This window comes from Schistocerca serialis, chromosome 11, assembly GCF_023864345.2.
Source record: "Schistocerca serialis cubense isolate TAMUIC-IGC-003099 chromosome 11, iqSchSeri2.2, whole genome shotgun sequence".
Taxonomy (NCBI): domain Eukaryota; kingdom Metazoa; phylum Arthropoda; class Insecta; order Orthoptera; family Acrididae; genus Schistocerca; species Schistocerca serialis.
In genome coordinates this window covers 187,359,664-187,503,842 of record NC_064648.1, presented here as the reverse complement: position 1 = coordinate 187,503,842, position 144,179 = coordinate 187,359,664, and the positions used below count along the sequence as shown (strand labels likewise).

At 42.5% G+C, this 144,179-nt stretch overlaps 1 protein-coding gene across 7 annotated transcripts; it reads left to right on the top strand.

The window, feature by feature from the left end:
• The first annotated feature begins 72,914 nt into the window (after positions 1–72,914).
• On the top strand, positions 72,915–142,656 carry LOC126427294 (uncharacterized). Of its 7 annotated transcripts, none has more exons than XM_050089587.1 (5): positions 72,915–73,049; positions 75,124–75,213; positions 106,392–106,484; positions 117,928–118,020; positions 128,250–128,462. In XM_050089587.1, exons 2-5 carry the CDS (start codon positions 75,142–75,144, stop codon positions 128,433–128,435), a joined length of 444 nt encoding a protein of 147 aa, XP_049945544.1. In that variant the 5' UTR covers positions 72,915–73,049; positions 75,124–75,141; the 3' UTR covers positions 128,436–128,462. The 7 variants fall into 7 exon arrangements, 6 of the variants coding, with proteins under 6 accessions (XP_049945544.1, XP_049945548.1, XP_049945545.1 ...); XM_050089591.1 differs by lacking the exons at positions 72,915–73,049; positions 128,250–128,462 and adding exons at positions 73,527–73,839; positions 142,536–142,656; XM_050089588.1 differs by lacking the exon at positions 72,915–73,049 and adding an exon at positions 73,527–73,839 and having other exon boundaries at positions 128,301–128,462.
• Positions 142,657–144,179: the final 1,523 nt, after the last annotated feature.

Genomic DNA, 144,179 nt, shown 5'->3' with positions numbered 1-144,179 from the left:
ATGCAGCGGACCTGGAGGAAGACACAGTAGTACACCTAACAAGAACACTCACACAACAAGGAAACAGAAGAGCAGTAACACAGGAAGACGACAACTGGAACAGATCAGATAAGGATACAAAGAATAAAGAGCTGAACTCGGATGGAGAGTTGCTCAGTCAAGAAAACAAGTTGCAAGCTGCATCACTGTGCCAAGAGTGCAGAGAACGGAGTGACACTCAAGTCGCTGTACGGTCTGCTCCGTGCGATCTCATCCGCGACAGCAACTTGCCTTGGTGGGGAGCAGTGAGCCGGCTTGAAATCCGATCCGTAAGAGTGGTGGGGAGTAGTGAGCTAGAGAGCTAGGTGGCAGACTGATTCCTGAGAGTGGTGGGGACAAGTGAGTCAGTGAGACAGCCTAGGGTCTGATCAGTGTTGGGGAGCCTGAGCTGTTCGGAGGGGCGTGACGCCTGGATCACTCTGCAGTATGCTCCGAACACACGGTGGCTTAAGACCACAGCGTTTATAATCTCTGACAACACTTTCCAAATGTGGTGCTAAGTCAAATGATAAGAAGTAACAACTCACTGAAAAGTTTGTAAACGTTAACTGAACTTCTGAAATTTGAGATATGCTTTTGAACTCAAGAGCTGGAAGTGTTTCTGCTTAAATGTATTGTACTGAAGCACTTCCGTCTCATTTGCCCTGGTAGCTGTGTGGTCACTGCAGTGGTTTGTGAAGCGAATGGGCCCATGTATGATTCCCAGTTGGGTCTTCTTCTTCTTCTTCTTTTTTTTCCCCCTTCTTTTCCCCCCTCTCGGAGACTGGGTAAAGTGTTGGGTTTACCTTCATATCATCATAATTAGTATTACTGTTGAGCTGACTTAATGGGTACTGTCTGCCAGGCAAAAAAGAGCTTGCTTTATGTTCTGTTTACAAGGAAGAGCGAATCTTTATGTACTAGTAAGGTATGCAAACCCACCTGTGCACATTTTGTACACATTTTTCGTAGCTTGGGAAACATTTTCTGTAAGATGTGGGGTGGGGCACTGTTGCAGCTGCCCAGAGCAGAATTTTAATCCTGCTCATTACAGCCACCATAGATGCCTTTTGAAATAAGATGAGCTACCATTAATTTTTTTCTGAATCATCCGCCATCACTCTTTAGAAAGATCTGGCTCTTTGAATCAATTCAGAAGTGAACTGCCCCTCTGTAGCCCAAATTGGTTAATCAGCAAATTTAGCAAGTGGAATGAAAATCACTATTTTTGGAACTGACCTATAGCTACTCCCTGTTCCACTCCACTAACTGAAATAGCTTGCTTCTCTGTGCCACTCTTGTTGCTCAATGGTATTAGGGTGTAACTTACTTTCTGAAGTCCTTAACTACTTTTTGACTCTGAAAATAAATTCACAAGTGATCATTCCCTTTGTCACGGAAGATGGCTCAAGCCTATTGCATCTCTGTAAAATTCTACGAACAATATTTTCTTGCCACTTCAAAATGACGTATAACAGGAGGCTCACAAAAAATATCTACTTCTTTGATAAAACTAAAAAATCCAAATTTCATGACTTACAGAAGTTAAGAAAGATCTACAGGAGTAGGGAACAACAGACAGAGACATAGAAAACTGATTGAATTGAAGAAAAATGTGCAAAAAGTCAAAACTTTCCAGTAGGAAACACAAATGAGAGGAAGGACATGGACAGAAGAAAGGAGAAGTATTGGAAAATAAAAAGAATAACAGGTCGAAACTAAATTAGCTGCTTCATGTGGTACCGAGTTTGGCCAATTTTCTGGTAAATTCGATATATTGCAATTGGCTCCTGTTCCTTTTAACTCCAGGCTTCTGCCATGTGCTTTAAAATGGTTCCCAAAAACTGGCGTAATTCATGAAAAGCCACGGGGAGAGGTAGATTGCGAATGCAGTCAACCCGCTCCTGAGGGGGGCATATACCTTCCGAGGAGATGGTGTACCCCAGCAAAGTGACAGCAGTGCAACGGAGTTGTGGCTTGTTATTATTGATCTCAACTCCGTTACATGTCAATAAGTCCTGTATCCTGGCCAGGTGGAGTTCGTGTTCCCTGTCAGAGGAGGAAAAAAATGAGTATGTCGTTAAGATATACGTAGCAATATGTGCACCTAAACAGAAGTGAGTCTACAAAATGTTGCCAAATTTGGGCTGTGTTTTTGGGACCATAAGGCATGTAACAAAATTCATAGAGGCTGAAAGGTGTGATCAACGCTGCCTTTGGTATGTCACTCTGTTCCATGGATATCTGTAAATATGCCTTGCAGCAGTCCAAGACACAGAAGATGCGTGCTCCGCTAAGTACTTGCACAAAGTCTTGTATGTGAGGTATTGGATGATTGTCTAATACGGTCCGCTAAGTACTTGCACAAAGTCTTGTATGTGAGGTATTGGATGATTGTCTAATACGGTCCGCACGTTGAGGCGGCGATAGTCGCCACAGAGGCACACTGTGCCATCCTTTTTTGGGAACTAAATGTATAGGCAAAGCCCAATTACTGTCCGTCGGGCGAACAATACCTGCCTGCAGAAGTTCCTCCACTGTGGCTTTAGCAAGGCATAGTTTATGTGGCGGCAGTCGGCGCACTTTATGACGCACAGGTGCGCCATCTGTTGTGACAATTTTGTGTGTTGTGCCATTCATGATAGTGTTCAGCTGGAGTGACGAACTCGCTCGGGGGCCGTCGTGAACGGGAATCGGTAGCACACAAAAGTCACTAACCTGATGTGCTGGGGAAGCTGTCCGTGTTAGAGGCAACAAAGTTCCACAAGGTGGGTCACCAGTGTCGGGGGGTGGCGGCATTGACAGATGTTGTACGAGGCATACTGCCTCGGCGAGGGCTTGCGTAGCCAACAATGTGGCGCAGTTCAGTTCGGCGTTGCGAGTGTGGTGATCGTTGACTGCTGGTGATCGTTGACTGCAGAGCACTCTGATTGAAGCTGGGCGATGGAAGTTGCGACGCTGTCTGTCAGTGAAGAGCACTCATTGAGAGCCTTGTTGAAATCGTCAGGAAGCTGTGGGGGAGGGGGGGGGGGCAAGGAGGTGACTGAACACAAGCTGAAGTCACTGGTGGTCAACTGTCGCCACACACTAAAGATAGCAAAACATTGTAAAATGATTCAGTTAAAAAAAAAGAAGGGTAGAAACTGAAACAATGGCAGGATAATGAAACATAACAAATAAAGATGGGTTTTCCAATGATGCGGTACTGTTATTCCTGAGTTGAGAGTATTTTTAACTATTTCTTTTTTTTAATAAACACACAAGGAAATGCGATGAAATGTAAAATTTTAGTGGGTGAATCACCAGCAGTGGTGTAAATACTTGAGTAAATGTTAAATAAGTACTAACTGGTAAATGACAGCTAAATATTGTAACCTGAATACAGCAGCTCCTTTGAGATGCAAGATATTTAATTATACTGATAAGTTATTGCAGTTTATGGGCCCTGTTAGGCTAAATTTTCAAACTGAAGTCACGTAAGAGGCCCACAACAATTATATGAGTAACTGAGAAAGTTCCTATTACCATTTTAAGTTGCTAGTAACATAGAGTCCAATTGTTATTGAAATGTTCTTATTAATGCATTTTAAAGCCCATCTTCAGAATATCTGTCAAAAAACATCACAACTGCGAAACAAGCACAAATTATGTATGATGTATTAAGAGCAAGCATATGGGTTCATCAACAAACAAGTTTACATAACAAAAGAAAACCTTATTCCAGAATATCATATCAAGTATTAATCTACTGTTAACACTGGTGATCAGTCGAAAATGATAAGCCCTTACAAAATTAGCTACCATAATGTACCACTAGGTAGCAGATTGTAGGGTTGCTGGGACTTTGTGTCAAACTCTGATGGAAAGTTGTTAAAATCTACTATAAAAACATAATAACTGTAAACCATGATAAAGAGTTTTGTCCTTTATGGAGACCAAGTATCATAAAAGTGCAAAAGATCACATTCAAACAAAAGTTCATGATTAATACATGTGGTATGAGTAAGGGATGATGGGATGGGAAGGGAAGGGAAGGGAAGGAAAAGACGGCAAGATAGACACAGTGGGAGTAGCACAAAATAATCTCAACTTATATAAATGACAGCCAGCAATCTCTAGCATTGGCAAACTTAAAATATGGAAGGGTGACCTACTGTAAGTCTATTAGGTGTTGCAAATACACATAATAAGGTGAAAGTGAAATTTCTTCATAGTGCATAAACATGTTGTTAAATTATCACAACTGTATATACATATGTATTCCATATAATATTATTTACCATTGATGAGTAAGTCAGGATAGGAAGAAGCATGGGTGAATATGCACTGGAATGGGGAGGAGGATTGTGGTGGAGCACAAGACACTCGGCAAATTTATCTTTATTGACTTATAATGCCACTGCACTTACAAAGTCACAGTACAATAAAATATCTTAAAATTTACAAACACCAAAAAAGCAATGAAGAGTAGCAATAGCATTCACCGGGCCACAGAAGAGATCATGTACTCCAACATAAAATACAGGAAAATGACTTGTGTTTAGCTGATATAATAGCTGATTTCTTATTAGTACTGTAATTTTAATGTTATACATTGTGTATTCAAATGTATGTAGTATACTAGGAGATCTAGCAGCATTATTCTCATTCATGGACCTTCTTTGAATATTCTTCTCTTCTACCATTGTTTCCTTTTCAGTTTATTTTCATTTCCATCCATAGCGGCATGTGTGATGAGTAAGCGGCTGCCGCAATCACTTTATCACCCATTCTCCTGCAAGACCGACTCAGCGTGGCACAAATTCTGTTGCTTTAATATAAATTAACCTGCCGCATGCAAGACAGGCCGCAAGATGTTGCCTTTTGTAGCATACTACAAGAAGACACATGTCACATTTCTGTAGCATGCCACAATATTGCAAGATGTTGCCCCAGCATAAACAAGCCTTCACAGTTACAGCACAAGTCGACAAATACAATACAATCACTCTTTCGCATCTTGACTCTCTCTCCATATCTCAACTCTCTTTCTGCAGCAATCGGTTAATAACAATGCTGTATACTGGTTGCTTTAAGTGATGTTACTCATTGTTGTAACAATATTCACTGGTGGGAAGAGTGTTGCAACCTGACTTCATTGTTGTCAAAACACCTACGGCTTGCTTTTAGACAAGTATTCACTTGACACTGATGTGTACGTCTACAAACAAGTATTGCAAGAGGAAGCAGCATGGATGATGATTCTTGTGGTTTTGAAAACAGCACACAGATCAAAGAACATTCAGATGGTAAAAAACTCTGATTCGAGAAGAGCTTACATTGATCTGAATTGCAAACCAAAAAGCACGGACTTCACATTTCACTTTTAGAAGCTAAGGGAATAAAAGGACATACAGCTGCTGAACACTTTCATCATCACGTGACATCATTAAATAAAAACGATCAAGATAAGTGTCTATTCGGCACAGAGCACCCAGAATGCGAAAAGGAAGAAAACAGTGACAGTGAAGTATACCATCAGAAAAAGGGGATGGTGAGGAAGTGCCTGTTTGTGCTGCCTCTTTCCAAGCAGTATCTTGTGTGTCATAGGGCAGGTTATCCTATCTAGCAAGCAGGTTCTATGAAAGAGGGTGGTTGCCAAGGAAAGGAGAGGAGGGAAAGGATCATAAGGAGGTAACTATTGCCGTTAAGAAAGATATAAAAAAATGTAGATGCACAGTGAGCCATCATGGAAGAGGGAAGTCTACAAGAGGTTATTTGCCTTCATATCTCACATTCAATAAAATGTTCGAGAGATTCTGTGAAGAAAAAAAAAAACCAATTTAAGACTGAAACTATGCTCCTTATCAAAATACAAGCATATATTTTACAAACATTATAATCTCCCATCAGGACTCCTCGTACCGATATCTGCTAGTTTTGTAAGGTTGGTTTAAAGGAAATAAAGGCATAAACATGTCAGCAGGAGGGGAATGAACTATGGACTATTCTGAAACTATCAGTCTGTAATGTTTTCTATGGTAGACAAGTATGGTTATCCAATCTGTTTGTCATGATCTACACTACGGAGCAAAAAAGTGAAAGCATTGTTTCCTACACCTGGCTGGAGACAGAATCATCAAGAGGAAACAATCAAGTTGCTTTGGCTTTGTTGGAGTTTCTTCCTGAGTTAGACTAAAAAACAACAAAATTGTGGCACCACTACTATACATCTGTTCTGATTCTTGCAGCAGCAACAATAAAAACAACTCAATGATGATGATGCTTACAGTTTATTTGGAAAAAGAGCACAACATTCAATACTATTCGTCACTTCTTCACTGTCCATGGCCATAGCTATAGGCCTCCAGACTGAGTGTTTGGTAGAACTGAGACGTCTTACTGGGGGGGGGGAAGCATCTTATCTCCTATTACGGTATTTTCGAAGAGCCGGTACTCTCAAAGTTCTAAACATGGACTGGACTGTTAAAAATCTAAAAGGCAGTGCACAGAAAGTACTAAAATCCAAGCAATCATTCATGATGAACAGCCAGCGTGTCATCTCTGTAATAACTTCAAGTTGAACAAATATATTTCAAGGAAGATGCAATACATGAAAGTCACAGATCAAGTAAACAGAGTAAGACGTGTGTACACTTTAACAGCCAAATCATAACTGAGTCCAAGTGTAGTGGCTGCTGGCTGGCTGGCCGCTTAGGTGGTGCTGCTGCTGCATGGCTGGCAGACAGCGCCGCATGTAGAGGACGCGCGTAACTGCACGGCGGCACTTTGAAAGATCAGCGAGTCACAACAATCTGCTGGGGCCCCGTGCACCAATCTGCCCGTTGTGGCAAGTCTGGTTGTTATAATAGGAGACATGGGCGATGAATCCGCGTCCGTAGGAGAAGGAGATGAGTAGAGTTGCTCCGACAGATGATGGTCATCTGGTTCCTGCATGGGCACGTCTCCTGGTGGCGTCAGTTCTTGTGCTGGCACCGATATGATGGTGAGAGGACTGCGTTGTGAGTAATGAGAGATTCCAGTATCCCGAGCGTCAGGTACAGCCGAAGGTGGTGTAGTGGCATCCAGAACAGGCGTTGCCAGCACACGAGGCCAAAGCTGGTCCGAATGATGCACTGCAACACCTGTGTCCGTCTGGATTAGATACAGGCGTCGGCCATGGCGTCGTATGATGCGGCCAGGACTCCATTTTGGCCGCCTGCCATATCCCCGTACCTACACGAGGTCGTCGGCGGCGAACCGGCCAAGTGAAGGCACCCGCGGCCGTGAGGTGGAAGGCCGCAGAAGATGAAGTAGTGTGCGGGGCTGTCAGCCATGTAAGAGCTCAGCCGGGCTGTGGTCGCCCATGGGGGTGAAACGGTAAGAAGCCAGAAATTGGAGAAGTGCATCATCAGCAGCAGAAGAAGTCAGGAGTTTCCTCCTCTGAGCCTTAAATGTGCAGACCAGTCGTTCAGCCTCACCGTTTGACTGTGGATGGAACGGAGGGGCCGTGACATGCATGACGCCATGATGGGCACAAAAATCTGCAAAATTGGAAGAGGCAAATTGCAGACCATTATCAGTAACAAGAGTAGAGGGAAGGCCCTCCAAAGAGAAAATGTGGGTTAGAGCATTGGTGGATGCCGTGGTGGTAGGCGACGTGCAACGGACAATGAAAGGAAAGTTAGAGTAGGCGTCAATAACAAGAAGCCAATAAGTACCTAAAAAAGGTCCCGCAAAGTCAGCATGAATACGCTCCCAGGGCTCCTCAGTCAAAGGCTACGGTGACAAAGATGACTTCAGGGCGGCGGCCTGTGACGCACAATGGCCGCAGGCAGCGACCATGTGTGCGATTTCAGAGTCAATGCGGCCAGTACACATGACGGCGCGTCAGAGATTTTGTGCAAGAGACGCCCCAGTGCCCTTGGTGAAGGAGGCGCAAGACCAAAGCACGCAAAGACGCAGGTACCACAACACGCGGTGAAGCATTTTCGGTGGAAAAGAGGATAACACCATCACTAGCTGTGAGGCGGTAACGCAAAGCGTAGTAGTTCCGCAACAGATCAGAAGTCTTAGCGGACGGACGATCTGGCCAACTCTTCTGAATACAGCGTAAAACCCGGGAGAGGGTAGGATCAGAACCCGTAGCAGCCGCCAGCCAGTCCCCGGAGATGGGAAACCCGTCCACAACCCGCTGCTCGGCAACATCCAGGTGGAAACACAAAAGTTTGTCCCTATCGGACCAGTGAAAAGGCACGTTTTTATGCAACAGGTGATGCAACGGCTGAGCCACCGAAGCAGCAGACGGTAAAAACTTGTGACAGTATGCTATTTTCCCCAAGAAGGCCTGCAGTTCCTTAACAGATGTAGGGCGAGGAAGGGCATCGATCGCAGCGATAGTTTGCTGAAGCAGATGAATACCATCCCGAGAGAGTAGAAACCCCAAGTACGTGATAGATGCCTGAAAAAATTTTGATTTCTGAAGATTACACTTAAGACCGGCAGTCTGTAACACATGAAAAAGTGTGCGGAGATTTTGAAGATGTTCGTCAGTGGTGGAGCCAGTGACAACAATGTCGTCCTGATAATTTATACACCCAGGGACAGTGAGCAATAATTGTTCCAAGAATCGCTGAAAGAGAGCAGGGGCGCTGGCAACCCCGAATGGCAATCGTTGGTATTGATAGAGGCCGAAAGGCGTGTTAAGGACCAGAAACTGCCGCGCTTCTGACAGATCAAGTTTAGAAAAATATTGGTCTCCAGCAAGTTTAATGAACAATTCTTCAGGTCGAGGCATAGGGTAAGTGTCGAAAGACATTGAGCATTTACAGTGGCTTTGAAATCGCCACAGAGACGAATATCACCATTTGGCTTAGCAACGACAACGACAGGAGAGGACCACTCACTGGAAGTGACAGAAAGCGAGACCCCTGAAGTAGTGAGACGATCCAGCTCCTGTTTGACATGATCACAAAGGGCCACAGGAATGGGCCGAGCCTGAAAAAACTTAGGCCGAGCAGTGGGTTTGAGCGTGATATGAGCTTCAAAGTCATTTGCACGGCCTAACACAGGAGAAAAAAAGGAATGAAAATGTTGTCGACAAGGAATCCAATTGAGCATAAGGAATAGCATCAGAGACGATATTGACAGAGTCATCTATGGAGAACCCAAAAATGCGAAAGGCATCGAAACCAGAAAGATTCTCTGCGTTACTATGGTCGACCACAAATATGGGAACAGTGCGAACGACAAATTTGTAAGATACCTCAGCATCAAATTGTCCCAAGAGAGAAATCTTCTGTTTATTGTAAGTCCGTAATTGCCTAGTGACCGGTCACAGGATTGGAGAACCCAACTGAAGACACGTCTGAGAATTGATGATAGTGGCAGCAGAACCGGTATCCACCTGCATGCAAACATCTCGATCAAGTATTTGGACAGTGAGGAATAACTTCCCTGAAAGGGAAGAAGTACAATTGACAGACAACACAGAATCAGAATCGGCGTCATGTTTATGAACATCATGTATGCAGTCGGATTTCCAAACGGATGACACATGACCCTTTTTTTTGCATTTGTGACACACGGCCCAACGTTGTGGACAATCTTCTCGTGAATGTTTCGTAAAACACGTGGACATGGAGGAAGTTGCCGTCCGTTTTGCTGCAGTTTCTTAGAGGTTTGTTTACGGTTATGCCAAGGCTGCGCTTGGGAGCTTACTGCGGCCACGTCGGCCGGCGGGGACACGCTGCAGCATCCCGTACCATGGAATCGGGGTAGGAGTCTTTGTGAACTTCTGTAACAAATTGACACTTTCTACTGAGGCCGTGAAGTTCAGCAGCCCAAGCGCGATAGGATTCATTCGGTTGTTTTTGACAACGATAAAAGGCAACATGAGAGGCTACCACATGCATTTGCTTTTGAAAATAGACAGACAGAAGTAAGCACATTTCAGCAAAGGACAAAGACGCAGGATCTTTCAAAGGAGGCAATTGAAACACCAACCAATACATTTGAGGTGAAATCCAAGAAAGGAGCAGAGACTTACATGTTTGTTCGTCCGCGACATGAAATGCCAAGAAGTGCTGTCGAAGACGTTTTTCGTAATCAGACCAGTCTTCCGCCATCTCGTCGTAAGGAGGAAAAGGAGGCAGAGACAACGACAAGAGATGCCCCGCATTTGATGCCGCGACGAAATCACGAATCGCATTTGTGAGAAGCGTTTGCTGTTCTATGAGACCTTGCAATAGTTGCTCTAAAGTAGCCATGGAAACATGTGGGTCAACAATGGAAAAGGAAAATCCCATCCTTGTTGCCAATTGTAATAACTTCAAGTTGAACAAATATATTTCAAGGAAGATGCAATACATGAAAGTCACAGATCAAGTAAACAGAGTAAGATGAGTGTACACTTTAACAGTCAAATCATTAGTGAGTGCAAGTCTAGCGGTCGCTGGCTGGCTGGCTGCTTAGGTGGCGCTGCTGCTGCAGGGCTGGCAGACAGCGCCGCATGTAGAGGACGCGCGTAACTGCGCGGCGGCTCTTTTAAGGATCGGCGAGTCGCAACAATCTCATAGTAGAAAGTAAAGAAAATTGTTAATGTGTCAGTAAGTGAAACACACTCTGGAGATCCAGAAAAAGGTGACATCCTGAGATGAAAGAAATCATGCCATTCAACAGTGCTAACATCCACCCCATTACCAAAACAAAATATGGTCAGCAAAGAAAAGAAGCAATATGTGTCTGCTCGCTAAGTATTTTGAAATTCCAGGTGATGCAAAGGAGTTTTATAAAGATGTCCTAGACGAATAATGTATGGATGTAAGAGGGAAAACTTGACAATAACAATGTGATTGTAACATGCAATACTTTCTGTGTTATTCATTTTGTAGCGTACTTAATGTGGTGGTGAAAACAATGATATAAGCTACACAGTTATGTTAAAACACTTACCATTGCTATTACTGAAATATGCTATTATGTATTAGTATTATTTGTATTCTCAATAAGGTAAAAAACAATAGTTAAATTGCCATATATAATGAAATATATGTAAAAAGTATGCATTTCACAACAATGCAGGAATATAATAAACACTACAGCACATAAAAAATTAGCTGTTCCAAAAAAAATCGCACCATCATATACCGCTATAAAAATTAAATTTTTCATTACAATGCTTCATTAATGACAGTAAGATCTAGTAGTCGTGTAAAAATTCAAAGACATATATCTAAGTGAAAACAGAAAAACTCATTTTATGAACAACTGTATCTGTTGCCTTTATCGAGTTTTAAGAAATTGCTCCTCAATTTCCGTAGTTCAAAATTTAGTAGCCCATTTAATTGTAATACAATTTCAAGACAGCAATCATTTTTATATCCTGTAATGTTTCTGTTCTAATAAAACTAAATTACATAAACTTCCTGTCCATGGTACAGTTCTTAGTTTTCCCATATTTTGGATTCTAAGGGAAATATTCAAAAATGAAACTTTTGTTAACTTTAACATTAAATAAATGGTGACTATCAGAAGACAGAGAAGTTTTGTTGCACATGAAGTTACAATACAAAAAAGTGGTGCCTTCTGTTTTACAAAACCTACCTATTGGTACAAGAAATGATTAGTGCTAAAAATCTGCTCTGGTTACCTTCATAATATGCTTTCTTTTGTATTACTAATTAAAATCTCATTCTCTTGCAACTGATTAAAAACCACAAAGTTAAGATTTGCTACCAAAGACTGAGTCCACAAATTGGCAGACTCGAAGGTGAAAAAGACGGTTGGGTACAAGAGAATGGACTATTTCAATGGTAAGGGTGCACTCCTATGTAAACATTATGAAGCATATCACATATGGATATTGTAGAAATTATCAAGGAGTGTATTAATGTAAAGACAATGACGGGTGAGCAATTAAGTACTGAGGTATCATCAATGTATGTATTGTAAGTGGGCTGGGAACAATTAATTATAATTTTGTATGTATTTGTGAATTTTATCTGTCAGCAACCATACTATATATGTTATGGCAATAAACTACCCATAAACAGCAATACCATGTGTCTGTGTTTTCAGTTAAGATGCATACAATTTCATTTTCCAATGCACCACCACTGTTGAGATTTTAAATTTTCAGTTCACGATGATAAACAGACAGAGAAGGCTGACAAGCTATGGATCGAACCTTTTCAAAGTGATGTGCACTGATGCAAATACATATTCTCTCTTAACGTACCTCAGTGTTACACAACCAGGTAACGCACAACAGTAATCTTCTTTGTGTGCATTACACTCTCTACAAGAGCGAGGAAAAAGACAGTGAACACAATGGTCCCTCTCAACTGCTGGCAGAACTAAATCATGTGACCTGAGAAGGAATACAATAGCATGAACATTTAATTAACTTTGGCTAAAAGTGATATTTTAATTAAGAATTAATGTAGTTGCTAACACATGTTGAGATTTCACTAAAGGCAGTCTGTCACTGGAATTTCTTTTGTACATAGAGCTTGTAGCTTATCCTTTGCTTACACTCAAAATGAAAGAGAGATCAAAAAAAAACTTGTTCTGAATTTTCTGCTCACAGTGTCAGAAGAAGACAATCCCAGTAGCTGTAAACGGTGAAGCAAACTGTTTTTCATGAAGTACACAGCGAAAGGTAAACAACACCATCATCTACTATCTTGCCACCATCTCTCCGTCTTCACCTTGGTCCACTCTTCTCCTTTCTTCTGGACACATTCCTCAGTTCCTTTCAGCCATGTCTTCCTCTTGGTCTCTTTCCTTCCAGTTTCGTCTCGTGTATCTTCCTGCGTAGCTTATCATCCAGTTGCTTAACATACCCATACCATCTTAGCCTTTATTTCTCTATATCCTCCTGTAATGGTGCCACACTCATTAACTCTCTGATCCCCTCATTTCTTAACCTGTCTATCTTTGTCCCTCCAGTACTGTTCCTCAAGAACTTCATCTCACTAGCTTGTACTTTGCTTTTCTCTCTCCCTTTCATAACCCAGGTTTCAGATGCATATGTCAGGAACAGAACATAGTATGACTTATATAACCTATTTACTGATTTGGGGTATATCCTTGCTCCATATTAGGCTTCTGACTCTTCAGAAATGCTTCCGCTTTTCTCCCCCAATCATTTATTTCTCTGACGTTTTTTCATCTTCCTAGGTACTTCAAACTCTCTACTCTCCTTAATTGTTCCCCACCAATTGTTATTGCAGTTGTTCCTCTCTCCTTCGTTCTTGTTGTGATAATTATCTCACTCTTACTTATCCCATATTTCATCCCATATTCTTGCACTGTTTGTTCCTGTATGTCGAACTGCTCTTGAACTTCCTCCTCCTTATTCCCCCTAAGCATCAGATCATCTGCAAACACCATAGCTTTAATTTTTCTTTCACCAATTACTTGTGCCACTGTATTTATTATATCATCCATCACTACAGTGAAGAGTAATGGTGAAAGTGCACTTCCCTGCTTCAAGCCATTCTTCTGTTCAATCCAAGCTGATCTCTCTCCTCCCACCTTCACACAGTGCACACTTCCATGGTACATTCCCCTTATCCTCCAAACAATCTGTTTTGCTACTCTCCTGTTCTCCAGGGCTTTCCACACTTTGCTTCTATGTACAGTATCATACACTTTTTCAATGACCAAGAAGCTCATTAGTAGATCTATTGCATATTTATAATACAATGTCTTCAACGATAAAATCCAATAAATCTTCCACACTGCCCACAACCTTAGATGAAAGTGAGTTTCAAATTCTCATTTGTTGTTTACTGCAACCTAGGCCTATATGATGTTCAGAATGTCGTAAGGGAAGAAATATTCTTATAGTGCAGATATTTTACTGTGTTACATTGCCGACACCTTAAGTCCTCATCAACATTCTTCAACAGATTTCTCCTCCGTACACTTTCTGATCTTTGGGCAGTTAAGATCTAACTTACATCATTCTTGCGCATACTGTGTGAATTCGTTTTTGGCTCATTTTCTTGTGTTGCTCTTCTTCTTTCCGTGTTTGCTGATAAAAATTCCGCCTTATGGAAGAGGCTGTTGTTTGACTTTTCACATATTGCTGCTGTTTCTGTGCATTCATCAGGGAGATATTTGTGTTTTCCAGTCTGAAAATTATTGTGTTATGGTTACAGTCAAATTTCAAATTAAAGTTGTGCATATAAACATGAAGGAGTGATAATAGGGCATGACATTTGCGTTGGTTCATAGATGCAGGCAATTACACAATGGCACTTACCCGATATGCGAAACATTGAATGTATTTGTTGTGACGAATATTAGGCATAGAATACAGGTTTTGATAGCCTATAGATATTTACACAATTCTGTACATACTTTACATGAAGCTAATGTGGTGCATATTTGTTGGTAAATTTGTAACTACTACACATTTACAAACTGTCATCTGCAACGCAAATAAACGGTTTCTTTTTCTCTTCCATGACACGTCGAAACTCGCATTATTTATATTTACTTAAGATTTTTTTATTCTTCCAGTCTCTTTCCGTTATGTTATGGGACTTACTTTCGTGATAACGGATGCTCTGACACACATTTACTTTTTGTACATAGCCCATGCATATAAAATTACTGTTCTTATCTAGCACGTTAGTGCGACTGATTGCTGTTCATTTGTTTTGTTGCGTGTTTATTTGTTCACTGACGCGCGAATTTCAAAATGTTTATTTATATCACAGTGGATACTGTGTAAGCTATTGCTATTTTTAAGAACTTGTAAATCATTTTCTATTTTTGTTGCATGATGATTCTCTGCCATTAGTTGGCCTGCAAATGTTGAGGGTGAGCTGTTACTTTTTGATACTCTAGGATGTTCGTTCTCTGTATCGGCTACAATGTGTCAGCGTATTTCAGCAAAATTTAGGATGCTGCCTATCATAATTTGCAAATTTCATTGTTTTCAATTCCAGTTGGCAGGGTAGGCCTACTTGTACAGCCAGTAGCTAAGGGCTTAGCACATGGTCTTGGAACTATAAAAAAAACAGAGATCCCATTGCAATACGTTGTCTATATTGTTTAGTGTATCTATGAAACATGCTTTAACATTATGGCTTTTACTTACTCGGGAGGTACGATTAAAATTTGATTTTGGTAAAAATCAAACATCGTGTGTGACATGAATTTGTTGTACCTACTGGCCATCACATGCATACGAGGATTATCAGTGGAGAATCATTAACTGCGAGTAAAGAGTTCTGTTTCACCAACGCTATATAGTTAAAATGGATTAATTTTGAGATGTATGCACAGTGTGATTTATATATACAAGCAATTCCTTTCTCTGCTCATATCGGTATTGTGGTGGCCACGATGTGTAAAGTGGTGTGTTTTTTAAAGAGCACATCGTTTGAGAGTGAAATAAGTAGTTCCTGAAAAGGCGAAAATCTAATTTACAACAAACATTATATGGTAACTATTTATTTAAACTAATATTCAACGGACCTGAAGGGGACAACTACCGTTATATAATTATGTAATGCTAAATCCCTAGCATAAACAATTGCGGTAATGCTAAATCCCTAGCATAAACAATTGCGAGCCAATACACTTCCGTAACATTTAGGCATAAACAATTGCGGTAATGCTAAATCCCTAGCATAAACAATTGCGAGCCAATACACTTCCGTAACATTTAGGACAGATTGGTTATAGCTGCCAGAGCACTGCATCTCCCAACTGCCTCAAGCACGTCTGCCTCTCGATGTTATTACCCGTAGGGCTCCACTAGTTGAATGAACCAATACACTTCCGTAACATTTAGGACAGATTGGTTATAGCTGCCAGAGCACTGCATCTCCCAACTGCCTCAAGCACGTCTGCCTCTCGATGTTATTACCCGTAGGGCTCCACTAGTTGAATGAAATGCATGTATGGTGGAGAAATGCTTACGCAAAATTACATAAGCGCGCACTCTCCCAAACCAAACGTTTCGGTTTGAGCCTGCATTACGTCAGCCGCATTAATTTTGTGAGATCGTTATATTTATAATCGTTATTGGTAGCATACATTGTGAGTACTGCCGTATCTTTTCTAAATTCTTAAATGAAATCATCTCTTTTTAACCTGCCACAGGTTTCACTTCATATGAAGTTGTAATTTTGTTTGAATTGTGCAACAAACTTTCATACCTGTGAGTTTGTTTGACAAGTATATACGGAAGTAAATAGGTCCGCATCTGGCGGCCTGTAAGTTAACCTCTAATCTATTCTTGCACGACGCCGGTAGATGGCAGCGCGTACACTGCTTGCAGGGGGCCTGCGGCCTTCAAAGTTTTCCATAGAGAGCTGTGGTGGGTAAATTATCATATGCAGTACACACAAATATTTTAATATATATCGACCAAGTCACTGTAAACTGCATTATAGACCAGAAAGAGCGTGCTTGTCGGAGAGAAACCCAATGATAGCTGGGACCACATTCTTCTTTCGGTGTAGTTACGCAGTGCATTACGTGTTCACATTGAAGAAGCGAACTCAACAGAGAAGGGCAAACTGAAACACATTACTCTTTCGAAACAGTGAAACAGTTTGTGTTTTGTAATAGTATAGGCCTTCACATCATATCATCTTGAGCGTCTACTGTATAAATATTGTCATAAAAACACAAATGAGGTGCGAGAACGCCAATCATATCGCAGAAAGTATGAAACTTTCACTTAGGCGTCTGTGCAGTTCCGTAATTCCTGTAGCAAATGCGCTGCTTTCGTGTAATGTGACTTTCATACTTTCCAATTAGCCGAGGTCAGACTAAATATGTTTGACATAATAGATTTTGTCAAACTCGTTTCGCTGTACTCTAGTCCACAATTTTGATAGGTTTTATGAGTGATAATATGTATGTGCTCTTGAAAATGCATCGTGGCACTGAATTAACAATTATGAATGCGCCACTCACACTTCTATTACTCGCAGTTAAATTTTCCGTTGTTTGTTACACAGAGCAGGAGACAAAGTGACTGATGCACACAGATCAAAAAATTACTATAACAGACTGGAGCATATAGCGCAATGGTCAAATATGGCAGTTTTTCATCAAACATTCACAAGTTAGCTGTATACATCTCATAATAAGTACACTTGATAGAACTGGAAAACATGTTAAAACATTTCGAGGTAACTGAAATGCGGAGATCGATATGTTTCTTTGAAGTATAAAATCCAGAGTACAATTTAAAACAATTCATACAGTGTAATGCCTTTGTGATACCTATATCATGGCAGATCTGCCTGTACACCACTTACAGTTCTTCCTAAAGAAGTTTGTTTGAGGTGCGGGTACATCTGCTAGCTGTGAGTACTTGAGGGATCAAGTACTCACAGCAAGCAGATGTATTACCTTTTTATTATAAACTGCCCCAGTAAATCAGAAATGAAGTTAAGTTGCTGTTGAAATGCAATTTTTATCACAATATCTGAACGCCAAAAACAAAAGTATTAAAGTACCATTGTTGATTTGCCTGAGAACTATTTATGATACACAAGTATTAAGACGTTTATATTGTGTAATAACCAAGCACAGCACATTTACAAAAATAAACACACAAACATATACATACACAAATCAGATAATTATTCTCAAGCACATAAATGAATAAATATCATACTCCAAAAAATTAAACTCACTGAATGGTGAGCAACAAGTGTGAGAAAAATGTTCTTCTAAGGTAGCTACATGCACGATTTAGAGGGCTAAACAAAATCAATTGAAATTTTACGGTTTCATTTCTGAGTAGATCTGCTGTACCTGTTCTAACTTGTCGTTTAGAAATATCATTTTTGATACTTTTTTGCTTGAAATACGGGATCTTATATGTGTTATTGTTTGCCCCTGATTTGAAAATATGCGCTCACATGGAACAGAGGTGGCCATAATACAGAGACGTCGTTTTATTATTTCAAACAGTGGAGGAAACAACACATGATTTTCTTTCCACCACAGCAATGGATCTTGTGATCTGTGTATCAGTGGCATCTTCATATGTTTATCAAGCTCGACTATACTTGTAGCACGTGGATTGTCAACAGTTAGGATCAAGCCAAAAAGCTTGCCAAATGTTGCCACTGCTGGAGGTGAATGTGCTCACCACAACTGGTTTGGCTGGTGGTGGTTTGTCTGTACAACACCAAATGGGTTTCTGTCGTATTGCACAGTATTTGTTAATTATGGCATCTTTTGTTTCTTTTAATCGATGTCCAGTTGTTGGAAATCCATGCTCCCTGAAGCGAGGATCCAATAATGATGCTGCTTCACAAGCGAACTTTTGAACGAGGCGGATACAGATTCCATACTCAAGTTTAGCGATTATTGTATTAGTGGCTTCATTGCTGTGATCTCAGTTTTACACTCAGCCAATGACTTTATCAGCATTTGCTTAATGAGACAAATTTTGACAAGGTTAAATTTCTTTCACCACTAATTTCTATCGTGACTTGTTCAAAAGGAGATAGTATTTCACAAGATTTTTCAATAACTGACTAGTCTTCATTGGTCAGTTTTGTTTGTGAATCCACAATGAGGATTGTGAGGGTGCTTTATAAAGGTTGTTTGATTTTCAAAAGCATGTCAAACATTTCAGACGTGGAATTCCATCTGGTAGGGCAATCTTGTTTCGGTGTTAAAATAGGGAAGCACATGTGCTTCTGAATATTGTGTAATTCATCAAGTGCTTGAGGACTTCTTTTGAAAAATTCCACTATTGACTTCAGTTTTGCCCTTGTGTGTATAATTGGTTCAAGGCTTGCTTGCACAATTAAATACAATGTATATGGAAAACTAGGTACATGCCACCATTTGCACATCAACACTGCCTTCACCATATTAGGTGCTTTATCTGAAATGCTAGCTACAGTTTTATTGGTAATACCCCAAATTGAAGTCACATTTTGTAATTCACTGGAAATATTTTCTGCTTTAGGCTTGTCATGGAATTTAAAATTAGGTAACAAATATGACTTCAGATTGCAGTTTTCATCAATGAAATGAGCAGTCACTGCAATATAATTCACATTATTCGCAGATGTCCATCCATCAGGCGTAATGCAGATGCAGGATGCAACTTGCACTGCAGATCTTGCTCGCTCTAGTGTGCTGTCAAACACTTGAGACAGGAAACTGTGGGAGAGTGTTTTTCTACTGGGAGGTACATAGTTTTCATTTAATAAATGAGTAATTTTTCTAAACACTGAACTCTCAACTACATTAAATGGAAGGTATTCTTTAACAACAAGTCTTAAAATCTGATCGTCTGTTTTGGCTCGTTTGAATGAAGGCACTGGTCTTGATGCAGATCCAGTAATCTTAGTTTGTCTACCACACCTAACCAGAACTGAACCGTGGAAGTGCACAGATCGTTCATCTTGACGCACAGCCACTGAAACGGCAGATAACTGAACAGTTGCTGTGGAAAATGAACTGACTTCGTCACTACCCATATTCATAAAAACTGGTTTCGAACGGATTTCACTTAAATTAACTGTTGGATGTCGCAAGTGTCTGTTTAAGCAAGAAGTTGAACTACTTTCAAACGACAACACTGCCGAGCACAAGTTACATTAAATTTTCTCAGGATTTATCTTCATAAAATAATCCCACATCGGGCTCCGTAGTTAAAGACAGAAGAACCAATGCGAACGGAACAGGAGGCGGGACCAAACTGCAGAAACAACGGATACTGGGATTCGCACATTTCGTTAGCATGGATAATATATACCCGTCCTGCTAATTTCCATGCACACAAAAGAAATCATTGTGGAGAATAGGCACATTGCATATAAAAATTTCAGTTGTTTCAAAGAAAATGCCTTTTTTGCATGCTGCACATGACAATTTTTATTTTTATTTATGCACACAGACGCGTTTCGCCTTTTTTACAAGGCATCTTCGGTGGGTGTCCTGAAATGTTACATGATTTCTCCATTTTTACACGTAGGTTATGGTTTCACATTTAGGTTATAGATTTGACTATAGACTCACAAATAAAACCACATAAATCGAATAAATAACAAAATATAAGAGAAAAAAAATTTGGTCCCCCAAGGTGTTTCGAACCATTACTATAAACCCAACATGCTTCCGAGCTCTTCCCGTTCACCATTACATCATTAATGATCTGTCAACCACATTGCTTGATAGTACATCCAGTTTTTGTATATGTCTAAAAACTACCACTATACGCCTTCTTTGATTCAAGATGTTGGAGGTTTACTTGCGTTTTTTAATATGACAACTTTACATGAACAGAGAATCGTATGTTGTAGGAGATGTGTAATGTAACTGAAGGTTTTTCACACTTTTATTATTTTGAGGTGCGAATAGTGTCCTTTATTTTGTTGTTTTCTAGTGTTTATAAAGCATGTATTAGGCCTACGCCATTTCGGAACAGAGCAGTCAATTAGAAACGAAGTTTTATGTTCGGAAATCTTAAGCTTCATGCTGTTGTGTGTCAAAAAGATTTCGCTACTCTTGAAAGTGTTTTATGAAGTAGTATATTAAACGTATTTCAGTATCTGTACCGTGCCCGAATCTCGTTCGAGACAGAGAGAAAAGAAACATCACTGTTTCGATACAATTATCCGTTCCAAGCACAAGAGCACTGAAACAGTGTTATTTTGAAACAACGATAAAGTTTCTGTGGGTGGTTCGAGATCGAATCTGGTCCTGTTTTCCGACATAGAGCGGAATGAAACACCACTGTTTCGAAACAGTGAAACCACAGTCTAACATAACAGTGGCGACACTCACTGCTGTAAAAGTTGTTGCCGTTTGACAGATGGAGCGACACTAGCGCTCCAAGCGGCAGGTAAGGTGAACGTCAGACGCGTCGCAAGCACAATGTTTGTTTGCATCCATTTCCTACGTAATTTCCGAATTATTCGATTTATTTTCTTGCCTCCAAGAGTTTGTGTAGTATCAGAAGGTATATACGTTTCTAAAAATGATTCTAAAATATGCGCAAGTGTGGACAAAAACCAGGAATAGAGTGGCAAGCTACAACACATTCGTGAAGAAACACTTGTGACATTGGACAGAATTTCAGCTTACCACGTTGATATCAAAAGAATATAAACACATAGATTCACATGTAAGAAGCACAGACATGTACCTCCACATGCAAAAGCGATCGACAGCTCGTTTATCGTTCTGTAGGCTTACTGTGTTTGTCATTGTCGCCTGTTGCCACAAGTACGACCTTCATTTTTATATTATTCTAAGTGGGACAAGCAACTGCCAAATAGTGGGAGACATATGCTGAAAACATGATAATGAGCTTATTACATTACATTTCACGAAAAACCAAATATTTGAATAATTTTCAAACAATCTGTCTGTAGGCACTTTCCTTGTCCCGTAATAGTTTCGCTTCTGCACATTCTGACACTTCACACGCTTTTGTAAGACACAAACAGCTACACTTAATTTAACCACTTCATCGTCAAAGCAGATCTGTGTTAATGATTAACACAAATCTGGCACTGATACATGGAGAGTCGAACTGGCTGCTTCTGTGTCATAGGACTGTTTTACAGCTTTAGATTGACTGTCGAATCTTTGTGGCAGTTTCTTCTTCATCGTCAGTTGAGGGGGCTTATTTGGAACGTCAAACTGTGTGGGTACTGCATTCCAAACGAGTTTGTTATTGTCTGCTTTCATGAACTGGTTTTGTTCGAAATGTAGCGAACAAAACCTAGTATTATTATACAGGTAAAGTGGGTCTTCCTTCATAAGGTCTTCTCGTCTGCTATTAACTAGCCATTTTCTGCTCCTAAAACGAAACATTCATCATTTATACACATATAGTTTGCAAGTGAATCCTGACGATACAGTTTAGTAACATGATGGTATATACCTCCCAGGATCCTAAGGAAACCTAAAAAAAGACAGCTGTTGTGTCTTCTTCCTGTTGTTGCTGCAATTTATTGCGCTACAAACGCTCCCAATGGTAAAAACCATTGTATAAATCAAAATAAACAGTCACTATTCGCTTTCACGATCGCGCCGAACTCACAGTTCAACCTACCGGCCGCTTGGGGCGCTGCTGGCGCTGTAGGCAACAAAATAGAGGCGAAGTGTCGCGACTGTTATGTTAGACTGTGGTGAAACATTGCCATTTCGAAACAGTTCTACATATCGATACACTATATCGAAACATTGAAACAATGGCCAAGAAGTCTACTACTCAATAATAACCAAATCTCCTTCCCTGCGACCCCTCCCCCCCCCCCCCGAAAAGAAACCGTTCGAAAAAGTAAGTGAAACGCTTAACTTAACTTCAAGGGTGGGTTTCTCAATGCTGGTTACCAGTCATCGAGAGAGATTAACCAAGGTGCTGAGTTCCAGTTGCTACAAAACTTGTTAAATCATATTGCACCTTCGGCTTTAACTAAAATAATATGTAACATTAACTAATGAAATATATGCAAATCACAACAGTTGTTCATATAAGGAAATGAATTGAACAGTAAACTTTGCTGACATATTCCAAAGGTGTGGCTGAACAAAAGAAACTTGTTTTTAAGCAGTCCTAAATTACAAGCAGACAAGATATACTAGTGAGAAAGTAAGGAAAAAAAACTGTGATTATATGAAGTAAATGATTTGTGTTTTCATTCATAATGTATAAAATATTGTACCAAAAACCAATGGAACAGTCAATCAATCCAATTTCTATTCAATTTGTACACACAATGGGACATCAGCTACCCTGGGAGAAAACCTTTTTTTGTGAGATCTATCTGACACGTGTTATCTCAGAACTATCATCCCAGAAGACCCTAAATGTGGCACAAACAAGCAAATGAAGTAATGTAGACCGAGTCTTCCAAGGAGCCACACTACCACTCAACAGTAATTAATTATAGTATAATGAAGCAAAGGGGAGGAAGTGAAGAATGTTTATGAGAGCTAGGGTGTGGAGCGAAGGGGCAGAGAAAGGTGGAGAGAAAGAATTTACTGAAAGAAAGACTTACAGGATGGGAAGATTATGGGAACAGGAAAAATTTTTGGTTGTGTGTGATGGATGGGTGGGACGTGGGTGCAGTGGCGACCGTTGTTGGCAATTTTTTTATAACGCAGATGTGATAAAGTGATGTACACAACGTTAAACCCACCGCGGTCTGCTGTATTCCTATCAGTACTTTTCTATAAGACTCCATCGCAAGTACACTTTCAGTTGCGCGTGTTTTAAGAAGGTTTTGTGCTTGTCGAAATGGCGTGACGTAATTGCCTCAAATACATACGGATTTGGCAAACAACGTGCACGTTTCACGGCGTGCACAACTAGGACATTCTACTCCACTACAAGTTTATGTCAATGCCACACTGCATACTGCAGCAAAGTTTTGCCCCCTTTTGCTTGGCACAAATCCCTCTAGACAGTGGAACACTCCTTACATATGCCAGTTCACTCAATATGTAGCAAAATTAGATCGGACATTAGTATATGTTTTGATGACACAGAAACATATTTTGTGGGATTCTGAATGAGATACAGTATATTAAGTTTCAGCTTTTATCATGCAGTAATACATTTGAGGCTCTAAGAATCACAAAGAACATCATCGTCGATTGTGAGATGGTAGCATATATTCATGCTTCTGACATTTTTGATTTCTCTGATATTCACTGAAATTAGGGATAGAAAACTGTGTGCTTTCTGCCCTTGTGCTTCTCAGTGCCTCACATGAATTCTAGTCAAGGGACCATGTTCGTAGACAGTACTACTTGACTTTAATCATTTCCAAAAATGGCTGTTTGTATTTGAAGTTGTTTGCAGGAATCGGCTTTTGTATTGCAGTGTCAACATGAATTCTGTTGATTCTGTTTTAGGTGTTGACAGAAAAGAAAATTACCAGGAAAAGTTAACCACAAGAAAACTAGGGCCTCCCAGACCAGATCTGTTAATTGAAAAAGTGACAAAATGAAATAAGCCTGGCTGCAAGGAAACATTTAACAAAGAATTGTATAATAAGCATAAGTTATTGTGTGCATGCAATGCAAGAATGTTAGATTTTCAGCCCAGAAATTAATTCGCAAACTAAGACATGTGTTAGGGATCCTGTACATTTGTACAAAAAAATTAAAAATCACGAAAACTCCCATTTACACAAAAATTCGAAACAGAGAGTATCAAAACTTAAACGTTATTTCGTTCTTGTCCTATCTGTACTTAATTATGAGTAAAACAACAAAATTCCACAAAACAATTCTTTCTTATTTCAAATAAGCTGTGTTATTATTATTATTATTATTTATTAGTGTTAGTAGTAGTACTACTGTTATTATTATTTATTATTATTACCATTATTATTCCATCCCATGGAGGAAATGAACAGGGCAGTTAAAGATGTAAAAGAAAAAGACAAAAAGATGATATAGTAATATGGGGCGATAAAGAGGTAAATCTATAGATGCATGGAAAGAAATAATGAAAAGGTATGGATTAAAAATAAGTAATGGTAAGAGTGAAGTAATGGTATATAGAAGAGACAAAGGGATCAACGTGAATATTGCTTTGAATGGAGAACACCTCAAAGTGGTAGCCAGTTTCACTTATTTAGGGATTGAAATATCTAGAGATGGAAGAATAACCAATGAAACTAATAGGAGGTTACAGAAGGGAGGCAATTTCTACCAAACAATAAAACACCTGAACGGGAATAACGAAATTTCAGAAAAAGCAAAAGATTATAACTTCCCTATTGTCGCCTAGGGAGGAGAAACATGGACAATGACAGAAAGGGAGTGGAGCAAACTGCAAGCAGGGGAAATGAAATCTCAGAGCATTTAAGGGAAAAACAAGAATGGACAGAGTAAGGAATGTAGATATTAGAAAGGACCTTAAACAAGATAGTACAAGAGAAGAAATCGAAAAAAAGAGATTAAGATTTTACAGGCATGTTAAGTGGATGCTTGGGGTAAAGACTTCCTAAAATCGTGGAATAACTGAAGGTCGAAGGAAAAAGACCTGTAGCAGGATCCGGATACACACACACATTTACACACACACACCATTATTATTCTTTATTGTTATTACTGTTATTATCATTACTGGCAGTGGCTGTAATGTCATAAAAATGTTAATAAGCTAACTATTATACCAGCATTCTTTTAATTTCGCAATCTCATATCTATGTGAATCTAAAAATTTGTGAACACCCAGAGTGTATACTCACGAGCCACCACTAGTGGGGAGGCGAAAAGTGGCAGTTATTTAACTCAGTTGGAAGGCAATTGTCACCGTTTAGGCCAGAGAAACGGATGGTAGGTGGAAGAAGCACTGGTTGAGAACGACGTTCACTCACGTGTGTATTATCATATTCAAATAAATAGAAATATGTACTAGTACATGCACAATTGATTTATATACCTAAACTCTATTGGTACTCATTTTGTAGTCGTTACTGGACATCACATGCATACAAGGCTTATCAGTTTGAGCGTCATTGACTGCAAATGAAGAGTTTTGTTCCAACAATGCTTTATACTTAGAGTGCATCAGTTTAATAGGATGTATGCACAGTGCAGTTCATCTGTACTTACATGTTCTTGCTGGTACATGTGCTTTAGCACAGGTGCAGGGTAATGCAGATGTCATCTATAGAAGCAAAGCATGCTTCATCTTGTATTCCTTCACTCTGACCATTTTCTTGTGGTGGCTCAAATGTGTAAACAGGTGTGTTGTTTTTAAAGAGCACATTGTTTGAGAATGGAATGAGTGATGTTTAGTGAGGATTAAAAGATACAAGAAATGTGTAGCTCCATAAAAGGTGAAAATGTGCTTTAAAAACGACATTATTTACTGCAAATATGGTAACTATTTATTTACATTAATTTTCAACAGAACCAAAGAAGATGAGTGGACTACGACTACTGGTATGAAATTACATAATGTTAAATCTCTAGTATAAAAAATTAGGCACCAATTCACTTACATTTTGTAACACTTTTAGGTGACAGGCGGTAATATGCGCCACAGGAAGCATAGCCGTGGACTTTTGCAGCTTGCTCATAAGCTTTACGATCCCTTTCGTCTTGCATAAGCCATGGATTCCTCCATTGCTACCGAAATGTACAACCTTCAGAGTTCTGAACTTCTCAAACATGTCTGCTTCTCAGTCCAGAACATGGCCAGAAGACACGTTTATATAATTCTGCATTATGGGAAACGAGTCTCTTGACTGTCACTGAGTGAGTCAAGAGTAGGACCATTTCTGAAGGCTCGAATTTATGCCATCATTCAGTGTGTATAACTATATTTAACATTTCAGTATACAAGGGGATAATGACATCCTCCATCGAAAATTTTTCGCCTAAGAAAATCATTCAGTTTTCCCACTTGGTCATCCTGCCACTGAACAGCTTTTTTTTCTTAATTGTTATTTCGTATTTCATGTTTCAATATATATATATATATATATATATATATATATATATATATATATATATATATATTCTTTATTGTGTTTTCATTCCCCTGCCCTATGTGGGCAGGGGATGGCTGTCAGCAGCACAATCCGCCTCTCTTCAGCCGAGTGACATGACAACTAAAACAAGAATAAAATGCTACATATAAAAGGCGATAAAAAAGGGGAACATAACACAGAGCAACGGGAGATAATGGAGGTAAAACTACACTGACAGGGAGACGTTCATGGGGGGACAATTAAAAAAGTCACCATAAAGTTAAAAAACACAATTGGCGATTCTTAAAACACAAAGAAGACACTGAATGCACATGCACGGGTTAAAAGTCGGCCACAGTATTAAAAACACTCCAGAACACTTAAAACCCACTTGGAGCACACACGGTGAAGGATAAAACTGCCAGGTGGGACCTGCCGAAGGAGAGGAGAGGTCAGAGAGGATGGAAAAGAAGGGGAGAGCAAGTGGCAGTAGGGGAGGGGGCGGGATGAAAAGAGTAGGAGCGTCAGCGGGTACACTAAGAGGCAGGAGACTGGTGGGGCAAGAGATGAAAAGGGAAGACAAGGCAGGAGGGAGTGCACAGACACTGAAAGGAAGCACAAGAGAGGGGGGAGTGGGAGGGGAAGCCGCTCAGGAGAAGGGAGGGGGAGGAGAGGGAGCCCTGAGGAGGAGGCAGCAAGATGGGGTTAGAGTTGGTAGGGAGAGTAGATGTCAGGGTGAAGCTCATCATCCGGGAGGGATAGATGGTAGTAGTTGGATTGGGAAAGGAGGCGAAGGGTGTGGAGATGGAGAGAGGTGGGGCACAATGGTAAAGATGCGGCAATGGGTTGGCGGTGGAGAGGAACGGTGACACCAGGGGTTGAGGGGGATAAAGGCGGCGGACAACATATAGTGTACATATGTGTTCAAGGAAAAAGAGAAGGTGGGGGAATGGGATGAGGTCGTAGAGGATGTGGATGCGGAAGGCGAGGCGGAGTGCATGGTGTTCAAGGATTTGGAGGGCTTTATAGAACTGGGGAGGGGCGGAAATCCAAGCTACACTGGCATAACAGAGGATGGGGCAGATCAAGGATTTGTAGGTGTGAAGGGTGGTGGAAGGATGCAGACCCCACGTCCGGCCGGACAGGAGTTTCAGGAGGCGGAGTCTGTTGTGAGCTTTGTTTTGGATGGTAAGGAGATGGGGAGTCCAGGTGAGGTTGCAGTCGAGGGTGAGGCCAAGGTATTTGAGGGTAGGAGTGAGGTGGATAGGATGGCTGTAAATGGTGAGGTAGAAATCATGGAGATGGAAGGAGAGGGTGGTGCGGCCTATGAAGATCACCTGGGTCTTGGAGGGGTTGATACAGAGGAACCACTGGTTGCACCAAGTCATGAATTATTCAAGGTAATTTTGGAGGGTACATTGGGACCATTGAAGGGTAGGATAAAGGGCTAGGAAGGCAGTGTCATCAGCAAACTGGAGAAGATGAACAGGTGGGGGAGGTTTGGGCATATCAGCAGTGTACAGGAGACAGAGGGGAAAGGACAGAGCCTTGGGGCTTGCCGGCAGAGGGATAGAAAGTACGGGAGTTGTAATTGTGGATAGTCACATAAGAGGAATGATGGGAGAGGAAGGAAGCAATGAGACGGACGGAGTTGATGGGGAGAGCATAAGTCTGGAGTTTGGAGAGGAGCCCAGGATGCCAGACACGGTCATAGGCGTTCTGGAGATAAAGGGAAACAAAAATAGCAGAGCGGCGGGAGTTAAGTTGGAGGGAAAGAAGATTGGTAAGGTTAAGGAGCTGGTCGTCAGCGGAGAAGGAAGGCCGGAAGCCACATTGGGTAAGAGGAAGGAGGTGGTGCCATTTAAGGTGGTGATGAATACGGTGAGAGAGGATGGCCTCAAAGAGCTTAATGAACACAGAAGTGAGGCAGATGGGATGTTAGGAAGAGGTGTCAGAGGGGGGTTTGTTAGGGAACAGCAGGGCACAGGAAGTCTTCCACAGGTCAGGGTAAAATCCAGTTGAGAGGAGGACATTGTACAGGGTAGCAAGGACAGTTATGAAGGATGGAGGGGATTCCTTGAGGTCGTGGTAGGTGACGCCATCATGATCAGGGGCAGTGTTGTGTTTGGAGCGGAGGACGAGTGTGATGTCCTGTGCAGTGATGGGAGTGTTGATGTCTGAGGGGTGTAACCGATCCAAGTACTGGAAGCTAGGGGCGAGCAGGGGGACAGAGGTGTCAGTGGGGTCAAGGATGGTGGGGAAGAGGGAGTAATCAAAATGAGGATTGTCAGGAATGGAGAAGACCTCAGAGAGCTGGGAAGCAAAATGGTTAGCCTTACTGAGGTTGTCAGGAAAGGGTCAATCGTCATGGAGGATTGGGTAATGCGGAGTGGGATGGCTACCAGTAAGGTGGTGGAAGGCTGACCAGTAGTTGGAGGAATTGACAGGGCGGGTGGAGTTGAGGCGTGTGCATGTCTGGCGCCAGTCCCAGCATTTCTTTGCTGTAAGGAGGTTCCGGATGTGTCGCTGTAATTTCCAGTGGCGGGTGAGTGTATCCTGGTCACAGGTGCGGAGGAAGGAGCAGTAGAGCCTGCGGGATTCGTGCAGAAGAAGGCCTGTGGAGGAAGCGTAGGGTGATGAGGGTGGATGAGTTTGGTAGGGACATGAGCGTCCACAGTGTCAGTATGGTCTCCTGAAGGAAGGAAGAGGCATGGGTGATGTCAGCAGGGTGGTGAAAGGTGAGAGGGTGGCTTTCGTCCTGTAAGGCAATGTATTCATGGTAGGCATCCCAATCAGCATGGCAGTAGTCATAGACAGACCTTGGAGGGGCAGCTGGGCGGGTGGCTGCAGGGGTGGGATGGGCAGAGGAGATGGTGAGGAGGACAGGGAGATGGTCACTACCAATGGGATCGAGGACATCAACAGCGATGCGAGCAAGGAGGTTGGGGGAAGCGAGGATAACATGGGGGGGAGGGGGTTGAGTTACTTTCAGGACTGGTGTGCTGTGGGAGAGGAACAAGGTCACCATGGAGGGTGGCAAGGAACTAATGCCACCGCCGAAGGATGGCAGGGTCACGGCTGTGGATGTTGAGGTCAGCGGCGATCACATAGGTGGAGAAGGTATGGACAACATGGGAAATGAAGTCGAAGGGGAGAGGAGTAGTGGGGCATATATAGATAGTGGCACAGGTGATGGTGAGGGAGGGAAAAAATAGGCTGAGAAGGTGTTCAGTCGGGTCATTGAGGAGGGGTTGTGGCCAGACAGGGAGATGTTTGAGGTGGCCTATAGTGACCCCTCCTCAGGCTAGGGGAAGGGGATGGTCAGTGCAGTGAAGGAGACAGGGGGAGATACGGACAACATGGTGGGGTTGAAGGAAGGTTTCAGTAAGGAGTCAACCTGGTGCTGGGATAGGCTATGCATGAAGAGGTATTTGTTTGCATGGAGGGAGTGAATGTTGAGGTAGAGGCGATGATAGTGTTGATGCGCCAGGAGGTTGGAGGTGGCAAGGATGTGGGAAGGGGAGAGAGGGGCTTAAACGAGGGTGTCGAGGCAGGTGAAGGTAAAGTGGGCCAGGTTGTGGGAGTAGGTGGCGTAGGTGTTTAAGTGGAAAACAGAGCGGGCTTCAAGGGAAAACTGCTGGAGTGTGTGCAGGATGATGATGAGGAACAGGATGATGTCTTCTGCTGTAGGGGGAGGGTGGAGGGAATTATTAGGGTGGATGGGCAGGTCGATGGGGCGAAGGGGGCTAGTGAGCTCAGGGTTGGTGAGAGGGGGTTTGGCTTTGCATTTGGACGAATAGGTGGGGTGAGGTTCGTTACAGATGTTGCAGGAAGGGGGGAGGCGATGCTGGGACACTGTTTAAGGAAGTGGCAGACTTTACAATGGGGGCGGGGGGGGGGGGGGTTCTTGCAGTTTTGGGTGAGGTGGTTGTTGTACAGGAGACAGCACTGGCAGTGGTAGGACTGAGGAGGGGAACAGGACGGGTCAACAGGGTGGCGGCAATTGAAAATCAGGGCTCCCTGCGTGAGGAGGTGGTCGATGGAGGAGGCAGATTCTGTAACTATATGCACGAGGAAAGTAGGGCCAGAGGAGTTGTAAATACGGTGGGCCGAGCGGATTTCCAGGGCGGGTTGGACGTTCAGTTCCGCCAACACCTGAGCCTCCGTGGCCACAGGGCTGAGTTTTGTGATAAAGGCGATGAGGCTCGGTGGACGACCAGGGTTGGGGCTGACGAGGAGAGAAGGATATAAGCAAAGGGTTGAGGGATGCATGGGGGCCAAAGGTGATGCGGGGAAGGCACCGGAGAAGATCAGTATGGGAAGAGGGAGAGGGGAACTCGGTGAGAACAGAGTCTCTGTGAGGGATAAGTTGGGTGATGAGTACACTGGAGATGTGCTTCCGAATTTCAAGGGTGAGGGTGCGGGATCCAGGAATTTTGGATCCGGATTGGCTAGGACGAAGGTATACAGGGAGGGGGCTGTAGAGGAGGGAGGTGGGGCGGGAAGTGGTTTTTTGGATGAGGGGGTAGAGGAGAGGTCACCATCGGGGCGTTTGGAAGATTTTTTTGTGGGTGTTGCCTGTGAGGAGGGATGAGGGACTGGATTGATGGGGAGGTGGTGGGAAGCAGGGCCTCCTGTGAGGCAGTGGCACCGCGTAAGAGGTTAGGGCGTTCTGTGGTGGCGACTGTGGTGTGGCAGGTGGTGACTCGGGTGTGGGAAGAAGGTGTAGTTGGAGGGTGAAGGTTGAGGAGGGGGGAAAGTCGTCTCGGCAGGTGACAGGAGTGGGAGGAGGGCAGGAGCAGGAGCAGGAGCAGGAGCAGGGAAAGGAGTGGCATACAGGTGGGGATGCATTGATAAGGAGGAGATAGAAGGGGAGGAGACCGTGAGTAGGGGAGGTGGATGAGACGGTGGTTAATCCCAGAGGAAGCACTCCATGATGTTACAGTGGGGGCAGGTGAAGGGGAGGTGTAGATGATGGTGGTAGTAGGGGTGTCCATGGTTGCAGGCAGTGCCCACAGGCGGCAGGAGTCGCCGAAGTACAAAAGGAACTGAAATGGGGGCAGCGACGAGCATGGGGTGGCGGCGCGCACCGGCAGATGACGGCAGCAGCGGTGGCAGCGGCGGCAGCAGCAGCTGCGAGCACCAGGAGGCGGCGACCAGGCGGCGGCGGCGGGGACCAGACGGCGGCAAGCAGAGACGGCGTGCAGATGGGCGGCAACACGACAGGAACGGTTGGGGCTCTTCCACGTCGAAGATACACCCTGAGTGTAGCCTAGGCAGTGTGAGTCCGACGAAGACGTTCTCCGCTCCATCTTATATAGTGCGCTGATAGTACTGCCACGCATGCATTGCAGTCGTGGACACTAAAGCGCTACACCGCCCAATGACAGCGCCCTCGCTGGTGGATCTGTAATACTCAGCTGCCGTCGGTATTCTCGTTGGCCATATCTGTTGAAGTGTTATGGCACCTTCATCTCGAGCAAATTTCAGAGATGACGGGATTCCTGGCGTTATTCAATTGGTAACCACTGTCAGGGTTTATTAGATTTCCCGCAATGCGTATTTCAATGGATAATTGATAATGGAGGCCCAAAAAGTTGTTGCTGTGGCCAAAATCGAAGTTTTGTCGTACTCTATTGACTGTCTGTTAGAAATACAATGTTCCGCAACTGCAGACTTACTGGGTTGCAGTAGGCGAGTGCAACGCTGATGTTCTGCACAACGCTCTTCCACTGTACGCGTTGTCTGTCCTACATACTCCATACCACATTGATACAGTATTATGTAAATTCCCGCCTTCCACAGCACCAAATCATCCTTCACTGATTTACTATGGAACTAGAGAAAGATGGCTGCCTTCCATTCCTGGATGTTTTGGTTAAACAGAAGAGTGACGGCTTGGTGGGACATTCTGCTTATCGTGAGCCCACTCACACTCATTTGTACCTGCATTCTTCAAGGTGCCATCACACATCCCAGACCATGAATGTACTTAAAACCCTTGTGCACAGGGCACATACGGTGTCAGATGCAGAGAATTTGCCTAAGGAACTTGCACATTTAAGGACGGTGTTCAGAGACAATGAATACTCGACCCAGTAAATTAACAGGGCCTTCTCAACTAGAGCCAGGAACCGAGAAGTGGATAAAGAGGAGAACGCGCCAGCCAAGTCCCTAGCTTTTCTTCCCTTCGTTGGAAATATCTCCTTCAAGATAGTGAGGATTCTTAATAATTTTCGTGTGAAAGTGGTTTTTCGTCTACCTTCTAAGATTTCGGGTTTTTCTGGGTAGCTGAGTCTTGCAGTTCCACCAGCGAGGTTGCTGTCGCTGGGCGGTGTGGTCCTTCTGTCTCCACGATTGCAACGCATGCACGGCAGTACTATCAGTGCACTGTATAAGACGGAGTGGAGAACGTCTTCGTCAGTCCTCGTTCGGCTCCCCTGAAGATAACTGGCAGTTGTCCAGCCAAAATATTATGCAATAAAGTTTACGACGACCAGCTGCAAGCCAGAAATCTTTTTGAACAGTTGATTTGCCGGGAAAACTACAAATTTTACAGGATGGGACTTTTCAGAAGCATACGCTGTGAGAGCGCCAAACACCAAGCTGGTCTATGACCCCTTTACCCTACTCGATGGACTATGTGAGCTTCTAGTATCTTGAGAATATTGAAAACTTTGAAGAATTTATAGAGTTTTTTGAAACATTTTCTGCAGAGGACAAAACAGAGGCAGGTTACAAATGTGCAGGCTACCTTGAGTCAATGATACAATTCGAGACTTATTTCTTTTTATGTCTTTATTGCCATGCAATGAACCCAGTAGAGGATGTCAACTAAAAAATTCAATGCCCTCATCTAAGTGTTGCTGATTGGATAAAATATATGAGGGCTTGATTTGTATATTGAATGGAGGGCATGATACTTTTGAACACTTTTGTGGATTGTGTTAAAAAGAAAAACTTTCATGAGTTGATGATCTTTCGCTTCCTCAGAATCAAAGTATGCCAAAGAAATATGAAAACAATGAAGCCAGCTCACCACACACTTTCAAAACCCCAAAGGAATACTACAAAGCTATTTACATTGAAGTTTGTGAAATGGTGCAATCTTGCATTACTGAGCAGTTTGCTTGTACTGGACTCACACAGGTCATTGCAGTTGAACAAGAGTGCTTGCTTTTAGGAAACAGAGGTGAAACAAATATGGAAGACTCAACTGAGTTTTTCAAAAATGCCCTAGACATTGAGAGACTGCTTTTAAACACGAATGTGTTAGCAGATATCGCTAATAAAAACAACTGGTCTTAAAAAACATGCTGATGTAAGAAAGTATATTACATTGCAGTTGGCGAAATGTTATGTGAAGTAGTGAAGTGCATTAAGCTTCTCCAAGTAGTTCCAAACACGGCAGCAACAGCAGAACGGTCATTCAGCACCCTTAGACGTCTGAAGTCATATCTCCGATCAACAATGGTTCAGAAGCGATTGAACAACTTGGCTGTTCTTCATGCCCACCGAGATGTTTTGGAGGAATTGGATATCCGACCAGTCATCAACGACTTTATATTCAGTGAAACACGTATGTAACATAGCAGCGATGGCGAGGCATTGTAGCATCTGTGACCAGAGAGTATGCGCTTGACCGCGCGAGTGTTGCGAGCGGTTCTCAGTCTGTCAGTCAGTCAGTCGTTGCGAGTCTGTAGCTCTGTCTAGTTGAGAGCTGTACTCTGTCTGTAGTCGTGCAGTGCTGTACGCTAATAGTCGTCATGCAGAGCGGTCGGTCAGTAGTAGCAGTCCAGTGCGGGTGATGTAGGCGGTCGGCAATACTGGTCAAGATGCTGAATAAGGTATACTGTTAATTAATATAATCATTAGATAATGTAAAAATTTATTTGTTGTAATTATTCTCTAACAAGTGCCCCAATAATAATTTTTATTTCAAAAGCATTTTTTTTCAAAAATTTAATTTTTATTGAACTAAAGATTTCGTTGCACTTCCCATCTCACTCCACTTCTTTAAAAGAAAATTTTCAGTAAAATCACAAAAAAAAGAGAATATTATTATTTGCAATGCAGTTCCTCCAAGCGGTGCGCAACAACAAGAGCAGAAATGTGACATCCATTTATTCTGAGGTAAGACTTTAATTCTGATTGTTTTGCACAGGGCCAAAGACCGATGTTTCGGTTTAATTGAATTTTCTTATCACTGAATAGACTTTAATTTTTTGCTGAAGAATTTATAGTTGAGTCAGATTGCGAATTTCACATTTTTGTTGCCATTGTCAGTACATTTGATTGTGGGCAGGTTACGCTTAGAGCAATGTCCATTAGCATTCATAATTAAATATTGTCATATTTCTTTCTTTCAAATTTTTGTGGGGAGGTTACACTCGGCTCCCATTTCTGTTAAGTATTGTCTTTTATTTCTTTTAAAATTACGGTGGGGAGGTTACATCAGTAATCCAGTCAGACGGTCGACATTTGCACCTTTCTAAAGACACTCTGGCCCTTATAAAGGCATTTAGAGCAATATTAAAAATCTTTATAAAATAGATAAATAAACACGCACATAATGTTAAATTTTCAGTTTTGCAATATTAGTACTGTATTAATATAGTACTGTATTAGTTATTTTCAAACACTTAAATACTTCTAGGTCTAAGACCCAATTAAAACCCGCTATTTAGGTACTTTTTGACTGAAAGTATTAGACACACTGTATTATCTTTATTAATGGTATTAAAGCATTAACTTTGAGATATTGTTTTTATTTAATGAACACTGAGCCTTATTCAAAGTAAGCTTAAATTAGCTATTTCACTTATTAATCAAAGTACTATTACTGTGCGACAGCAATATTCTACGTTTTATTCTTTTAATGATAGTTAAGGATTTATTTAAATATAATTCCTGTCTTTTCAGAGCTATATACTCACTGCCATGTAAAAGACTATAAGCTTGATTATTACTGTAAATTAAATTAGCTCTGTACGAAAATACCTTGCGTGTTTATATTTTGTTTCTTTTTTCAAAGCCAAAAAATGTGTCAGTTTCCCAGAGTGTCGAGTTATCGAGAGTTCAGTTTTTGGGTTTCTAATGTTGATCATATGACTCTAAAACTCTAAAAAACTTTAAAACTCAGTATTTTTCATTTAAAATTTAGATAATTTCGCGGGGCAAGATCCCTAGTATGGCCTCCCCCTCCCCTCCCCCCCCCAATAGAAATTGCACAATAACGAAAATTGTCTCAAGAGCTAAACAGCCTTTCTTCATATCACAATCTAACTGTTCATTCAGTTGGGAGGCTACACTTTAGTTAGTGATAGAATTTAGTTTCAGAACACCTTCTTTATGCGTAAAAATATTTTCATGAAGATGCAATTTTTCGAAAGCATTTTTGCAATTAGGAAACCCTGCGGATGTAAATGAATCTTCTTTTTTCGAAGAAAATTGTAATAGATTTTTAGCATCTGCCTGTTTGCAGGTTTTGCAAAAATCTTTTTCTGTAGATGCTTCATATTCTAACCATGTATGTTTGATCAACCAAGACTTCTGGATTGTCCAGGTTCCAGCTGTGAACAGTTCTTGTATGAAGACGACTAAGCAATTGACGACACAATAATTGTTTGAGGTTGAGTTGCAGTATCATCAACTTTAAAGTGCGCCTTTTTGGTAAAAAATTTATCCATTGCAAACTTAATTCACGATACACTAAGAGACTAAAGTAAACGAATAAAATGTAGTCATATAAAATAGTCCACTAGACACTAAATTCGAAACACTATACACGTCTGCAGCATGCACTGAACGAAACTATCCACTCTGAATGACTGCAACAGCACAGTGGGCTTTATGTAGCCGCGGGGTCGTAAAATCTTTAAGCGTCAAGGCGACACGAGATGGAGGGTTCCAGGCGCTTCTGCTCCAGTCCTTTTGATGTCGCCGCGGCCGCAGTGCTGGCCCACCGGCGCCAGACTTTCCCCGTATGTTGGCGCACCGGGACAGATTTTAAGTGTGCCCGCAGCACTGTAACACTATCGTGATTCACACCACTCGTTTTCAGTTAACCTGCTCACCACCATAATAATTATTTGTTTTAACTCATTACTGAATCTATTTTAAAAGGTGACTATCGTCAAACAAGGAAAATAAAAAAAATCCAACATAATTTTGTGATTTTACAAAGCATAATGTTACTAATAATTTTCTTAAATTATTGGGGAGCTCCGCCCACTCCCCCCCCCCCTTCCTAACGAATTTTTGAGGGGGCTCGGGCCCCATTAAATTGGCGGCTGCGAAATATCCACATCCTGGATCTTGATTAAGCAAGAAAATATTTCATTCCATTTTGTTCGATTCTCTTAATATACAATATGTTCTCTCTTGTCCATCATGAACATCATGATCTGTATAATTTATGTAAGATTAATCACTCTCCTCTCTCTGTTTTCATAACTTCTGTTGTTAAGTGCAGCAGTTTTTCTTTAACAGTACATTGTACAAAGTCTTCAGAAATTTTGTTGGAAAATGCTCTCTGCAGGGCTGATTGTAATTACTTCTCACGACACAGTTATTTCAGGTTTTATGTGACAAAGTATGCACTAGCGACTGCAGTACACTACAGATTTTGCTACTCCACAAACAAAAAAGTCGGTGTCACCTTTTCAAATGAAGCAGTTTTATAACCGTTCGGATTGACAGTTACAGTTTTATGGCACCATATGATAAGCTTGTTAATAAGGTATAAACGTATGGAGCCTGAAGACGGCAATATTGGATTGCATTTGATGTACAGAATAAAGTAACCCAAAATATACGGCTGTTGGTAAAGTTTTTTGAATCGAGAAAAAAAAAAAAAAAAGAGTCTACTGAAGTAAGGTACAGTGAGCGAGGGGGCCAAGAACAATACTTTCCTAAACTGAAAGCAACACAGTTTAAAAACAAAATTGAACATTTAAACACTACACAACACATTCAATAGCTTCCATCAACTGAACCAAACGGTTCAATGTTACACAATAGTAACACAAAATAAAAAATAGACACATCTACGAAAAACAATTCTGCCAACTTGTGTTCCACCAACTTTGTTGTGAGCTGCTAACATGATTTCCACCCACAGACTGTAGACCAATACACAGCGACTTGCTGAACATCTAGTATTTCCAGTTGTGACGCAATGCTACTACTTTACGTAACCAAGTATCTGTTCTTCAATATTTTTCGCAACAGCTTCACTCCATGCTATCCGTCCTGTTTCAGAATGCTTTTATTTGTTTTCCCTTGTTGTTGTTGTGGTCTTCAGTCCTGAGACTGGTTTGATGCAGCTCTCCATGCTACCCTATCCTGTGCAAGCTTCTTCATCTCCCAGTACCTACTGCAACCTACATCCCTCTGAATCTGCATAGTGTATTCATCTCTTGGTCTCCCTCTACGATTTTTACCCTCCAAACTGCCGTCCAATACTAAATGGGTGATCCCTTGATGCCTCAGAATATGTCCTACCAACCGATCCCTTCTTTTAGTCAAGTTGTGCCGCAAACTTCTCTTCTGCCCAATCCTACTCAATACCTCCTCATTAGTTATGTTATCTACCCATCTAATCTTCAGCATTCTTCTGTAGCACCACATTTCAAAAGCTTCTAATCTCTTCTTGTCCAAACTATTTATGGTCCATGTTTCACTTCCATACATGGCTACACTCCATACAAATACTTTCATAAACGACTTCCTGACACTTAAATCTATACTCGATGTTAACAAATTTATTTTCTTCAGAAACGTCCCCCTTGCCACTGCCAGTCTACATTTTATATCCTCTGTACTTCGACCATCATCAGTTATTTTGCTCCCCTAATAGCAAAACTCCTTTACTACTTTAAGTGTCTCATTGCCTAATCTAACCCCCTCAGCATCACCTCACTTAATTCGACTGCATTCCATTATCATCGTTTTGCTTTTGTTGATGTTCATCTTATATCCTCCTTTCAAGACACTGTCCATTCCGTTCAACTGCTCTTTCAAGTCCTTTGCTGTCTCTGATAGAATTACAATGTCATCGGCGAACCTCAAAGTTTTTATTTCTTCTCCATGGATTTTAATACCTACTTCGAAGACTCCACTATTTTTCAGTTCATGTTCTTGCCAAATGGTTGATTTGTTTCTGAAGCTTCGTCAAGCTTTTGTTCACACAGATATCTGATGCTGTCCTTTTTTAATTAACGCAATTTAATCGTCTCTATTGCTTATTGATAACATTCGTTAGCCATCAATATATTTGTTATCCATTTCTCTTTCTGTACTCAGTAGTAGGCGGTTGCCATTAAACTTATCCCATCTACCTGTGGTACTCAAGCAGTGTGTATAAACTATGTGATCCCGAATTTTCTGTACCGTAGTAAATGATTGTTTTATCAACACAATGGCTCTGTATATCGTATGTCTCTTCCAAAAGTCCTCATGAGCTTTTCACACCATATTATATGCCCCCCCCCCCAAAAAAAACCTTGTTTTAAATAATAACTATTACCCGATCACATTACAATTGCCGTTTCGGATGGGAGCTCTTTGAGCTGTTTCCGTACTCTGCTATTTGTTATTCTGAAGGACGCGTCAGCGGTCTAGTCGCGCTCGATCAAAATGTAATATGGTTCCTGAACTGTACTTGGTGTACGGCTGCGTATAAAACAAACTTAAAACTAAATTGTGTTAAACACTTTCTTCTTCCGAAAGACAACAGAAACGAACACAATAAAAACAACTTTTCTTTTATGGCCTAAAAATTCAGCAGAGCGTGTAGGAGATGGATTTTTCTTATACATTCACTTTTAATATGTTCTTTTACACGAAACCGTTGAAAATGAAAATAAAAAAAGTTATGTTACGATCTAAAAATTGAAGCGAACGTGTAATACATTAGAAAATGATACGCACTTTTACAAAGATGCGTTCAAAATTAAAATTAAACTGTCGTTTTACGATCTAATAACTTGAACGTGTAGCAGACAAAAAAACACTGTCAGTATTAATACTTGAATATATAGGAAAGTGTAAGAAATGAAAATGAAATAGAGATTTCAGTGCACGAACTAACTAAATACAGACGAACAAACACAGAACTGGATTTGCTGTTACATAATTTTACAGACTAGTGTGGAAAACTGAAATTTGTTTTGTAATCTAATAGTTAACGTGCAAAGCATTAGGGTCTGTGTAGTTAGATGCTGCATAATAAATGTACTCAATACCTTTAATCCATGTAAGGGCTGAACAGCTTTGTTCTCCATCTACTGCTCTCACCATAGCTCTATCAAAAATGGTTCAAATGACTCTAAGCACCTGCATGGGGGCTTAATTATTATGCAATAATGTTAGAAGCTGCGTGTCCGGTTACGAAGTCTTGTAACAGGTTGGTCCTGACTAGTATTAGTACGCAATCTAACTGCATAAAATAACAATAAAGAATGAAATTCCGTTAACACAATTGATTAATTAAGTCCCCTGCAACTATAAAAGCTACGAAACAACAAAGCACAAGTGTAACTGTTCTGTGTGTGGTAGTGTGGTTCAACGTACGTGTATCTGGCACGGTTCTTCCTCAATACAACAAGATATTTTAAACACCATTTCCAATGAACTAATTGAAAAACCAGAAATATTATAATTGCACATAGAAACCAGAATTACAAGTCTAATACATGAACACGAGCCAGATGATTTGTTGACTGAACCTGTGACCAAGAGGCATTGTCATTAAGGAAATGTGAAATAAAAATTTTTTTGTTACCTCCATATATATTGACGAAAAATACACTGTGATCATTGCAACATCTTCCATCTATACATTACACCAACCGAACAGCATCTACTCTCTCGCCCAACAGAACAACAACTGCACACCACATCCCCTGAACTAGTACTGCTCTCGACATCCTCTCAAGCACTGCCCACGGCAACCTCTGAACTACTACTGCTCCAGTGGAGGCGGCGGAATAATAATCTTTGGCGTAATCTCTGGCGCTGTGACTCAGTGCAGCCACCTTTCATACTATGGGACTTAACATCTAAGGTCATCAGTCCCCTAGACTTAGAACTACTTAAACCTAACTAACCTAAGGACATCACACACATCCATGCCCGAGGGAGGATTCGAACCTGCGACCACAGAAGCAGCGCGGTTCCGGACTGAAGCGCCTAGAGCCGCTCGGCCACAGCGGCCGACCATAGCTCTTTCTAACGGTATTAGCAAAGCTTTTACATATTTATCGACAGAACTGAACTAGGTTATATATTAACACTTTTTATCTGGACGTACTCTCCAATATCGTATATTTCCGCGATAAGTACACATTTCGGCAGACGCTAAGAATACGCCGCAGTTGTAATATACAGGGCTATTACAAATGATTGAAGCGATTTCATAAATTCACTGTAGCTCCATTAATTGACATATGGTCACGACACACTACAGATACGTAGAAAAACTCATAAAGTTTTGTTCAGCTGAAGCCGCACTTCAGGTTTCTGCCGCCAGAGCGCTCGAGAGCGCAGTGAGACAAAATGGCGACAGGAGCCGAGAAAGTGTATGTCGTGCTTGAAATGCACTCACATCAGTCAGTCATAACAGTGCAACGACACTTCAGGACGAAGTTCAACAGAGATCCACCAACTGCTAACTCCATTCGGCTATGGTATGCGCAGTTTAAAGCTTCTGGATGCCTCTGTAAGGGGAAATCGACGGGTCGGCCTGCAGTGAGCGAAGAAACGGTTGAACGCGTAGCCCGCGGAAGTCGACGAATAAAGCAAGCAGGGAGCTAAACGTACGACAGCCGACGGTTTGGAAAATCTTACGGAAAAGGCTAAAGCAGAAGCCTTACTGTTTACAATTGCTACAAGCCCTGACCCGATGACAAAGTCAAACGCTTTGAATTTTCGGCGCGGTTGCAACAGCTCGTGGAAGAGGATGCGTTCAGTGCGAAACTTGTTTTCAGTGATGAAGCAACATTTTTTCTTAATGGTGAAGTGAACAGACACAATGTGCGAATCTGGGCGGTAGAGAATCCTCACGCATTCGTGCAGCAAATTCGCAATTCACCAAAAGTTAACGTGTTTTGTGCAATCTCACGGTTTGAAGTTTACGGCCCCTTTTTCTTCTGCGAAAAAAACGTTACAGGCCACGTGTATCTGGACATGCTGGAAAATAGGCTCATGCCACAACTGGAGACCGACAGCGCCGACTTCATCTTTCAACAGGATGGTGCTCCACCGCACTTCCATCGTGATGTTCGGCATTTCTTAAACAGGAGATTGGAAAACCGCTGGATCGGTCGTGGTGGAGATCACGATCAGCAATTCATGTCATGGCCTACACGCTCTCCCGACTTAACCCCATGCGATTTCTTTCTGTGGGGTTATGTGAAATATTCGGTGTTTAAACCTCCTCTACCAAGAAACGTGCCAGAACTGCGAGCTCCCATCAACGGTGCTTTCGAACTCATTGGTGGGGACATGCTGCGCCGAGTGTGGGAGGAACTTGATTATCGGCTTGATGTCTGCCGAATCACTAGAGGGGCACATATCGAACATTTGTGAATGCCTAAAAAAACTTTTTGAGTTTTTGTATGTGTATGCAAAGCACTGTGAAAATATCTCAAATAGTAAAATTATTGTAGAGCTGTGAAATCGCTTCAATCATTTATAATAGCCCTGTACTACAGTATCAGTATGACTTGACTGTACAGCGCAGAGTGGCCTGGGTCATTCGGCTATTGTTTGGTAGTGTTGGGCACCTTCGGCCACGTCTGCACGTAAACGAGGTTTAGTTCTGCGTTCTGACATCGGCAACTGTAAAATAAACAGATGATACGTAGTTTGGAAGTCCAATGAATGTGCTCTAAGTTATAATAAAAATCTCATTATAACCTTAAATTTTTAAAACTAATATGGATAAATAAACAAACTCACCTGTGAGCAAAGTTTGTGTCTGGCTTTGACGGTAGAAAACTCGTTGATCCCATCTCCATAGTTCAGACGGTTATCAGTTAGGAGGTCGGCTTACCCTCAAACAACGTAGATCGCAGGTACGATTTCAGTCTTTTAAGAGCCGAAAACGAGCGTTCTGCTGAACAATTTGTAAGTGCGATACATAGAAATAGTCTAAGATCAATGTCAACATTCGGAAACACAGACTGTAACCTCTCTTTTCGTAAAAATTTACTCATTTCGACTGGTACATCACTAAGCTCAGAAGATTTCAAAAGTTCCGCGAAATGTACACATTCACTAGGGAAGGAATCTCTAAACCTGTCATATGACACTTGGAGTTTTGCGGCACGTTCAGCAATACCGTCAGGTGAACTTTTCTTAAGAATACTGAAAACTGTGAAGGAGTCCATCATTGTTCTATAGCTGTCCTTCCTCCTCACTAATTCTGTGTACATGTTGTCAAGTACTAGGAGAAATCTTTCGACTCTAAATTTTTCACTTCCAGTCAGAAAAACTTCAGAGTCCGCTTCTTCGTCATCATGAAGTTTGCGTTTTCGTGATCTTTAATAGATGCATTCATAGTCTATATCAGTCACAATCTCCATGGATTTATTTTCATAATAGTCAAACACGCCACGAATAGATGCAATAAATCCTACAAGTGATTCATACACTACTGGCCATTAAAATTGCTACACCACGAAGATGACGTGCAACAGACGCGAAATTTAACAGACAGGAAGAAGACGCTGTGATATGCAAATGATTAGCTTTCCAGAGCATTCACACAAGGTTGGCGGCGGTGGCGCCACCTACAACGTGCTGACATGAGGAAAGTTTCCAGCCGATTTCTCATACACAAACAGCAGTTGACCGGCGTTGCCTGGTGAAACGTTGTTGTGATGCCTCGTGTAAGGAGGAGAAATGTGTACCATCACGTTTCCGACTTTGATAAAGGTCGGATTGTAGCCTATCGCGATTGCGGCTTATCGTATCACGACATTGCTGCTTGCGTTGGTCGAGATCCAATGACTGTTAGCAGAATATGGAATCGGTGGGTTCAGGAGGGTAATACGGAACGCCGTGCTGGATCCCGACGGCCTCGTATCACTAGCAGTCGAGATGACAGGCATCTTATCCACATGGCTGTAACGGTCCGTGCAGCCACGTCTCGATCCCTGAGTCAACAGATGGGGACGTTTGCAAGACAACAACCATCTGCACGAACAGTTCGACGACGTTTGCAGCAGCATGGACTACCAGCTCTGAGACCGTGGCTGCGGTTACCCTCACGCTGCATCAACGACGAACCTGGGTGCACGAATGGCAAAACGTCATTTTTTCAGATCAATCCAGGTTCTGTTTACAGCAACACGATGGTCGCATCCGTGTTTGGCGACATCGCGGTGAACGCACATTGGAAGCGTGTATTCGTCATCGCCATACTAGCGTATCACCTGGCGTGATGGTATGGGGTACAATTGGTTACACGTGTCGGTCACCTCTTGTTCGCATTGACGGCACTTTGAACAGTGGATGTTACATTTGAGATGTGTTATGACCCGTGGCTCTACCCTTCATTCGATCCCTGTGAAACCCTACATTTCAGCAGGATAATACACGACCGTATGTTGCAGGTCCTGTATGGGCCTTTCTGGATACAGAAAATGTTCGACTACTTCCCTGGCCAGCACATTCTCCAGATATCTCACCAATTGCAAACGTCTGGACAATGGTGGTCGAGCTACTGGCTCGTCACAAAACGCAAGTCACTACTCTTGATAAACTGTGGTATCGTGCTAAAGCTGCATGGACAGCTTTACCTGTACACGACGTCCAAGCTCTGTTTGACTCAAAGCCCAGGCGTATCATGGCCGTTATTACGGCCAGAGGTGGTTGTTCTGGGTGCTGATTTCTCAGGATCTATGCACCCAAATTGCGTGAAAATGTAATCACATGTCAGTTCTAGTATAATATATTTGTCCAATGAATACCCGTTTATCATCTGCATCTCTTCTTGGTGTAGTAATTTTAATGGCCAGTAGTGTATAATTCATGCACTATTTTAGTATGAATATTTACACTTTGCAGTTTCAGATTTACACTAATAAATACCTGGAGTATGTCCTTCCAAACTGTCATCGTGAATACTGTTTCTGGTCTGCTAAGTTGGTTCAATTATGCTGAAGCATCATTTCGCAAAAGTGGTTTTTCTAAGGTATCATTGGTAATATGTGTGAGGGCATTGATAACGCCCTCGCAGTTTTTTCTTGCAGACCAACGTGTTTTCTCATAAACTTTTTACCGTTTTGCTTCCTGGTTTCATGAAAGAAAGGAGTTTATTCCAACGCTGTGTAGAAGCAGAGAAATAATTATAAAGGTTTTGCACTACATTGAAAGATGAGTATGCTTCCTGACAACAGCTTGATGCACTAGTGCCGACTAAATTCAAAGAATGTGCTGCACAAGGCACATTATGAGCTTTCGGATTTCGTTCTTTAATGTGAGCCTGCAAACAAGTCTAGGTTCCTGACATATGGTTTACGTTGTCATAGACTGGCCTTTACAGTCAGAAATATCAATGGAATATGTAGACAGGACTTTCAGTACAGCCTCAACTAAGTTTTCGGACTTGTGTCCCAGGTTTGGTAAAAACAGTAGGACACTTTCAGCAGGTTCACCATTCTCGTTCACATATCTTAATATGAAAGATAATTGATCAATATGTGAAATGTCCGCAGTAGAATCTACTATTATAGAGAAATATTTGGCTTGTTTAGTTTCACTTATGGTAATTCTTTTTATTCCTTCAGAAAGAAGCTCTATTATTTCATCACAGATTGTTGAAGGAAGATAACTTGTATGTCCTTCCCTTGTATTTCCATATCGTTCAATGTGCTGAGCGAGAAAAGGATCAAACTCGGCCATAAGTTCAGGAGACAACATAAATTGACCATTATGTAATGAATGGAATCTTTCAACGTGTCCACGCTGGGGAACTACACGACTTGTTAGCTTGTTCACTACTACAAACAACCTTTTCAGCACACTGCGCCAGTACATTTTTTCTGTCTCACTATATGACTCAGAGTGCTTATCTATTGTTCCAAGAGAATTTTTTTCTTGTTAAGAGTGATAACTCAGAATTTTTATGTTCAAGTGAATTCTCATGATGAGATAAATTATTAGAAATATTTTTCCAATCTGCAGTACCATTAGTAGCAATTGCGGCCTTACCTTCGATCAAATTAAATGGTGCACAAAAAAACAACACCGGGGCTACAGGAGTATACTAGAAAATCGCGCAAAGTTGATTCACCAATTAATAGTTTATGGTAAAATACATTTTTGTTCAAATATATGGTTTTATCGCCTATTGATCTTATTGAATTAGAAAAATCACCATTATAATTTTTGTTAATGCCACATTGTAAGAGAATGTCGATTGTTGATTCATCGACACACCATTCTGCAGGATCATCACTAATGAGGTTATTTATTTTTGTAATGTGTGACTTGACACTTAGTTTTTCTTCAAAGTCGAAATCAGGAACAATTTGCTTTTCTTCATTTTAACTTTTGTTTCGTCTGTATTTACTTCTTTTACAACAGCTGCAGTGCCGCAAATATTATCTGTACTAATTGAACTCAAAGTCGAACTAGCAACATTTTTTGCGAAAAATTTATCTACTATGCCAAGCGTTTTTAGAACATTGGCTTCTCGTTCTCGCCTGTCCTTCGATAATTTCCGAAATGCCGCTCCACTTAATTTTGCACATTTATTTTTTTCACTGTTATTCACGTTAAGGCATTACAAAATTGACAACCAACAGTCAAAACAAAAGAAAAAAATTGTAAAAGGAAAGAAAGAAAGAAAGACTGTATCCAGTTCCAATCGTTCTACACCGCACATGAGCACAAAGCTTTATACTTTAAACATGGCACACGAGCACAAAGATTTTTCCTTTAAAGATGGAGCGATGAACTGACCAACTCAGATTACTCGACGTAACTGTGCTATGAAAGAACGACAATGCAGAATAATTTAATTTAATTGTCACCTGCATCCCTGTTGTCAGTGAACAGTAGAAGCACACCTGCCGGCTGGAATTCGTCTCGTAAAGAAAACGGGACAGTCCCTTTTTTTGGCTTCTGTTTCCCGCGTCGCCGGAATTGTAGCTGGGACGCAAATATGTTCTGAATATTCTTGACACTGTCTTACAAATTAAAATTAAAATAATTTTTGCAATTTCTTGCAGTGAGGTGTGCTGGACCGATTCTTATCCCACTTATTCTTATAACATTTTAGCAGTTTCTATGGGAAGAGAAGACAGACTACGAAGTTTAAGTAGTCTTGTTGGCAGTTCATGTGGTGTGTTGTCATTGGTGTGAACACTGCTATTATATCTACACGCAAATGCACCTTTTGTTCCAACATAGAATAAAAATAACCTTTCCTCGAAGAAAAAAAGCTTAGTTAAGAAGTATAATATGAAATTGATATTGAAGGAACTACTATTGTATGTCCAGTTGAAAGATCAGAGTACTTTAATGAATTTTTTATAAATTTAGCAAAGTCTGGTGTAGATGTAACAGATTATCACAACAAAGTAAATCCCTTTGACCTAGGTGAAAACTCTGAAAACTTTACAAAATTCTTAAAAGTTTCTCTGGAGGATGTAGGAAATGATATTCTAACAGTAGGAAACAAAAAATCTGCAGAATAGAATGGAATGCCCACCAAAGTTATTAAAATGGTACACAATAAAATTGCAAATCCACTAGCTCAAATAATAAATCATTGTTTTGAGGAGGGCTTTTTCCGAGAGGTACTGAAATATGCTGAAGTCAAAATACTCTTCAATAAGGGATCAAGAGAGATCATGGCATGTCTTATCTCAATTCTCCCAGTCCTATCTAAAATATCTGAAAAACTTGCTGTTGCAGAAATCCAAAACTTCATTGCAAAATATTCTGTTATTCTAAACAAGCAATTTGGTTTTCAGCAGGGAAAAACACCATAGATTCAGTAAACAGTTTCATTGAGAAAATAAGTACATCATTAGACAAAGAGGAAGAAGATGGCAGGAATTTTCTGCGACCTCACAAAGGCGTTTGATTCTGTAAACATGCATTGCTTGTTTACAAACTTGAAAAGTATAGTATTAGCGGCAGTGCCCTACTAGTGCTTAAATCCTACTTATAAAACACAAAGCAAAGCGTTAGCATCTCTTCAAACGGCACTTATTATTTTTCTGAATGGAAAAAATATATATCAGAGTGTTCTACAAGGCTCCATATTAGACCCAGTCCTATTTTTCTTCTATGTTAATGACCCTCCAGTAAATATCAGCTCCCCATCAGTTTTGTTGTCAGATGATCCTTCTGTCATACTTGAAGATCAGGATTCAGAAAAAGTTCCCAAATCTGATCAGTACATTCTGTACCTTAGAAATTTGGTTTCAGCTAAATGAATTGAATCTAAACATATCTAGGATTCACATGATGCAGTTCAAAGCCAAACAGTCAAAATGTGAGCAGAGTAAGATTGTACATACAAACCAAGATATACACTATATGATCAAAAGTATTAGGACACATGGCTGAAAATGACTTACAAGTTCATGGCACCCGCCATCAGTAATGCTGGAATTCAATACTGTTTTGGCTCCCCCTTAGCCTTGATGACAGTTTTCACTCTCGCAAGCATGCGTTCAATCGGGTGCTGGAGGGTTTCTTGGGGAATGGCAGCCCATTCTTCACGAAGTGCCGCACTGAGGACAGGTATCGATGTCAGTTGGTGAGGCCTGGCACGAAGTCGGCGCTCCAGGATTCAGGTCACGACTCTGTGCAGGCCAGTCTATCACAGGAATGTTGTTGTCATGTAACAACTCTGCCACAGGTGCCCAGTCACGTTGAAAGATGCAATCACCATCCCTGAATTGCGCTTCAACAGTGGGAAGCAAGAAGGTGCTTAAAACATCAATGTAGGCCTATGCCACGATAGTGCCATGCAAAACAACATGGGGTGCAAGTCCACTCCATGAAAAACACGACCACCTCCGAATTTTGCTGTTGGCACTACATGCGCTGGCAGATGACGTTTAATTGGCATTCACCATACCCACACCCTCCCATCAGATCGCCACATTGTGTACCATCATTCTTCAGTCCACACAACGTTTTTCCACTGTTCAATGATGCAATGTTTAGGCTCCTTATGCCAAGTGAGGCATCGTTTGGCATTTACTGGTGTGATATGTGGCTTATGAGCAGCTGCTTGACCATGAAATCCAAGTTTTCTCACCTCCCACCTAACTATCATAGTACTTGCAGTGGATCCTGATGCAGTTTTGAATTACTGTGTGATGGTCTGGATAGATGTCAGACTATTACACATTACTACCTTCTTCAACTGTCGGTGGTCTTTGTCAGTCAACAGATGACGTTGGCCAGTACACTTTTGTGCTGCACACATCCCTTCACGTTTCCACTTCACTATCACATCAGAAACAATGAACCTAGGAATGTTTAGCAGTGTGGAAATTTCGTGTACAGACGTATGACACAAGTGATAACCAATCACCTGGCCACATTCGAAGTCCGTGATTTTCGCGAAGCGCCCTATTCTGCTCCCTCACGATGTCTAATGACTGTTGAGGTTACTGATATGGAGTACCTAACAGTAGGTGGCAACACAATGCACCTAAAATTAAAAATGTATGTTTTGGAGGGTGTCCAGATACTTTTGATCATATAGTGTAGAAGAAGTTGGCTCAGTCAAATTCTTAGGTTTAAATGTAGATAAAAATTTGGGCTGGCAGGCACACCTTGAATACTTAGCAAACAATCTGAGCAGCATTGCATTTGCAATGTAAGTATAATGAACTGCAACTAATATGGACACACAAAACGTAGCATATATAAAGTTACTTTGAATCCATTATTAAAATCTAATACAGGAAATAAATTTTGTCTAATAATTCGAATATATTTCAAAATCTCATACCTTCTAGAAACCACTCAACTTTCAGGTTAAGTCAATATTATATTTGTGTACATAAATGTCGTTGTTGTTGTGGTCTTCAGTCCTGAGATTGGTTTGATGCAGCTCTCCATGCTACCCTATCCTGTGCAAGCTTCTTCATCTCCCAGTACTTACTGCAACCTACATCCTTCTGAATCTGCTTAGTGCATTCATCTCTTGGTCTCCCTCTACGATTTTTACCCTCCACACTGCCCTCCAACGCTGAACTGGTGATCCCTTGATGCCTCAGAACATGTCCTACCAACCGGTCCCTTCTTCTTGTCAAGTTGTGCCACAAACTCCTCTTCTCCCCAATTCTATTCAATGCCTCCTCATTAGTTATGTGATCTACTCATCTAATCTTCAGCATTATTCTACATAAATACTGGAATAATATTGTGCATACATTTTCAATAAAAATGTTCTGGATGACAGAATCTTATAAAGGTCTTTGCAGCTCATGAAATGCAGAGATAAACTGCAAAGTGAGAGTTTAAATGATTCTTTTTAGAGTTCTCTGTAAAGTATTCACTCATTAGATAGAATTTCTGGGATTTCTGTGCCTCTTCGTACTATTTCAGTGGCTTATATGAATCATCTGCTACGTATTTTTAAATACACAAAAGATAGCAAATAAATTTTAAAATGTTTCAGTTAAAAAGAAAGGTAAAAACTGAAACCATGGCAGGATCATGAAGCACAACAAATAAAGATGGATTTTCTGACAATGAAGTACCATTATTTCTGCGTTGGGAGTGTTTTTTTTAATAAATGCACAAGCAAATGGGGTGAAATGTAAAATTTTAATCACCAGCATTGGTGTAGATGCTTGATTAATGTACAACAAGCAATAACAGGTAAATGAAAGCTAAATATTGTAAATGGAACACAGCAGCTCTTTTGAGATGCAAGATATTTAATTATACTGATAAGTTATTGCAGTTTATAGGCCCTGTATGGTTCAATTTTCAAACTGAAGTCACACAAGAGGAACGCAATGATAATATGAGTAACTGAGCATGTTCCTACAACGATTTTGTTGCTAATTACAAGGAGTCCAGTTGTTATTGAAAAATTCTTATGAATGCATTTTAGGTAATACCCAACTTTAAAATACCTGCCAAAAATTATCACAGCAGCCATATAAGCACAAATTTTGTAGGATATATTAAAAACAAACATTTGGGTTCATCAACAAACAAGATTACATACCACAGAAAAACCTTATTTCAGAGTACCATGTGAATTATTATCTACTGTAACACTGGTGCTCAGTTGACAGTGCTATGCCATTACAAAATTAGCTATTGTAACATACCTGTAGGAAGCATGATTGTAGGGGTATGGCATATTGTATCAAATTTTGATGGACAGTTGTTAACAAAATCTACTATAACAACATAAAATAACTGTAATAGTAAAGGGTTTTTTTCCTTTATGAAAACTAAGAATCATAAAAGTGCAAAAGACCTCATTCAAACAAAAACAAACAAAATACATGTAGTATGAGCAAGGGATGATGGTTTGAGAACAGAAGGGAAGGAGGACAAGAAGGACAGAGTGGGAGGAGTACAAACTAGTCTCAGCTTATATAAATGATGGCCAGCAATCTCAAGCATTGGCAAACTTAAAATTTGGTAGGGAGACCTGCTGTAAGTGTATCAGGTGTTGGAAAAACACACAATAAGGGAAAATTGAAATTTCTTCATAGTGCATAAACATGCTATTAAATTATCGTATATAAATATATATTCCACATAATATTACTTACAATTGGCTCTGAGCACTATGGGACTTAACATCTATGGTCATCAGTCCCCTAGAACTTAGAACTGCTTAAACCTAACTAACCTAAGGACAGCACACAACACCCAGCCATCACGAGGCAGAGAAAATCCCTGACCCCGCCGGGAATCGAACCCGGGAACCCGGGCGTGGGAAGCGAGAACGCTACCGCACGACCACGAGATGCGGGCATTTACTTACAATTGATGAGTAATTCTGGATAGAAAGAAGCATGGATGAATATGCATCAGAATGGGTAGGAGGGCTGTGGAGGAGCATAGGGCCCTTGGAAAATTTATCTTTATTGACTTATAAAGCTACTGCACTAACGAAGCCACAGCACAATAAAGTATCTTAAAAATTACAATCACCAAAAATGCAATGAAGAGTAGCAATGGTATTCACCAGGCCTGAGGAGAGATCATGTACTCCAACATTAAATATAAGAAAATGATATGCATTTGAATACACCATGAATAGCGTTAAACTTGCAGTAATGTTTTTCATATCTAATAAGAAATCATGTATTCTTTCAGTTAAACACAAATCACTCACTCTGGTTAAAAAAACCACATCAGTTTATTTTTACTATGATTACTTGTGGGATGCAATAGGGAGGGGAGGGGAGCAAGGAAAAAAGGTGGAGTTGATCGTGCATGCTTAAAGGGAAAGTGACCATGCATGATCAAAGCAAGATGTAAAGACGTAAACAGGAAAGAGACTAATGCTGTGGGCGGAAAGCGGTGGGGGAGGAGGGGGGTAGTTGAGGCAGGGAGACATGTGAAACAAGGGTAGAAGTGAATGGAGTCTTCTTTGATTGTGGAACCCTAGGCCAGACAGACACCATTTTACTGTTCCTGGTACTGGTCACTGAATGCCAGCAGTAACAGGTAAATGTATAAGTCATCTTATAATAACTGTATGGGTTTTAATGATGTAGGAATGCCGAATCCAATGATGCACACTATACCACATGTAATAAACACTTTTTTATTACTCGAAAGCACACATATACAGTTAGATACATTCTTGATCTCTCTCCACGTGTGTAAACTTTCGCGCTTGGCAACAGACAGGCGCAAAGAGCTTGTCAAAACAAAGATATTAGACGCAACTTGGTCGATAGTGGCCGGCCACATTAGCCCCCCCCCCCCCCCCCAGAGTCTGGAGCACAAAACATACATATTGTATTGGGGCATACATGTAAAGGAAACACCCAGGGGGGGAAGGAGAGGGTGTTTAAACCAAAACCATACCATACATTATTAGTAATTGATGTCTTCGAGCCAGCGAGGGGGGCAGATGGTCCTGCCTGACCAGGTGAATCCTCATCCAGCAGTCGAGGGATCTGGGGAAGGGCCTGTGGGTTGTGAGGAGCCGGGGTAGCAGACCTGAATGCCTGTTGCAGTACGTAGTACTTTTAGCATTGATGGGTCGCCACCAACGGGCAAGGGGACAGATTGGAGAAGGTGAATATGGGTTAAGTTGTCATTGGGAGAGCTGGCTCGTTCGTAGAAGATACACACATTATCTGGCTGCATAACAAAAAACACATTAGAGCCACAAATAAAATCTGTGTTGACATTCAATACCCTACTGTATACGGGTTGACAGAATCTCCACGCGAGTCATCGTTGGCAACATTAACCGGTCCAAGGCTGGCCCCTGATACGTCACTGAATCCTAACACAGGAGAGGCAGGGGGCTGGCTGTAGGAGGGGGAGTCATCATACACATCACTCTGTATGGGAATGTCACACGCACCTGTAGCAATGTCACACGACTGGGAGTGGGTAACGTCACAAGTGTGGGAATGGGAGTCACTCATCTGCAGACTGTCGGTAGATGCCTCATGTGAGGTGGGTGTAGCAGGGGGTCGGGGCTGACTGGGTGGGGTGTCGGGCAGTTCTCCCAGGGACCATGCCAGTTTGAGGCGGCAGACAGATACCGTATGAGGTGTGCCATTAATGAGTACTTCGAATGTGTTGGTACAGTCTGAGTGCTGGTTGGACAGTGTCATCACACACCATTATGTGAGTGCACGACATCAAGTCCTTATGCAGTAATACAGGAGGGGGCAAATGAGGTCGAGGTGGAGGCATGTGAATGTTAGCGATTATCTCCTTAACATGCCCGATGAATGTCGAGTCGCAGATTTGATCTGGAGGGAGTGAGGGCTCGACTAGTTCTGCTGGGAGTGTGAGCAGTTATCCATACAGTACTTCTGCCAGGGATGCGCCAAGGTCCTCTTTATATGCAGCCTGAACGCCTAACACTACCTGTGGTAAGGTGTTGGCCCACTCACCTCCGTGGCACATCAGGGAAGCTTTAAGCGTTTTGTGCCAGCGTTCGACATGCCCATTGCTCTGGGGGTAGCATGCTGTAGTCCTAAATCATTTCACCCGCACACAGTTCACAAAGCTGTTGGAAGAGGGCGGACTTGAACTGGCGGCCCTGGTCAGTGGTGATAGAAACTAGGCAGCCGAAGCGTGACATTCACATTAATAAAAGGGCTCGGGCCACTGCATCGGCTGTGATAGTAGTGAGGGGAATTACCTCTACCCGGCGGGTAAATCTGTCAATGGCGGACAATACTTAACAGAAGGGGCCCGAGGGGGGTAAGGGCCCGACAATATCGATGTGTATGTTCTGGAATCTTCTTTTTGGCACATCAAATGTACCGATGGGGGGCCGTGCATGACGTCCTGCTTTTGTCGTCTGCCAAGCCACACACGCTCGCGCCCAACTGTGACATTGTTTCATCACCCCGGGCCAAACGAGACGTTCACATACCAGACGTGTGGTGACGCGAATGCTGGGGTGTGCCAAGTCGTGGATACTATTATAAATGTCCCAGCGGAGAGGTGCAGGAATCACTGGACGTATGCGTCCTGTTGAAATGTCGCACCAGATGGGTGATAAAAACCCAGCCAGGAAGCGTCTGTAACTCTAGTTTGAGTCCTGTTTTAACATCAGAGCACAATGTGGCGAGTTCTGTATCCTCTGTCTGCAATTAACAGAGTTCACTGAGGTCCAGATGTGAAGATAAAACCGACATTGCCCCTCTGACTTAACATATTTCGTTCATAAGCTGACATATGAGGTCTGTATGCCGAAAATGTCTCGGGGATGGGTCCTTGCATGGGTTACGGAAAGCGTATACTAATGGCTCATGGTCGGTAAATAGCACGAGATGGCGACCTTCGATATTGTCTTGGAAATATTTGATAGCGGCGTAAATAGCAAACAGTTCCCGGTCGAAGGTCAACCATTTACTCTGGGAAGCAGACAGTTTGTGGGAAAAAAATCTGAGTGGCTGTACAACGGAACCCACGGATTGCTGAAGTACTCCCCCTGCTGCTATATCACTCGCATGTGTAGTAAGCGAGATGGGGGCATCAGGAATGGGGTGAGCGAGCGTAACGGCTGTCTGTAAAGCTGACTTTAGGTTATCAAATGTGCAACGCATATAGGGAGTCCACGTGACCGCCCGAGACCCTGAAGTGTTTTTTCCTACGAGAGCATCTACGAGTGGGGCTTGTATGTCAGTGGCGTAGGGTATGTGTTTGCGGTAGTAATTTACCGTTCCAAGGAAGCAGCGGAGGCCCTGAAAATCTTTAGGCAAAGGCACCGTACTAATGGCCTCGACCTGTTCGGGTAGGGGGCGGATGCCGTCGGTAGAAACCCCCTGGCCCAGAAAAGTGACAGTAGTGCTGCTGAGTTGTGATTTAGCATCGTTCACTGCAACACTGTTTGCTTTGAATTGTTGTAACACTGTATTTAAATGGAGTTCATGTTCCTCGAGGGAGGAAGAAAAAATTAACAAGTCGTCCAGGTAGGCATATGCGAAGTCCAGTTTCCTGACCAATGAGTTGATGAACTGTTGCCACGTCTGTGCAGCATTTTTAAGGCCGAACGGCATAAACAAATACTTGAACAATCCGAATGGGGTGATAATAGCGGTTTTTTCAACATCCTCCGTTGCCATTGGCAGTTAGTGATACGCCTTGTGACAGTCGATTACACTGAACATATAAGAGGCCACAAGTGACTGATATACCACCTGAGCCATACTTCACTTCAACAGAACTGGAAGCTGCTATCAGTTCCTTGAAACCCAGGAAGGCCGCGGGTCCCGACGACGTCATTAATGAATTTATACAGAACCTAGGGCCCATAGCTAAGGAATGGCTTTTAGAACTCTATAATCTCTGCTGGTCAAACAAGACGATACCTAAGCTATGGTTGAAGGCCAAGGTAGTAGCTATCCCAAAGCCAGGTAAACCAAGAGATGATGCTAAGAACCATCGTCCAATATCGCTGCTGTGCTGCCCTTTCAAGCTATATGAACGTCTTATCTTGAATAAAATAGCACCACAACTAGAAAGGCAAATCATTCCACAACAAGCAGGATTCACACCAGGCAAATCTTGCACTGCCCAGGTCCTCTGCCTAACACAATACATAGAGGACGGTTTTGTGAAGGGAGAAAAAACTGGCGTGGTGTTTGTCGACTTATCAGCAGCTTATGACACGATAAACCACAAAATCCTCCTGGGAAAAATTTTCAAAATGACGGGAAACTACCACCTTACTGAAGTTGTGAGATCACTGATCTCCAACAGAAGATACTATGTGGAATTTCAAGAACAAAGAAGTCGCTGGAGGAACCAGAAGAACGGGCTCCCACAAGGTAGTGTTTTGTCCCCCCTACTTTTTAATCTGTATACAAATGACCAACCAGTTGGACCGACGACAAGAAGCTTTATCTATGCTGATGATGTAGCCATTGCATGCCAATCTAGATTAATCAAACAGATTGAGAGAAACCTAACAGATGCCTTAGAAGAACTAACTGAATATTACAACGGGAACCAGCTTCGACCTAATCCAGCAAAGACGCAGACTTGTTTATTTCATCTAAACAACAAGGAAGCAAACAGGGAATTACAATTGGAATGGAACTCAGTTAAACTTCAACACTGCCCAAACCCAGTTTATCTTGGAGTCACGTTAGATCGAACATTGTCTTACAAGAAACACGTAGAGAAAACTAGAGCGAAAGTCAACACACGGAACGGCATAATCCGTAAACTTACCAACTCACACTGGGGAGCAAACCCTGAAATTCTACGTGCATCATCCCTGGCATTGTGCTTTGCTCCAGCTGAATATGCATGCCCCGTCTGGAGAAGATCGACACATGCCCAGAAGCTAGACGCAGCACTGAATGCCTCATGTCGATTAACCACGGGATGCCTGAAGACTACAAACCGTGATCTCCTTTATATGTGTTCTGGAATAGCCCCCCCACAGATCAGACGGCAAACGCTGGCGATGGCCGAACGAAGCAGGCAGTGCGAAGATAGAAGACATCCCCTGTACGCACATCAGCCAGCGGAGGCAAGACTTAAATCTAGGAAATACTTCATAAAAGTTGAACGTCCACTAACCGAAAGTCAGCCTACAACTAGAGAATCAATGTGGAAACAGAAATTGGATAAAGGCAGTCTGAAAAGTTGGAACATTAAAGAAAAACTTCCTGCTGGATCACAACTGGAATGGAGAGTCTGGAAGAGCCTAAATAGACTTAGATGTCAAATGGGAAGATCACAGGATAACCTGATCAAGTGGTGATACGCCGAAGAAGAGCCCTGCCAATGTGGAGGAAAACAAACCATGACACACCTGCTGACCTGTACATCTTTGCTGGCCCCATGCACTTTCCAAGACCTGTGGTTGGCCAACGACGCTGCAGTGAAGTGTGCCGAACACTGGAGAGAGATATGAGCCTTGCTTTAGACAATAATGACGACTTACAATATGTGAAGCTCATGAATGTATATATGAATGAATAACTATCATTTACTTGTATTTGTAATCCAGCATATATAGCGTATTAATTAATTAATTACAGATGTAGCTCAGACACGATTAAATAAATAAATAAATTGAACATTCATGCCCCGTGCAGTTGGGAAGCAAAGTCTCGAATATTTCGGATGGGATAATTATCTAGAATTGTTTTGGTGTTAAGTGCCTGATAATCAGCGCAGAGGTGGAAAGAGTCATGTTTCTTGGGCACCAAATGAATGGGTGACGACCAACTACTAGAAGAAGGGCGAATAGTCTTATTATCTGAAAGTTCCTGAATAATAGCTTTGGCGTGTTTAAGTTTTTCCGGATTTAAACGCCTAGCCTTTGCACATACCGGTGGGCCTTCTGTGGTATTCATTCTGTGGACAGTACCTTAGTTGATTGCGAATACCGATGGGGATGATGGACCCACATCCGATCCACTACAACTAAGCTGTAATGCACACACTTGTGTGTCCCAGGCTGGCGGGTCAGCATGTGACGATGATCCACTGGTAGTCCTTGTCGTAGAGCTCAGTGGGGTACTTGGTAGAGTCTCGGGCACAGCTTCTGTCGCCAGTAGAAACGTCACGCATCGGCAGCGGCAGTTGCGAGGAAGCGGTGTGGGGGTTGGGTGCGTGGCTGTGTATGACAGCTGGGTGACCTGCTTACGAGCGTCCATGAGCTTGGCTTGCACAGTGGCAACGTGTAAGCAGAGGGCTTCATTGCTGTCTCGAAGTTGGTCATTGTGTGATCTAAGAGAGAGCACTGCAACAGCAGTTTCAGCTAGCTCACACAATAGAGTGGCGCTCTCAGATGAGAGGGAAGAGATACCTGAACTGGTGGTACAGTCTATTGAGCTAATAGTTAGTGTACGTCGTTGTAGATTTGGCGACAGTGCGTGGGATAAGAGAAAATCTACCCCGAGCACGCGTTCATCCACCTCTCCGATAACGTAAGTCCACTGTAAGGGAGTGTTAATATCCTGCAGTTTAAGGCTTAAGTTAATTACTCCGTGAGATTGAATCAGGGACTTACTGACAGCTTAAAGCCCCTACCTGCGGACAAAAGTATCACACTAACCTTGGCCCCTGTGTCGACTAGAAATGAAAGGCAAGACACTGCATCTTTCACGTACAAGCATCCTGGTGCGTGAGGTGAAGAAGTGTTAAGTGATAGGCGTCTGTGCGGCGCAGTGCGGCCTGTAGCGCCTGAATTGGGTCGTGTTATTAGTTTGGGAATGCACATGGAGAACAATACTTCTTAGCTGTGTCGCAAAAGCGGGAATGGAAATAACACCAACTGGGACGGCACACGGCATCATTCGTCGTGCTGGCTGAGGTCGAAGTGGCAGTGGAGGATTCTTGTTTGCAGGTTCCTCCGGTGGTGGCATTGCAGTAGTGCTGGTGTGAGAGGAGTTATGGCGGCGGCTGTCAGGCAGCGTCGGGTCTGCGCGCATGTGCGGAGCGAGTTGTGCGCATTCTGTACCGCACGATGGATGCTGTCGCGCACGTGTGCCGACCTCTGACGCCTGAGGGCCGCCTGGGGGAGTATGCAGGGCGGGCAGAATGTTGTATACCTGGACTACGATCTTTAGTGTGGCGTCTGCTGGGGCTGAAGTCACATGGAGAAGTTGAATTTGAACTTCCGGAGGAAGTTTGAGCAACCAGATGGTCCAAAGTGTAACATCTGGCATGTGATGTGTGTCTATCATGGTGTGGAGATGACACCAGAGCTGCGACGAGGATCTGGAACCCAGAGACTCATGACTGATGGGGTGGATAGCTTCCTCTGTCAATGTAGATAGTCGCTCAAGGATGGTGCGTCGGGCGAATGCATATTTGTCTGTAGTGGGAGGCGAAGTCACAATATCGCAGATAACGTCCAGTTCATCACGGAGGTGACATAGTAGGCAAAGGAACTACGAATTGTCGTTGGTGACGCTGTGCAGCTGCAGGACGTGGTTGACCAAGGCAAACCATGTGTGTGGGTAGTCCTGGCAAAGGGGTGGTATCTTTGGCCAATGGATGGGGAAGTCTTGACATAACTGTTTATCAGAAACTGTCACTCCCTGTCCATAGTTCTGTAGCCTAACTGGCCCAGGTGTAGTAGTGGTGTACCAGCTTCCGACACTGACAGTGGCACACGGCACGGTAGGTGCAGTTGGCTATCAGCGAATCGTGCACTCGATGGAGTAACGCCAACAGGCCTAGAATGGACCGGAAGAGTAGAGTCAATAGATGTGCGGAGAACGACGGAAACAGTTTACGGGCCCCTCCCCTACAGGTGCATTAAAATTGTTAAAATCGCCTAATATTTGTTGAACACACGCAGTAGACGTAGCAGGAACAGCGTGTTCGGAAACACTCATAAAGTAGGCGCAGGTAGTGTCTGGGGGGGGGGGGGGGAGAGGGGTGTAAGGGGGCTGGTGTAAATTGTGGAGTTCCAGGATAAACATGAAATTTCCTGCCTTGGATATTCAGCTCGATTTGTACCGCCACTGATTCAGGTGGGAAAGTTCACACTGTCACTTGGGAAACCCATAAACATAGTCACTGGGGTTTGAGCATATTGTGTCAGCCATTGTTGAGCAGTCGGAAAACTCGACGTAAAACGTTTGTATTCAAAGTTTTGTCTGCGAAAAACGTTCTGTTGGTACGTAACACTGCTACTCGATTGCTGACTCACGTACGATAATGGAAAGTTATTGTTCATACCTGATGCCAGCACACGTGGCTGTGGGAATGCAGAAGCACTGTCCTGTTTCGTACTGCTAGTAGGTGTGTTGAGGAACTGCGTCGAACTATTATGAACACAAGGTGCATAATTGGAAAATCATGCCAAAGTGCCCATTGGGAAACTTAGTTGGCACGTGTGTGGTGAAGCGGGCAGCAAGCGATCCATTGTGTATTGCTCAATGGTACGAAAGTTCGTTGTAGCACTCGTGAACAAAATTTGGGGTCACCGGTTTGCGTTTTAGTGTTATAGGACTGCTGAATCCATTGCTGTACATTATACCACATGTAATAAACACTATTTTATTTCTCGGAAGCACACACATACAGTTAGATACATTCTTGATCTCTCTGCACATGTGTAAACTTCCGCGCGCGGCCACAAACTGGTGCAAAGATCTTGGCAAAACAAAGATATTACACGTGACTTGGTCGATAGCCGCCACAACTGGTATTGACAGCTATTAGGTGCTGGGTGCAGTAATACGGTCTTTATGAAAATGGTCTGGCCTGTGGTTTTTCAGTTAGGTGAAGGCTTTCTTTCTTCTCCTCATGTTTGGCTATTGTTTACTGTTTTGTTTAATTAATGAATTGTTTTTTATCTTCATGAAGTATTACTGAAATGTTGTGTGTGTTTGTGTATTCATCTAACCATGAGATTGTTTATAATTTTTGCATTTGTTGAGATATTACGTAATACAGGTACTGGCTATTTAACAAACTACCGGATGATAGTAGGTTGCTATTAATTCATATAGTACAGTGCTATAAAAATGCAGTTATTCATTAGAACATATGGTCCACAGTCTTGTCATAATGTTGTGATATAATCTTGCACAGCTTTGAATACCTCATCACCCCAAGCTCACATCCTCACCCCTTTATATCCAGTTTAGCTTGGTTCTTACCTTGCCTATGCCTGATCACCTTTCCATTAGCCATGCAAAATCTAACCCACGTCCACCCCCACCCCATTGCATATTCTGCCTGTGTAAATAGATCAAATCTGTCAAGGAAACAAAGACATGATGCCATGCAACTGAGCCATGTGGTCCAACACGTAGAACACTTCCCATTCTGTGGTCCAGCAACGAGTAAGATAAGTAGCCTAAAAAAGCCACAGAATCAGACCAGTCTTCTGCCCAACCAGGAAAATTAAAGAAGCATGATCTGTCAAAAATACTCTCAGTCTCACAATACTGGGTTTTATGACATTCTGAAGGTGGCAGGGGTAAAATACAGGGAGCAAAAGGCTATTTACAATTTGTACAGAAAGCATATGGAAGTTATAAGAGTCGAGGGGTATGAAAGAGAAGCAGTGGTTGGGAAGGGAGTGAGACAGGGTTGTAGCCTGTCCCCGATGCTATTCAATCTGTATATTGAGCAAGCAATAAAGGAAACAAAAGAAAAGTTCGGAGTAGCTATTAAAATCCATGGAGAAGAAATAAAAACTTTGAGGTTCGCCGATGACATTGTAATTCTGTCAGAGACATCAAAGGACTTGGAAGAGCAGTTGAACGGAATGGACAGTGTCTTGAAATGGGGGTATAGGATGAACATCAACAAAAGCAAAACGAGGATAATGGAATGTAGTCGAATTAAGTTGGGTGATGCTGAGGGAATTAGATTAGGAAATGAGACACTTAAAGTAGTAAAGGAGTTGTGCTATCTGGGGAGCAAAATAACTGATGATGGTCGAAGTAGATAGGATATAAAATGTAGACTGGCAATGGGAAGGAAAGCGTTTCTGAAGAAGAAAAATTTGTTAACATCGATTATAGATTTAAATGTGAGGAAGTCGTTTCTGAAAGTATTTGTATGGAGTGTAGCCATGTATGGAAGTGAAACATGGACGATAAATAGTTTAGACAAGAATAGAGAATAGAGGCTTTCGAAATGTGGTGCCACAGAAGAATGCTGAAGATTAGATGGGTAAATCACGTAGCTAATGAGGAGGTACTGAATAGAATTGGGGAGAAGAGGAGCTTGTGGCACAACTTGGCTAGAAGAAGGGATCGGTTGGTAGGACATGTTCTGAGATATCGAGGGATCACCAATTTAGTATTGGAGGGCAGTGTGGAGGGTAAAAATCGTAGAGGGAGACCAAGAGAATACATGAAGCAGATTCAGAAGGATGTAGGCTGCAGTAGGTACTGGGAGATGAAGAAGCTTGCACAGGATAGCGTAGCATGGAGAGCTGCATCAGACCAGTCTCAGGACTGAAGACCACAACAACAACAAACATGATATTCCTTGTAAGTGTGGCATCTGTTATGTAGGGCGCTCTATAGAGACTGTTGCTGATTGCTGTGTTGAACATTGCCACCTTAAGTACAGAAACACTAAAAGCAGCAGTTTCTAAGAACAGTCTAATGAATAAATACAAGACAGTTTGTACAGATGAGGATTGAGGCTCACAATTCTAACTATTGGGTGTCTGTGATTATGGAGGCAGTATAAATTAGACTGTATGGCTGCAACTTAAAGAGACACTCATAACACACTTAGCAATTTATTTATTTATTTTCTATTTTTTTAGTCTCAACTAGCTACAAGAACAATCAAATGTCACATGTAATTTAATATATATGAATATAAAATAAAATATTTTAACACATTTTCAAATGAGAAAGTATAACTAAAGCAATGCATGGAAACATGCACTTGAGAAAGAATAATTGCACCAAAAAACTTTACATAGTTTTACATCTACACACATATTCTGCAAGCCACCATATGGTGTGTGGCAGAGGGTATCTTGTACCACTACCAGCCAATTTCTTCCCATGGAGTTTTAAAACTGACGTGGTTTCAAAACTGATATGATTTTATTCATTTCCTTTCCTGTTACACTCACGTATAGAGTGAAGGGAAAATAACTGTCTACTTGCCTCTATATGAGACATAGTTTCTCTCTTCTTATCTTTGTGGACCTTATGTGAAATGTACATTAGTGGCGGTAAAATCGTTCTGCAATCATTTTCAAATGCCAGTTCTCTAAATATACTCAACAGTGTTTGTTGAAAAGAACGTTGCTTTCCATCCAGGTATTCGCATTTGAGTTCAAAGCATCTCCAGAATACTTGCACATTGTTCAAAACTACTAATAACAAATCTAGCAGCCCACCTCTGAATTGTTTCAAAGATTTCCTTTAATCCTGGTGGGGACCCCAAACACTCTAGCAGTACTCAAGTATGTGTTGCACTTGATCCCTGTGCGTAGAATCCTTTACAGATGAACTACACTTTTCCAAAACTCTTACAATTATCCAAGGTCAACCATTAATATCTTATGTACTACTGCCCTTACATGTCTGATCCATTTCATATCACTTTGCTACATTATGCCAAGATAGTTAAACAACATAACTGTAATGGTGTATTTCAAACATCATGCAACTGTTTTTCCTACTCATCTGCATTACATACATTTTTCTACATTAGAGGTAGCTGCCATTCATCAACCCATCAAGAAATTTTATCACAGTCATCTTGCATCGTCCTAGGTTCACTCAACGAAGACACATTCCTATACAACATAATATTGTCAACAAACAGCTGGAGACTGCTGCTCACCCTGTCGGCCAGATCATTTACATATGTTGTTGTTGTTGTTGTGGTCTTCAGTCCTGAGACTGGCTTGATGCAGCTCTCCATGCTACTCTATCCTGTGCAAGTTTCTTCATCTCCCAGTAGCTACTGCAGCCTACATCCTTCTGAATCTGCTTCGTGTATTCATCTCTTGGTCTCCATCTACGATTTTTACCCACCATGCTGCCCTCCAATACTAATTTGGTGATCCCTCGGTGTCTCAGAACATGTCCTACTATCCGATCCCTTCTTCTAGTCAAGTTGTGCCACAAGATCCTCTTCTCCCAAATTCTATTCAATACCTCCTCATTAGTTATGTGATCTAACCATATAATCTTCAGCATTCTTCTGTAGCACCACATTTCGAAAGCTTCTATTCTCTTCTTGTCTAAAGTATTTATCATCCACGTTTCACTCCCATACATGGCTACACTCCATACAAATACTCTCAGAAACGACTTCCTCACATTTAAATCTATACCCAATGTTCACAAATTTCTCTTCTTCAGAAACGCTTTCCTTACCATTGCCTGTCTACATTTTATATCCTCTCTACTTCGACTATCATCAGTTATTTTGCTCCCCAAATAGCAAAACTCCTTCACTATTTCAAGTGTCTGATTTCCTAATCTAATTCCCTCAGCATCACCCAACTTAATTCGATTACATTCCATTATCCTCGTTTTGCTTTTGTTGATGTTCATCTTATACCCTCCTTTCAAGACACTGTCCATTCCGTTCAACTGCTCTTCAATGTCATCGGCGGACCTCAAAGTTTTTATTTCTTCTCCGTGGATTTTAATACCTACTCCAAACTTTTCTTTTGTTTCCTTTATTGCTTGCTCAATATACAGATTGAATAGCATCGGGGATAGGCTATAACCCTGTCCCACTCCCTTCCCAACCACTGCTTCTCTTTCATACCCCTCGACTCTTATAACTGCCATATGCTTTCTGTACAAATTGTAAATAGCCTTCCGCTCCCTGTATTTTACCCCTGCCACCTTCAGAATTTGAAAGAGAGTATTCCAATCAACATTTTCAAAAGCTTTCTCTAAGTCTACAAATGCTAGAAACGTAGGTTTGCCTTTCCTTATTCTGTCTTCTAAGATAAGTCGTAGAGTCAGTATTGCCTCACATGTTCCAACATTTCTATGGAATCCAAACAGATCTTCCCTGAGGTCGGCTTCTATCAGTTTTTCCATTCGTCTGTAAAGACTTCGCGTTAATATTTTGCAGCCGTGACTTATTAAACTGATAGTTCGGTAATTTTCACATCTGTCAACACCTGCTTTCTTTGGGATTGGAATTATTATACTCTTCTTGAAGTCTGAGGGTATTTCGCCTGTCTCATACATCTTGCTCACCAGACGATAGAGTTTTGTCAGGATTGGCTCTCCCAATGCTGTCAGTAGTTCTAATGGAATATTGTCTACTCCGGGGGCCTTGTTTCGACTCAGGTCTTCCAGTGCTCTGTCAAACTCTTCACGCAGTATTATATCTCCCATTTCATCTTCATCTACATCCCCTTCCATTTCCATAATATTGTCCTCAAGTACGTCGCCCTTGTATAGAACCTCTATATACTCCTTCCACGTTTTTGCTTTCCCTTCTATGCTTAGAACTGGGTTTCCATCAAAGCTCTTGATATTTATGCAAGTGGTTCTCCTTTCTCCTAAGGTTTCTTTAATTTTCCTGTAGGCAGTACCTATCTTACCTCTCGTGAGATAAGCCTCTACATTCTTACATTTGTCCTCTAGCCATGCCTGCTTAGACATTTTGCACTTCCTGTCGATCTCATTTTTGAGACGTTTATATTCCTTTTTGCCTGCTTCATTTACTGCATTTTTATATTTTCTCCTTTCATCAATTAAATTCAATATCTCTTCTGTTACCCAAGGGTTTCTATTAGCCCTCGTCTTTTTACTATTTGATCATCTGCTGCCTTCACTATTTCATCCCTCAAAGCTACCCTTTCTTCTTCTACTGTATTTCTTTCCCCCATTCCTGTCAATTGTTCCCTTATGCTGTAGCTGAAACTCTGTACAACCTCTGGTTCTTTCAGTTTAACCAGGTCCCATCTCCTTAAATTCCCACCTTTTTGCAGTTTCTTCAGTTTTAATCTACATTTCGTAACCAATAGATTGTGGTCAGAGTCCACATCTGCCCCTGGGAATGTCTTATAATTTAAAACCTGGTTCCTAAATCTCTGTCTTACCATTATATAATCTATCTGATACCTTTTAGTATCTCCAGGGTTCTTCCATGTATACAACCTTCTTTAATGATTCTTGAACCAAGTGTTAGCTATGATTAAATTATGCTCTGCACAAAATTGTACCAGGCGGCTTCCTCTTTCATATACAGAGAATAATAGCAGTCCTATCACGCTTCCCTGGGGCACTCCTGGCGATACCCCTGTCTCTGATGAATACTCACCATCATTGACAATGTATTGGGTTCTATTACTTAAGGAGTCTTCGAACCACTCATATATCTGGGTACCTATTCTGTGTGATATTTATCATCCAATGTGAAAGATGGTGCTGCAAGCCCTGCTGGACAGCAACACAGATATAGCCTATCAATTCAGAGGACGTCACCTTAGCATATGCCATCTCCATGATATCATGATGTAATTGTGCCAATCAGTTGCTGTTCACTGGGCATAAAAGCGAGAACCTCATCAGTTTTATGACAGTCAGACTTAGTCCCTGCTGATGGCTGTTATGAGAAGCTTGGGATTTCATACAAATTTGACGTGGCAAGTTAACAGAACTGTTATCCATGTGAGTAACATTACTGTGTAAAACCAGTAGCTCAGCATCTTACACAAATCTCTTCAGGGTCATTGGGGGCCTTACATTTACATGCCAATATATTTACTCCCTAATAGTATTTGTTGTTAACAACACATATAATTTTGCTATGTTCAGTAAAATGAACTTGTAAAACACTGGAAGTAAAAATAATGTCCATGTGGACAACATATCCCTGCCTACGATTCAGAATGGAATTTTACATTCTGATACGAAAGGCTTTAACAGGTTGCTGCTAGACATCAGGCAGGAAACTGGAAATCCTAAGATATTAAAAGATACTAATAAAAATTATTTTTTAGCCTATCCTCCTATAATTAATTATAATGAATCATAGTGTTTCGACTCAAGGGTACATATGCTGGTTAACACTAAGGTTCATATTAAACAGAATTTTAATATTGCCATTATAAGTAAGGCTGACAATACTCTTTGTAAAATAATGAAATGCGTCATATGATGTATGAGGGAAAACAGCAGTTGAATAATAAACTATTTCTAGCTTTCACGACCATTAGTTCCTTCCTCTGGGAGGATGGATATGTTTTGCAAGATTGGGAATGAGGGGAAGACCACTTAGAACACCAGTGTAGAACACTCGTGTGACCAATTCATAAGTACTGCTCCAGTGCTTGAGATCCCCACCAGGTCAGATTAAACCAACACATTGAAGCGACTCAGAGGTGGGCTTCTAGAAAGGTTACTTGTAGGTTCAAACAATGTGAGAGTAATGTGAAGATGTTTGGCAAACTCATATGAGAATCCCTGGAGGTAAGACAATGTTCTTTTTATAGAACGCTACTTAGAAAATTTAGATGATATGAGAAATCAGGGCTCATATGGAGTCATATAGAGAGCCTTTCTTCCGTCATTCCATTTGCTAGTGGAACAGGAAAGAAAATGATTTGTAGTGGTAGAACCATGGGCCTTGCCGTTGGTGGGGAGGCTTGCGTGCCTCAGCGATACAGATAGCCGTACCGTAGGTGCAACCACAACGGAGGGGTATCTGTTGAGAGGCCAGACAAACGTGTGGTTCCTGAAGAGGGGCAGCAGCCTTTTCAGTAGTTGCAAGGGCAACAGTCTGGATGATTGACTGATCTGGCCTTGTAACAATAACCAAAACGGCCTTGCTGTGTTGGTACTGCGAACGGCTGAAAGCAAGGGGAAACTACAGCCGTAATTTTTCCCGAGGGCATGCAGCTTTACTGTATGATTACATGATGATGGCGTCCTCTTGGGTAAAATATTCCGGAGGTAAAATAGTCCCCCATTCGGATCTCCGGGCGGGGACTACTCAAGAGGATGTCGTTATCAGGAGAAAGGAAACTGGTGTTCTACGGATCGGAGCGTGGAATGTCAGATCCCTTAATCGGGCAGGTAGGTTAGAAAATTTAAAAAGGGAAATGGATAGGTTGAAGTTAGATATAGTGGGAATTAGTGAAGTTCAGTGGCAGGAGGAACAAGACTTCTGGTCAGGTGACTACAGGGTTATAAACACAAAATCAAATAGGGGTAATGCAGGAGTAGGTTTAATAATGAATAGGAAAATAGGAATGCGGGTAAGCTACTACAAACAGCATAGTGAACGCATTATTGTGGGCAAGATAGATACGAAGCCCACACCTACTACAGTAGTACAAGTTTATATGCCAACTAGCTCTGCAGATGACGAAGAAATTGAAGAAATGTATGATGAAATAAAAGAAATTATTCAGATTGTGAAGGGAGACGAAAATTTAATAGTCATGGGTGACTGGAATTCGAGTGTAGGAAAAGGGAGAGAAGGAAACATAGTAGGTGAATATGGATTGGGGGAGAGAAATGAAAGAGGAAGCCGCCTTGTAGAATTTTGCACAGAGCACAACATAATCATAACTAACACTTGGTTTAAGAATCATGAAAGAAGGTTGTATACATGGAAGAACCCTGGAGATACTAAAAGGTATCAGATAGATTATATAATGGTAAGACAGAGATTTAGGAACCAGGTTTTAAATCGTAAGACATTTCCAGGGGCAGATGTGGACTCTGACCACAATCTATTGGTTATGACCTGTAGATTAAAACTGAAGAAACTGCAAAAAGGTGGGAATTTAAGGAGATGGGACCTGGATAAACTAAAAGAACCAGAGGTTGTACAGAGATTCAGGGAGAGCATAAGGGAGCAATTGACAGGAATGGGGGAAATAAATACAGTAGAAGAAGAATGGGTAGCTTTGAGGGATGAAGTAGTGAAAGCAGCAGAGGATCAAGTAGGTAAAAAGACGAGGGCTAGTAGAAATCCTTGGGTAACAGAAGAAATACTGAATTTAATTGATGAAAGGAGAAAATATAAAAATGCAGTAAGTGAAACAGGCAAAAAGGAATACAAACGTCTCAAAAATGAGATCGACAGGAAGTGCAAAATGTCTAAGCAGGGATGGCTAGAGGACAAATGTAAGGATGTAGAGGCCTATCTCACTAGGGGTAAGATAGATACCGCCTACAGGAAAATTAAGAAGACCTTTGGAGATAAGACCGACTTGTATGAATATCAAGAGCTCAGATGGAAACCCAGTTCTAAGCAAAGAAGGGAAAGCAGAAAGGTGGAAGGAGTATATAGAGGGTCTATACAAGGGCGATGAACTTGAGGACAATATTATGGAGATGGAAGAGGATGTAGATGAAGATGAAATGGGAGATATGATACTGCGTGAACAGTTTGACAGAGCACTGAAAGACCTGAGTCGAAACAAGGCCCCCGGAGTAGACAATATTCCATTGGAACTACTGACGGCCGTGGGAGAGCCAGTCCTGACAAAACTCTACCATCTGGTGGGCAAGATGTATGAAACAGGCGAAATACCCTCAGACTTCAAGAAGAATATAATAATTCCAATCCCAAAGAAAGCAGGTGTTGACAGATGTGAAAATTACCGAACTATCAGCTTAATAAGTCACAGCTGCAAAATACTAACACGAATTCTTTACAGACGAATGGAAAAACTAGTAGAAGCCAACCTCGGGGAAGATCAGTTTGGATTCCGTAGAAACACTGGAACACGTGAGGCAATACTGACCTTACGACTTATCTTAGAAGAAAGATTAAGGAAAGGCAAACCTACGTTTCTAGCATTTGTAGACTTAGAGAAAGCTTTTGACAATGTTGATTGGAATACTCTCTTTCAAATTCTAAAGGTGGCAGGGGTAAAATACAGGGAGCGAAAGGCTATTTACAATTTGTACAGAAACCAGATGGCAGTTATAAGAGTCGAGGGACATGAAAGGGAAACAGTGGTTGGGAAGGGAGTAAGACAGGGTTGTAGCCTGTCCCCGATGTTATTCAATCCTCATATTGAGCAAGCAGTAAAGGAAACAAAAGAAAAATTCGGAGTAGGTGTTAAAGTCCATGGAGAAGAAATAAAAACATTGAGGTTCGCCGATGACATTGTAATTCTGTCAGAGACAGCAAAGGACTTGGAAGAGCAGTTGAATGGAATGGACAGTGTCTTGAAAGGAGGATATAAGATGAACATCAACAAAAGCAAAACAAGGGTAATGGAATGTAGTCTAATTAAGTCGGGTGATGCTGAGGGAATTAGATTAGGAAATGAGGCACTTAAAGTAGTAAAGGAGTTTTGCTATTTGGGGAGCAAAATAACTGATGATGGTCGAAGTAGAGAGGATATAAAATGTAGGCTGGCAATGGCAAGGAAAGCGTTTCTGAAGAAGAGAAATTTGTTAACATCCAGTATTGATTTAAGTGTCAGGAAGTCATTTCTGAAAGTATTTGTATGGAGTGTAGCCATGTATGGAAGTGAAACATGGACGATAAATAGTTTGGACAAGAAGAGAATAGAAGCTTTAGAAATGTGGTGCCACAGAAGAATGCTGAAGATTAGATGGGTAGATCACATAGCTAATGAGGAAGTATTGAATAGGATTGGGGAGAAGAGAAGTTTGTGGCACAACTTGACCAGAAGAAGGGATCGGTTGGTAGGACATGTTCTGAGGCATCAAAGGATCACCAATTTAGTATTGGAGGGCAGCGTGGAGGGTAAAAATCGTAGAGGGAGACCAAGAGATGAATACACTAAGCAGATTCAGAACGATGTAGATTGCAGTAGGTACTGGGAGATGAAAAAGCTTGCACAGGATAGAGTAGCATGGAGAGCTGCATCAAACCAGTCTCAGGACTGAAGACCACAACAACAACAACAACAACAACAACAGTGGTAGAAGATAACCTCGACCATAGACCATGTGTTTACTGGTGTAGTATGAATGTATATTAAAATACAGAAGAAAACTGTGACCGCTTACTACATTAAAAAATATTGTATTGTCTTGTATTGTATGTGAACCAGAGACTGGTGTTTATTTAATTTTTTATACTTTGGTTGCTAGATTGCCTTTATTATTAGTATTATTTAGGCTTTATGATTTTTCTAATACTTTATATTTTCCTTTATTGTTTGATTTTATAATTCGACAGAGTTCCCCCCTCCCCCCCCCCCTTCCCAGGGAATGTCTCACATGAGATGAGTGTAACCCCTATGTTTACGTGATAGAGTAATGGTGGTGTACGCGTATGTGGAGAAGTTGTTTGCGCAACAATCACCGACATATTGTAGCTGAGGCGGAATAAGAGGAACCAGCCCACATTCGGCGAGGCAGATAGAAAACCGCCTAAAAACCATCCACAGACTGGCTGGCTCACGATCACCAGACCTCAACACAAGTCTACCGGACGGTTTCGTGCCACTGCTGGTAAGGATGCAAAGACTAATCTTGCTGCAAACGTCTCAGTAGTACTTACATTAGTAAGCTGCACTTCATACGCTTAGTTGGCTTGAATCAATCACGTAAGCCTTTAATCAACTCTGACTACTCTGCGGATTGGTATGTCACCATAGACGAGATTATTTGCATCTGAAACTTGTTTCTACATTTAATTCTCTTAACGGGAGCTTCACTCAAACAATCTGGACTGACTTGATGACTAACGTTCCTAAATGACAGCTGAAGACAAGTCTGTATAAAGGCTGTGTCCAACAGGTGATGACACCAATTATGTCACACAGTAAAAAATATTAATTGAAACTAACCTAAAGCTTTGTGATACATTTCAAATACTTTGTTAAACATTTATCTGTACCTGATACACTCTGATAATCAGTGACTTGCATCTATAACAATCTTACAATTTGGAGATCTCAGTATTGCTTAGATCTATTAATAATCCCACATTCAGCTCTTTTTATCAAAATATCACATAAAAATAAGCCGGATTTTGAGAAGCTACATATAAGAAGATGTGACTGGCATTTGCTTACAGAACAACAACAATCAAAATTTAAGAATATCGGTAAAACAGATTGGACAAGAGCACGTATCGGATCTAGAGTACTGTATTGAATTTCACCCCCTCCCCACCCCACCCCCCTTCCTTAGAAACCTTGGCAGAAGTAACAAGTTTATTTGTAGTGTAGTCTGAGGTCTACATGAGGTTGAAAACTGATAATTTTTTTGACGGTTGTCGAGCTCAGCGAATGAGAAATAAAGGTTGTGGTAACAGACAGACGTGTTGTTTTCCTGTTTTGTTTGCGCCATATGTAAATGCGGGCAATGGCCTTGCCACAGTGGATACATCGGTTCCTGTGAGATCAGCAAAGTTAAGCGCTGTCGGGTTTGGTCAGCACTTGGATCGGGTTTGGTCAGCACTTGGATGGGCGACCATTCAGGTCGCCATACGCTGTTGCCATTTTTCGGGGTGCACTCAGCCTCATGATGCCAATTGAGGAGTTACTCGACCGAATAGTAGCGGCTTTGGTCAAGAATATCATCATAACGACCGAGAGAGTGTTATGCTGACCCTACGCCCCTCCTATCCAAATCCTCAGGTGAGGATGACACGGCGGTCGGATGGTCCTGAAGACGGAGTGAGTGTATATGTAAATGAACTTTCCCATTTTGACGCATATTTCGTAATAAAAAAATAAAGCTACCAAGTTGTGGGCAAAAACTTATGTTTGGAAAAGAACAAGCATCTGAGGTGTGGTTTGATGCACATTACATACAGATATCGTACACAAACTGGAAAAGTGTAAGAGGCGTTCCACTACGTATTCTTTACATATTTGATCAGTTTTTCCGCATTTGACACTGCTGGTAAGGATGCAAAGACAAATTCTTACTGCAAACGTCTCAGTAGTACTTACATTAGTAAGCTGCACTTCATTCGTTTAGAGACATTGTCCTGAAAGCGTAATAAGTGTTATTCCATAAATCATTCAACTAATAATTCGTAATCAGTTGGCTTGAATCAATCACGTAAGCCTTTAATCAACTCTGACTACTCTGCGGATTGGTATGTCACCATAGACGAGATTATTTGCATTCGAAACTTGTTTCTACATTTAATTCTCTTAACGGGAGCTTCACTCAAACAATCTGGACTGACTTGATGACTAACGTTCCAAAACGACAGCTGAAGGCAAGTCTGTATAAAGGTTGTGTCCAACAGGTGATGACACCAATTATGTAAACAGAGCTGCGTACAGGTCTAGTCACCAGGCAGCTCTGTCATACTTTCGGCCTTTCTGATGACGTCATGAAGCGATTCACTCGAGGCCCGCTTGACGCACGTGACCGTCATAGAGCAGAGAAATTTGTACTCTGTGTTTTGTAACTGATTGTCTTAGCTAGAACATAACGCTATGTCCTTATTGGGTGCTTCATATGACCCAAACAGTCGATCTTGTGTTTGGCTGTAATACGTGAATTGCGCCCTTTCGGTGAAAAACAAGTGACTAGAGCTGACGTGAGTGATGGAAACACTAGAATTTATTTTGGAACACGGATGGAACCATAGTTTCATTCTAATTACAGTTGGCTTGGTCTCTTAAATAGTTTGCGAGATCATAATATGGCAACTATATATGACAGTGTTGTGTTAATGTAATCTTGTTTATCGGTCCTACGTGAAAGTGATTTTATTTGTTATCCAAAAATGTGTTATGCATTAAAACTGACGTCTAGGATGAAAGTTTGGGACAGTGTATGAATTTCGTATTTAATCATTTAAGGTGTATTTGTCACAATAAACCCCTAATGTTGTTTTTGGTGAGCTTGTACGTTTTCTAATTGTTCAAAGAGGTAAATAATCGTTACAGAGTTTTGTGGTGTGGCATTTATTACATACATATGTTGTACATGAATTATGAAAAGTACCAGGTCGACTTGCATGTATAACGTCTTTTAGCTACCGGTAGCCATTTCGCTGGTCCGATAAAATCTTTACAGGTATCTCATGTAACTTAGTAAAGCAACTGTTTAAATGGCGGTTTATTTGAAGTTTCTGGTGAAGTTTGACTACCTCGTGATCTCTAGTGAAAGTGAATGTTAACACGGTATTAAATACTTTGTGACTGACGAGAAAAAACGTAACGGTACAGAGAAGTTAGCCCGTTCATAATATTTGTAAAGGGACGACCAGGAATAAGAACAGAGTTTACTGTGAACTGCTGTATTGCTCTTCTAGATTGTGGCGATTCTAGTGCCCACAATTATTATTTCCTGGCTGCCCATATTCGTTTAAGAGAAAATGACGGGTAGGTAATCATTCTATTGCGTTCGCTGTGGCCATTCAGAATATGACGATTCACGTAATTCGTTCTATCCTGCTGTAAATATTAAAATCTTATGTTAACAGCACTTTGTATTAACGTGCGTGTTTCAGTACAGTTTTGTATACTGATAGTATAAGAGCTAAAAGAGTGTAATTGGTTTAGGAAGAACTACTAACTGTGTAATTTTCTCGACATCAGAACTCGATATAAAGAAACAGATTTGTTTAAAAATTAATATTAAATTGTGCGATAAAGTGTGGCTCATAGATCACTGAATAGTCAGTGTGGATAGCTTTTCGTTATTTGCCTGTCAGCTACAAACTAAGTATTGCAATGAACAGTGCACAGAATTACGTGAGGGATTAGACACAAGATTTCAAATGCAACATGTGTGATTAAAAAGTACAAATTCAGTTCTGTTGTGCCTCTTTTTTAAGTAGAGATGTAATTACAATGCTCTTGGATTCACAGGTGTATCATAGGTAGAAGCAGATAGGTGGCATTGCAACTTTTGCTTGTCCTTTGGCCATTACCGAAAATTGCAATTCTATCTGTCTGCTTCGTCCAAAGATGTCATCAGGACAGCATACACCCTATTTTGAATGTACACAATATGACAAACGGACTCCAGTTGTTACACCTGTGAACAAATGTAAGTAGTGCATCAAATATTTAACACAAACAGCAGAATAGATGAAGTCATTCGCAAAATAAACCACAAGTACGACCAAACACAAGACTTTTTTCAATTAGTAAAATGCAGGTTGAGTACAGTAAATACTTTTATTTGGTAAACTCGCTTTAATATATTAGTTTCTTTGATCAGTATGCTGAAGCTAGAATTCGTGTGAAAAATGAAAGATTTGCCCTGTAAAGCTTACAGTATGCCAGTATTGTATGAGCCAGTGATACAGAGAGACAACAGCAATTTGTTTTTATTGCATGTGACTTTGGTTTTCTGATGTTTTGAGATACTGCAATTTGTTCTGTCAGCTGCACAGTTTAGGGTGCCTTGCCACGATTCACACGGCTACCCCGTCGGATGTTCAAGTCCTTCCTTTTGTGTGTGTAGATTAGGTAGTGTATAAGCTTAGGGACTGATGACGTCATCAGTTTTTTCCCCCTTTAGCCGGTGTTAATTTCCTGTGTAGTGGTTCATTACTTGATGTCATCAGTGGTCCATGAATACTGCCTTTGAGCTGTATCTCATAGAAACAATGCAAATTGAATGTGACTGTACCTGTTTCCCTGCCTTTTTTCTTTCAGAAACATACAAGTGCCATCATGGACAACAAGAAAAATGTTGAAATAAAAAAAGAGGAAACAAATGAGGCGCTCATTGAGCATATCTCTTTGGTAAGTGACTTTCATGTATTTCTTGCGACTGTTCCATTAATTTCTGTGTGCGGTTCTAAGCGCTACAGTTTGGAACCGAGCGACCGCTACGGTCGCAGGTTCGAATCCTGCCTCGGGCATGGATGTGTGTGATGTCCTTAGGTTAGTTAGGTTTAATTAGTTCTAAGTTCTAGGCGACTGATGACCTCAGAAGTTAAGTAGCATAGTGCTCAGAGCCATTTGAACCATTTTTGAATTTGTGTGTGCAGTAAGATGTACGGAAAACCTAATATGTGTAATGTTGTGGGAAGCATGAATAATTCAATCTAATGAAAAGGATGTCCCATAATCTGTCAGTGTTGAACATAACAGTGCAGAACACTTCATAAAGTACGTTGCCTGTTAAATCCCAGATAATGGAGAACAGCTTAATTTCTTGTTTGAGTGAATGTGAAGAATTTCTTAATGTATCACTCAGTGGCTTGAGTGGTATGTTTGCGTAAAAGTGGTTTCATTCTTATCAGGTATGCTTTTTTAAAAATTTAACATCTAATGTGCAACATTAAAATGAAGGTGACTTTATACTGAATATTAGCAGTGAAATTGAATCTGAAAGTAAAACACTGGTCAGGTAGGGCATTATTACAGTGTATACATAGTACAATAGGAGTTTCTTTAGCGTTATATGTCTGCTAGTAATTTACAGTAATTATTTTGGAGAGAGATATGAAGAGGCATGCACATTACTCTTCCTAATCACTTTCTGAGAAGTAAGTTTCATATTAATCTCTGTATTAGAATTTGTCTATGAATATGTCAACAATGCCTCAGTAGGATCAGCGTCAGAAAATTTTGATTTCAGATAAGTGCGATTAGCAAAAATTAATTGGTAGTACATCACATTGTGTGCAAGCAGTGTGATACTTCCAAAATCAATTTTTATGTTGTCAGCAAAGTTGTTATAAAGCCAAGCATTTACACATTAAAATTAAAATATTTCTTCTTAATTACCTCCTACTTTTGTGTGATATTCTAATCTTGAGGTCAATACACAACTATACTCTGAGTCCCCATGTTATTGGGCCACAAATTCATCTTTATGGGTTATATCAACAACCAATGCTGAATTACACCAACTGCAGTCCATTCCAGGAGTTTGATTGCAGGGTTCATTTGTGCTAAAGGTGCTGTGTTTAATGTACCAAATAATAAATCAAAACATGTCTCCATAAAATATTATTTATTTTATGAACACAGTTTATGCAATAATTATTGACAGCTATTGGCTATGTTTCTCCAATATTGCCAACCTAGCTTTTTCTAGACAATCATTATTGGAGGTATAATGACCTGCCTCTACATCAAATCACACAGGTCTTCTTGTGACTCTTAAAATAAATGTATATAGATATGCCTCTCCTCATCAGGCATGTGAGGTCATAAAAAATTAATATATACTTTGCAGCAGAGTTATGCTGCCTGATGGGTGGCACTATTGTAATTTGTACTGATTTTGTACATTGTACATTGATTTTGTACATTGTACATTGTACATTGATTTTTGTACATTGTACATTGATTTTGTACTTTGCTGTCATTTTCATTGTCTTATCAACGTCACATCAGTGATACATGTTTCACTTTGTGTGTATCTATTTTCTGTCGCTGAAGGTGCTGGTGATATTTCCCAGTTTTTCAGCAGTGTCACTGATATTTATGCCGTTCAGTTGCATCAGGTTTTGGTAGAGGAGCACATTGAGATGTTCTCTTCTCCTTTATTGAGAACAGCTTTGTCTAGGGAACAATTTACCTCTTACAACAAAGTCCTTCACTTGTGGGCACAAATACAGTATGGACATCATTATGGACTGCAGTTAATGTAGCTTAATGAAGTTATGTGCTTTTAAGGACTTAAAGTTCCCTGTTTGTTGAAATTCCCCCAATAAGTTTTAAGAGCTGGGATTTCAACATGTCTTTTTGATGCGATTTGGTTGCATGGTCATTAGATGTCGCCCATCTGTTGACCTGTGCCAGTATTTCCTGCCTTTCAGTTACTACACATGCATCCTCACTTGAAATCAATAGTATATTTTCATCATTTGAACCACCTGCAGGCTGCTGCATAGCTGTATTCTTCTGTAGAAATATTGATGACAATTTTAGCAAAGCGGAGTCTCTCCATAAGATGTTGCTGGGTTCGCTGTTGATCAAGACTTCTTCTGCTGTCCTTTGTGCTTGTTACCATATTAGTAACATCCTGTTGTCCATTACACCTCACCAGTCTTCGAATATGGTTAATGTAGTCATTATTCATAGGTGCCTCACCCTTCAAAATGGTGAGAAACACCAGGCCAGTCTGGAGTGATTGGACGTCCATTTTGTTCAGTGTGTTCATAAAGATCGTACATTCATAAAGTTCGTAAGGACGATCACATGAATACTGATGCCTTTATTCTGGCATTTAAGGGGGATATCCTCCCAGAGAAGGTCAAGGTTATGTGTTACCAGTGAGATGTGAAGTTGAACATCCTTGCATCCAAGGCGTGTTTGCCATGCTTGTGTTTTTGGGCACATGTCTTCCTGCTGTATGGTGGACCTGCTGTGCGGTGAATGTGGACACCAATTCCACAAGGGAAGCCGAGACCTTGTGTTCCACCATCTGTATGTGTTAAATGTCATGACTGTCCCTCTCCACACCCACAGATTGCCTGGTTTATAAGAAAGAAAGGGAGACACAGGAGTTTATCCTAAAGTGAGGCTCATCAGAAATATGATAGAGTTCACTCTGTGTCGATGACATCTAACTTTGTTTCTGTTACATCCTTTCCCCTTCCTCTCTCTTCTGTATCCCAGTCCCATCTACCCCCCTCTCTTCTCCCTCTCCCCTGCAATTCTCATGCCGCCCCCTCCTGGTGCCCCTCCCCCTCCCTCCCTGGAGAAGAGTCCCTCTTTTTCTGCACCCACCAGTGATGTGGCTCTCTCCCAGGGCTCCTGCTCCAGGGGTCTCCCAGGCCAGAGAGACAACTTGATCATGGGACCCACAGTCTGTGCACCCCATGATCATCTGCTCTCTTTCAGTTCTGGATCTTGCAGAAGCTGGTTCTCTCTCTGGGCACTGTTCTCCTCTAGCTATGAAACAGGAGGAGGAGGAGGAGGAGAAAACATAAGTCCCAGGACAAATCCTCCCCCCTTGTTGCCCCCACAGGTGCCATCTCACCCCTCGTGACCCTGCCATCAAGGGTGATGAACGGTGATCCGGCAGCATGATTGGCTCCAGCCCATTCATCTCCCATTTGGATTCCCATTCCTTGCTTATTCAATGGAATTGTAATGGATACTACTGTCGCCTCTTGCAGTTGCAATCCATTATTTTCTTTTACTCAGTAGCTTGTGTTATTCTCCAGGAGTCTCATTTTACTGATTCTCACTCACCAATCCTTCGTGGGTTCTGTGCTTTCTGTTGGAATAGAGTCGGTGCTTTTAGGCTTCCAATAGATTTTTCACATTGGTCTGTACAGCCATCATTAGTACATGGATAGCTCTTGGAAGCAGTTGTTGTCCAGGTCCACATTTGACTTTGCAGTAACAGTTTGTAATCTCTATCTCCCAACTGCTGTCCTCCAGCAACTCCCCTGTTCCATCCTCCTGCTCGGGATTTTTAATGTCCATCACCCTTTGTGGGGCAGTGCTAATTCATCTAGTCAGGAGCTCCTTGTTGATCAGTTTTTTGTGGCCCACCATCTGTGCCTTCTTAATGAGGGTTCCCCTACTCATTTTAGTGCACTTCCTCTGCCATTGGTCTTTCATTCGCTTCCCATCCCCTTCCTCTTTACACTGCTTGCCACACGGTGGCCTCTGCGATACATTGTGTCCCATTGATTCCTTTGTTCCCTTCCCACCTCTGAATGGCCAGGTTAGCCTGCCAGGCTCTCCATCATGCTGATTGGCTTCTATATACCTCCTAGCTGGTGTTTACACATTTGTTAGGTTGTACTGATGTTGTTCCATGTTCTGTTCAATGAGATAATTCACACTGCTGGCATTGTTGTTCCCTGCTTGCTGGGCCCCATTTGCTGTCAGTCAGTTCCATGGTGTAGTAGAACCATTGCCATCACCATATGTTCTTGTTGTTGTGCCTTGTAACATCTTGTGGCACCCAACTCCGCCAGTCTTATTACCTTTAAACATCTTCACACCAAGGCCCATTACTTAGTCAGCCAGAGCGACCGGGTACCCCCTGCGGGTCCGAGGTAAGAATAGGCCCAAGGTATTCCTGCCTGTCGTAAGAGGCGACTAAAAGGAGTTTCAACCGTTTCGGCCTTCCATGTGATGGTCCCCCTAGGCGTTTGACCTCCATTTTTCAAAATTCTACAGAAGTACGAGCCTTTTGGGGAAGGACGCCTTACGTGGTGTACCACTGGTCCTCAGTGCACTAAGACCTTGGCACTCAGCATTGTACCGGCGTTGTAACCATACCCGCTATTCCTCAAATTGGGCCTAAACGCCTGATGGGTTGTACAAGTTACGCCCATAGTGCGTCCCCATCTGCACCTACGATCATGATGGACTTTCCATGGCACCAGAAATCCAGCACGGTAGCCAGCCCGTTGTGGTGGGGTCGTCATGTACCCTCTAGGTTGTAGCCCCCTGACAACACAGGGATCGTACTGCCGATACCTGAGCTGCACCCTCCCCACGTCGGCCAAGGAGTAGATGCCCGTCTCCTTGGGGCATCAGGACTCCCGGCAACAGTCATCCTGCCAGATGGCCCTTGCTGAGGCTGGGTGGCGCCCGTGGGGAGAACCCCTGGTCGGAGTGGGTGGTATCGGGGCGGACGTTTCGCAGATGAAACGTCAACACGTATCAGGTCGCTCTGCGGCAGAGTCTTTCAAAAGGAAAGGTACTGTCTCTAGTTCTGGTTCTCCTGCCCTTTCCCCCTTGGCCACTCCCTGGGAGGAGGGACAGGCCTGCCGGCTTGGGGCGAAGTACTTCCCCCGCTATTTGGTCTGTTCTCGAACCGATGGGGAGACGTTCGCCACCTCCAAGCCCCTGTTCTTTGTTCAGCACATTGAGGACATCTTCGGGGAAATCGAGGCTCTCAGTAAGATGCGTTCGGGGTCCGTTCTCATAAAGACCACCTCCGCCAGACAGTCGGCGGTGCTCGAGGCGTGCGACCGCCTAGGGGACATCCCAGTGTCCATTGTCCCGCATCTGGCACTAAATAGGACGCAGGGGGTTATTTTTCATTGGGACCTCCTGCTGCAATCTGATGAGGAGCTCAGGGCCAACCTGGAGCGCCGAGGCGTGCATTTCGTCCGGCGAGTCCAGCGCGGCCCCAAAGACCGTCACATCGACACTGGGGCCTTTATCCTCGCCTTCGACTGGGACGTTCTCCCGGAGAAGGTAAAGGTGATGTGCTACCGGTGCGACGTGCGACCTTACGTCCCGCCTCCTATGCGCTGTTTTTGGTGTTTGCACTTTGGGCACATGTCCTCACGGTGTGCGGCTGAGCCCCTTTGTGGCGATTGTGGACGTCCTCTTCGTGAGGAACATACATGCACCCCACCACCTCGGTGCGTTAATTGTCCTGGCATCCACTTGCCTAGATCCTCAGACTGCCCTGCATATCAGAAGGAGAAGAAGATACAAGAACTCAAAACTTTGGATCGTCTCTCTTATTCTGAGGCCAGGAAGAAGTATGACCGCCGTGCCGTTGGCCACTTCGTTTGCCTCAGTTGTGTCCACTCCTTCCGCGGTATCCTCACCCCTATCCTGTCCCCCCTCCGCCTCCTCCCCCCATCCGGGGTCTCTGCCTCCGCCTCCCAAATCCCTCCCTTCCAAATCCTCCTCCCCCGTGGCCCCCGCCCCCTCTGCCCCAGGGGCCACCCTTGCTCCTCCTCCTCCTCCCCCCCCCCCCCCGCCGCCTGAGAAGCGATCCTCTTCTCAGGCGTCCATCGGGGAAATGTTCTGGATCCCAGCTTCTGAGGTCCGGCATTCCAAAACGGACCCCGCGCGTGAGGACCTTCTTCGGGTCCAGCCCACCATCCCTGTGCCTCCTCGGACTGCCAAGAAGGCCCCCAAGAAGAAGTCTCTATCCCCTCTCCACCCCGGCGCGTTTCGTCTGACGCTCCATCCATGAGTCGCTGCTCCCGGCTGTCCTCAGTTTCGCCGGGACACTCTGCTGCCAGGCGCTCAGCTGGCCTCTCGTCGGCAAATGATGCTGCCCCTCCTACACAACCAGGGACAGCGGCCGCAGCTGGCGACGACTCGATGGAACAGGATCCACCTCCCGCCGGTTGTAGTGTTGTTCCCTCGAAACCTGGCCCTCCGCGGCCGTCGAGGTTACCGGCTCTTCCCCCGTCTCGTTCCCCCTCTTTTTTGACTAACGATGGCCTTGTTACATTGGAATGTAAGAGGTATTCGATCTAATCGGGAGGAATTACACCTGCTCCTCCGCCTGCACTGTCCGCTCGTCCTTGGTCTCCAGGAAACCAGGTTGCGCCCGACTGACTGTATTGCCTTTGCCCACTATACCTCGGAGCGGTATGACCTCACCCCTGTGGACGGTATCCCAGCTCATGGTGGGGTCATGTTGCTCGTTCGGGACGATGTCTATTACCATCCCATTGACCACCCCACTCCAAGCAATAGCTGTCCGTATTACTCTTTCTGCTTTTACTTTTTCAGTTTGTACCATCTACACTCCATCGTCATCCGCTGTTAGTCGGGCTGACATGATGCACCTGATTGTTCAGCTTCGCCCGCCGTTTTTATTGTTTGGCGACTTCAATGCCCATCATCCCCTTTGGGGCTCTCCTGCATCCTGTCAAAGAGGCTCACTCTTGGCGGATGTCTTCAACCATCTCAATCTTGTCTGCCTCAATACTGGCGCCCAGACTTTCCTCTCGGACTCTGCTCATACCTACTCCCACTTGGACCTCTCGATCTGTTCTACCACTCTTGCCCGTCGGTTCGAGTGGTATGTCCTTTCTGACACCTATTCGAGCAACCACTTCCCCTGTGTCGTTCGTCTCCTGCACCACACCCCATCCCCACGTCCTTCGTGCTGGAACATACCGAAAGCTGACTGGGGACTTTACTCCTCCCTGGCGACCTTTCCGGACCACGATTTTCTCAGTTGTGACAGTCAGGTCGAATACCTCACGGCTGTTACCATCAATGCTGCCAAACGTTCCATTCCTCGTACTACCTCTTCTTCACGTCGCGTTTCCATACCCTGGTGGAACGAGGCTTCTAGAGACGCTATCCGTGCTCGACGACGTGCTTTACGCACCTTTCGCCGCCATCCTACGTTGGCGAATTGTATTGGATACAAACGACTCTGAGCGCAATGCCGTAGAGTCATCAAAGACAGCAAGAAAGCTTGTTGGGCCTCTTTCACCAGCTCCTTTAACAGTTTTACTCCCTCTTCTGTCGTATGGGGTGGCCTGCGCCGGCTGTCGGGCATTAAGGCCCACTCCTCGGTACCTGGCCTGACCTCAGGTAATGAGGTCCTCGTTGATCCTGTGGCTGTCTCCAACGCCTTTGGCCGGTTTTTCGCGGAGGTTTCAAGCTCCGCCCATTACCACCCTGCCTTCCTTCCCGGGAAAGAGGCAGAAGAGGCTCGGCGACCTTCCTTCCACTCGCTGAATCTGGAAACCTATAATGCCCCCTTTACTATGCGGGAACTCGAACGTGCGCTTGCACTGTCCCGGTCATCTGCTCCGGGGCCAGATGCCATTCACGTTCAGATGCTGGCACACCTTTCTCCGGTGGGCAAAAGCTTCCTTCTTCGTACCTACAATCGCGTCTGGACCGAAGGTCAGGTCCCCATGCGTTGGCGTGACGCCGTCGTTGTTCCTATACCCAAACCCAGGAAGGATAGACACCTTCCTTCTAGTTACCGCCCCATTTCTCTTACAAGCTGTGTCTGTAAGGTGATGGAGCGCATGCCTCATGCTCGGTTAGTTTGGATTCTTGAATCTCGACGGCTGCTTACCAATGTCCAATGCTGCTTTCGTCGCCGCCACTCCGCTGTTGACCACCTTGTGACCTTGTCGACATTCATCATGAACAACTTTTTGCGAAGGCGCCAAACGGTAGCCGTGTTCTCGATTTGGAGAAGGCTTATGACACCTGTTGGAGAGGAGGTATCCTCCGCACTATGCACAGGTGGGGCCTATGCGGTCGCCTGCCCCTTTTGATTGATTCCTTTTTAACGGATCGAAAGTTTAGGGTACGTGTGGGTTCCGTATTGTCCGACATCTTCCTCCAAGAGAACGGAGTGCCTCAGGGCTCCGTCTTGAGTGTAGCCCTTTTTGACATCGCGATCAATCCAATTATGGATTGCATTCCACCTAATGTCTCAGGCTCTCTCTTTGTCGATGACTTCGCGATCTACTGCAGTGCCCAGAGAACATGGCTCCTAGAGCGCTGCCTTCAGCGTTGTCTAGACAGCCTATACTCGTGGAGTGTGGCAAATGGCTTCCGGTTCTCTGAAGAGAAGACGGTTTGTATCAACTTTTGGCTATATAAAGCGTTCCTTCCGCCATCCTTACATCTCGGTCCCATTGTTCTCCCATTCGTGGAAACAACTAAGTTTCTAGGGCTCACGTTGGACAGGAAACTGTGTTGGTCTCCACATGTCTCTTATTTGGTGGCCCGTTGTACATGTTCCCTTAATGTCCTCAGAGTTCTTAGTGGTTCATCTTGGGGAGTGGATCGCAAGTCCTGCTTCGCTTGTATTGGTCCATAGTCCGATCAAAGCTGGATTATGGGAGCTTCGTCTACTCGTCTGCTCGGCCATCCCTCTTACGCTGTCTCAACTCCATCCACCATCGGGGGTTACGTCTTGCGACCGGAGCCTTCTACACTAGTCCTGTCGAGAGTCTTTATGCTGAAGCTGCTGAATTACCATTGACCTACCGGCGCGACGTACTGCTGTGTCGGTATGCCCGCCGGCTGTTGTCTATGCCCGACCACCCCTCTTACCAGTCCTTCTTCGCCGATTCTCTCGACCGTCAGTACGGGTTGTATGTGTCTGCCCTGCTGCCCCCTGGAGTCCGCTTCCGTCGCCTGCTTCGACAATTGGATTTTGCCCTCCCTACCACCTTCAGAGAGGGTGAGAGCCCGACACCACCTTGGCTCCAGGCTCCGGTTCATATTTATCTCGACCTCAGCTCACTCCCAAAGGAGGGTACTCTGGCTGCACTGTATTGCTCACGGTTTGTCGAACTTTGTGCTCGACTTGCCGGTCACGCCTTTATTTACACCGATGGCTCCAAAACTGACGATGGTGTCGGCTGTGCCTTTGTCGTCGGGGCCGCCACCTTTAAATACCGGCTCCTCTACCAGTGTTCCAGCTTTACGGCCGAGCTTTTTGCTCTCCATCAGGCTGTTCAGTATGCCTGCCGCCACCGCCATTCATTGTATGTACTCTGCTCTGGCTCACTCAGTGCTCTTCAGAGCCTTGGAGCTCCATATCCCGTCCATCCCTTGATTCAACGGATACAGCAGTCCCTCCATTCGTTCGCTGATAATGGTTCTCCTGTCAGCTTTCTGTGGGTTCCCGGACATGTAGGGGTGCCTGGGAATGAGGCTGTGGATGCTGCAGCCAAGGCTGCAGTCCTCCTGCCTCGGCCAGCCTCCCATTGTGTCCCGTCATCTGACGTTCGTGGGGATGTTTGTAAGAGGCTTGTGTCGTTGTGGTGGGATGCTTGGTCATCCCTCCAAGGAAACAAGCTCCGGGCAGTAAAACCGCTCCCAACTGCTTGGACAACCTCCTCCCGACCATCTCGGCGAGAGGAGGTCCTTCTGACCAGGTTGCGGATTGGGCATTGCCGGTTTAGCCACCGCTACCTGCTCTCCGGTGACCCAGCCCCGCAGTGCCCTTGTGGTCAGGCATTAACAGTGCGCCATGTTTTATTGTCGTGTCCCCGTTTTAGTCAATCTCGTGTTGTCCTGCCCCTGCCATCTACTTTACTGGATATTTTAGCTGATGACGCTCGAGCAGCTGCTCGTGTTCTGCGTTTTATAACTTTGACTGGCTTGTCCAAAGACATCTAACCTTTTTACTTATTTTATCTGCATCTTTGTCAGGTCTTCCTGGTGTCCCCCCCTCCCCTTGAGTTTTACTAGATTCCATGTGCTCTAACAACAGTGACTGGGCGCTAATGACCTCAGTAGTTGAGTGCCCTTAAACCCCACCAAAAAAAAAAAAAAAAAAAAAAAGAGCAACCGGGTGTGCTGGGAATGCTTTGTATCCTCCCTAGGTTGTTCTGCCCTTTCATCATGGGTGTAGGCTACACTCCTCACTCTCCAAGGGTATCAGCAGCAGTGTTCTTTCCAGATATTGCCCTTCCAGGTGACCTTCATACAGATCCATCAGTTCTTGCAGAACAGCTTGCAACCCATTTTGTGATGACATCATGTGAACCTCCTATCCAGTCATCTTCCTTGTCTGGAAGGAACAGGCTGAAGCTTCCCACTTGCATTTCACGCCTTGTCAGGTAGAAACCTGCAACATACCTTTTACTGGATAGGAACTTCTTCTGGCCCTCTCTTCTTCTCACAATTCAGCCCCTGACCATGATTTCACCCATCACCAATTGCCTCAACACTTCGGTCCTCCAAAGTGACAATATCTCCTCTAGATGTTTAGCTGTATTTGGCTCCAAAGGCATTTTCCCCTTTCAATGGAAAGACAGTATTGTGGCTCTTGTCCTGAAGCCCAGCAAGGATCCGTCATCCCTTGATAGTTACTGGCCCATCACCCATCAGTCTTAGTGTCCCATGCAAGTCATTTGAAGAGATGATGGCTGTTCATCTCAGTTGCACCCTCGAATCTCCTTATCAATGCTGCTTTCAGGAGGGCAGTCTCTGATTGGTCACCTGCTTCAATTGGAAACTGCAGTTTGGCAGGCCTTTTCTCAGTGTTCCATCTTGTCATAGTTTTCTTCAGTCTTCATAAGGCCTATGACACAGCTTGGCACCCTTGCATCCTACTTGTGCTCTGTGAGTGGGATCTTTGCAGACCCCTTCTGATTTTTATTTGCTAGCCCCACTGGTCATTCAGAATTTAATTTGGCACCACTCTGAGCTCCCTCATCTGGTTCAGATTCACTGATGATATCTTCATGATCTGGATTGATGGTGAGGACACCCTATCCTCATTCCTCCAGAACCTCAACACCTTCTCCCTCATTCGCTTCACTTGGTCGTACTCAACCCAATGAGCCACTTTCCTCAATGTTGATCTCCATCTCAAAGGTGGCTACATCAGTACCTCTTCCATATCAAAACTACCACCATTAGCAATTCCTCCACTACAACAGTTGCCACCCATTCCATACCAAGAAGTCCCTTGCACACAGTCTAGCCACACATGGCCATCGCATCTGTTGTGATGAGTGGTCCCTCTCGAAATATACCGAGGGTCTCACTGAGGCCTTTACAGACCGTAATTACCCTCCAAACCTTGTAAAAAAACAGATCTCCCATGCCTTATCTTTCCAGTCATCCACCACTTCCCAAAATCCCACCATCCAGCAAAAAGGGACCTTTCCCCTTGTGACTCAGTACCACCCAGGACTGGAGCAACTGAATTACATTCTCCATCAGGATTTCTACTACCTCTCATTGTGCCCTCAAATGAGAGATATCCTACCCACTATCCTTCCCACTCATCCCACAGTGGCATTCTGCCACCCACCCCACCTACACAATATCCTTGTCCATCCCTATACAACTCCTGCTCCCAACCCCTTGCCTCATGGCTCATATTTCTGTAATAGATCGAGATGCGAGACTTGTCTTACATCCTCCCACCCCCACTTACACCAGTCTGGTCACAAATGTCACCTATCCCATCAAAGGCTGTGAAACCAGTCATGTGATTGACAAGATAAGCTGCAACCACTGTGCTGCATTCTGTGTGGGCATGAGAACCAAGAAGCTGTGTGTCTGCATGAATGGCCACTGACAAGCTGTGGCCAAGAAACGACTGGACACCCTGTTGCTGAGCATGCCACCCAACATAACATTCTTCATTTCTGTGACTGCTTCACAGCCTGTGCTATCTGGATCTGGATCAACACCAGCTTTTCTGAATTGCACAGATGGGACTCTGTCTGCAATGTATCTGATGTTCCCATAACCCTCCTGATCTCAACTTTTGTTAGTCATTGTCCTTACCCATCTAGCCCCTTCCCTGTTCCCATTCCAGCACTACACATCCCTCTGTTCATCATAGTCATTTCACTTCTCTGCTACCCCGTTCTCTCCCCTGCCCTCTGTCTAACCTCCTTACTGCACCTAGCTACTCTACTCTCTGTCCACCACATCTTTGTACATCCCTCTAGCAGCACTTCACCGTTTCCCACTCCTACCTGGTTATCCTTCCCTTCCCCACCCCAGCCTCCTCCTTACTGCCACCTGGTTGCCTCTCCCATCATGCACTGATGCTTGCTGTCTAGCTTCAGCTGCCAGAGACTGTGGTCATGTGTGTGTGAGTTGCATTTGCATGAGTGTGTGTTGTGTGCATGTTGTCCATTGAAGACATGCACGGAAAAATGGGCTAATCCTCAAACGTAAAAGCTCACAAATGGGCGTTGCTGTCTGTTGCTGGGTATGGGTAATATCAAAATTGACAATGGTTTCATCCCTAAATATCACATTAGGAGATTTGGGGGTGAGACCAATGTCAATTTTGATAGTTCCCATACCCAGCAACAGATGGCAACACTTATTTCTGAGATTTTACTTTTGAGGGTTAGCCTGTTTTTCCGTGCATGTCTTCGATTTTTGACAAAGGCCATGTTGGCCGAAAGCTCTGTTTATAACAGTCTTTTTGTTGTGCCTATCTGCATCTCACCGTCTCTGCTATATGGTGAGTAGCAACTAGACTTTTCATAATACTGATTAAGCAAAAGTCCATATAAATATAATTGTTTTTAAGTTACATCTGCTTTTAATTAATATTCCTGTTTTTCCTAGTGAAATTACTGTAAGAAAAATGTTAGTGAAATAAAATTTTAACAACCCTCATTAAGGAAAAAATTGTATGGGCAGTGGAGGGGCAGAAAATAATCCATAGTCAGATGAATGTGGGATTGACCCTCATTAATGAACATTGTAGACGAAAGCCCATTTTGTGTGCAGTTTTACCTGTTAAGTTTCATCAAAACTTATCCAGTATTAAACTCTAGCACAAAATGTTCAAAGTATGTTTCCCACAAGTTGTGTCTCACGTAACCGTTGACAATGTGACAGTGAACATGCTACATTTTATCATCAGTAGTGGCATGTTTCTGGTGTCTCCTGTAATGCTGCTAACCCACAGTGTAGCACCGCTATGTGGATCATCAGTCCAGCTTTGCAGGCACACCAGCTGATGGCGGCTTTGAGGCTACCACATCTATGGACCCTTTGGTCCCTCAGCTGTGCCATTTTCCTCAGCCAATCTGAGCCCTCATCGCTATACCAATAGCTATCTAGTAGTCATTTGCTGCATGAGCATAACTGCCCTTGCCCAGTGAGCAATAGGCAGTTTTGTCTCTGCTGGCATAGGCAAAAGACCACCAGGACCACCCCACCACTCAGACTTGATGTTATCCTTGCCACCCAGGACCATTCCCCATCATGACGTGTTACTCCAACTGTGGACTTTGCTGCTGGAATTCCTTGTACTGTTCATAGGATGGGATTTTAATTTTATGTCTACTGTTGATGTCTAAGAAGATAGTTGTTTTCATTTGCAAGAGAACTTTTCAGAAGATAGTCTCATGTAAATCTTTATGTATGTTGTTTTCCAAGAAGTTTGTTGTCATAGAAGTTATTCCTTTATTTTTGAGAATGACTTTTCTTATTTGTTTTGAACTGTCAACAGTTCACAGAACTTTCATTTGTGAACATAAATTAATTGTGTTGATAAATTGATTTGTGAGTGTAATCACTGACTTACTGGGAAAGTACTGCAAGCTGGGACAGTTCAAGCACCATTTTGCATTGTGTTCAGTTGGTCACTAAACACATTTGCACCTCTCATTCACCCAAGTGTAATGGCAATGTACACTACTTGGGACAGTGTGTACTGAGATTTGCATGTACAGACATGGGACAGCAACTGATTGGTACATTGAAATTAGTTTCCAGAATTTGTAATGGGCAGTTCTCCTATTCATCAACAAGGCTCATTCCTCCCTCTCCCCCCACCCCCCTCGATCCCCCCTGGAGGGGGTTCACTGATCTTTGTCAGGTTCGTGCTTGGCAACTACTGTGCTCCAGCCTTTGCAGCATCTTTTCACTTCCATGCTGCATGTGTATCCTCTTGCTATTCTTTTTCCCTTCACTTGGTGAATATATGTGGGATGTTTCTGGGAATGTGTTCTACATTTTCAGTAGGCTGCATCAGAACACTCTCTCCACTATGTTTCGTTCCTTTTTTCTTTCTTCATTCCTCTTCTCCTATCTTTCCTCTGCTTTGGCATATGAGGTTCCTCATTTTCTTCTTCCTCCCTGTGCATGTCAGAAGACCAGCCCATGAATCTGACACATAACAGGTGACTGGATAATGCATAATCACCAACCCTGGGTCAACAGGTAGGGTTCGCACATATCCCTGGTACAGGCCGGACACAGGGAGGGGTGACTACCTGAGCTGCTACCTTCCCAACTTGCTGATTGGTCCCTCTGTCAGGTGTTTGGCAGATGTGAAAAGTCACAAAAGGTGGGTGCACACCCGCCCCCCCCCCCACCCCCCCCCCCCCCCCCCCCCAGCGCACCCACCCACCTCTGAGGGGGATCCCTCCAGTTGGAAGGAGTACGCCATCGGAGACACTTGACAGTCGTGGAAGATTTTCTCGCAATGAGCAAATCATCATCTTCACAGTCTGGTCTACTAAATGTAAATGGAATAAGGCTCATGATTCAAAGACCCTCCCAGCTGCACCACAATTCCTCATTGTGTAATGACTCTTTGCTTTTGGAGACTACTTCTGATTCTTAAGCCCAACTGCTTGCAGCTTTGCTCCTCTATGGCTATCCTGTTCATGTCGATGCCCATCGAATGCCGAGGTATTCCCATGGTGTTATTTAGACTAGGCTGTTCGATAGTCTGACCAAGGCAGAAATCCAAATGTACCGCCCTGATCAGGGTACCATTGCAGTCCTTCAGGTGATGAAAAAGGTAGATGCACCCTTAGTGCCCAGATGCACTGTTTTCCTCAATTTTGATAGAGTGGTGCTTCCAGCAAAGATCAAAGCAGGCAGTGAAGTTATCACAATCTGACTGTACATTCCAAACCCAATGCACTGCTACTGGTGTCATCATTACAACTACACTCGAATGTCCTGTCAACACCCAGCCAAATGTGTAACCTGTTATAGGGAGGCTCACGAGGGTGATTGTCCACCTTTTTCTCCCTGCCGTATCAATTGTAATGGCGACCACGCAGCCTCCTCCCGAGATTGTCGGATGTATCTTGATGAGCAGGCCATCCAGGAGATCCAGGCGAAGAAAAAAGTGCCTTATCCGGTCACTTGCAAGTTGTTGGTTAGTCAGAAACCACATGTTCTACCATCTGGCACTTACAGTACTGTTTTTGTTACATCTTGGCCCATGAAGAACATGATCCGTAGACATGCGACCTCAAATTCAGCACTGCAGTTGTAAAGTCCCGCCGTGTCACAGTAGCATCCCAGTCTTCTCCTCCAGCTGTGCAACAAGCCACCAAACTTTTGCCTACTGGGGCGAAGTCACCTGCTACACAACTGGTAGGCCGGAAAGGACAGATGGAATACTCCTGTGAAAACGTATTACGTCCCTCCAGCCAACAAACATCTGTGTCTTCCTCTGCCAATTGAAAAGGCTCCAAGAAATCAAAGGCAAATGATTTTCTCATTTATTGACTTTGAGATCCTCTTCAGCGAGATACCCTCACATGGACCGAGCGAGGTGATGCAGTGGTTAGCACGCTGGACTCGCATTCGGGAGGATGATGGTTCAATCCCGCTTCCGGCCATCCTGAGTTAGGTTTTCCATGATTTCTCTGAATCGCTCTAGGCAAATGCCAGGATGGTTCCTTTGAAAGGGCACGCCCGACTTCCTTCCCCGTCCTTCCCTAATCCGATGAGACTGATGACCCTGCTGTCTGGTCTCCTCCCCCATAAACAACAACAACAACAACAACAACAACAACCCTCACCCGGGCAACCTCCATGTCACCAGAAACACACTCGGCATCTGCCTAGGTGACAGCCCTTCATTTTTTCCCTCCTCTATCATTGTCATGACACTCCTCCAATGGAAAGCTCACGGCCTTAGGTCCAACAAAAAGGACTTACAGCTACTCTCAGAATGGCAGCGTATGCTTCTTCTGTGCCCCCCAGGAAACAAAATAGCGTTCTCGCAACCTGTTTGAGCTCTTGCATTCCTCTCCAGTCAAGTTTGACCTTCATCCCCCTTCCCCATCCTCTCCCCTCTGCCCTCCTCCCCGAGAGCAGCATTCCACCTCATGGCGGAGTCATGCTCATCCAGGATGACATTCATAATCAAACCATCTCATTGATTACCCAGCTTCAAGCTGTGGCAGTCCGCATTTCCCTTCTTCACTTCATCATTTCCCTTACCTATCTGCTGGTCGCTGACTTTAATGTGCACAATCTCCTTTGGGGCTCTCCCAGAACCAGTCAGAGAGGTGCCCTCTTGGCTGACCTGCTCAATCAAATTAACCTCCTCTGCCTTAACAGCAGAGCACCCATGTTCCTCTCAGACTCCACGTGTACCCATTCTCATTTGGACCTCTCATGCATTGCAGAGCTTGGCCATCATCTCAAGTGGTCCATTCTCTCTGACATTTATTTGAGCGATAATTTCCCGTGTGCTGTCTGTTTGCTGACTCCTACCCCACCTAAGTGCACACCAAATGGCAGTGTTTTAAGGCCAACTGGAGACCTTGCTTCTTCTTGATGACCTTCGATGAACTTTTACCCAGTTGCGTTGAGCAGATAGAAAAGCTTACAAATGTCAGCCTTACCACTGCAGAATGTTCCATTCCTCTCTCTACCTTTTTATCATGCCCTGTCCCAATCTCTTGGTGGTCGGAGGCATGCCATGATGCAATTCATATGTGGAGGCATGCTCTCTGTATTATTAACTGGTCATCCTACACTGGCATACTGTGTTCATTACAAACAGTTGGGTGCACAGTGTCGTTGCATTCTTTGGGATAGCAGCAAAGCTAGCTGACTTCATTTACTAGTTCTTTTAACAATTCCACTCCCTCTTTCATTGTGTGGGCCAACCTCAGATGACTCTGGGACCAAGGTCTATCACCCAGTTTCCGCCCTCACCATAGCAGACGATGTCATAGTGGACCCTACTGCTATCACCAACACCTTGGGCTGCTAGTTTGTGGAGATTTCAGGCCCAACACATTATCACCCTGCCTTCCTCCATTGGAAATGAATGGAGGAAGCTCGTGTAATACCCTTCTCTTCTCAGAATTGAGAGTGCTGCAATGCTGCCTTTACTATGAGGTAGATTATGCTCTCTCTTCATCCCAATCGTCTGCCCTAGGGCTGAACGATGTTCTCATTCAGATTCTGCAGAACCTTTCTCTTGTGAGCAAGCACTTTCTCCTTTCTATGTACAGTCACATCTGGGCAGGGGGCGTGTTTCCCAGATGCCTGCGTGAAGCCACTTTCGTACCCCTATCTAAGCCTGGTAAGAACAAACACCTTCGTTCTAGTTATTACTCCATTTCTCTCACCAGCTGTGTTTGCAAGGTGATGGAACATATGATTCATGCGTGGCTGGTATGGTGGCTCGAGGCTTGCAATTTAGTAACCACTACATAGTGTAGATTTTGAGAACACCGTTTTTCAGTTGACCTTCTCGTCACTTTGTCAACCCATGTCATGAACGTTTTACTGCAGAAATACCAAACTGTGGCAGTGTCTTTTGATTTGGAGAAAGCCTACCACACCTGCTGGAGGACTGGTATCCTCTGTACTCTCTACTAATGGGGCTTCTGTGGCCACATGCCTCGATTCCTTCAGGAATTTTTAAAAGACCGTTCTTTTTTTTCAAGGTATGTGTGGGTTCTGCCTTGTTGGACATCTTTATTCCGTCCTGAGCGTCATCCTCTTTAGTAGCACCATTAACCCTATTATGGCCTGTACCCAGTGGGACATCTCTGACTCCCTTTTCATTGATGATTTTGCTATTTGTTGCAGTTCTTCATGGACTTGTCTTCTCGAGCGGCGTCTTCAACGTTGTCTCCATTGTCTCGACTCGTGGAGCTTCGACAATGGCTTCCGCTTTTCCACTGTCAGAACTGTTTGTATGAATTTCTGGTGGCACAGTTGGTTTCTACCCCTATCTTTACATCTTGGCCCATTCCACTCATAGTAACTACAAAATTCCTGGGGCTAATGCTCGATAGGAAACTTTCTTGGTTCTCCCACATGTCTTACCTGGTCACTCGCTGTATATGGTGGCTCAGTATCCTGTGTGTTCTCAGCAGTTCTTCCTGAGGAGCAGATCAGACCACCGTTCTTCATTTGTACCGTTCCCTTGTCTGTTCGAAACTGTAGGTGTTTTGTTTACGCATCTGCGCATCCATCCCCCTTATGCTGCCTCTGTACTATCCACTTTCATGGCATCGGTTTGGCCAGTGGGGCATTTTACGCTAGCTCATTTGAGAATCAATATGCAGAAGCCACTGAACTACCACTGTCATACCACTGTGATTTTCTCTTCAGCTGATATGCATGCCATTTGTCATGCCTGGCCACCCATCCTGTGCCTCATATTTTGATGGGTCACATCTTTTTTGTCTGTTACCTAATGGAGTTCACTTTCGGCTATTGCTCTAGTAGCTTAATTTCATGCTACTTGCCACTTTCCCAATGGGTGTGATCCCTTTACCACGTTGGCTTTCTGTGGCAGCCCATGTTCACCTTGGACATAATTTGCTTCCTAAGGACACTGCTCCAGCACCACTCTATCACTGTAAGTTTCTCGACCTTTGCACGGAACTTCACGGCAGCACCTTTGTGTACACTGGTGGGTCTCGGACTGACCATTGTGTCGTGTGTGCCTCTGTCATTGGCAGCACCTCTTTTTGGTAACTGTGTTCGGAACACTGCTCAGAATTTACAGTGGATCTCGTAGCCCTCTATCAGGCCACAAAGTACACTCTGTGACACATGCTTTTCAATTGAGTCATCTGCTCTGACTCCCTCAGTGCCCTTCAGAGCCTCTGTGTGCTATACACCATCCATTTCCTTACTGCAGTGGGTCCAGGAAAGCTGTCACTTGCTCACTTTTGATGGAGCCACTGTGATGTTTGTGTGGGGCCTAGGTCATGTCAGTCTGATGGGAAACGAGGCTGCTGATGCTACTGCCAAGGCTGCAGTTGTATCTTGGCCTGTTAGTTAAATTCCCTCCAGTGATTTCTGTGTTGCTGTCTGTCAGGAGGTGGTGTCACTTTTGCATCACTACTCCCTCCCTCCATAGGAACAAGCTCTGGGGAACTAAACCTCTCCCAGTGGCTTGGACGACCTCCTCTTGGCCTTCTCACCACGAGGAGATCATTTAAGCTTGGTTGCGTTGTGGGCTCTGTCTTTTTTTAGCAACTGGCAATTGTTAAATTGTGCTCCCCCACCACTTTGTGCTCATTGCCCTCAACCTTTGATGGTTTGCCATTTCCTAATGGAATGCTCTTTCTTAACCACTTATGTTCTCACTTATGTTTGCCATCTGAGTTATCGGCTGTTTTAGCGAATGATGTGTGGGCTGTCGATTGAGTTTTACTTTTTATTCATCGTAGCAATATGGTGAAGGATATTTAATCTTTAATTCAGGACCTCCACTTCTCTATGGTGTATTTTAAGGACCTTTCTCAAAGTACCTGTTTTTAGCCGTCTTTTTATTCTGTCAATTGGCCTTAACATGTAGCCATTTTTAACTCCTTTTTTGTCTTTGTGTTCTATGGTTCTGACATGGGTGAGTATTACCCTTGTTGTTTTTGTGCTCAAAAACAAAACAAACAAAAGAAGGATCACTTCCACATAAATCTTATAACTTACAACTTGTAATGTGCCCACCCTGTATACGCCGATGAGATCAGAAGGTTTCATAATAAGAGATGGATTTAGAAACCAGATTTTAAGCTCAGAAAACTTTGCAGGAGAAGATGTAGACTCTTGTACGCATTTATTGGTTATGAACTGCAGATTAAAACAAAAGAAATGTCAGAAATGTAGAAAATGTGGCACATAGGGTCTGGATAAATTGAGGAAGAAAAAATACCATAGATTGTTGAGAGTTTCAAAGAAAGCATGAGGTAACTATTAGTTTAAATAGGGGAGAAAAACAACAGAAGACAGGCGGGTAGCATTTTGAGGGATGAAATAGTGAGGGCAGCAGAGATTCAAATGAGCAAAGAAGCTAGAGCCAACGAAAGTCCTGTAAAAATAGGACCTATGAAGTAAGCAAAAGGGGAAAAAAATGAGATGGACTGAAAATGCAAAATTTGAAGCAGGAGTGTCTAGAGGAGAAATTCAAAGCTTTAGAAGCATTCATGAGTATGGAAAAGATAGATTCTGCCTTTATTAAAATTAGATTTTGAGAAGAGAGAATCAGTTGCATGAATATTAAGAGCTAGGATGGCAGTTGCATACTGACTAACAGAAGACTGAGAGGTGAAAGGAATATATAAAGGATCTCTACAAAGGAATTGAGCTTGAAGACGATATTATGGTGAAGATCGGGGGGGGGGGGGGGGGGGGGTTGGGGGGGGGGTAATACTTTGAGAAGAATTTCAGTAGCACTAAGAGAACCAAGTCAAAACAAGGCTCTAGGAGTAAACAAGGTCCCCTCAGTATCACTGAGGTGTTTGGGAGAACAACTATTACAAGAAACTATTGCAGCTAGTATTCAAGATTTGTGAGAAAGATGATACCTTCAACCTTCAGTACACATGTAATTAATCAAATTAGAAAAGAGGTGCTGGCAAATGTGAATGGTAAAGATTTATACCTTTAATAAGTTATGTTTATAAAATACTAACTTTCATTCTTTGCAATAGATTACTAAACTTCTTGAAACTGGCCTCAGGGCAGATCTTTGGATTCTGGAGAAAAGTGGGGACATGAGAGGCAAAATTGATTGACTTATCTTGGAAGATAGTTGAAGAAATGCAAACCTATTTTTATAGGATTTGCAAATTTAGAGAAAACTTTTTACAATATTTACTGGAGTAAAATCTTTGAAACACTTAATATTGTGTTGGTAAATTACATGGAGCAGATATTATGTAAGACTTTAAAGAAGTTGTTAGTCAAAGAACATGGAAGGCATGCATACAGTAGTTAAGAAGGGGAGAGACTAGTTTATAGTCATATCCTCCATGTTGTTCAATCACTATACTGATTATCCATAAAAAAAAAACCCAAGGAGTGATGTAGAAACGGAATTAAAATTTCAGGGATGGAAACCTAAACTTCAGGATTGGCTGATGGTCTCTGTCAGATGTGGCAGTGAACTTGGAAGATTAATGGAATGGATAATGTGTTGAAAAAGCTTATGAGATAATCATTAATAAAAGTAAAACAATGTTAATGGCATGTGGTTGAATGAAACCTGGCATTGTTGAGCAAATCATAGTAGGAAATGGGACACTAAATGTAGACGAGTGTCATTTTTTGTGCAACAAAATGACAGATAATGACAAAAGGAGAGAGAACTGAAAATGCAGGCTGGCATTAGCTTTCTGAAAAAGAGAAATATTGTAACATTTAAAACGATTTTAATGGATAGGAGGTATTTTCTGAAAGTATTTTTCTAGAATGTAACTGTTTACAGAACTGGAATATGGATATTGAACAACATTGACAAGAAGAGAATACATGCTTTCAAAATGTGGTTCTATGGAAGTTCTTTGAAGAATGTGCTAATGGATCAGACAACTGATGAAAAGTGCAGAATTGCAATGAGGAGAAAATAAATATGTATCTGAATTTGACTGAAAGGAGTTATACATTGATAGGGCATATTCTGTGGCAAGTTATTAGAGACAGCTGCAGGAATGGTTGGAAAAGAGCATTACTGATTTCCTGTCCTATCATCCCACTACCTGATAATTTTTTTTGTCCAGCATGTTATGGAGCCTGTTGATGCAGGTTCCACAGCTGTCTACTGCGTCTAGTACTGGAATTTTATTCCAAATTTGAGAGTATCCTAAGACACTTCAGACCTAGCTGTTGATGGGATGTTAAAACCAAATCTTCCTTTCTGTGAAAACTGCAGTGTATTGTACAGCTACAGGGCTTTACAATTCTTTAACACAGATAACAGCATAATTTGTGATAGTGGATTATAAAGTGATATTAACTGCAACACAAGATCCTTTATTCTCTTCAGACTTCTGAATTATATACAGGAATTGGTCATTTGAAAAGACCAAAATCAGCGAGTTCTATAAGAAATGTAGAATTGTTTCTGTTTTTCACAGCCAACAAAGAAACAATTACTTTACTTGAGAAGATCTGTACAGGATCTAAAATTATCTACCTTGCGCAGTATTCTTACCGCTTGCTTTCTTTTAAATAAATAAGGTCATTGTATTGGCTGCATTGACCGGAAGATAATCAAATAATCAAACAGGGAATGACTGCATGGAAAATAACAGAGCTAGCTGGGCTTGCAGATATGCTGCACTTGTGGCACTTGATGGTATAGTTGAGCTAATGGCAAATATTTCAATTATCAAATGGTCTTGTCACGCCATTTGTCTTGTCTTTCACGTAAGTTAGGAATAGCTGACCCAATACCAAACTTTGTGAGAGATTACACATTTTATTTCTCTTTATTCTGAGTTATTTTATCCCTGTGGTGAAGTCAGTAGACACAGTGTTATGCTCTCTGTTATAAAAATCCACCCACTCCAGAACTAGGCCATTATATTTTAGTTTTCATGTAGATTTTTAAGATAACACTATCACCTTGAAAGTGTTTCTGTTATTTAACTTGTGAGAATTTCATTTGTAAGATTGTATGAAGCTTCCTCCACACTGAATCTTTTTACAAATGCCAAACAGAGTGCTGTTGGCACATTCTATTGTGCAAGTGATTCGGTACTGTAGGTTATTTCCTGAAAAGTTTTTGAAAAAAGATGCAAAGACTGAAAAGGTTCTGCTGGCAGAGGTAAAATATTGCTTGAGACATAGACTGATAACAACTGTGGCTTAAGGATGGTTATATATGAAATTTTTTAGAAACCAGTGGAAACATCCTCCTAGCCAGAAGAATGATCATTTCTTAGAGATACAGTATTTTTTAACTAATGTTGGTTGATGATGTAAGCAGTGCCTGCTAAGTTAAATCTGATGAATATGACTTTTGTCGCTTGTGAACAAAACAATGTTTAGTGCCACTATGACCAAGTAATTATTGTACATGGTAGCAAGTAACTTTTAAAATGTCACTATTTCTATTACAGATGCTATTTGAGAACTACACAACATTAATCATTTAAGGGAAACACAGATGACAACTTACCATAAAGATGACACAATAAGTTGCAGACAAGCACAACAAAAAGGTACTTAAACTGCTTTCAGCCAAAGCCTTTGGCAGAAAAGGAAGCACACACGCGTGCGTGCGCGCGCGCGCGCACACACATGCACACGCGCACACACACACACACACACACACACACACACACACACACACACACACACACACACACACACGTGCAAACAATCAACCAACCACACCCATCTCCAGCAGCTTGGACCAGAATGCAGTGGTCATGTAGAATGGAAGCAGCAGTCTGGAGAGGGTGGGAAAGGGGATAATCAAAACCCTGATAAACTGGGTTCATGCTTGGCTACCATGGGGTCCGAGCCTTCGCAGAATTTTTTCCTTTCCATGCTGCATGTCTATCCTCTTGCTATTCTTTCTCCCCTCCGTCGGGGAACATGTGTGGGGTGTTTTGGGAATGTTCTGCATTGTGTGTTGCTGACTTGAGAACAGTCTCACCATTGTTTTTTGCTCCCTTCTCCTTTCTTTGTTTACCTTTTCCTCTTGTTCCTCCACTTTGGTGTTTGAGGTTCCTCTCTTTCTTCCTCCTCCCTGTGCACTACTGAAGGCAGGCCCATGCATCTGATGCATAAGTGACTGGGTAACACATTATTCCCAGTCCTGGGTCGACAGCTAGGGTTCACATGTACCCCCTGGTACAGGCCAGGTCCAGGGAGGGGTGACTGTCTGAGCTGCAACATTCCCAAATTGTCGATTGGTCCCTCTGCCAGGTTTTGAGGAGGTGTAACCTGAGGTGTGAACAATCGCCTAAGCCAGGTGTGCCCCCTTGTGAAGTCGGCTCCCAGTTGGAAGGAGCGTGCCATCGAGAGACGCTGGCAATCGTGGGGGATTTTTCCCGCAGTGAGTCAATCATCTTCACAATCAACATCTACAAAACATAAATGTAATGAAGCTAATGATTTAAAGACCCTTCCCACTGCACCACGGTTCCTCATGGTCTCATGTACTGAAGGCAGTCAGTCCTCTGCCACGGTAAATCCATTTATTATTCAGAAAGGTGTTGATGCAATTGCTGGTCCTGTGAAATCCTACTCTCATTTATGGAATGAAATTTGCTCTTGGAGACTACTTATGATTCTCAAGCACAACAATTGCTTGCTGCCTCACTTCTCCATGGCTACCCTGTTCATGTCGAGGCTCACAGAACTTTGAATTCTTCCCCTGGTGTTATTTACACTGGGCTGCTTGACGGTCTAACCGAGACTGAAATCCAGTCTTACCTATCTGATCGGGGTAACATTGCCGTCCATCGGGTAATGAAAAAGGTAGATTCCTCCTTAATGCCCACCTGCACTTTGTTTCTCACCTTTGATTGAGTGGTGCTTTTGTCCGAGATCAAAGCAGACTATGAAATGATCACAGTCCGGCTGTACATTCCAAACCCAATGCACTGCTACCGGTGTCATAGTTTCAACCACACTAGAACGTCTTGTTGATATCCAGTCAAATGTGTAACCTGTGGTAGGGGTGCACATGAGGGCGATTGTCCGCCTCCTTCTTCCTGCTGTACCAGCTGCAATGGTGGCCATGCCGCCTCCTCTCGGGATTGTTCCATGTATCTTGATCAGCCAGCTGTCCAACAGATATGGGTAAAGGAAAAAGTGACTTACCCAGTCGCTTGCAAGTTATTACCTAGTCGCAAACCCTGCGTTCTCCTGTCTGGCACACATATTTCTTTTGTTGTCACCCCTCACTCCATGAAACACATGACCATGCAGACATGTGACGTCCAGTTCAGCTCTGAGGTTGTGAAATCACCCAGTGTCAAGGACATCGCCATCCCTCCATCCAGCTGCACAACAAGCCATCAAACTCTCGCCTCAAGGGGCAAAGCCCCCAGCTGCACAACTGGTAGGCTGGAAAGGACAGGAGTATTCCTGTGAAGATTTCCTACATCCCTCGAGCCAAGCAACACCAGAGTCTTTCCGTAACTGGAAAGGCTTGAAGATGTCCACCAAAGGAAAATGATCTTCTCCTTCACACCGACTCGAAGATCCTCTTTGACAGTGTCGCCAAGTTATACCTTAGCCTGGCTGGCCTCAGTGTTGCTGGCGCACACCACCAACCGTTGCTCAGTGTTGAACTCAGACCGACTGCACAGGCAAGCCGATGCTTCTTCTGTGGACCCCATTGAGCTGCGTCGTCCTGCTTCTGTGCCTTGTAGTAGCGACTCTTCACAGGCTGTACTCAGCAGCTGCCTAGGTGACATCCCAACATTTCTTCCTCATCGTGACTCTCCTCCAATGGAATGTTCGTGGCCTTCAGTCCCAGAAAGAGGATTTATGGCTGCTTTTAGCATTGCAGCATCCCCTTGTACTCTGTCTTCAGGAAACGAAATTGTGCATTCACAACCGCTTTGAGCTTTCACATTTCTTTTCGGTGTGTTTTGACCTTCAACCTGAGGTTGGCATCCCATCTCCCTGACTACACATCTTTAAGCTGTTGCAGTTCGCCTTTTCCTTCCCCACCTGACTTTTTCCCTCTGTACCATTTATGTCCCTCCATCATATGGTGTCACCAGGTCAGACTTCCTTCAGGTTATTGGGCAGCTACCTCCCCATTTCTGCTACTTGTTGGCTTCAATGTGCATCATCCACTTGGGGTCCTCCAAGAACCTGTCAAAAAGGTGCCCTCTTGGCTGATCTTAGCGCAACCTCTTCTGCCGTAACACTGGAGCACCCACTTTCCTTTCCGATTCCTTGCACAGTGATTCCCATTTAGATCTAACCTTCTGCACTGCCAAGATTGCCCATTGCCTTAAGTGGTCTGTTCTCTCTAACACCTACTTAAGTGACACTTTCCCATGTGCCATCCATTTTATGACTCCTCCCACAACTGCGTGCACACCCAAATGACAGCTTTCTAATGCTGACTGGCGGCTTTACTCCTCCCTGGCGACGTTCGGAGAACAAGATTTCCCCAGTTGTGATGACCAGGTGGAATATCTCACAAAAGTTATTCTTACTGCTTCGGAATGTTTCATTCCTCCGCACCATGTCCCAGTCCCTTGGTGGACTGAGGCATGCCGCGCTGCAATTTGCACACAGAGACATGCTCTCTGCATTTTTAACTGTCATCCTATGATGGCAAACTGCGTTTGTTATAGACAAATGCGTGCAAAATATCGTTGTGTGCTTTGGGATAGCAAAAAAACTAGCTGGATATCATTCACTAGTTCTTTTAACAGTTCCATCCCTTCCTCTGTCATGTGGGCCAACTTTCGATGGCTCTCTGGGACCAAGATTCATTTGCCAATTTCCAGCCTGACAGTAGCAGACAATGTTATCGTGGACCGTATTGCTATCTCCAACACCTTGGGCCGCCATTTTGCGGAATTTTCAAGCTCTTCTCACTATCACCCTGCCTTCCTCCATCAGAAATGAGTAGAGGAGGCATGGGCAGAATCGTGAGTGCTACAATGCTGCCTTTACTATGAGGCAGCTAGATCATGCTCTCAGTTCATCCTGATCCTCTGCCCCAGGGCCAGATGCTATCCACATTCAGATGTTGCAGCATGTTTCTCTTGTGGGCAAGCACTTTCTGCTTAACACATACATCATCGTCTGGGCAAAGGCCACATTTCCCAGACTTTGGTGTGACCATCATGCCCATACCTAAGCCTGGTAAGGACACAAGCCTGCCTTCTAGCTACAACCCCATCTCTCTCACAAACTGCATTTGTGAGGTGATGGAATGTATGATTCATGCCCAGCTGGTGTGGTGACTCGAGTCACAATTTACTAACAAATGCACAGTGTGGATTTCGAGCACAACGTTCAGCAGTCGACCATCTCGTTGCTTTGTCCACCCATGTCATGAATGGTTTGCTGCGGAAATCCAACTGTGGCCATATTTTTCAATTTGGAGAAAGCCTAAGACACCTGCTGGAGAACTGGTATCCTCCATACTCTTTACATGTGGGGTTTCCGTTGCCGCCGTTCCTGTTTTCTTCAGGAATTTTTAAAAGACCGAGTTTTGTAGATGTGTGTTTGTGGGTTCTGCCTTTCCGGACACCTTTATCCATGAAAATGGTGTGCCTGAGGGTTCCATCCTGAGCATTGTCCTCTTCACTATTGCCATCAATTGTATAATGGTGTGTCTCCCACCGAGCATCTACAGATCCCTCCCCCCCTCCCCCCTTCTTTTTTGTTTGATGATTTTGCCATCTATTGCAATTCTCCATGAACCTATCTCACTGAGCAGCATCTTCAATGATCTCTTGATCGTCTTTACTCCTGAAGCATCAACAATGCCTTTCATTTTTCCACTGACAAAACCATCTTTATGAATTTCTGGTGGTGCAAATGGTTTCTTCCACCATCTTTACATCTTGGGCCTGTTGCCCTTCCATTCATTAAAACTACAAAATTTCTCATGCTTGATAGGAAGCTCTCTTGGTCCTCCCATGTGTCTTACCTGGCAGCCTGCTGTATGTGCTTCCTCAATGTCCTAGGCGACTTCAATGGTACTTCCGGAGGTGCCGATCGAACCACCCTCCTCCGTTTGTACTGGTCCCTTGTCCGTTCGAAATTCGACTATGAGTGCTTTGTTTATGCATCTTTATGTCCATCCCTCTTACACCATGTCAACACTGTCCACAATCGTGGCATCCGTTTGGCCACTGGTACCTTTTACACTAGCCCGGTTGAGAGTCTGTATGCTTAAGCTGCTAAACTACCACTGTCCTACCACTGTTACTTTCTCCTCAGCAGGTTTCTCTGGTGGTTCCTTTGATCGCCAGCATGGGGTGTGTCCCTCTTCTCTGTCATCTCCTGGAGTCCACTTTTGGCACTTGGTACAGTGGCTTAACTTCACACTACCTCTTACTTTCCTGTTGGGTGTGAACCATTCACCACCTTGGCTTCGCGAAGCAACCCATCTTAACCTTGGCCTTCATTTGCTTCCTAAGGACATTACTCCAGCCTCAGTCTATCGCCTTCAGTTTCATGAGCTTTACATGGAACTTCGCGATAGTACCTTTGTATACACAGATTACTTTCGGACTGACTATGGGGTTGGGTGTGCCTTCATCGTTGGCACCCAAGTCTTTCATTATTGGCTTGTGGCACACTCCTCAGTATTTACAGTTGAGCCCTTCACCTTGTATCAGGCCACAGAGTTGATCAATCGACACAGCCTTTTCAATTGTGTCATCTGCTCTGACTCACTCAGTGCCCTTCAAATTCTATGTGCACTGTGCACCACCCATCCTTTAGTGCAACAGGTCCAGGAAAACTGTCACTTGCTCACTCTTGGTGGAGCCACTGTGATGTTTATGTGGGTTCCCGGTCTTGTCAGCCTGCCAGGAAACGAGGCTGCTGATGCTGCTACCGAGGCTGCAGTCCTTGTACCTCAGCCCATTAGTTCCTATATTCCCTCTGATGATCTTTATGTTGCTGTCTATCAGGAGGTGGTGCCCCTTTGGCATTGCCAGTGGCCCTCCTGCCGGGAGGAGGTCATTTTAACTAGGTTGCATATTGGGCACTGCCTTTTTTTGCTAAGTGGTGCTACCCCAACACTTTGTACACATTGCACGCAGGTTTTACCTATCCACCACTTCCTGATGGAATTCCCATTTTTTAACCGTTTATGTTCCGGCTTGGGTTTTCCATCTGAGTTATTGGCGCATTTTAGCAAATGCGCGGGCAGTCGACTGGTTTTACTTTTTATCTGTGAAAGCAATATGACGAAGGCCACTTAATTCTTAGTTTTGGATCTCCATTTCTGTATGGTGTCTGTTCTACCCCTTTCTCCACATCCCTGTTTTTAGCTGCCTTCTTTGACATCACTTGGGACTGACATACAGTTGTGTTTTAACTCCTCTGTCTTTGTGTTCTATAATTTTGACTTGGGTGCATATGACCCTGGTTGTCTTTTTGCACCCTAAAGGAAAGCAAAAGAAAACCCTGATGAAGAATGCAGTTCTGTTACTCCACTCTGGAGGGATATTGGGGGATGAAAAGAACATTCCTTTGTAAGCTGGTTCTTGGAGCTGGTGGGGGTGTGAGGGGAAATGACACAGGAGATCTTTGTGGACTAGGTCTGGGAAATAGTGACTGCCTGAAAAGGCCTTGGTGACACCGTCAGCATACTGGGCAAGGGAGTTCTTGTTACTGCAGATATGTTGTCTGCGGATGACCAGGTTGTGCAAGAGAGATTTTTGGTGTGGAAGAGATGACAGCCATTGAAATGCTGTTAGCTACTGTAGCTGGTTGGTAGGTTTGATGTGGACACAGGTGTGGATGAAGCCGTCTGAGAGGAGGAGGAGGAGGTGGTCAAGATCCAGGAAGGTGGCACGCTGGATTGAGGAGGACCAGGTGAAGTGGATGGGAGATAAAATGTTGTGCTTGTGAAGGAATGAAGATTGGGTGTCTTGGTCTTGAGTCCAGATCATGGAGCTGTCATCAAGGAACCTGAATCAAACTAGGGTTTGGCGTTTTTGGAGGCTAGGACGGTTTCCTCTTGTTGGCCCATAAATAGGTTGGCATAGGAAGATGTCATGTGGGTATTACCTTCCACCAGGTAGTTACTGTGATTCATAACAGCAGTGGTGGAACCTTTGTCTCCATGCAGGATGATTAGGTCAGGATTTGTTTTGAGTTAGTGTATGGATGTCTTGTCTTCTAATGAAAGGTTGGTGTTCTTAGGAAGGGACCTAGGGAAGGATGGTGAGGCCAAGTTGCAGGTAAGTAATTTATGGAAGGTGACCAGGTGGTGGTTTGGTGGAAGGAGTGAGGATCATTGTTGGATAGTTGTGTGAACTGGAGAGGCAGTATTGTGTAGAGATTAGTTTGGCTTTAGTTGGAGGGATTGGTGGCAAAGAAGCGTTTCCATTGAGGGATTGGGAGGAGGATAGTAGGTCTTTGACATATCCTACATGGTTAAATTTAGGTTTTAGTACTAATGGCAAGTCCTTTTGATAGGACTGAAATTTCTATGGGACTGAGTTTTGGTGGAAAGGTGAAGAACACTGTTATAGGAAAGTTTTCTCTCTGGATTTTGTGGAGTGTTGGTAAGAAGTTATGGGAATGTGGCAAGTTGGAAAGGTTAACTAGGCAGGGTCTAGATGCTATGAGGGGTTGATGAATAGGAACACTGTGGCTAGGTTAGAGGTTGAATATTTTGACCCCAAGATGGCAGTGAGATGTTACCAGTCCTGCCCCACAGCCTCCTGACGCTGTGCACATTGGCAGTCTAGTCCCTGCACACTCTGCCACTCAGTGCTCTTCTCCCCTCTCCACCTCTACTGTGCTGTCACTTCCCCTTCGTCATCCCCTCTAGGTTAATGCTTCCGTCTCATGTGACAATTGTATTCCAGTCCAAGCTTCTGGAGATGGTGGTCGTGTGTGTGTGTATGTGTGTGTGTGTGTGTGTGTGTGTGTGTGTGTGTGTGTGTGTGTGTGTGTGTGTGGTTAATGCATGGTATTTGTTCATAAATTTCTTGGTCCTATTTGCTTTTATATGAGATGTGTTAAGTTTTCAAACATTTACCATCCATTCTTCCTTTCCATTCCCATTTGATACAAAGCCATGTAATCGAGACAGAACTGTACATACAAACTTTAAATGAACAATTGGTATCTGTTTGCAGTATCTTGACAATCCACTGCGAATTGAAAAGACTAGTGTTCATGTAAAAGAAGAACCAGAACAGAAATGGGACAGGGATTCCTCTGAGCATAACGTAAGTTTGCAGATCAGTGCTTTGTTATACATGTAAGTGCAAGAGCAACATCATTACATGTAACTGATACATTATATTTAAATAATCAAAAATGGTCAACCACTGTAACCTATGGGAGCAGCAGTTTCATTAAAAAATTTTAGAATTTCATTTCAGTCTAATGACCTTGTTGTCTCACAAGTTAATTATAAATGATAGAATTAACCAGCCCTCTTAACAGATATGTATTTGTTAATTAATACTTTTCTTGAAGACTTTTTAGTTTACCATGTGTGGGTTGAATGCTTTAAATTCATACTGAGTACAGATGTGCGATCTGTGTGGTGATCTATTCAAGAGAGACTTCTCCTTGCACAAACTGACAATCTGTGTATGTGCCTCTGTCTCACAGTGCTATGACAGAAAAATTTCTCCTAAAAATATTTTTTCAAATTGCTTATTACTCTGTCATGTTGAAAGAGCTAGCACACCTGACAGGTAATGTCATCTGTGCACTTCTCAGCCTGCAGATCTCATTATTCCTTTCTATTGCTTCAGTTCTACCTCCCTCTTTCTCTAATATAGTCTTTGTATCCTGTAAGTGCAACTATAAAATGTAGCAAATTTTAGTGATACATTTTAGAATGCCATGCTTCTCTGATAAATTGCTAGATGGTGCCCTCCCTTGCATATTTTGAGCTGACAGTGAAATTTTGTGTGTGTGTGTTATGAGGGGATACAGCAGATCTTTGTGCCACTGAAATGGAAGTTGATTTTATGAAAGGGGTAAAAAGCGAAAAGTGTCAAAGTTATGCATTCAAGAAAATTCAGATTTACTTTGTCAGAAGATAAGTACAGGGATGATAAACCAAATCTGCACAAATGTCTAATAAAGACTTAAGTGTGATATTATATCAATATTATTACATAAATTTGGAGTCATCACATTTTACACGTCTTTTGAGTGAGGTAAATTCAAAAGTATTCTCAGATTCATTCAAATAATACCAGGTGGGATAAGAGGACAACAGAATTTTAATTGGAAAGTTGCAATGATTAAATTACAAAACATGCAAAGTAGGAAATGTTTATAGAGATTAGTTTGTTTAATGTATTATGCAATGCAAAACAATCTCAAGAGTAAGGTAACACCCAGCCTCAAAACTGTGCAGTCAGGCCCTGAGGGCCTTATAATGTCTGTCAGCCTACAGTTTAATTGAATGTGATATGAAGAAACATATTGTCAGCACACCTTTAGCGCTGGCTCCTTAGTTGTAACTAAAAACCTTCTGTATTACACCAAAACGTGGTTTGTATAGTATTGATGCGCATGTCAAAGTAATTGGAGATTTATGTGCAGGGAGATGAACTATAAATTGAATGCAGTAGAAATTCATACAAGCAAAACAGCTTTAAAGTTATAAGTAAAGTTATACCTGTCTTTAATGAGTATGAAGCGGGTACGTGCTGTATCCCCGCTTACAGTCGCTCATGTGCAGTGAACCGGCATTTATCACCGCGCCCACGCACTGTGCTCATGGGAGAGGCTTTGTGGCAATAAATGACTAAAGCGGTTTCTGGACAGGACACATTTATTTTTCCTGCCGTTACAATAAATGACAAATAATATACTTCGCTAATGTCCGCCTATATAGGCGCGTTGCACTGGCGGCACGGCTCGGTCACCGATCCCGGAGGGTGCACACTCCCGTGACGAGCCGTGGCGCGACCGCGTGGACCGAGCGAGACAAAAGGCCGCGTCACAGAATGTTCTGCTCTTGGCGCGACCGGAGGCGCCGTAACGTCCGCGAAGAAGCGAAAGACAATTTAACGGCGACTGCGTTTACGACCGCGCGTACGCATTTACGGCGGAGTCACGTTGACTCGACGCACGTGGTCCGCGGCGGAAGGACTGGGGAGACGTGTGTCGCGTCGCGTCGACTAGCTCGCACTGATGGCAGCTTTGTTCCCGTGCGGTCCGGTGTGCGACGCACCGTTGCCGAAATTCCGCATAACGGTACAGCTGCCCCTACTTGTGTCGGCAGTGCCGTAGTTCAGCCCTTCGTGCGTTGGACGGTGCTGCCGCCACACAGATCCCCCCTTGGAGAGCGGAGCTCCGTAGCTGCGAAAACGCGGCGATCGTTCGCGTGTGTTCGCGTGTGTTCGCGCTGGCGGCTAGTGACAGCGGCAGCAGGCACTGGCTGCGACTGTCCGTAGCGATGCGCGTGAAGGCACGCGTTGCAGGTCATTGGTGGCGACGTCTCGAAGGCGCTTGCGCGAGTGCGGTACCGTCGGAACTCGAACGCGGGTCCGGGAGCTACTACGGACAAGCCGGGCGGTGTGGTGCGCGATGTCCGGAGCTCGACGGAGAAGCGAATGAGGTAAGCAGGCGCGGGTGCCGATCCGGCCTCAACGCCCGACGCGGCGGAGGCAAAAGACGCGAACGCGGGTCCAGGAGCTGTGACGAACGCTCGACTGGAGTTACCGGCCGAAGGCACTTGCAGCTGGAGGTCGGGTCTCTACAGCGGACGGCGGCTCGTGGGCGCCGAATTCTGACGGCGTTCGGCGGCTCGGGCGCGTGACTGCCGGTTTCGGTGTCGTGGCGCGCTGGCGACGCAGCACGGCCGTTTGAATCGGACGCGGCGGCCGGCGCGCGTGACGTAGTCCGCTGGCGGCTGTGGTGGGGGCGACCGGTGCGCCTGTGGTGGGCGCGGTCCGGGCGGCCGTACCAGCTGCCTGGGCGTGGTGGTGGGAGGCGCACGTGGCGGCGCGATGACAGCGGGCTGCAGCTGTGTGTCACCGGCGGCTCCGGGTGCGGGTTCCGTCTGACCGCTGGCAGAGGGCGTGTCGTCCGTGAACAGATCTTCTGCCGGGTCGAAGAAATGCGTGGCTGATGGAGCGGGCAAGACGTAGGCTGGTTTGACGCGGTCGACTGACACTGTCGACGGCTTTCCGTTGCACTCGAGGACCAGCGTTTTGTCTCCTCGGGCGATCACGCGGTGCGGTCCACTGTAGGGCGGTCGGAGAGGTGGCCGTACTGCGTCGGTACGCAACATGACGTGCGTGCAGCGCTGCAGGTCGGCGTGGACGAATATCTTCCCGGTGCCGTGCCACGTCGGTGCGTGCGCTCGGAGGCCGGCCATGTGACTGCGCAGACGTTCCGCCAGAATGGGTGCCACGGCGTCGCGTGGGAGACTTTCATCTTCGACAAAATCGCCCAGGATTGTCAGAGATTGCCCGTAAACGAGGTCGGCAGGTGACGCGCCGATCTCCTCCTTCGGCGTGACTCGCAGGCCGAGCAGCACCAGTGGGAGCGCCTCTGGCCATGAGGTGTCGTGGCAGGTTAGAGCGGCTTTGAGAGTCCTGTGGAACCGTTCGACCATGCCATTCGACGCCGGATGGTAGCTGGTTGTCCTGTGTAACCGGGTGCCACACAGTCTGGCGACGTGCGTGAACAACGCGCAGTCAAACTGGCGGCCGCGATCAGTTGTCACGTGACTGGGACATCCGAAGCGTGCCACCCAGGTGTCGACGAATGCGGTGGCGACGGTCTCGGCTGTGACGTCCGCGACGGGCGTTGCTTCCGGCCAGCGAGTGAAGTGGTCCACCATTGTTAGGAGGTACCGCTTGCCTTGTGAGAGAGGAAGCGGGCCGACGAGGTCCACGTGGACGTGTGCAAATCGGCGTGTCGCGTCCGGGAAGGTGCCCACGGGTGCGTGGGTGTGCCTCCCGACTTTGGCGCGCTGACATGACGTGCAAGTGCGCGCCCATTCGCGGCAGTCCTTCCGAAGCCCGGGCCAGACGAAACGCGCAGCCACGAGCGTCGCAGTGGTGTTGGTGCCGGGGTGTGACAGTCCGTGGACACGGTCGAAGGCACTGCGTCGGAATTTCTCCGGGAGAAACGGTCGGTGCGTGCCGGTTGAGGTGTCACACCAAATCTTCCGTGCGGAGCCGGGGACAGGCACCAGCTCCAGTTGCAGGCCGCTGGAAGTGTCGTGACGGAATCGGTGTAGTTCTTCGTCACTCTCCTGTACTTGGGCCACGTCCTCAAAGTTCACAGGGGGTGAAATAACGGCACACGCTCGGGACAAACAATCGGCGACGATGTTGTCTATCCCCGAAATGTGTCGAATGTCAGTCGTGAATTGCGACACGTACTCTAACTGCTGGAGTTGGCGCGGTGAACACTTAGTGTGGTTGTTCTCGAACGCGTGGGTAATGGGTTTGTGATCGGTGAAAATGATGAACTGTCGGGCTTCTATGGACGGTCGGAAGTATTTCACCGCCGCGTACACCGCAAGCAACTCTCGGTCATAAGCGCTCCAAGCACGTTGCGAATCGGAAAGCTTTTTGGAGAAAAAACCGAGAGGCTGCCAACTCCCGCCGACGCGCTGTTGTAACGCCGCGCCGATGGCGGCCTGGCTGGCGTCCACGACTACAGCTAAGTCCGCGTCATGTACCGGGTGCGCGAGCAGCGTCGCTTCCACGAGATTCCTTTTTGAGTCCGTGAAGCTCTGCTCCATTGCGTCTGTCCAATTCACGAGGGTCTTCCCTTTAGAGATAGGACCTTGTAACGCCTTAGTCAGCGGCTCTTGCACCGCTGCGGCGTTGGGCAGGTGTCGACGATAAAAGTTCAACATGCCGAGGTAGCGTCGTAATTCTTTGTGCGTCTGCGGACGCGGCATGTTCTGTATTGCCTTAACTTTCTCCGGTAGCGGTGTCGATCCGGTGGGCGTAATTAAATGGCCGAGGAACTCAATTTCCGTCACGCCGAACTCGCATTTAGCGGGGTTAATGACGATGTCGGCTTCACTCAGGCGCTGAAAGATGGTCGTTAAGTGGCGGCGGTGGAGTTCGGGCGACTTGGAATACACCAAGATGTCGTCGAGGTACCCGAAGCAAAATGGCAAGCCTCGCAAGACGCCGTCCAGGAACCGCTGCCAAGTCTGGGCAGCATTCCGAAGACCGAAAGTCATAAACAGGCTTTCGAAAAGCCCAAAGGGCGTTACGATGGCTGTTTTTTCGATGTCTTCGGGCGCCACCGGAATTTGGGTGTACGCCTTTGCGCAGTCAATCTTGCTGAACACCGCGCAGCCCGCCAAGGCGTAGCTGAAGTCTTGAAGGTGTGGGACTGGGTATCGGTCCGGCACCGTTCGCGAATTAAGGGCGCGATAGTCCCCACACGGGCGCCACGAATTGTCTTTCTTGGGCACTAAATGCAACGCCGATGACCATGGGCTGCTCGATGGTCGCACGATGCCTTGCCGCAGCATGGCCTCGAACTCTGCCTTTGCTGCTGCGAGTCTGTCCGGCGCGAGTCGACGTGGGCGACACGATGTGGGGGGTCCGGGTGTGGTTATTATGTGGTGCACCGTCGAATGTTTGATGTCTCTCGGTGCACCGGCTGGGCGGGTGAGGTCGGGGAATTGTTCAAGAATGTCAGCGTACGGTCCGGGGCACTTCACGGGTTTAACGCTGTAGTATGCAGCCTGCCGGCGCTGTCCCGCTATCTTTAACTTAGTCGTGGCGTCGATGAGCTGGCCGTTTGCGATGTCGGCTAGTAGCCCGTAGTGGCCGAGAAAGTCTGCGCCCAGGATCGGCTCATTGACGTCGGCCACGGTAAAAGTCCACGAGAACGTGCGCCGTAGGCCCAGATCTATATTGCGGCTGTGTGTGCCGTAAGTTTTAATAGTGGAGTTGTTCGCCGCTGTAAGGCAGAGTGCCTCGGCCCGCCTGCGGTCTCGTAACATAGAACGGGGGAAGATCGAGAGGTCCGAACCCGTGTCGACGAGGTACCTCACGCCTGCCCCCCGTTCCGCAACAAACAGACGCTTCGATATCATATTGCAGCCGGGTGCGCCTAGGTCCGGTCGCAGCTGGCGTTTGGGTGCGAGCAAGGAGCGCGGCACCTGGTTGCTTCGTTGCCGAAGCGGGCGTGGTACCAGCAGTAGCCGCTTTGTGCGTGGTGTGACGTCGGCGGGGTACCGTTGGAGCGGCTGTTGCTGCGTTGCCGGCTGCGCGAGCCACGCCACCTGTCGCCCGGTCTGCTGCCGCTGCGGCGCGTGCTGCCCTCTTGCTGCGAGCGCGCCAACCGGTCGACTTGCGTCGAGAGAGCTGCCACCTGCGCGGTCAAGTTTTGCACTAGCTGGTGCAGGTCGGCATCCGATGCGGGTGCGGGAGGCGCTGGCCGCCACGGGGGTGGCGGGACGGAGTCGTAAGCTGCCGCAGCCGCGGTGCTAGGCGCCGTTGTCAGCGCGTCGTGCACCCTGTCGGCCAAGTTAGCGACGGCGTCCGCGCGTGTAGTCCGTGCCTGTAGCTCACTCTCTAGCCTCGTGTTGCGTGCGAGCAGTTCCTCGACGGTCTTTTGCAACTCCTCTAGTGTCGGCATCTTAGTTCAATTCTCGTACAAGAGGAAAGTACACAGTGAAAATAACACAAGGGAAACACACGAAAAGAAAAAAAAAATAACACTAAGCAGTCCGCGATCAAAATATACGCACACAAAAACAATACAAAGAAAAGTTAGTTAAAAAAAATTTACTACGGAGCACTGTTCGGCGCGGGCGTATGCGCGCAAGCCTACTCGCGGTTCCACGTCTCTCGTACCAACGAACGTTTGTCACCACGTGTTTTTTTTTAGCCTCAGATCACGTCGGGGTCACCAGTGAAGCGGGTACGTGCTGTATCCCCGCTTACAGTCGCTCATGTGCAGTGAACCGGCATTTATCACCGCGCCCACGCACTGTGCTCATGGGAGAGGCTTTGTGGCAATAAATGACTAAAGCGGTTTCTGGACAGGACACATTTATTTTTCCTGCCGTTACAATAAATGACAAATAATATACTTCGCTAATGTCCGCCTATATAGGCGCGTTGCACTGGCGGCACGGCTCGGTCACCGATCCCGGAGGGTGCACACTCCCGTGACGAGCCGTGGCGCGACCGCGTGGACCGAGCGAGACAAAAGGCCGCGTCACAGGATGTTCTGCTCTTGGCGCGACCGGAGGCGCCGTAACGTCCGCGAAGAAGCGAAAGACAATTTAACGGCGACTGCGTTTACGACCGCGCGTACGCATTTACGGCGGAGTCACGTTGACTCGACGCACGTGGTCCGCGGCGGAAGGACTGGGGAGACGTGTGTCGCGTCGCGTCGACTAGCTCGCACTGATGGCAGCTTTGTTCCCGTGCGGTCCGGTGTGCGACGCACCGTTGCCGAAATTCCGCATAACGGTACAGCTGCCCCTACTTGTGTCGGCAGTGCCGTAGTTCAGCCCTTCGTGCGTTGGACGGTGCTGCCGCCACAAGTATTTCCATTGGTTCCAGTGAAATAGGTGTAAAAACATTGTTAGTGAAATTCACTTTAAGACACAGCCCAGTTTTAGCGATCAAACATTAAACTCTTTGCAAACAGAAACCCAGTTATCACGAAATTCTGAACACTTTTGTGTTAAATTTCTGATCGAGACAATGCAAGTAACATGCAATTGATTCTTATTGCCGATAGCTGTCATAGTTTCTGGTTGATAATTTCAAAATAGTGGCTATTTCCACATGTAGGTCATGTGAAAGGATATCACAGAATTAAAAATATTACCATTGAATTCTAGCCTGCAAAATGATTGCATTGTCTTTATTGAAGTTCTGTATCCCACACTGTGAAAGCTTTGCATAGTTTTGGCCAGCAAAAGAAGGAAGCTTCAGATTTAGCTGAAGCTGACAATTATTCTTGATGTCCAAGAACATTGTAATGTTATACACATTTTACATGCTGTCTTCTTTCTGTGGTATACACTGAACAATAAGCATGCTGAAACTCATGGTTCCTCAGCATTAGAAGGGGAAAATATTTGTGCTTCATCATTTGAAACAGCCTGCACACCTTCAGTTTAATTGTGCAGTTATCTGTTCAAGTCAGGATCTGTACAGTTTTGTGAACTAAGGTAGGTAGGCTGCATTCAGTTTTCCACACATTGCTCTCATTTATTTTTTTCCATGTAGTGTTTCTTGCGACAAATTGATGATGGTGAACAAAGAAAGAAGCGCTGTAGTTCGTCATGTAGTTACAACTTTGATACTTCTTTAATTCTTACCAAGAAGCAAATTAAAAGTTGCTTGTTTTCTTTAAAGAATAATCATGAGTTATTGCAGGCTTCAGAAAGATCCAGTTTTTACATTAAAACATCATACATGGCTGCTTTTTCCCTTCTTTACACAGTGGGAATATGAAGGACATGTTTAGGACGATTTCAGAAACCTTCAGTAAATTCCAAAAAACGCAAATCTCATTCTTTGTGGAGGAAACAATGTCAGCAGATTGAAGTTAAGGTGACAGGCAATGAGGAGACTGTGAAAACTGTTTAATTACTGGCTACATCTATAAAGTTTATCATTGCTAAATACTAGGATCTTGCATGGACTGATGGCGTGCTTGAAATATGAAGTTACATCAGGTAATAATATAGCTTATTGCTTGGAGGTATTGCATGTGATAGGGTGCACAGCTAAACTGAAGATATATAGGCCCTTTAAGAACTCAAAAGCCATTGTTTAACTAATAAAATTGCTTCATGAAATGAGAAGTGGTACATTTCCCATTGACAGTAATTTGTTACAGCAGTAGGTCCAGGAAATTGCCCTGGAGCTTGGCAGTGAAGGAAAATAAACTGCTATAACCTCTTTCCAAGATTAAAGTGGAGAAAGTGAGGCAGTAGTCTTGGGAAATTTGGAACATTGGAATATGTACTTTTTGACATGGCTTGTAACAGACAGAAATCCTAAAACATTCTCACTGTTGAAAGCACTGCTGCTGTGGTTTAGTGATAGCAGCGAAAACTTACCCCCAAAAATAACACAAAAATTGTAAAGTTCCAAGTAATCTATAATTGGTACTATGCACCTATAATTAGATTAGTAATGCCTGTACGATTTCTGAAATTTGTATGAAGTTTTTAAAGAATATAGATACCATGATAGGTACACCAGGAAGAGAGAGCATTCTTATTATTTGACAGAAGCCCTGCACAATCAAAGAAAGGAACATTCCTCAGGAACATTGATGTGTTTGTGCTTGATGACTGTATGTCACCTACAGCCACTATATCTCAGCTTTATTTATCAACTGAAAGCTAAATACAGAATAAGACGTTAGTTTCATTTTTCAAAAGAAAGACTGTAATGAGAATGAATGTTTTACAGCCTTTGCACATGGTAGTTGCTATCTCGAATGCTGTACCCCAGCAGACTGTGTTCAACCCTGCTGGCTGTGGGTAGTGTAAGTTTCTGTAGAAGAAGAAGAAGAAGAAGAAGAAGAAGAATTTTCTGAAACGCTGTTGCAGATATGTCAGCAACTGTGACATTTCAGGACTTTGTTGTTATGATGACATTCTGACTGTCATAGATCAGGTTAAGTGATTGTGTGATACTTTAATAAAGAATCGAGTATAGGTGATAGGTGGTAGGATGATGATGATTAGCAGGAGGAGGATTAAATTCCACTCAGTTATACTGCAGCAAAAAGGAACTATCCTTCCTCATTCACTGTACATGAGGTGGTTCTAGTCAGTATCAACCAGCTGGGGTGACAGCTATTATCAGTATGTGATGTTGGCAACATAAAGTAAATTATGGATACACTTCCTTAAATTGAAGAAATAAATGTTCGTGAGGAATGTTGCTTTCTTTGTGTAGTCATAATTACCAGTGTCATGTGTTGAATGAAACAAGCTTTTGAGTATAAACACTGCATCTTCATTCTGATTATTGCTATTAAATTGAGATACCAATTGGTGGTTTTATAGCTGACTTTAAAATAAATGCCTACTGAGTTAAAAGAATGAGTGTGACATTAATATGTTATAGGATTTGCTTGGACCAAGTCATGTGCATTTATGATTTGTATGTCATACCTACATGGCCTAAAAATCTGCAAATTCTGATTTAGGGTCACTTTATTAGCATATTGGAGCTAAACCCTGTGTTTCAGGTAAAGCTCATTTAAGAAAAAAATTATTTCAGTCTCCAGAAATTCATTAAAAAGGGGTTTACTGTATTTACAGTCAGACATAGTTAAGAAAAGTTCTGATAGTTTAAGAAACCACATTTCAATATCTTTCATAAGTCACAGTTAGGAATTGTGCAACAGTCTGAGAGAGATTTGTAAACTAAGGATGTTAGGAAGCATGGTGAAAAGACGAACAGGGCAATGGTTGATTTAAGTACTGTTTTGGGACAAGGTGATGCTGTTTCTCCAAAAGCATATATAGTAATATTGTTGCAGAAGAAGCTGAGTAGCACCATGGTGTAGTGGTTATGATGCTAAATTGTTGCATGGAGGGTCATGAGTTCAAAACTCACCTGCACTGTACAATTTTAATTTCTATATTTGGGTCAAGTACATTCTAGAAGTATCCACAAATGTCAAGATTCATTGTACTGGAATGTTCTGTAGTTGTATATATACTGTATGTGTTTTGGCCGCAGGCAGTTCACTTCGTGCTCTTGTATGTACAAGTGCTGAATAGACCTTTGTTAAGTGAAGTTAGTGTTTGTCATTCATCAAATTACACCTTTTTCTATGTGACATTGTTAAAAAAAACATGATTCATGAAATTAGTGGAAATATTAAAGGTACTAGAATGAATGGGTGATCCAGTATGTGGGTCTGTGGCATAATCTGTCACAACCACAGCAAAGATTGAAATGGAGATGATGGAAATAGTAAAGTTAGTAGCCTGCAATTTGAATAATGTTGGCATGGAGAGCATTCCTGAGAAAACAGATGTGATGGTTCTTTATTGAAGAATGGTACAGACTGTTTCACTGAAAATGTGGAATATCAAATTTTCTGATACGAGTGCAACAACTTCTAACTTAGTACTGTATGAAGAGCATTGTGAAGTTACTGTCTCAAAAATATTAAGTCATGTCATATAACGCTATTGTGGTTTTGGTGTTGTTGTATGAAGCTGAAGGTGAGAGCTTGAGTACCTCAGAAGCAGAGAACAAGAACATTATTTTTGCATAAAATCGTGATGAAGGTCTTTGGTCAGTTGGAAAATGATGGTGACTGGAAAATTGTCATAAATCGCTCAACATCATATTATTCTTTTGATATAAAGACAAGAAACTTCTGTGGGCAGAACAGAAGACATGGAACCCTGAATATATGTTGATCAAGGGTGTGAAGATGAGAAAGCCAAAGAAAATGCCTCTAGCTGATAGTACCTGGAAGTAGTGGATGGATGAACTGTTTATTGGAAGATAAATAGGTAATAAATGCCATTAAATATGCTGCAAAGAAAAAAAGGACTATCTGATATAAAGAACCTCTTGCAGTTTAGCATAAAAGTGAAATCATATGGATGTATCTGAAAAGTATCTTTGCTAAAATTTCTTGAACAATAGACGTAAGAAAAACAAACAATGTATGAAATAAAATGTGAGATTTTGTTTTCTTTTTATTCAGCTTCTTGAAGATCCATTGATGATCTCGTGGTCCACTGACTGTATCAAGGAGGATCCTGAACTAATTTTGGGCGTGGATGGAACTGAGGATATTGTAAGCATTCTTACCACTGATGTAGAATATTTGGAGTGAAAAAAAAAATTTGTGCTATTTTGAAGTGTAATGGATTCATTAGATTGAAATAGGGATAGATTGTGTTTTGTAGCACTAAGTACTACTAATAATTTTTCAGTATTTTTGTACTGTTCTGCTATACTTTGGTTATCTTCTATTATTTGCTGATTGTCATGAGTAGAATCTGTGCAGTGCTTGTAACAAAATGTGTAATCCTATTTACTCAGGCTTCTTGATACCAAGCACTTTTTATAATGCATGTGAGTGTGTGATGGATACCTTAAATTCACATTTAGTATAAGTATAGGCTTTCATACTGTGGAAGACACACCTCCTTCCAGTAACTCCTGATAAATCCGTTACAGAAGATATATTTGGCTTCTTTATCTTTTAATGAATGATATGCAAGTTCATGCAAAAAATGTTCAGGACTGTGAATCTTAAATTTAGCTATTTGCATTTTTCATTGATCGTTATTGTGACATCGTGCTGTGGTATGCGACGAGTCTTTATCAGTGGACACACACACATCATTTTTCATTGATCGTAATTGTGACGTCTTGCTATGGTAGGGGATGAGTCCTTTATCAGTGGACACACACACACACACACACACACACACACACACACACACACACACACACACACACACACACACAAAAATCATACTACTACATTCAGGAATTCACGTATAAAGTAGGAGTTGTTGAGCAGATGTGATTTCAGGTTATGTTTGAAGTTATTTTTATGATCCATGAAACGCTTTATATCAGTTGGTAGGTGATTAAATATTTTTGTGGTTGAACACCTCGCTCATTTCTGTGCCACACCAAGGCTAAATGTTGGATTGCATGAATTATTCTTCTATTATCATGTTCATCAGTGTTTCTGTTGTTTACAAACTATGGTGAATTGTTGGCAGCAAACTTCTAGAGGGAGTAGATATACTGTGAGGCTGTTTTCAGTCTGTCAAATGTTTAAAAAGCTTTGTGGAAGAAGTCATAGAGTGACTAAACATTATCCAGAATACACACTTATGTGCAACAAACACTTTTTTCCCCAGTGACACGTAACCCCAGAATATGATGCCATAAAGCAACAATGAATGAAAACAGGAAAATAAGTCAACTTTTGCACATTTTCATCTCCAGAATTTGATATTACCTGTAACTCAAAAGTTGCAGTGCTAAGATGCTTAAAAATGTTGTTTTCAATTTAAGTATGAAATTTCTGGAAACAGTCTTTGCTTTTTTGAGACACAATGGTACATTGGAAATAATGCACATCCAGTATGTCTGTGCTGGCTCTTTTTTTAAATTTTTATATATCCTGCGCAATGCACGTATTCTTCATTTAGACCACTGGGGTTGGTGCTACAATGGTAGTTATTATACTTCTGTTGCTACCTTTGGCTTCCACCTTTTGACATTTGTTTTTGAGAATGGTGGTTGCTGCAATGAAGTTGTTACCTCAGTAGTCTTTCACTGATAAGAGTTTGTTTCCCAAAACACTCATTATTGCTCTAAATGTAAATGTTGATTTTCCATCATTATTTCAGATTGCTTTCCAAGAAAGGAATTGTGATGCAAAATTTGTATTCTTCTGAAAAGCTTGTGTATGGGACAATAATTTTACCAAATTCAGCATCTGATGTTTGAAACTAGCATAAAATAATGTCATAATATAGAACAATATTCCAGTAGTAAAGATTGCACTTACTGGAAATAAGGTTCAGTGAAACAGAGCAGATGTGAAATTCACACAATGCACTATTAGCAACATGTGGTTTGTAGGAAAAGGTGCATACAATCCAAATAACCACTTGAAAAAGCTGCTGACACGCAGTAGAATTACAAGAAATTGTGTTTGATAAATTGTACTGCAGTGTGTACAAAATACGCACCGCCATTCAGCAACAGATGAGATTTTGCTGCTCAAAGAGTGCATCACTGTGCCACAAAGAGTTAAGAAGGTATACATGAGAGGTGTTCAGTAAATAATGAGACACATTTTCTCTAAAAGCATATTGGTTTCACATAGGATTCCAATACACTGTATTGTTCCCCAGTTATTTGGCTGCAAAATCCTATTTTTCAACATAATCTGTGTTCAATGTGATGGCCTTATGGCACTTTACTGCGAGGACTAGTATGTACTTGGGGTACCTCTGTAATGGTTGACATTGGAAACGACATTTTGCTGCATCAGTAACGCTTCCATCATCTACGTACTGCTTCCCACAGAGTGCATCCTTCATTGGGCCACACACACGGAAATCAGACGGTGCGAGATCTGTGTCGTAGAGCGGATGAGGAAAGACAGTCCAATGAAGTTTTGTGAGCTGAGGGTGGAGCATCAAACTTTTTCTTTGGAGGAGAGATAGTGTGGTACCACTCCATGGATTGCCACTTTGTCTCCTGTTTCATTGCCTGTGGTGATGTTTGACAAAAATTTGTCACAGTCAGCCTTGTAATGTGCAAACAATTCCACAAAGTTGCTCCTTTGTTGCTTTTTATATTCTTGTTAGGCAGCAAAGAACTCAGTGGACACACACTTGTGAGTATGCCAACTGATGGGCAAGTGTGTCAGCAGTACCAACAGAGATGTACAGTTTTGCAGCGAGATGTTTGTTCGTGATCTGTGGATCACCTTGAATGAGTGTGTCTGCATGTTCCAACCTTACAGGAGTCAGAACTGTGTGTGACTGGCACATGGGAGATAGGACATATTTTGTGCAACCTTGCAATGATGATACACCTTGCCCAATGACTCACTGTGATTGTTCCCTGCCAGGTCGCCAAAGATATTCTGCAAGTGTGTGTAAATATCGGTGATTTTCTGGTTTTCTGCCAAAAGAAACCCAGTGACTGCTCTCAGATTGAAACACACCTCCTTTGCAGACATCATTTTGAAGACTATGTAAAGTGCCACTACTCATCAGAATTTCACGAAACCATAGGGACTGAAGTTGAAATGCCCCACAGTGTCTCGCTACAACTTCTGTAGTTTTTCAACTGAAATTGGCTGAAAAAGAAAGTGTGTTCTATTACTTATTGAGTGCCCCTCATAACAATGGACTTCCAATCTTTACAAACACTTAAGAATTTAGAATATCCATTTATTGAATAAAACCCACAATTGCTTCTACTAAAAGGCAATCTCATCTTCAGAATATCCATTTATTGAATAAAACCTACATTTGTCTATGCTAAAAGGGAATCCTGTCTTAAAATGTGTCCTGTCCAGTTCAACTTCCTAGTCTTCATTGTCAGCCACATCCTCCAATCTTCTCCATCTCTTGTCAGTACCTCTCCATTCCTGACTTTATCAGTCCAGCTGATCTTCTGCAGTCTGCACCATGTCCACATTTCACAAGCTTCAATTCACCTATTGCCCTGCTTTCTCAGTGTCCACATTTCTGTTCCATGTATGGCCATACTGTCTATCAGGCATTTCACTAACTGCTTTCTTAATTCTCTTTTCCGACCACTAGCTAAGAGTCTTTTCTGCTTTTAAAATGTCTCTTTCACCAATGACATTTAGATTTTGATGTTCTGTTCACAATGCACATTGCACATTGTCCCTAATTCAGCTTCCCAAAAATTTGGATGCTCACATCTGTTTTATGGTTTCTGGCCTTACATTTTGTTTTTCTTTTCTTCAAGCTTATAACAGTGCTTTCCATTTTCTTTTTATGTATATTCATACTGTATGCTACACAGGCTTCATTCAGATCATTTGGCATTTAAAACTGTGTCCCTCCATTTTCTGAAAGGAACACCATGTGTTCTGTGTATTTGATGCATTGTAATTTCTGCCCACCTGTCCTGATGCCTTTTTTTTCCCACCCAAAGAAATTTCATCTACTTCTTACAAGTAAATGTTGAACAGGATTGGCAAGAGACAAAATCCCTGTGTGATCCGTCTTCCAATTTTGCTATCTTCTGAGGTCTCATTCAGATTCTCTTCATCCACTGCACTCCATTTCTCTTAGATATCCATCAGCTCGTGACACTGTACTCTATTAAATGCCTTTTCGAGGTGTGTGGGTCTGTGAAGTCAGCAGATACTTCTGTGTCCCTTTCTACTTATCTTTCAACAGTAGTTCTTAGAAGTCCAGTTGCATGTCATTGCCTATTTCCCTTCTGAAACCATATTGCATCTCTACAAATGCTGCATCCAGAATTCCATATGGCATTCTGTTTGAAACTGTAAGAATAGCTTTTGATGCCTGCCATATTAGGCTGATTGTCCCGTGCTCGTCAAAAAACAAAGAATGGTCATTGAATACTTTGCCTATCTGGCTGCTATCATTTATTAGTTGACTGTTTTCTTCAATAATAAGTTCCTTGAATTCCTTATCCAATTTTGTTTTTTCTCTTTTAACTATTGTCTGGCAGACTTACTTTTATTATCTGTGTTACTGATTTCAGACATAATGTAGATATGTACTGTATACAGTACGGTATTTTTTTGTAATATGAAATAAATACTATACTTGTCTTAACAATATCAAACAATTTCATTGTTCTTGTGCACAATATTTTGATTATTTTTATAGTGCAGGCCTTTATTTATGTATCATTATTACTATACTTTATTTTCTTGCAAAAGCAGTTGTTAAATATTGATAAACTGATCTATAGGTACATTAAATATGCAGTTGACTTAAGTCATATTGTGCAAATCGTGTGAGGCTGCTTTGAAAATTTCTGTTGGTTAGTTACTCACTTATTTATGATATAATTTAATTGTAATAAGAGAAATTGTTCAGTATGATGTGTTGTACATCATGGTCAGAGGCCGTTCACTACTGGATAAACTTTTTAAATCACTAAATAAGTGTTCACGTACAAAAAAGTATGATAATGTACTGCTATCCTGTGTAGTTCTGCTTGGAAAATTGAACAAAGAACACATGTTGTAAGTGTTAAATATTTCAGAATTGTTCCTTTCATCTGAGTCTTCCATACCATACAATAACATAACATTTTCCCCCAGAGGTTCAGGTTTCATTGTCTTTCAGCTTCCTTTTCTTTATTGTACATTTCCTCACTAATCTTCAGAATAGCATTTTTGATTGTATTCAAAGCTGCAGCAGTTCTTTCAGTTACGTTGTTAATGGAAAGGAACAGGCCACCAGTAAGTTCTCAAGTCTCTTACTACGCCCGTAATACGCAAACCATTTCTCTCAACTGTGCTCATACTTCATACCCTGGCCAAAAGACTGATGCAAAATCTTACCACTCATAACTTCTGACAAACTTCCTTGTAACAGTGTTCGTACCACAGAACAAAAAACTATAACAGCAAATAAAATAGCTCCTGCAACAGTAAAAACAAAATCACAGGGCACAATAAACACACAGGACAATAAGCTCTCTGAAGCACAAACACACTGTAAACTGGGAGAGTTGCTGTGGTGGAGGTGAAGAATTAACTTCCAGTGCTTCTGCAGCCACAGGTCTTGTTGTGCTATGAACATTTGTCTGGAAATAGACGATGTACATGCAATGACAACAAATTATCCTGGAATACTGTACAGAAGTGCCTCGTGTCCATGTCACAACAGACATTCAAAGTGGGCTCCATGGGATTCCAGGTGGTTGGGATGGCAGCTGTTGTCATGCACGATACACATAATTGTACTTTGGCTTACACCATGTTGATGGGCCAGTTGCCTAGAGCTTGCATGCAGGTTGGTCTCAGTACCTTATAGAGTCTCCTCCTCCAGATCTGGTGTCCATCACCGCCCTGCAAGCTCCTCTGTGTGAAAGGACCCACAATCGCACAGATCCCCAAACAGGACTTGAAATGTTGTGCAATGTGGTAGGTGTCTGCAACGGTACTTGTTACGGTACAACCGTGCTCCCTCTGACCATTTCCATCTGCTTGGCCATACACAAACCATCTTAGCTTGTTCCTGACATGAATACCGGACCATTATGCTGCTGACAGTATGCAGCTTCTATCACACAGCCTGCAACAACAAGGAACATACTGCATGTGGTCAGAGGAACTGTCATCTGTCAGCACCATATAGCATGGCAATGATTCATTTCCAGACACATTTTTGTAGGATCTTTCTTCCTCCATTTCCCGTCAGGAATCTGTCCCTGCATTTTGTAAGTTTTATTAAAGTTCATCCTGTATACCTACAAGTTGGATATGAAGCATCAGTAAGATGTACAGGTGGTTCAGGGTGAAAGTAAATGGAAGTGGTTCGTCCATAAACTATTTTCAATAAAATGAGCCCTTGTTCCTTTGGTTACATTGGATGATCAAATAACCAATAATACTACAATCTACACAACAATTTGTTAGCCACTACTGTTCAGTTAAATCAGGAAACATTACTGAAAACTTTGGATTATTCTTCATCCTGACAATATCAACTGTCACACATTCAGTGGAGAGACTTCTAATTAATGGATCACTTGTAATATTTATCCATTTTATTATGTAGTGTTCTCTTTTTGGTTCCTATGTTCAATAAACTCATGTACAGCATTTTTTATCACATAAAGATAATGTGGGTTTTTGAGGTAGCAGCATCACAGTAGAAAAATGTTCCCAAAACTGGAACACAAGTATATAAATTCCAAAGTCTAATATTTTTACAAACAATGAAACAATCTTCATTATTATATAAATAATTAGCAGGCAGCCATCTTAGTTGTGCTGCAAGTGCTGAATCCATGGTACTTCACAGACCATCATTTCCAGAAATGTCATAATAATGAAATAATTTAAAAATCTATATGCCACATTCCAGGAGGGGGCAACTGCCTCTTCCTGCCTAACCCCTTCCCACTGCAGATGACCATCCTTTGGCATCAAAGTCCATAATTTTCTCTTGTTTCTGGTCAGAGCCACTGATATGACGTTTAAGATATCACCTCAACTTTAAAGCATAATTCACTCTGGATGTTATATCGTCTTTAACTCTTCTACAATGTATTTCACACCATCCATCAATGTAACAGAACTGCAAAGTAAAGGAGTTGAGGAGAATGACAATCTGCTAATACAATATGTTAACCTTTTCTTGTCATGGCAGCAGAGTTTATCCAACTGTCTCTATTAAATTTTGTTTTTTGAAAGCTTTTTGAGGCATTTTATGAAGTTTGCAAGTGAACTTGATAATTTTTTCACAAGTGATCTCTCAGGAGAGACCCAACATCTGAAAGGGAAATAATGTTAATATTTTAAAATATGTGGACAAATACACCTTACAGTGTGTATAAATAAAAGCAAACTGTACAAAACTGGATATTTGTACAGTTTGTATGACATTTTGCTTATTCCCTCAGTTCCCAGCATTGTGCAGAATTGTTCTTTTGGCCTTTGGTGAGAATACCTTTCAGGACTTTTGCTGCAGCAGTTAATAAATTTCACCACCACTCATTGTTCCTTAATGTTGGGACAATACTACAAGTTTTGGAAGGATTGTCAGTCCTTCATAACCTCACATTCATTCTTCAGTGTTCACTTTGTGATACATCATATCATGTTGATGTTGATCTAGCCACAGTATAACAGTACCATTGACTGTTTCGTAATGACATTCTGTTACTACCAAGCGTGTATAGATCTTGATGTCAAAATGCACAGTTGCTTTCAAATTGTTTGTGACTATGAGCTTTAGTGGAAAACCCAAGATGCAATTTCACCATTTGATAAGTATTACTTGTCAAAATTCATCAAATACTATTGTCAAATCTATATTCCTTTGCCTGGGAATGAAGATACCAAATTTTACAACATTTCTTTAAACACAATTGTTTTATTTTTATTATTTCATCTGACACTATTTCTGGATCATCAATTCTTTTATTTGGAGACTTGTGTGTCTGATTGTCTCTTAAATTACTCAAATTTTTAATGAAATCTTGGAATGTGTGTCAGATGGTTTTTGTTGCTCAGATCTTCTCTTCACCCAGTCTTTATTTACCTTTGATTGAATAGCATTTTTACATAGTTACACCTTTGATGAGTCCACAAATTGCTTCCATAGTTAAATGGATAGTGTTATTGGCTACTGACACAAAGGTTCAGGTTTGATTTCCAGTGAAAATTTCCAATTTTTTGTGGTTCCAGTCCAGCACAAATTTTCATTGTCGTCATTCCATTCTACAGCTGATGGCAGCCATTATCTGCAATTGTAAATTCATTTGATGTGTTTTGTAACAGCTGTGGTCGCTGCAGTGCATCATCATCAGAATAACAGAGGCACTGCAATATCATATATGTCTGCTGATGCTGGTCGTGTGACTTTCAAGTACAACATCTGATCGGTAGGGGAATACACATAATGGTTGTATGAGTGCAGATCGTAGACACATGGTTGACGACATATGGAAGTTTGGGTTTGGCCATGAGTTGTGTACTGATAGCTAAATGATAAGGTGACCACTCATGATATGTGGGAAACCAGAGTTCGAGTCCTTGCCCGGCACAAATTTTTATTGTGGTCATGCTAGTCTACAGCTGATGGTAGCCATTATTCACAATTGCGAATTCATGTAATCTGTTAAAATTTTTAAGTTTCTAGTAACATTGTCTGAGACTTCAGAATAGCCTTAACATCATTACATGTTGTGGGAAATAGTCAGAAAAAAATCCTGTGTTAATTTTTTTCAGGATGAAACCACAGACACTGGTATTATGCTTTTGTGATTGTGCTACACTTGTTAATGCAATATTTTCTGTGCTGAACAGCATACAAATGTGCTCATGAATCATGAAGTGTTTTTCTGCTTTGTGCTCTTTCACTGCATGAAATTCTCTGTGGTAGCCTAAGTAGGTATGTAAAAAATTAACCAAGTTCGGAGAATCTTTGATGATGGAGGATAACTTACCCTGATCATAGAATCTGGTGATATGGTTATCAAGCCAATCATATTTTTGAGGAATATTCCAATGATGGTACAAACTGACAAAGCAGGTGTGATGAAATTCTATGATGTCTTCAAAATCCCACATTGCTAATGGGTGTGCAGTATTAAAAAGCTGGATTTTTGACTGTTTTACAGTATCTACCATTTGATGTCACTGTTTAATAAATCAGGTCATAAATGTTCTTCACTGTATGATAGCATTTGGTGTGAGTATAGAGCTCAGTTTAGGTTCAGTGGGTACAGATATGACTATTATCTGTCACATTTGCATATTTGTTGCAACTGTTTTTAAATAATGCCGATCACAGATCTGATTATCGCTTGGAGATGCATACAATTTCAGGTAGTGTGTATCCTCAACACACCACTAGAAGATCAAGGAAACCTAAATTTAAATACTTACACTGCATATTTCTTCACTGGTGTGTGTGTGTGTGTGTGTGTGTGTGTGTGTGTGTGTGTGTGTGTGTGTGTGTGTGATGGAGACTGCAGGGAGCTGTAGCAATGCTAATATGATTATTCCTATACAACTGTCAATACATACAATCACTATAAGCACAGGTCTCCCTTATCTGTATAGAAGGATTATTGTTAATCTGGACCACGCGGGATTAGCCGAGCGGTCTAGGGCGCTGCGGTCGTGGACTGTGCAGCTGGTCCCGGCGGAGATTCGAGTCCTCCCTCGAGCATGGGTGTGTGTGTGTTTGTCCTTAGGATAATTTAGGTTAAGTAGTGTGTAAACTTAGGGATTGATGACCTTAGCAGTTAAGTCCCATAAGATTTCACACCCATTTGAACATTTGTTAATCTGGGAACCCAGTACCTTGGTGGTTCCTGCAACCTGGCTGATAGCCTGAAAAGTTGAGGTATTCGTGTGATATAAGACAGTGTTATTAACTATTCTCCTCTTTGATATCAGGCTACTGGAGAGGAGACGACACACATTGATGAGGGAAGTGACTGGTTGAGTATGGGGGGTGCAAACAGTGATTGATGAAGCTGGCCACATGTCATTTAGTCCTTTTAGATAGATAAATTCTCTTAATAAACACTTACTCTGCCCCCTAAAAATCCAGAAAATTCTTGGAATTAAACTCACTACTTCCGTAACATATTCAGTGAAACTGTCAAGCAAACATACATGTGAATTTCTTTAGTCAAACTCTAAAATTATCGCAATTTTAACTGAATTAAGTACTTAAGTTACTTTGGATTTACATTAATTATTAATTTTTGTGTAGTAGTGTTTTAAATTTGATTGATGTTATAAATTGGTACATACTTTATTGTATTTCATTTCTTGTACAGTTTGGTCTGTTTCGCAAGGTGCTCACCAGTATTATTACATTTCTTCTTCAGCGTATCAGCTACGTATGTAACTTCTTCAGCTTATCAGCTACGTATGTGACTTCTTCAGCTTATCAGCTACGTATGTGGCTTCTTCTTCCAAAAATCAGCAATATCTTTACCCAATGGCAAAGACCACAACCTTAGACAGATATGTACTCACTTGACCTATACAGCAGGACTGTTTACTGTATAAATAGTTTTACAATGCTGTGTTGTACTTTGTATTGAATTGTTCATTTAATAACATACTTCTTAGCCGTAGACATCATATGATATTTTGTTACGTACTGTGACCAACATGTTTTACCCAACACAGACTTCTTGTGCAAGAATCTCCTGCATCAGATACTCTCTGGTCTCCTGCTCAGCCAAGCTATTGTTAACATGAAATGAATAGAAGATAGAAATAAAATGCTAAGACTCCTTATAAAACAGTGCAGCCAAATGTAGCTGACTGTCATACAAATTTTGGCATATTATACAAACTCTCACAAAAACTGTGTACAAGGGAATTGTGTCGTGTAATGCTAACAAAGTCAGAAACAAAGTGCGACCAGCTGTGAAGGTAAAAATGTAGATTATATATAAAAACAAAGATGAGGTGACTTACCGAACGAAAGCGCTGGCAGGTCGATAGACACACAAACATACACACAAAATTCAAGCTTTCGCAACAAACTGTTGCCTCATCAGGAAAGAGGGAAGGAGAGGGGAAGACGAAAGGAAGTGGGTTTTAAGGGAGAGGGTAAGGAGTCATTCCAATCCCGGGAGCGGAAAGACTTACCCTAGGGGGAAAAAAGGACAGGTATACACTCGCACATATCCATCCACACATACAGACACAAGCAGAAAGCTTGAATTTTGTGTGTATGTTTGTGTTTGTTTGTGTGTCTATCGACCTGCCAGCGCTTTCGTTCGGTAAGTCACCTCATCTTTGTTTTTATATATAATTTTTCCCACCTGGAATGTTTCCATCTATTATAGTAAAAATGTAGATTTTGAGAATTTATTTAAGAAGAGTGACGTATTTTTGCAAGGCCAATTGGACAACATTTTGCCACGCAAGTGACTTGTGTGATTTGTTGCTCCTTGCCCCACTTTAGCCTCAGACCCTTTAACCTCTGTGTTTTCAATACTAATAATTGTGATATGTCCTTATACAAATCTTGCACTTGGGTGCCCCTGGTGCAACTCTCAGCTTGCTGCCCTAAGTGCTGCAATTCATTGTGATATTTCCTGTAGAAAAATCTTACAGTTGTTGTTTGTCTGGCACCCCTCTCAACTCTGCACCCAAGCAGCGACTTTTGTTATTCAGGCCTTAAACTGGTCCTGTATGCATGATTACATAAAGCAAAGAATTCACAGAATGGAAAATGGCACTTATACAGAATAATGTCACATGGCTCCCATTCTGACAAAAGACACTTCAGCAACTGCCATTAAAATGTTGTTACCTTTGTCATTAAAATAGCTTTTCATTTTAATTCATGAGACTGATCAGACTTTTAAGTCACAAAAATTGGAAATTATCATTGGAAATCGAAACTGATCTTTGCCTAGGTAACCAATAACACTATGCATTAAACTATGGAAGCAATTTGTGGACTCATTAAAGGTTTGACTATGTAACAATATTACTCATTCGAAGGTTAATAAATAATGGGCGAAGAGAAGATCAGAGCAACAAAGAAACCATTTGACACACATTCCAAGATTGCATTAAATATTTGAGCAATTTAAGAGACAGTCAGGCACACAGGTCTCCGAAGAAAAGAATTGATGATCCAGGAAAAGTGTCAGATGAGGTGTATCACAATAAATAATACAAGATCTTTAGTTTTTAACAAAATGTGAAAACAATTGTGTTTAAAGAAAAGTTGTAAAATTTGGCATCTTCCTCATTTCCAGGAAATGAATATAAATTTGACAATAGTATTTGATGAATTTTGATAAGTAATACTTAACAAATGGTGAAATTGCATCTTGGGTTTTCCACTAAAGCTCATAGTCTACATCTACATCTATGCGATTACTCTGCTATTCACAATAAAGTGCCTGGCAGAGGGTTCAATGAACCACCTTCATGTTGTCTCTCTACCGTTCCACTCTCGAACAGCACGCGGGAAAAACGAAAACTTAAATTTTTCTGTGTGAGCCCTGATTTCTCTTATTTTATCGTGATGATCATTTCTGCCTATGTAGGTGGGTGCCAACAGAATGCTTTTGCAATCGGAGGAGAAAACTGGTGATGGAAATTTCATGAGAAGATCCCGTCGCAGTGAAAAACGCCTTTGTTTTAATGATTGCCACTCCAATTCAAGCATCACATCTGTGACACTATCTCCCCTATTTCGCAATAATACAAAATGAGCTGCCCTTCTTTGTACTTTTTTGATGTTATCTGTCAGTCCCACCTGATGCGGATCCCACACCGCACAGCAATACTCCAGAATAGGGCGGACAAGCATAGTGTAAGCAGCCTCTTTAGTAGACCTGATGCACCTTCTAAGTGTTCTGCCAGCGAATTGCATTCTTTGGTTTGCTCTACCCACAATATTGTCTATGTGATCATTCCAATTTAGGTTATTTGTAATTGTAATCCCTAAGTATTTAGTTGAATTTACAGCCCTCAGATTTGTGTGACTTATCGCATAATCGAAATTTAGCTGATTTCTCTTAGTACTTATGTGAATAACTCCACACTTTTCTTTATTCAGGGTCAGTTGCCACTTTTCACATCATACAGATATCTTACCTAAATCATTTTGCAAGTTGTTTTGATCATCTGATGACTTTACAAGTCGGTAAATGACAGTATCATCTGCAAACAATCTAAGATGGCTACTCAGATTGTCTCCTATGTCGTTAATATAGATCAGGAACAATAGAGGGCCTATAACACTTCCTTGGGGAACCCCGGACATTACTTCCGTTTTACTCGATGTCTTTCCGTCAATTACTAAGAACTGTGACCTTTCTGACAGGAAATCGCGAATCTAGTCGCACAACTGAGGTGATACTTTATAGGCACGCAGTTTGGTTATAAGATGGTTGTGAGGAATGGTGTCAAAAGCCTTCTGGAAATCTAAAAATATGGAATCAATTTGACATCCCCTGTTGATAGCACTTATTACTTCATGAGTATAAAGAGATAGTTGTGTTTCACAAGAACGATATTCTCTGAATCCGTGCTGACTATATGTCAATAAATCGTTTTCTTCGAGGTACTTGATTATGTTCAAATACAGTATATGTTCTAAAACCCTATTGCAAATCGATGTTAGTGATATAGCCCTGTAATTCGGCAGATTACTCCTACTTCCCTTTTTCTGTATTGGTGTCACTTGAGCAATTTTCCAGTCTTTACGTACGGATCTTTCTGTGAGCGAGTGGCTGTATATAATTTCTAAATATGGAGCTATTTTATCAGCATACTCTGAGAGGAACCTGACTGGTATACAATCTGGACCAGAGGCCTTGCCTTTATTAAGTGATTTAAGCTGCTTTGTTACACTGAGGATATCTACTTCTATGTTTCTCATTTTGGCAGTTGCTCTTGATTGGAATTCAGGAATATTTACTTCGTCTTCTTTGTTGAAGGAGTTTCAGAAAGCAATGTTCAATAACTCCTATGGTGGCACTGTCATCAGTGACTTCACTGTTGTTATCGCGCAGTGAAGGTATTGATTGCATCTTGCCACTGGTGTGCTTTATGTATGACCAGAATCTCTCTGGGTTTTCTGCCATATTTCGAGACAATTTCATTGTGGAAATTATTAAAAGCGTCTCGCATTTGAAGTACGCGCTATATTTCGAACTTCTGTAAAACTTTGCGAGTCTTGGGGATTTTTCATTCTCACCAACTGTATTTAATCTATTCTTTCTGAACACTGTTAGATCATGTGAAAAAATTTTGGCTCAACTTATTGCCGGCTGTACCTGCAACTATTTGAGCTTCAGTGCTTTCTGTTAGGTCTTGGAGCTCTGGTTCTTTCCCAACACAGCTATGATAATTTACAACTACAATACCAATCATTTCTGCAACTACTTTACTGCATTTTACCTGCCCACGGACACCCCTTCTATGGTTCCCTGAGACCCTCAACCTAAAAAAACCGTCCAGTCCCTTCCACACAGCCCCCACTACCCCTGTGACCGCCACCTGTGACCTGACCTATTAAGCAGAACCTGGAAACCCACCACTCGATGGCGCAAGTCAAGGAATCTGCAGCCTACACAGTCACAGGACTGCCTGAGCCTCTGATTCAGGCCCTCCACTTGGCTCTGCACCAAAGGACCACAGTCTGTTCTATCGACAAAGATGCAGATGGTGAGCTCCGCCTCAATCTCGGATGCAAGACTGGCAGTCTTTACCATTTCCGCTAACCGCCCGAAACCAGACAGTCTGCTCTGCCCTGCGTTCTATCCCCCTTGGCAGCAGCCTCAAGCTGTGTGACGGAGGCCAACACAGCCTGAAGCTATGGGTGGAGGGTCACCAGCTCAGCTCGCATCTGTACACAACAATCAGAGTTCCTATCCATTACTGTAGTCGCTTCTGTCTGAAGCTCATAAAAAAATGTAACAAGCAAACGGTGTTCTCGCCTTATTAGTAGCAGGACCTAGCGGTGCACTCTCGCTGACAGTCTTATTGACACTTCCACAATTTCAGTGCGACTGTGCATTTTGACGTCAAGCTCTATACATGCTTCGTAGTAACAGAATGTCATTATGATACAGTGAATGGTACTGTTATACTGTGGCCAGATCACCATTAACATGTGATGTATCACAAAGTGAACACTGAAGAATGAATGTGATGTTATGAAGGACGGACAATCCTTCCAAAACTTTGAGTATTGTCTCAACATCAAGGGACAGTCAGTGGTGGTGAAATTTATTAATTGCTGCAGTAAAATACCTGAAAGGTATTCTCACCAAAGGCCAAAAGAACAATTCTGCACAATGTGGGAACTGAGGGAATAGGCAAAATGTCATACAAACTGTACAAATATCCAGTTTTGTACAGTTTGCTTTTATTTATACACACTGTAAGGTGTATTTGTCCACATATTTTAAAATATTAACATTATTTCCCTTTCAGATGTTGGGTCTCTCCTGAGAGATCACTTGTGAAAAAATTATCAAGTTCACTTGCAAACTTCATAAAATGCCTCAAAAAGCTTTCAAAAAACAAAATTTAATAGACACAATTGGATAAACTCTGCTGCCATGACAAGAAAAGGCTAACATACTGTATTAGCAGATTGTCATTCTACTCAACTCCTTTACTTTGCAGTTCTGTTACACTGATGGATGGTGCGAAATACATTGTAGAAGAGTTAGAGGCGATATAACATCCAGAGTGAATTATGCTTTAAAGTTGAGGTGATATCTTAAACGTCATATCGGTGGCCCTGACCAGAAACAAGAGAAAATTACGGGCTTTGATGCCAAAGGATGGTCATCTGCAGTGGGAAGGGGTTAGGCAGGAAGAGGCAGTTGCCCCCTCCTGGAATGTGGCATATAGATTTTTAAATTATTTCATTATTATTACACATTTCTGGAAATGGTCTGTGAAGTACCATGGATTCAGCAGTTGCAGCACAACTAACATGGCTGCCTTCTAATTATTTATAAAATAATGAAGAGTTTTTCATTGTTTGTAAAAATATTAGACTTTGGAATTTATATACTGGAAGTTGTCAATTCTTCACCCCCACCACAGCAACTCTTCCCGTTTACTATGCGTTTGTGTTTCAGAGAGCTTGCTGTCCTCTGTGTTTGTCCAGGGTACTGAAGTACGAACACAGTTGAGAGAAATGGTTTGCTTATTATGTGCATACAGTGAGACTTAATAACTTACTGGTGGCCTGTTGCTTTCGGTTAAAAATGTAATTGAAAGAACTGCTGCAGCTTTGAATGCAAACAAAAATACTATTTTGCCGATTAGTGAGGTAATGTACAAAAAAGAAAAGGAAGCTGACAAACACTGAAATCTAAACCTCAGGGGTAAAACTTTGTTTGGATAAGTGAATTACCAATATTAATTGCTAAGGATGCGATTCCTCATCACATTTAATAAGATTGTTATTGCAGAAATGAACAGTCGACATGCCGCATGTTGTTGGTCACCCTTAAGGAATTGGGTCTTTTTCGACAGTCACACATTTTTATTCACAGTTCTTTGAGATCTAGGATTGTATATGGAGGTATCTCTGTTGATGGAAATAGAGGATATAGCTGCAATCTGATGCGGATTTTTAAGGCAATTCCATGGCATGAATATTGGTTAACTGTTGTGGCTTGATGAAACCTGGGCGAGTTCTGGTCATATTGTCAAGTAGAGCTGAATAGACGACACAACTAAAGCAACAGTCCCATTGTCTTAGGGCAAGGGGGACATATTTATAATTTATCATGCAGGTACTTCACTAGGTTCTGTCATAAATGGTCTCTTGCTGTGTAAATAAATTTATGCGGGAGTTGATCATCGAGAAATGAACAATCTTACATTTACCAAGAGGTTTGTAGAAACACGAATTGAAAATATGGGAAAACATCAACTGTTGTTCTAGATCATACTCCTTAGTATTCCGTTGTTGTTAACAAGATTCCCACCATGACAAAGCGAAAAGGAGGGAAGCAATAGTCAGCCACAATGTCATAACATCGATGTAAGTGATAACTTTAGAAAAGTGCAGCTCATGGAACAATATCTCTCCATAAACATTTCCAAGTACATGAAATCTGTGAGATGGCAAAAACCTATAGGCATACAATTACCAGCCTACCACATTACCACTGCCATTTAAATCCACTTACAGTTAAAGTGGGTCAAAATTAAAGGTTACATTTTTAGAAATAGCAATAAATCCTTTTACTGAAGAGAGTGATGTCAATGGAGTTCTACTATCACCATTGAAATGAAGTGTAGGTGGATTCAGCTACATGCTTGTAGTGTGGAGTTCACAATGGTGAGTGAGTTTTCTCATTTTACTAAGAAGGTTGCACCTACAACTAACACCAAATAAAGTTCATCCCAGGAGATCAGTCTCTATCACACAAAATCAATATTACTGCTTACAGTGTGATTGCTGCAATGGTGAAGTAAAGTTTCTTGTATTGCTTTTTTTCTTTGTCCCAGTATGGGTTTTCCTATGTAAGATAAGTTTTCTCACTTGTTAAACACACACACAAATCCTATCTTTTGTAAATAACTGAATCAGGAAAGTTAATAACAGGTAATGTATAAACCTAGCAATCTGTTTGTCATTACATAACCATAAGGATGACCAGTTAGTATTTGATATGCTAGTGGATCCTTGTGCATCACATTTAACTGATATTGTCTCATGTTAGAAAACTATGCCAATGTTCTGGTTTGAGAAGATGAAAATGTGATATAATCTTACATTTCATTGGATTAAAGCATTCACCTAACTTCAATGACAAAAAATTGCCATCATGTTGAAAATTTGCTAATATCGTCAGAAGATGCATTTCTTTGAAACTGTAGATACACTGTCTTAACACTGTGTTACTGCAAGTGAAACTAAAATGGAAACATAGTGCAGCTGTCCCAGAAGAAATTGATGCCAGTTCCATATTTATGCAGGGTATAGTTTGTGAGTTTATAGATGCTGAATGAAAAACTCGCTCCCCTCACCCCATTGTACAGGGTTGGCTGGCCACCTTACACTGCAGCTTCAGCTCCAAATGACCTCTAGTTAGCTGATATTGGTGAATTGGCCTGATTCCCATATTTTAATTCATTTATGCTTCTACATCTCATATAATTTTAACCCTAGGACTGCTGCTGATAAGCTAACTCATCATGCTCTGCCACTCACCAGGTGCTGTGGATGTGTTTAAATGCAGCCTGTGGGTTTTCCTGAAGTGGTATTGATGTGTTTATGTGCACCCTTCCACTGGCTCTCTTCCACAATGCAGACGAGTTTAAGCGTGCTGAGCCGCAGATACATACAGGGTGTTACAAAAAGGTACAGCCAAACTTTCAGGATACATTCCTCACACACAAATAAAGAAAAGATGTTATGTGGACATGTGTCAGGAAATGCTTGATTTCCATGTTAGAGCTCATTTTAGTTTCGTCAGTATGTACTGTACTTCCTCAATTCACCGCCAGTTAGCCCAATTGAAGGAAGGTAATGTTGACTTCGGTGCTTGTGTTGACATGCGACTCATTGCTCTACAGTACTAGCATCAAGCACATCAGTACGTAGCATCAACAGGTTAGTGTTCATCACGAACGTGGTTTTGCAGTCAGTGCAATGTTTACAAATGCGGAGTTGGCAGATGCCCATTTGATGTATGGATTAGCACGGGGCAATAGCCGTGGCGCGGTACGTTTGTATCGAGACAGATTTCCAGAACGAAGGTGTCCCGACAGGAAGACGTTCGAAGCAATTGAGCGGCATCTTGGGGAACACGGAACATTCCAGCCTATGACTAGTGACTGGGGAAGACCTAGAATGACGAGGACACCTGCAATGGACGAGGCAATTCTTCATGCAGTTGACAATAACCCTAATGTCAGCGTCAGAGAAGTTGCTGCTGTACAAGGTAACGTTGACCACGTCACTGTATGGAGAGTGCTACGGGAGAACCAGTTGTTTCCGTACTGTGTACAGCATGTGCAGGCACTATCAGCAGCTGATTGGCCTCCACGGGTACACTTCTGCAAATGGTTCATCCAACAATGTGTCAATCCTCATTTCAGTGCAAATGTTCTCTTTATGGATGAGGCTTCATTCCAACGTGATCAAATTGTAAATTTTCGCAATCAACATGTGTGGGCTGACGAGAATCTGCACAGAATTGTGCAATCATGTCATCGACACAGATTTTCTGTGAACATTTGGGCAGGCTTTGTTGGTGATGTCTTGATTGGGCCCCATGATCTTCCACCTACGCTCAATGGAGCACGTTATCATGATTTCATACAGGATACTCTACCTGTGCTGCTAGAACGTGTGCCTTTACAAGTATGACACAACATGTGGTTCATGCACGATGGAGCTCCTGCACATTTCAGTCGAAGTGTTCGTACGCTTCTCAACAACAGATTCGGTGACCGATGGATTGGTAGAGGCGGACCAATTCGGTGGCCTTCACGCTCTACTGACCTCAACCCTCTTGACTTTCATTTATGGGGGCATTTGCAAGCTCTTGTCTACGCAACCCCGGTACCAAATGTAGAGACTCTTCGTGCTCGTATTGTGGATGGCTGTGATACAATACGCCATTCTCCAGGGCTGCATCAGTGCATCAGGGATTCCATGCGACGGAGGGTGGATGCATGTATCCTTGCTAACAGAGGACATTTTGAACATTTCCTGTAACAAAGTATTTGAAGACATATTTAAATATGTCTGCTTGTGTCTGTATGTGTGGATGGATATGTGCGTGTGTACGAGTGTATACCTGTCCTTTTTTCCCCCTAAGGTAAGTCTTTCCGCTCCCGGGATTGGAATGACTCCTTACCCTCTCCCTTAAAACCCACTTCCTTTCGTCTTCCCCTCTCCTTCCCTCTTTCCTGATGAGGCAACAGTTTGTTGCGAAAGCTTGAATTTTGTGTGTATGTTTGTGTTTGTTTGTGTGTCTATCGACCTGCCAGCGCTTTTGTTCGGTAAGTCACCTCATCTTTGTTTTTATATATAATTTTTCCCACGTGGAATGTTTCCTTCCATTATAAAGTATTTGAAGTCACGCTGGTATGTTCTGTTGCTGTGTGTTTCCATTCTATGATTAATGTGATTTGAAGAGAAGTAATAAAATGAGCTCTAACATGGAAAGTGTTTCCGGACACATGCCCACATAACATATTTTCTTTCTTTGTGTGTGAGGAATGTTTCCTGAAAGTTTGGCCGTACCTTTTTGTAACACCCTGTATATGCAGTGAGACATGTTAACATGAACTGAATTTCTGGACCATTCATCCAGAGATTTCCATAGTTGCCTCTGTGTAGATAGAGTATATGTGTACGTATCCTGTTGTGATCCCTAACTGCCGATTTCAACATCACTTTGTAAATTTTGTTAGTATTAACTTCACATTCTTGTGTTTTATCAGAGCAATGTCACATCACTGAGATTGCACAGACAAAGATTATGGACGTGCCCTCTAGAAGTGACAGTGAGTGTGGATTCTCTAACTTCTGTAGCAGTGATGGGTCTTCAGCAGTATCTTGAGGTAATAGTCCTCAGCCTTGTACATCAGCTGGAACAGGACACTAATTTGATGATGTTTCTACAGGAGGTAGAGCCAGCAGATATTTACAATCCTAGGAATCGGAAAACAATAGCAGAACATTTCAGAAAAGAGCATGCCGTAGCAAAAGTTTTGATTAGAAAAAAACCAATTTTCAGCCATTAAAGCACGCATTTGTGTATTCAGCTTCAGAGCACCAATGTAAACTGGTTAATGACTCAAGTGATCTATCTTTTGTTATGATGTCAGAAGACCTGTTTATTTTTATAGCATATGAAACAAATGGATTTTATGTATACATCAAAGCAAATACATGTTGATCTCTACATTTTCAACTGTTAGGACGAAATGGTATTTGATTTGAAGAATTTTGTGCTTTTTTTTATTGCTACTTGGCTTCTAATTGCTCAAATTGAAAAGGTTTAAAGTAACTGGTTATTAGTCCATAGATATGCTTTTAACACTCTGGTTTTTAGCGAAATTATGCCCAGAGCCCATTTTATTTTACTTTTGAAAGTGCTGGAGTTTTCTTTGAAAATAAAACTGTATTAAAAAGGAACTATATGTATATTATTTAATTTATTCTGTATTAGAATAAATTTCATATTTTGTTCATTTGCCAAGAAACTGCATCTTCAATGCTAACAATCTAATCTGCTAATTTGTCTTGTATACTCATTGCATAATGGTTCCATATAGGAGTGGCACTCCATAGATGTTATTAGCCATTTATTCTGAAGTTTCATTCAGCTTGAATCTATGAGTTCAGCGAATAAAAGTTGTGCAGAACGCAGCATCCTTTAGCCAGCCAGTGTGGCTGAGTGGTTCTAGGCACTTCGGTCTGGAACCGCGCGACTGCTATGGTCACAAGTTCGAATCCTGCCTCAGGCATGGATGTGTGTCATTTCCTTAGGTTAACTAGGTTTAAGTAGTTCTAAGTTCTAGGGGACTGATGACCACAGATGTTAAGTCCCCTAATGCTCAGAGCAGCGTCCTTTAATTAATAGCTGTATAGGAGTTCTCTTTCACATTTTTGCTGTTAAATATTTGCCATTTTGCTGCTATCCTGTAACTCAGTGTTACCTACACATGCCTCTTGCCAGCTACTACAGTGGCTCAGCCTAGCAGGTCAGTCGCATGTCTTGCACTTTAGTTGTGTGAGTGATTGAACCACATGGCTGAACCACCATAACTAATTCACCAGTGAGAAAACATCCTATATATATCGAGCAATTTACTGCTGTATTTTATGAATTTCCCTTCATAACTCGATTTGTTACACTTTTAATTACACATAAACATTTATTGTTACTACAATATGGCAGTGCAGGTTCTGGTATTTACAAGATCATCTTCCCCAAGTACAACATATTGCATTTTATGTAAGACAGAGTGACAAATTTCAAGAATAAGTTCAAGGAGCCCATGGATTGCTACAGGTAGGAGAAATAGAATAAATCAGCAATAACACCACATATTAAACATACATATAGTTCTTTGAATATTAAAGACAACAAAGTAATTCGGATTAAAAACAAGAAAAGTAAAAGAAGGGATTGATTGGAAATACACATCTATAATACAAAGAATGGAAATAGTATTATTAATGAAATAACAAAATCTAAAAGCTTAAAAATCTTAAAGAGCAATGGTAAACAAAAGTTGATGTATTCATAATCAACAGTCGATATACTGTTGAAAAAATATAACCATCATGTTACTTTTATTATTTTAATAATAATGGTACCTACAAATTCTTATGTAAACTCTCAAACAGGTTCAGCATAGAAGTGCACATGTTGCACTATGTTTTAGATTATTTGGCAATACAATTTTACTGATTTGTCATATTGCAGTTAAAAAAATAGATCTGAAATTGTAGTTGGTTTAGTCAATGGAGTGAGACCATACGTATACATAACAGTGCAACAATTCTGTGAATTCTAGTTTTCGTTGTAGTATGTGGAGACTGCTTGGTTAAGTATTCATATATTTGGCAGTTGTATTTTTGGGTGGCAAATTGGCTACATTATTTGCAGATCTTAGTTTCTTTGTGTATATTGGCCTAGACTTTAAAGTATTGCAGAGAAACAGTTTAACTTTTGTGGAAAAATGTTGAACTTAGCTGCAGTTGCAGTGAAGAATTACTCAGATCTCAATTCTTTATTAGAAGTTTAAGTGTAGGCAATACTGTGTTGTGTAGTTGATAGAATTTAATTAAGTAACTCACTACAGGATCTAAACTGTGGACATAGTTGATAGCTGTGTGTTTCCAAAATTTAGCTGCTATTATACTGCTGTACTGTTTGTATGTAGGAATCTTTGTGTATGTACTGACTCTGGCCTCAACAGTGATGACAAATCCAGTTAATAACCTGTTTTTATGAGAATAGTCATACCAAACAAATAGTTGATTTTTGGAATGAAAAATTTGATTCATTCAGTCTCCCAGGTGTATGCTGAAATTTATTTAATGTACTCTCTCCTTCCATTTTATCAAAATTGTATTTATCAATATTCTATTATCAAGTACTGTATTTGTTAAGTGTCAGTAATTAGTAAGTACTTTGAGTATTTGTGTATTTCATAAATATATAGAATATAATTGTAAGCATATGTGACTCTCCATATGATACACTATATCAGTTAAAACGTTACACAAAATTACACCTACACTTTATTCCAGTTTTGATTGTCAGCGATGCAAGGAATTTTAATGCAAAACCTGGAGGTTGTTCAAAGAGCAATGAAGAGATGAGTGTTAAGAATTACCAATGGAGAGATGAAAACAAAAAAAATACATCTGGGAGTAGACTACAGTGAAGGACATAATTGTGACTGCAATGAAAATTACATGGGATGGGTGGGACCTGTAACCAAGTGACTAGAAAGCCAATGTATCCAGAAAAGTATTTGCTAGATTAGAAAAAATAAGAAAAGTCTGAGCTGATAACTGAAAGAAAGTGGATAGCTCGCCTCACATAATATGCAGGAGCAAAGTCTATTTGTATAGCTGACAACTGCAAGACACGGAAAATCAAGGAGAGACTTTTATTCAGCAGTGGATGTTGAATGGCTCCTGCTACAGATGAGTGTTTACAACCTTCAAAATACCATACCCACACCTCTTCATCAATTGTCTAATTATTACACCGCAGGTTGAGCTGAAGTCAGCTGCAAACCACAGAACTTCAAGGACTTCTCTTCATGTACATTTTTCCGCATCTGTTGAACTGTATATTTGGCTGACATTTTAAGATTTTGCTATCGTCACTCCAGCTTTTAAAATTCCTCATTTGCAGATAATTGCTTGTTGTGTATAATGTTTTCAACTTACTTGAGGTAAGTAAATACATTTTGTGTGTTATACAAAAGCCCTGAGTGCCGTGATGTTGCAAGAAACAAAATAATATTAAAAAATTAGCACTTCAAACTTTTTGCAATGTGGAGCAATATCAGCTTACCGATGTATCTGGGTCCTACTCAATTTGTTTCGCATTACTGCATGCTATTATTGAATAACTGTTTATAACATCTGATTTACAGAGAATGAGAGTATCTTTCAAAATGGACTATGTATTAAACTGATTGTAGCTGCATTGAATAATGATGAACACTTGTAGTCCAAATTAGAAATTATTTAAACAGTTTGTTCATAGCAACATATTACTCGATCATGTGGGCTTTGTTTCTGTGGGAGGACCTTTCATTATGTAATGCTTGTAGCACAGTTGAAACTTCAAGACAGGTTAAATATTTCTGGATAGGGACTCAAGCAGGGAACCTTATATTTCATGGTCTTACAAATAGTTTTATTCTGGCAAGATATTTCAGGCTAGTACACTATCCATTGCAACTCAGTCTGGAAACTATAAGATTTTCTGATAGCCGTCCTGTATTGCTATGCCTGATACAGATGTGATGGTTGTTCAGTGAGATAATCATATGGTTGCACACTCTCCTAATTGCTACATGTGAATGTATTGCTGACTCTAAATGAAATACATCTCCAGGCAAATCTCAGTGGTTATACGGGATATTTCTGTAAGAGCATCAAAAAATGTAACGGGACACTCCACTGAACAATTTGCGGTGGGAAACCTGGGATCAGAGAAGGCGGCTTAAGGAGATATGTAAGTAAACTTGTCTACTGCTTTGTTTACTGTTCCTATTTTCCAACTTATTTACAACTAACATGCATACTAGTTTATACATACTGTGCTGTTTATTTACGAGTACATTATTTATTTCCTGCAAGGAAACAAGGAGGATGAGCCTGATTACTAGGAAGTCGTGATGTGCGTTTTGTTTGATTTACTTGTCCATAAGGTGGCTCTGTTGTATTTGTATTGTCCTATGACAGAACATGCTATGAATCAATGACAGATCCCTTCATTACTCAGTGCTATTCAGAGATCTATAGTACAATACGATGGAGCAGTACTGGTATAGTTTCGCAGAACCCACTGATGTGCACCTTGTGTATGGGGAAGCACATTGCGATGCTGTTGCTGCTGAAAGGTCAAACAGGAAACAATTTCCTAACAGGCATTATCCGTCGTGACGAGTGCTTATTTCTCTTGATAGATGAATGTGGGATACTGGTTCATAGGTAAGAAGAAACTAGTGACCTGGCTACATGAGTACTACTTACACACCTGAGATTGAGGAGGTGGTACTCAAATGTGTTGCAGTGAACCGCACTACAAATACTCGTCACATTGCATGTGAAATTAGCACTGCACATACTAGCCTGTGGCAAGTGTTCCACAAACAACAATTACACCCTTATCACCCACAATGAGTCAGTACAATGCTTGTGACTGACTTTGCACTGAGTTTCACGTTGTATCAGTGGTTGCTCCAACTGTGGGTTGGTTGACCATATTTCCTCCAAATCGTCCCATTTAGTGATGATGCCTCATTTGATAATGATTATATGCCCTTCAGCAGTAACAGCCATGTGTGGGTCGAGGGAAACCGTCACACTGTAGTAGAGTCACACCGTTAAGTACATTTTGCTATGAAGATCTGGGTCAGCATTGTGGGTAACAATCTCATTGGGCCATATCTTCTACCTGTCAATCAGAATGGCCACGTGTACTCAAGGTTGATGCAGAGTGTTCTACCTGACTTGTTCGAGAATGTACCCTTGGCTGTTCATGAGAGGGTGTGGATACAATATGACAGTGCATGTCCCACTTCAGTGCAGATGTCCAGAACCATCTCAGTATTGTATTTCCTGGTTGCTGCATTGGAAGGGGAGATCTTTTTCCATGGCCTGCAAGTACACAGTAATGTGATTTTATTCCTATTATCTACCTACGGTACTTTCTCCAACCACAGGTTTCTTACCTCTGATTGTTTGGTGGAGCATCCTCTATGTTCTGTTAAATTTTTACATGCTGTTACAGAAAAACACTGTATTTCCCATATACAATGAGAAAAAGGTTTATGAATATGCTCTAAGATATATATTATCTCTCACATAATAATTTTGCTTGCTGAGTATCTGTAATGTAAATTTTAGATTGCTCTCTGTGTCTGTTGCAGACTCTTCATTACAAATTGATATTTTTGTGAATTGCATCAACAGGAAATATTCCTAGATTATCATATGTCTCAGAATAGTAGTAGAATGTTGCTGATATTTCTTG

What these genes read in the sequence shown, in the direction of transcription:
- LOC126427294 (XM_050089587.1), top strand. Translation starts at nt 75,142, where the DNA reads ATGGACAACAAGAAAAATGTTGAAATAAAAAAAGAGGAAACAAATGAG. An exon ending in GGGATTCCTCTGAGCATAAC is followed by an intron (nt 106,485 to 117,927) that starts GTAAGTTTGCAG and finishes CTTTTTATTCAG; the next exon opens with CTTCTTGAAGATCCATTGAT. An exon ending in TGGATGGAACTGAGGATATT is followed by an intron (nt 118,021 to 128,249) that starts GTAAGCATTCTT and finishes TTTCTTGTACAG; the next exon opens with TTTGGTCTGTTTCGCAAGGT.